Source organism: Aethalodelphis obliquidens, unplaced genomic scaffold (genome assembly GCF_003676395.1).
Source record: "Aethalodelphis obliquidens isolate GAN/ISIS:26980383/991018 unplaced genomic scaffold, ASM367639v1 scaffold47, whole genome shotgun sequence".
Taxonomy (NCBI): Eukaryota; Metazoa; Chordata; class Mammalia; order Artiodactyla; family Delphinidae; genus Aethalodelphis; species Aethalodelphis obliquidens.
The window spans coordinates 4,445,323-4,589,096 of record NW_020837991.1 but is presented as its reverse complement, the minus strand read 5'-3'; the positions used below and the strand labels follow the sequence as shown (position 1 = coordinate 4,589,096).

General features: G+C 51.3%; 1 protein-coding gene across 12 annotated transcripts; it reads right to left on the bottom strand.

Annotated features, from left to right (window-relative positions):
• Positions 1-71,865: 71,865 nt before the first annotated feature.
• On the bottom strand, positions 71,866-127,635 carry BIN1 (bridging integrator 1). Of its 12 annotated transcripts, XM_027082563.1 has the most exons (19): positions 127,378-127,635; positions 98,949-99,029; positions 93,410-93,464; positions 93,098-93,192; positions 92,542-92,637; positions 91,393-91,500; positions 90,453-90,545; positions 86,486-86,571; positions 86,214-86,289; positions 84,809-84,891; positions 81,808-81,955; positions 80,402-80,530; positions 77,253-77,360; positions 76,685-76,708; positions 75,688-75,795; positions 74,845-74,934; positions 74,515-74,625; positions 74,165-74,266; positions 71,866-72,516 (listed from the first exon to the last, which is right to left on the bottom strand). In XM_027082563.1, the coding sequence occupies exons 1-19, from the start codon at positions 127,459-127,461 to the stop codon at positions 72,409-72,411; spliced, it is 1,785 nt and encodes a 594-aa protein (XP_026938364.1). In that variant the 5' UTR covers positions 127,462-127,635; the 3' UTR covers positions 71,866-72,408. The 12 variants fall into 12 exon arrangements, with proteins under 12 accessions (XP_026938364.1, XP_026938365.1, XP_026938366.1 ...); XM_027082564.1 differs by lacking the exon at positions 90,453-90,545 and having other exon boundaries at positions 127,378-127,631; XM_027082565.1 differs by lacking the exons at positions 75,688-75,795; positions 76,685-76,708; positions 77,253-77,360 and having other exon boundaries at positions 127,378-127,632.
• Positions 127,636-143,774: the final 16,139 nt, after the last annotated feature.

Here is a 143,774-nt window from a genome sequence, read left to right as displayed (position 1 = left end):
AAGCTCTATCCATCTGCCTCCAAACACCAAACGGATGGAGGTGCCTCAATTCTCACATGAAGCGGTTCAGCAGAGCAGAAGGAGTTCAGGCCTGGCATCAGAGACCTGGATTTGAGTCTCAGTTCTGCTGTTCACTGGCTGTGGCATCTTGGAGGGTCTCTACAACCTCCCTGAGACTCAATTTTTCACCAGAAGAAATGGAAGAACTATCATCTACATCACAAAGCAAATGTGAGGAGTACACGATGACAAAACAATCCCATAATACTGTACAAAGGGAAAAGAAGAATAAGAGGCGATATTGTACATCCAGGTAGGCTGCATAAGGTCCCGTGGAAAATATCTGCAAGTGAAAAAATTGGGAACCACGAAATGCTTCTGATCACACTTCTTCCTACGTGTCATCTCAGACCTGAGCATTTGAATTTTGAGTTCTGCAATTCTGTTATGGCAAAATATCCTGCCCCCTTGCTCCAGGCAGCAGTCCAGACAGGGAACAATTTTAGTGCAAAGGACATTACCAAGGATAAACCAGTTTTATTACAATATCAAACGAGTCTGTGTTATATATGCTCCAGTATAATAAAAGTATCTTTTCTTTTTTTACATCAAGATGAGAAAAACTTTTTCTTCAACTTTTGTCTTAAGATGAACCAAAACCCTTCATGCTGCACATTCAGGGCTGTCTTCCTCATGTCTGATCCTCCCTGGAGAAAGAGCTGTCAGACACTTTCTCTGAGATGTCACAGGCGTGGCCTCAGCCACAGTTCCCCAAGGGCACAGTCTCCGAAGTTGGAACTGTCAGACCACTCGCATCTTTAAGAAAGGGCTGGAAGGGCTTCCCTGGTGGTGCAGTGGTTGGGGGTCCGCCTGCCGATGCGGGGGACACGGGTTCGTGCCCCGGTCCGAGAAGATCCCACATGCCGTGGAGCGGCAGGGCCAGTGAGCCATGGCCGCTGAGCCTGCGCATCCGGAGCCTGTGCTCTGCGGTGGGAGAGGCCACAACAGAGAGAAGCCCACGTACCACACACACAAAAAAAAGGACTGGAAGACCCCAGGCCTTACCTTGGAGTCCTGCCACTGCAGGGGAACATACATCCTCCGCAGACACAGCGGCTCTTCTCAGGCCCAGAGGCTGAGCCCTTGGGCCCAAGGCCCATCCTTTCCAGAATCAGGCCCAGCTACACCCTGGCACCCCTGCCTTCCACACTGGGTCTCTGGTTTTCAGAGTCTTCTGTCCTTCCTCTGGTCTCCCATAGCTGCTCCCCCTGCACTCCCCATCTCAGTACCAACACAATAATGCCGTCACCTGGTTACAGCTCTGCCTGCCCTAGGGTAATCTGAATTCCCCAAGGCCTGGGGCTGCATCTTAATCATATATGCAAAACAGGGTCAGACACATCGTAGAAACTCAGATGTTGAAAGCAGTTAATGAATTCATAAGTGTATGGATGAATGGATGGATGAATTCATGGAAGGATGGACAGATAGGTGAAAGGATGGATAGCCTTTACCTGCTGTTCCCAGGTTCCAGCCCTACAACCCAGAAGTTCCTTCAGTTTGTTCCTAGCATCCTCTCTCTGCCTCCTGCCTCCTGATAAAGTATCCCTCTTCCTCTGTTGCCTGGTAGGACGCAGAGTTGCCCATAGGTTCAGGTTCTCCCTGCGGCTCCCAGGAGCTTCCTTCCAGCTGGGGCTGTCCCAGCCAAGACATGCTGTGAGCTTGACCCTTTCTGAACCCTCCTGAGCAGTCAGCTCCCTGCTCCCCACTACCATAAATGGCTCTGAAGGGCCCTTTGCCTGTTAAGGTCAACCTGGTCCTTCTGCTCTGAAGATTCCTGAGCTGCAGACAAAGCATGGCTTTGCTTCCTGGGGACCACAGTGCGGTGGAAGAGGCACAGCTTTCCAGAGAGAGACACCCTTGGGTTCGGAGTCCACCTTTCTGCCTCTCTAGCTTGGCGAATCCTGCAAGCCATTACCAGGATTTCAATTTCTTTATCTATAAAAGGGGGCCGATTTTACCCATCTCACAGGATTACTTGGAGGATTAGGGAAAATGAAAGTAGAATCCACCATCTGGTACAGAGTAAGTCTGCAATTTGTGGGTTTCCTTCCCTGGCAAAGATCGGTCCTTTCTAGCCAACTACCAGCCCACTGAGCAAGAGCGCTCCCTCCCGGCCTTCTCGGCCCTCCCGCCCTCAACCACACCACCAGCCTGCGCTCTGCTCCTCAGACTCTCTATGGTGTTTTAAAGGTTTGTTAAAGTCTTGTGAAACACAGCGTGGCTCCATTTGACAAGGGGAAGCTGAGGCCTGGGGCCATCCAGGACTAGGGTGGATTCAAGCTGGCCACGAATTCTTTGGCACTCTCTTGGTTTCCCCACTCCTTGAATCTAGGCTGGCCCTGGGGCTGCTGAATCAGAAGTCCTCGGCGTTAATGCAGTGCCTGCCCGGGAAGTGGAAACGTTTGCTTTGTCCCCCTTGGAACCCTTCCTCTTGGGATGCTCCCTCCGGAAATGCAGCCACCTGGAGCGGCCACGTCTGGGCACTGACGACAGCTGGCAGCCCCAGCGGCCCTCCCAGTCCACAGCCACGTGGGTGTGTCATCTTGGACGTCCCAGCCAGCCGAGCCCTCGGAGGACAGCAGTCCCAGCCAACACCATGTGAGTCAGAACTCACAGAACTGTGAGATAATCAAATGGCTGTTTAAAGCCACTGGGGGCTGGGGTGGTTTGTTACGTAACCAATAGGTACCCAGAACGAATGCCTTGACAGCAGGGGTGGCACACAGCTCGGGTCTGGACCCCAGCCCCATCCATCCTCCATCCGAGCTGTGTGGGGACGGGTGGGGCTCTAACAGGACCGGCGTGCCCCTATCCCACACCACACACCAGAAGCCTTTGATGGGCAGCTCTCTTAGGCCACAGAACCAAACGTGGGGCTCTATCTCCCCCTTGCTGAGTAGAGTGGACACTGCAGAGAGCTCCCTGCCAGCCCTGCATCCCTGCCACCATCTGCCTCCCTAGTGTTGGATGGGCAGCCAGCCCCGGAAGCCCCCAGCTGCCAGGAATGCTTGACTGTGAGGCCAGGGCCTGCAGCTGTACCAGTCCCGGCTGCCAGGGCCAATATCAGAGCAGCCAGCCCCTGACGCTCACCAGGGCTGCCAACGGGATTTCAGAGAACAGCAGGAGACATCTTCCGAATGAATCAGGGGCTTCCAGAGGGGAGAGGGAAAGCAGGGCTGGCAGAAGAGGGGCAGCGCTCAATCTAAGTCTGTGACAAGTGGGGCTGCGAACAGAAAGTGGTCTTTCCCTCAACAGGAGGATGGGGACACCTGGGAAAAAGAAGTAGAGCTCAGGAGGCTGAGGGGGTCAGCCAGACCCTTCCCCTCCACCCACGTCGAATGTCACCCCAAGCGTAAACTCTGGATTCTTTTCTATTGTGGTAAAATATACATATCATAAAATGTACCATTTTAGCCATGTTTAAATAGTGTGTATCAGTGGTACGAAGTACAGTCATAATGTTGTGTAACCGTCGTCACCACCCATCTCCATAACCCTCTTCATCTTCCCAAACAGCAGCTATGTACTTATTAAATAACAATTCCCCTTTCCCCCTCCCCCAGCCCCTGGCAACCACCCTTCTCCTTTCTGTCTCTAAGGATTTGACTCATCTAGGGACCTTATGTAAATGGAATCATGCAGTGTTTACCCTTTTGGGACTGACTTGTTTCACTTAGTGTAATACCTTCAAGGTTCATCCATGTTGTACATGTGTCCAAATGTATCCATTTATCTATCAGTGGACACTTGGGTTGCTTCCAGCCTTTGGCTATTACGAATAATGAGTACACACTCATCGGAGTCCATGCCTTCGCTTCTTTCTGGATGCTTTTAAAAGTACTCTTTTTCTCTCTGTTGACTATAAAATTTAGAGATGTAATTATTCCTACCTGTCCCCTCAGCTGACTTGAGATTCAGAGCCCTCGCACCTACGCCTCTTGTCCTGACCCATCGAGTTAATAAGAGTAAACATATATAAAGAGTAAACATTTATAAAACATTATAAAGCATGTGTCACTACTTTAGAAATGCTTCAATTCCTACAACAACCTGTGAGGTAGGTATTATCTTCTCACTTTATAAATAAAGAAACTGAGGCTCAGAGAGGGCATGAGTCTTACTGAGGTCACCAGCTAGTGAGTAGCAGAGTCAGGACTTGAAGTCAGGGCCGTGTGAACCCCAACTTCACATCCTTACGATGGCTCACTCTACCTTGTCCCAGCCCCTAACCTGAAGAAGCTTGTCTCTGGGGATCGTTCTTGCCTCTCAAACCCGAATCTTTTTATTGAAGTAGAGTTGATTTACAATGTTGTGTTAATGTCTGCTGTGCAGCAAAGTGATTCACTTATACATATGCATACATTCTTTTTCATATTCTTTCCCATTATGGTTTATCACAGGATATTGAATATAGCTCCCTGTATTATATAGTAGGACCTTGTTGTTTATCCATTCTATATATAATAGTTTGTAACTGACAATCCCAAATTCCCAATCCATCCCTCCCCCTTTGCAACCACAGGTCTGTTCTCTACGTCTGCAAGTCTGTTTCTGTTTCATAGGTAAGTTTATTTGTGTCATATTTTAGATTCCATATATAAGTGACATCATATGGTATTTGTCTTTCTCCTTCAGACTTACTTCACTTAGTGTGATCATCTCTAGGTCCATCCATGTTGCTACGAATGGCATTATTTTATTCTTTTTTATGGCTTTACTATGGCTGAGTAATATTCCATTGTATACGTGTACCATATCTTCTTTACCCAGTCATCTGTCGATGGACATTTACATTGCCTCCATGTCTTGGCTATTATAAATAGTGCTGCTATGAATATCAGGGTGCATGTATCTTTTTGAATTATAGTTTCCTCTGGATACATGCCAAGGAGTGAGACTGCTAGGTCATATCATTTTAGTTTTTTGAGGAACCTCCCTACTGTTCTCCACAGTGGCTGTATCAATTCACACTCCCACCAGCAGTGCGGGAGGGTTCCCTTCTCTCCAGCATCTGCTGTTTGTAGATTTTCTGATGACGCCCATTCCGACCGGTGCGAGATGGCACCTCATTACAGCCAAACTCGAATCTTAATACTGTTTCTCCGCCATCTCTGATCTGTTTCCTTCTCTCCTGGACCAAAACTCAAGCAGCTCATCCCCCGGCAAGGGGCTGTGTGGTATGCGCGGCCCATCTCACCCTCGTCGGCACAGCCATGCCCCACGCAACTCTCCTTGGCCCAAGCTCATGATAGCAGTGGAGGTACTGGCCCTGGCAGTGGCTTCCAGGGGAAAAGAGAACAGCTCCTATCTATTCTCACCTCTCCAGCAGAACAGCCTCTCCTGACAGGTCCCCTTTGCCAAGAGGCAGAGCCGCTGCAGTGACCTACAGGTAAGCCAAGCCCCGGCCCCTGCCTGTGCTCCTGGGGTGGGCAGGACGGGGTCAGGTGGTCCCAAGGTCCAGCTTCAGGGAGTCAGAAGCAAGAGCTGTCTTCCAGAGCGGCTTTTAGCAGAGAGTCCCTGGTGACACAGGAACTTTGTCCCACTTGGCTTGGCTCTTTGTATTCAGCTCCACTCAACCAGAACCCTTGCGGGAAGAGGGTGAGAGATGAAGTGGGTGGTGCAGGGCTCCAACCAGCTCTGAACCCCACCAGGGAGGAGAAATTTCACTTGGGAGAATGGCGGCACCTCGTACTGCAGGGGGGGACTCCTTGAGATTGACCCCAGACTCCACCATCAGGTCACCCAACCAGCACCACCCCCCCGGTGGCAGAGCCAGAATTCCCACTCCCAGGGAGGTATTCATTGCCTGGAGCTGGGGGAGGAGGACGGTTGGTGTGAGAGGTGTCCTAAGACAATGGGCTTGTGTGTTCTCTGCTCTGTCCTAAGCATCCACCCCCAGCCTTGGCCTCAGGAGAATCATAGAACCTCAGAGCCACGAAGACCATCTAGTCACAGGCTTTTAGCTGGATGATTTCAGGGATTCTATGAGGTACTGTGGGGATTTTTCTGGGCAGAGTCTGTAGCTCTCCTCATGAACCACCAAAGTGAGTCACCATGCAGAAAATGTCCAACACCCGCCCTCCCGCACTGATGTAAGAAGCCGGGCACTCACAGCAGAGGCGGGCCCGGCGCCCACGTGGCCTGTCTTTGGGATAGGTTCTGGGGGCTCTCCACAGCCCAGGAGGGAGAGGGAGAGGAAACCGGAAGCCAAGGAGGAGACATGAGGGATGGGGGAGAGGGGAACCCCGCAATTTCCATATCCAACGGGGATGCAGCAGGAGGGAAAGAAGCCATCTCCCTGCTGGAAGGAGACCATTAAAAGTGAAAGAGAAGGGCTTCCCTGGTGGCATACTGGTTGAGAGTCCGCCTGCCGATGCAGGGGACACGGGTTCGTGCCCCGGTCCGGAAAGATCCCACATGTTGCGGAGCAGCTGGGCCGGTGAGCCATGGCCGCTGAGCCTGCGTGTCCGGAACCTGTGCTCCGCAATGGGAGGGGCCACAACAGTGAGAGGCCCGTTTACCGCAAAAAAAAAAAGTGAAAGAGAAAACTGAAAAACAGGGACAGCTACCCAGTCATGAAGAGAACGGTGTATTGTTCCCAAACGGCTCTGAGGAGGGCAGAGGAGGACACGACCTCAGCCAGAGGAAGCATCAGGGTGAGAGTGCTGGTCTACCCTTGACCTGAGACCAGCCACAGGTGCACCCTGCTCCACCTGCACTGGGAGAGGGTGCCCAGTCCCTCTTCAGTAACTTCTGTCCCTAATACTGCCCGGCTCACCGAGAGCCCGTGAAGCCCCACCTGCTGCTAGGGACAGAAAGTGACCTGGCCCTGCCTGGTCATCAACACATTTTTAGGGAGCAAAAAATATAAGGTGTGATTTTAAAAGACTGCCAGATTGAGGGTCCCATCCCCGGCCTCTCCAGCCAAGGTGCCAGCTCCTCCTGGCCCAGCAAGCCTTCCAGGACCAGCCCGATGACGGGCATAATGGCCAATCCTGGGGGCATTTCTCCCCCTCATCCCCTCCCTTCTGCCTCCATCACACTCAAGGCATTGTTTGCTTTAAAGGAGCTTTGTGGGGTGAGTTGCTAGAGAACAGGGGGAGAGGGCAGCCCGGGATCTCCCTCGGGGGGCACGAACCCCGGCAAGCCCAGCTGATCAGAAACCAGTCGGCGCCCCACGGCTGCACCTCCACCTGCTTTCCTCCACGCCTCTCTTAGCCAGAATGGCTGGTGGAGGGAGCATCCCCCATTAGCTGGGGATCCCGACAGCAGTAGCCACTTTAATTCTGCTGAGGGCCCCCTCAGGACTTTTGGCGGCCTGCTGGACCCACTGAGCAGGGACACTGGCTCCAGACCGCCCCCACGGAGGCCGAGGGGTGGGAGACTGAGACCACTCCAGGGGGAGGGAAAGGAGAGGCCTCTCGTCTAGAGGAAGGGGAGCCTGCCCTCCCCCTGCACCACTGTGCCACGTTTGACTGAAATTTAATTAGAGTGCAATGTAAGCAAGAACAAGCAAAGACTCCTAATTGAAAATTGCATTTCCAGCTCCTTCACGGCTCACAGCCCCGAAGCTATTAGAGCATCTGTAAACACGCCAGCGCCCTGCAGAGAGGGCTCTCCTGTGCCTGCCCCAGTGCGTGCGCACCTGGGCTGCAGGGCCAGTCAGGCAAGCCTGGAAGGGACATTACTGTCAAGGGAAAAGCTTGAAGGCAACTCTCCCAGCTCCTCCGAGGTCACGCTACCTCTTCATCACAGCAGGCAAATCGGATCCCAGCAGAGGAGGAAATGCACACATGGGGAGCCCTCCCCACACATCCCCTAAATGGATCCTCTCAGATGGTTTCTGCTTTTCAATATCCATTTCATAGGTGAGAAAAGTGAGGCACAGAAGCTAGACAGCCCGTCTGCCTCGGTCACCCAGCTAGTCAGTAGAGGCGCTGGGCTTGAAACATGGGAAGAACTACCTTCGCCGCAGCTGTGCTCTTCACTCCCAAATGCCCCCCATGCTGCGTCCTCCATAGGACACACTCCTTGGGGCAGGGTGAGGGGAGGACACCACCTCCAATAAGACAGCTCCCCATCCATGGCAGATGGATCCTTCAGACACCGGACCCAAACGGGGCTCGGCGAGGCTCTCTCCCTGGAATATGAATGTTGAAAGTTCAAATCCAGAGGCTGGAATCATTGCTGGAAGTGCCCTGGGTTCCACCACCTCCAGCTGCCAAAAGAGGATTTGGCCCTTCATTCCCAACTTTGCTTCTAGAGAATACTCCCCCATCACTGGGACTGCCCTGGTGGCACAGTGGTTTAGAATCCACCTGCCAATGTAGGGGACACAGGTTCGATCCCTGGTCCGGGAAGATCCCACATGCCACAGTGCAACTAAGTCTGTGCACCACAACTACTGAGCCTGTGCTCTAGAGCCCACGAGCCACAACTGCTGAGCCCACATGCTACAACTACTGAAGCCCGCAAGCCTAGAACAGAGCACAAGCACTAAATTGCTTGTGAGGATGGCCTGGAAGAGAATATTACCACTTGATCAAAAACTGTTTCATTTTTAGCTACACCGCCCATCCCAGACCCTCTGCGTTTAGGCACGGCCATGTGACTGTGTTCTAGCCAATGGAACGTGAGCAGAAATATGAGTCGCTTCCGCCTGAGTGTGCCCACCCACACCCTCCTTCCCCTCCTTGGGCTACATGCAGACAATCACAAGGTCCTAAGTTCTAAGCCACTGTGTGGAGGACATCTCTTGCCAACCAAGAACACCTGCTGCAGACAATTACGTAAATGAGGAAGAAACTTCTACTGTATTGGAGCCATCATACATTCTGTGGTCCATTTGTTAGAGCAGCTAGTCCTACCCACCTACCACAGATGGGGGGCAGTGATGCTGGAGGAGGTCATGGTGTTTGTAGTGGTGATGACTGTGGAGGTGGCCAGCGGTCATAGGGCCGCAGTAACAGTGGGGATGGCAGGGATGGAGACGGGGTGGTGACAGTGACAATCTTAATGATGACGATGATGTGGCTGGTATTGCCCATGACTGTGATACTGACGACAGCAATAATCATATAATGGGCTGCTGATAAAGACCACCTGTCACCGCTGAATTGGCAACCAGGACCCAAAGCCGAAGGAAAAGAGTCCCTAAGTTCTCCCTGTTTAAACAGGGCCACCCATATGTGGGCAGCAGGCACTCGCTCAGAGGTAGGTAAGAGTTGGCAGTCCCCTTCCCCATCCCCCCACTTCTACGTAAGCAAAGAACTGGGGACGAGGACAAGGGAGAGCCACGTTGCTGAGGATACAGTGTCTGTGGAGACAGGTTACTGCCTCCCAAGCCTTTCCCATCCCTAAGCCCAGATGGGGAGGGGGCGGGGATCACTGAGGTGGCCTGCAACGAGTAAGGACCTACAGCTCCGTGTCCCACTGAATATCAGCCTGCCGACCTGGCCCGTGTGGAATACATGTGTCTGGTTCCTACCTGGGTCGGGTGAGCGGAGTTGATCCTACACAGGTGCGCTCCACACAGGGGCAGGAGGATACCCTGCTCATGATGGGGGGTGGGGGGCACGGGAGTCAATCCTCAACCAGACCTGCCCTGCCTGTGTCACTTCCCTCACATTCCACTGGGCCAGACCCGGTCACAGGCCACACCCACTACCAGGGAGGTTGGAGTGTCATCCTTACCTGGGTGGCCACGTGACCAGTGAGAAAGTCCATTACTACGTAAAGATAGTAAAGACGGATACTCGGGAAGAGCTGGCAGCCTCTGCCGCACAGTGGCAGCTCCAATGGCCAAAGCGATCTTTTAAAAAATATCAATAAAAATTGGATCTTGTCACCCGCCCCCAACTTAAAATATTCCTATTCTCTTAGGATAAACTCTAATTCCCCAGAAAGGCCGGTCAGATCTGGTACTCGCCCTCACTCAAACCTCATCTGGTACCTCGCTTCCCCTTGCATGTGATTCTCTGCCCACATGGACCGGAGTCTGTGAGATTCCTATGACATCCAAGTCCCTTGCCGTGTTCTCTCCGCTCTCCTCTAAGTTCTGCTCAGGGCTGGCTCTTCCCCATCTTTCAGGTCCAGATTAAGTGGAAGTTCCTCAGACAGGCCCTCCCTAGCCGCCAGGTATAAGCTAGACCCCCAGCCAACCACCAAATTCCTCTCTACTGTGTCACTTTCTGTATTTCTTTCAGGGGTCTTATCACCACTTATGACACCTTGCTTATTTTTTTCTTTTCTTATTTACTCACTTTTCCCCACTGAAATGTTAGCTTCCTGAGGGCAGGAACCCTATCTAGTATATTCACTGTAGCATTCCCTGTGTAAAGACTCTATAAATATTTGTTAAATAACACTTAGATTCTAAGACCTCCTCTTTCTAAGAGTAACTATTGATGCATATTCCCCATCATGCCTGAAGATTGTTCAGTAGGTCATTTGGCCCCAAGAAGACCCCTGAATCACCTACCCAACCAGCCACTTGGTAGAGAATGTCTACTTCTAGCTTTTACCCAGTGAAGGGACCACACAGAGCAAAAGAGAGAAAAATTGCACATGGTTCTTGATATTAAGGCCCGGAAATTACATCACAAATAATCCATGGCTCAATTAACTGTCAGTCTCTTCCCCTGGGTAAGAATGTAAGGGGACAAAGGAAGTGGGTCCACTGTGAGGAGAAGCAGGAGCATCACTCCCTAAGGTTAGTTGTTTGGGTAGATTAGTGAACATGAAACTAAGGACCTAAAGTGAAGTAAGGGAGACACCCTTCAGCCGCAGAAAACAATCAGCTGTGGTTGTCAGAAGACGGAGCTGCTGGTCTCAGCCCCACCTTCACCCACTGCACGAACTGGATAAATTGTGCCACCTCTCTGGGCAGTAGTCTGTCCACCTGTTTAATAAGAGGGTTGGACCAAGTCATGTCCAAGGTCCCTTACAGTTCTGTTGGTCCATAAGGAGGAAGGGCTTTCTTCATTTGTTTTAGAGCCCACCAAGCTACCGCACTGAATGGGTTCCCCTCCAAGCACAGCCTTTCTCCATGACTACGTGGCTCCTTTTCAAATCAAACTTGTTTAGTGCGTCTCTGTGTCATCAAATATTGGCAAAGAAGGCTGGAGAGGGTCCCGCTGCTGGTCTAGCAAGCCGGCATCTGTGAAGCAGCCAAGAGTGGCTTCTTGTGTTCTTTGGATCCTTTTCCATAGGAAAGCAAACGCACTGAGGCTCTGCTCCCTGAGCCACAGGCCCACAAGGGAGAGAGGAATTGCTTACTCAATAGCCAAGAAATTCCTAACATGTTTGGAGACCTTTGACGTTAAGATTCCTTACAAATGCCAAGTCAACATGTGTAGCATCCTTTCTGAGTCAAAAGAAAACAAAACTCCAAACTATTTACAGAGCTTCCCTGTAAAGGCCAACCAACAGAACAAAAAGAGATTCCAGCAAGAGTTGGGAACAAAAAGGAAAACAGAAAAAACAATAACTAAATATGGAGTATCTATTTTAAATCTATCCTTACACTAGATGCTGTGAGTGATGATATCCAGGATGGAGTGACAGCTTTAAGGTAATATCTTTACATTTCCTAGCTTTTAGGAAATAGGAAGAGGATGCAGAGTGGGAGGAGCCCTGAGGGGATGACGTGGAAGTAATTCTCTTTTAGAAATTAGTTATAAAAAAAACAAAAAAAAAATCTATAATAACACAACAGGCACAAGAAGAAGTAGAAAATCTGAATAATTCTGTAATGATTAAAGAAACTAAAACTGTAAGCTAAACAAAAACATATCCACAAACAAAACTCCAGGCCAAGGTGGCTACCCAAGAAAACTGTAACAAACACTTAAAGAAATAAAGTCTTTATCGCATACGCTCTTCCATACGTATAAGAAGAAACATTGCCCTAGTCATTTACTATACCAGCAACACCTAGTTCTAATATCTGACAAGGAGAATGAGAGAAGAGAAAATTACTGGACAAACTCATTCCTAAACAGAGTGCAAAAATAATTTTTTAAATGAGCGAAATAAATCTAGTGATATATGAAAAAGATAATATATCATGAAATACAAGACTAGTTTAACATTAAAAAAATCAAATGATGTAATTCACCACATTAACAGAATAAAGAGGAAAAAACATGTGATTACTTCAAGAGATATCGAAAAAGAGGCATGAGATAAATTTCAGGACATGTTTAGTATAATAGAACTCTCAGCAAACTGAAAATGAAAGGGAACTTCTTAAATCTGATAAAGAATGCAACTAACATCACTCTTAATGGTGACAGAATGAACATTCTTCACCCCCAGAGTTAGGAAAAGCATAAGGGTGGCCACTTTCACCCCTTCTATCCAACCTTGTGCTGGCAGCCCTAGCCAGGCAAAGAAAAAAAGTAAAAGGCATAAAGACTGGAAAGTAGAAAACAGAACTGTCTTTATACACAAATGGCACAATATATGTGTTGACAATACCAGAAGAATCTAATAATTGAATTTTTCAGGAATGCAAGATTTGAGGTCAATATAAAAAAATTAATTGTATTGCTGTACACTAGCAATGGACACTTAGAAATGAAATTTAAGAGATAATACTATTTTACATGAAAAGATGCTCAACATCACTAGTCTTAGGGAAATGCAAATTAAAACAACAGTGAGAAGTCTTTGCTGCAAGATGGCAGAATAGGAAGACCCTGATCTCACCTCCCCTCATGGGCACGCCATGATTACAACTATTGATGGGAAAGACAGGAATCTGGCAGAAAAGATCTTCTACAGCTAAAGGGATAAAGAAGGAATCATAATGAGAAGGGTAGGAGGGGCAGAGTCACAGTACAGTCAAGACCCATACTCTCAGGGGAAGACCCACAAACGGAAGAATAACTACAATTGCAGAGGTTCTCCCCAAGGAGCAAGGGATCTTAGCCTCACGTTGAGCTCCCCAGCTCAGGGGTGCTGTACTGGGAAGATGAGCACCCAGAATGTTTAGTTTTGAAGGCCAGTGGGGCTTACTTTTGAAAGACCTAGAGGGCTGTGGGAAATAGAGACTCCACTCTTAAAAGATGCACACAAAATCTCACACACTCCAGGACACAAGGCAAAAGCAGTAATTTGAAAGGAGCCTGAGTCAGACCCACCTACTGATCTTGGAGAGTCTCCTGAAGAGGCAGGAGGCAACTGCAGCTCACCCTGGGGACATAGACACTGGCAGCAGACATTTGGGGAACTTGTCCTACCACGTGGACACTGGTGCTGTCAAGTGTATTGTGGAATCCTCCCTCCAGCCAATTAGCACCAAGAACTGGCCCCACCCACAGCCTGTTGGTGCCAGTGCTGGGACACCTCAGGCCAAGCAACTACTAGGAGGGGACACAGCTCCCCCCACCAACAGGAGGCTGCCTAAAAACCTTCTGAGCCCAAAGCCATCCTGTGACACAGGCCTATCCACCAGAGAGCGCAGGACCCAGCCTCACACACCAGTGCACAGGAATTAGCCCTGAGACCCCCAGGGCCCTGAAGCCAGAGACCCTGGGACCCAGATCTGCCCTCCAGTGGACAGTCATGAGCTGCAGGACCTCCTGGGCCCTGGCTTCATCCACCAGTGAGCTGGCTCTAGCCTAAGGACCAGCCTCACCCACCAGTGGGCAGGCACCTGTTCAGAGACCCACTGGGCCTCAGCTCCACCCACCAGGAGGCCAACTCCAGCTGTGAGACACCTTGTGCCTCTCAGCCAGCTGCCCCAGGATCTTGTCTGACCCACCAGCAGGCTGACACACGCTTCAGGATAGCCAGCTGTGTCAGGAACCAAACCTGCCCACCAGTGGGACAGTACCAGCTCCAGGACTCCCAGGGTCCTGTAGCCAGAGATTCTATGACCTGGCTTCACCCACCAGTGAGCCAGCATTAGCTCCAGGACTCCCTGGACCTTGGCCCAACTGACCAGTGGTCCAACCTCAGCTCTGGGACACTTCAGCCCTGCAGTCAGTGACCCTAGGACCTGGCTCTGCCTGTCAGTGGGCAGGCACTAGCCCCAGGATCTGGCTTTACCCACTGATGGGCAAGCACTAGCCCTGGGATGACCTGGACCACAACACCACCCACCAGCAAGCCAACATGGTCTCTGAGATACATTAGACTCTTCAGCCAGCCACCCAGGGATCCAGCCCCATTCACCAATGGACCAGCACCAGGTTTGGGACACGCCAGAACCCACAGCCAGCCATGTCAGGAGCCAGCCCTACCCACCAGCAGGTTGACAGTATAACTGGGAACCCAGCTCCACAATCACCCACCCAAGAACACAACTGTGACCACCAGTGAGGCAGCACTAGCCCTGGAACATCCACAGTTCCACAGACAGTCACCTCGTGACTCAGCCAGTGGCCATCAACCAGTGGCCAGCAGCCTCCACACAAAGCAGGGCATGGTAATCAACTGGACCAGGAGCCAGCCACACCTACCAGACCACCCTCAGTAGTCGGCCCGTCACAGCAGAAGGATCCTTGCAGCCCACATAGGGGGCATCCCTAGAGCATATAGCTCTAGTGACCAGAGGGGAGTGTGCTGCTGGGGTGCACAGGACGTGCCACTTCTCTAAGGTCAGGAAATGTAACCACCCTACTAGATACATAGGAATAAAAACATCGAATTAGACAAAATGAGGTGACAGAGGAACATGTTCTAAACAGAAGAACAAGATAAAATCCCAGAAAAAGAACTAACTGAAGTGGAGATTAACAATCTATCTGAGAAAGAGTTCAAGGTAATGATCATAAAGATGATCAAAGAACTTGGGAAAAGAATGTATGAACAGATTGAGATGTTAGCAGTTTTTAACAAAGAGTTAGAAAATATAAAGAAGAACCAAACAGAGATGAATAATACAGTAACTGAAATGAAAAACACACTAGAAAGAATTAATAGTAGATTAAATGATACAGAGGAACAAATCAGCAAGCTGGAAGACAGAGTAGTGGAAATCGCTGCACCTGAACAGAAAAGAGTAACAAGAATAAAAAGAAATGAGGACAGTTTAAGAGACCTCTGGGACAACATCAAGTGTACAAACATTTACATTATAGGAGTCCCAGAAGGAGAAGAGAGAGAGAAAGGAAAAGAAAATATCTTTGAAGATATAATAGCTGAAAAATTCCCTAACCTGGGAAAGGAAATAGAAATCCAGGCCCAGAAAGCATAGAGAGCCCCAAACAGGATCAACCCAAAGAAGACCACACCAAGACACATTGTCATTAAAATGGCAAAAATTAAAGATAAAGAGAGAATATTAAAAGCAGCAAGGGGAAAGCAACAAGGTATATACAAGGGAACTCCCATAAGTCTATCAGCTGACTTTTCAGCAAAAAAACTCTATGGGCCAGAAGGGAGTGACATGATATATTTAAAATGATGAAAGAGGAAAATCTATAACCAAGAGTACTCTACCCAGCAAGGCTTTTGAGAAATCAAAAGTTTTACAGACAAACAAAATCTAAAAAGAGTTCAGCACCACCAAACCATCTTTACAAGAAATGTTAAAGGAACTTCTCTAAGCAAAAAAGAAAAGGCCACAACTAGAAACATGAAAATTATGAAAGGAAAAATCTCATTGGTAAAGGCAAATATACAGTGAATCTAGTAAATTAACTCCATATAAAGCTAGTAGAAAGGTTAAAAGACAAAAGTACTAAAATCATCTATATCCACAGTAAGAAGTTAAGGAATACATAAAACAAAAAGATTCAAAATATGACATCAAAAACAGTAAATATGGGGAGAGGAGTAAAAATACCAGGTTGTTAAAATACATTTGAAATTAAGAGATCAGCAACCTAAAATAAATACATATATATTGCTGTATATAAACCTCATGGTAGCCACAAACCAAAAATCCATAATAGATACATACCAAAAAAAAAGAGAAAGAGATCCAAATATAACACTAAAGATAGTCATGAAATCACAAGGGAAGAGAACAAAAGAAGAAGAAAGGAGCAAGAAAAACTACAAAAACTCCCAAAGACAAGTAACAAAATGGCAATACAAACATACTTGTCAATAACTACTTTAAATGTAAATGAAATAAGTGCTCCAATCAAAAGACATAGAGTGGCTGGATGGATACGAAAACAAAACCTGAATAGATGCTGCCTACAGGAAACTCACTTCAGATCTAAAGACACACACACACACTGAAAGTGAAGGAATGGAAAAAGGTATTCCATGCAAATGGAAATCAAAAGAAAGCCAGAATAGCAATATTTATATCAGACAAGATAGACTTTAAAACAAAGATGTAACAGACAAAGAAGGACAATACATGATGATACAGGAACTAATCCAAGAAGAAGATATAACAATTGTAAATATATATGCACCCAACATAAAAGCATTTGAATACATAAAGCAAATAGTAACAGACATAAAGGAAGAAATTGAGAGTAACACAATAATAGAAGGGGACTTTAAAACCCTACTTATATCAATGGACATATCATCCAGAAAGAAAATCAATAAGGAAACACTGGCCTTAAACTACACATCATACTAAATGGACTTAATAGATATATACAGAATATTTCATCCAAAAGCAGCAGAATAGACATTCTTTTCAAGTGCACATGGAACATTATCCAGGATAAATCACATGGTAGCCCACAAAACAAGTCTGGAAATGGCAGCCCAAACAAGTCTCAGTAAATTTAAAAATATTTAAATTGTATCAAACATGTTTTCTTATTACAATGATATGAAACTAGAAATCAACTAAGAAAAAAAACTGCAAAAACAAGTGGAGGCTAAAAAACATGCTTCTAAACAACCAATGGATCACTGAAGAAATCAAAGAAGAAATCAAAAAATATCTGGAGACAAATGAAAACAAAAACATAACAATAAAAAATTTATGGGACACAGCAAAAGCAGTTCTAAGAGAGAATTCTATAGTGATGCAAGCCTACCTCAGGAAACAAGAAAAATCTCAAATCAACAACCTAACCTTACCTAAAGGAGCTAGAAAAAGAAGAGCAAACAAAACTCAAAGTCAGAGAAGGAAAACAATTCATGAAAATCAGAGGAGAAGTAAATGAAATAGAGACTAAAAAACAATAGAAAAGATTAATGAAACTAAGAGCTGGTTCTATGAAAAAATAAACACAATTGATAAACTTTTAACCAGACTCATCAAGAAGAAAAGAGAGAGGGCCCAAATCAATAAAATCAGAAATAAATAGGGAGAAATTAAAACCAATGCCACAGAAATACAATGGATCATAAGAGATTATTATGAACAATTATATGTCAATAAAATGAGAAACCTAGAATAGACAAATCCCTAGAATGGTACAATTTCCCACAGCTTAACCAGGAAGAAATAGAAAATATGAACAGATCAATTACCAGTGATGAAATTGAAACAGTAATTTTAAAACTCCCAAAAAACAAAAGTCTAAGACCAGATGGCTTCACAGGTGAATTTTATCAAATATTTAGAGAAGAATCAATACCCATCCTTCTCAAACTATTCCAAAAAATTACAGAGGAAGGAATGCTTCCAAACTCATTCTACCAGGACAGCATCACCCTGATACCAAAACTAGACAAAGATATAACCAAAACAAAGAAAAAGAAAATTATAGGTGAATAACATTGATAGACATAGCTGCAAAAATCCTCAATGAAATATTATCAAACTGAATTCAACAATACATTAAAAGGATCATACACCATTATCAAGTGGAATTTATCCCAGGGATGCAAGGATAGTTCAATATCCACAAATCAATCAAAGTGATACACTACATTAACAAACTGAAGAATAAAAATTATATAATCATCTAAATAGATGCAAAACAAAGCTTCTGACAAAATTCAATTTATCCATTTATGATAAAAACTCTCAACAAAGTGGGTATAGAGGGAATATACCTCAACATATAAAGGTCATATATGCTAAGCCCACAGCTAACATCATACTCAACAGTGAAAATTTGAAAGCATTTCCTCTAAGATCAGGAACAAGACAAGGATGCTCAGTCTCACCACTTTTATTCAACATAGTATTGAAAGTCCTAGCCAAAGCAATCAGACAAGAAAAAGAAATTAAAGGAATCCAGTTTGGAAAGGAAGAAATAGAATTGTAATTCCTTGCAGAGGACATGAGACTATACATTAGAAAATCCTCAAAATGCCACCAATAAACAACTAGAGCTCATCAATGTATTTGGTAAAGGTGCAGAATACAAAATTAATACATAGAAATCTGTTGCATTTTTATACACTAAAAATGAACTGTTAGAAAGGGAAAGTAAGAAAACATTTACAACTGCATCACAAGGAATAAAATACCCAGGAATAAATATAATCAAGGAGGTAAGGGACTTCCCTGGCAGTTCAGTGGCTAAGACTTTGTCTTCCAATGCAAGGGGTGAGGTTCAATCCCTGGTCAGGGAGCTAAGATCCCACTTACCTCGCATCCAAAAAACCAAAACATAAAACAGAAGCAATATTGTAACAAATTAAATAAAGACTTTAAAAATGGTCCACATCAAAAAAATCTTTAAGATGTAAAATACCTGTATTCAGAAATCTGTGAGACACTGATGAAAGAAATTGAAGATGACACAAACAGATGGAAAGATATGTCATGTTCATGGATTGAAAGAATTAATATTGTTAAAATGACCACGTGACCCAAGGCAATCTACAGATTCAATGCAATCCCTATCAAAATACCAATGGCATTCTTCACAGAACTAGAAGAAATAATTCTAAAATTATTTGTATGCAAATATAAAAGGCCCCAAATAGCCAAAACAGCCTTGAGGAAAAATAGAACAAAGCTGGAGTTATCACACTCCCTGATTTTAAACTATACTATAAAGCTACCGTACTTAAAACGGTATGATACCAGCACAAAAATAGACATGTAGATCAATGGAACAGAACAGAGAGTCCAGAAATAAAACCACCCTTACATAGGCAAATAATCTATCACAAAGGAGGCAAGAATATACAATGGGAAAAAAGAACACCTCTTCAATAAATGGTGTTGGGAAAACTTGACAGCTACTTGTAAATGAATCAAACTGGACTATTCTCTCACACCGTGCACAAAAAATAATTTCAAAATGGATTAAAAACTTAAATGTAAGACCTGAAACCATAAAGTTCTATTGAAAAAAATAAAACAGGCAGTACTTTCTTCAACATCAGTCTTAGTCATATTTTTTGGAGAAGTCTCCCCAGGCAAGGGAAACAAAAGCAAAAATGAACAAATAGGACTAGATCAAACTGAAAAGCTTTTTCACAACAAATAAAGCTCTAAAAATGAAAAGCCTGCCTACTGAATGGGAGAAGATATTTACAAACAATATATCTAACAAGGGGTTAATATCCAAAATAGACAACTCATGATAAAAACAAACAAACAATCCAATTAAAAAGGAGCAAAGGATCTGAATAGACATTTTTCTAAAGAAGACATGTAGCTGGCCAACAGGCCCATGAAAATATGCTCAACATCACTAATCATCAAGAAAATGTAAATCAAAACCACAACAAGATATCACTTCACACCTGTCAGGATGGCTATCATCAAAAAGACAAGTGTTAGCAAGGATGTGGAGAAAAGAGAACCTGTGTGCACTGTTGGAGGGAATGTAAATTGGTGCAGTCACTATGGAAAACATTATGGAGTTTTCTCAAAAAATTAAAAATAGAACTACCATATGATCCTGCAATTCCACTTCTGGTTATTTATGCACAGAAAACAAAAACATTAGTTAAAAAAGATATATGTACCCTGTTGTTCATTGCAGCATTATTTATAATAACAAAGATTTTGGGAAACAACCCAAGTGCCCATCAACAGATGAATGAAAAAAGATGATGGAATATATATTATATTCCATATACATATATGGAGTAGAATATTACTCAGCCATAAAAAAGAATGAAATCCTGCCATTTGCAACAACATGGTTGGACCTAAAGGGTATTATGGTAAATGAAATAGGTCAGACAGAGAAAGAAAAATACTGTGTGATGTCACTTATATGTAGAATCTAAAAAGCAAGCAAACCAAATGAACAAACAACAAAACAGCAACACAGCTATAAGTACAAAGAACAAATAGGTCATTTGCAAAGGATGAGAAAGTGGAGGGAGGAAAGAAATAGGTGAGGGAGATTAAGAGGTATAACTTCCAGGTGCAAAATGAATGAGTCATGGGTATGAAGTGTACAGGGTGGGGAATATAGTCAATAACTAAGTAATATCTTTAGGGTGGGATTACATATTATAACTAGACTTACCATGGTGATAATTTTGTAATGTATAAAAAAATCACTATATTGTGTAACAGGAACTAACATAGTGTTATAGGTCAATTATACTTCAAAAACAAACATACAAACTCATAGAAAAAAAGATCAGATTTGCAGTTACCAGAGGAAGGCTTGGTGGGGGAAGGGGGAATTGGATGAAGGCAGTCAAAACTTATGAACTTCCAGTTATAAGATAAATAAGTACTAGGGATGTGATGTACAATGTGTTAAACATAATTAACACAGCTGTGTGCTATATATGAAAGCTGTTAAGAGAGTAAGTAAACTCTAAGGGTTCTCATCACAAGAAAAAAAACTTTTTTTCTATTTCTTTAATTTTGTACCTACATGAGATGATGGATGTTCACTAAACTTCTTGTGATAATCATTTCATAATGTATGTAAGTCACATCATTAGGCTATACACCTTAAACTTATACAGCGCTGTATGTCAATTACATCTCAAAAAAGCTAGAAGAAAAAATTAATTTTTAAAAATAAGTAATAAAAAAATGAAATATCATGATATTTGCAACCTACTTTTAAATAATTCTTGTGAGTGTGTGTGTATGTGTGTGCAAGGCAAATACTAAGATCATCTATTATTTCTGTTACCAGAAAAAATATAATAAAGCTACTTCCATTTTGGAAAAAAATGGGAAAGAAGTTCAGTTTTCTTATAAAAGTACAGTATAAACACTTTATTTTGGAACAACTTTTAATCAGGGCATAAAGGGAAAGGTTGATATATATGACTGTATTAAAAGTAAGAACTTCTTCCATCAAAAGATGTAATAAAGAGAGAGAAAGGGTACGCCACACAATGGCAGAAGGTAGTCATGAGCATTCACTTTACAGTAATTCATTAGGCTGCATATTTGTATCTTTTATGTACTTCTCTGTATGCTTTTGTATCCACAGAAGCAAATAAAAAGATTAAAGTAGACATTGGATTATAGAGGACCAAGTGCATTAGACTCAGCCAGCAGTGTCTCCAAGGAAGATTTTATTGTACTTGTTCAATGGCTCATTTAGCTGCAAAGAGGGGTAGCATTGTTGCCTGTGGAAGTGTTAAAAACAAACAGACAAACAATAAAACTAACAAGGAATCTTCTCCAAAGTGCTAGGGAAGAAGAACCTGAGGCAGGGAAGAGGTGGGGGACCCCGCCTAGAAAATATGAAACATCATGAAGCCAATTAATGTTCCCTGATTGGCATGAAAATTAATTTGCCTAGAATTATTCATGCTGGAGGGTTCTAATTATTCAACTCCATCAAGATGCAAATTGAGTTTTGCACAAAGAGAACAAGAAGGGGGCCAGAGGGAAATGGTGGTGTGTAGTAGGCAGGCCTGGACTGAAGGAGAGGCTGAGACCCAGGTGTTGCGGAAACCACAGGAATTCTGAGCTACAGCTTTGGTAGGGGAGCCGCGGGGCCAGCTTGCCTTCTACCTTTAGTCATTCGCCTCTGGGAAGAGACACTGAGATCCAGGAGAAGCACACCTGAAGGGCCCATCCTCCTGATGCTGGAAACAGCAGAGAGATGCCTGGTGCTGGGGAGACCCCAGAGGTGCTCTCTCAGCTGGCACTAGTGCTGGTAGCAGTTACATAACAAAATAAAAGGGATGTGCTCTGAATGTATCCTTGCCTGTGATGGGTGTTCAATAAATGTTTAATGACTCACTACTGCATTATTAATCTTTTGACACACCACTAAAATAATGTCACTGTCTGTACGAATAATAAAATTCATTAATTATGCAAGAAATATTTGTTACACAGCTACTCAGGGCAAAGTCCACAGGCTTGGTGCAAGAGATGGGAGGGGAAAAGTCAGCACTTACACCCTCAGGGAGCTCACAGTCTAGTGCTGAGACCTACAACAGACCATCAGAGTGGCTAGGGATGTTCTTAGGGAGGAAAGATGTGTGAGACCTCTACCAATAAAAAACACAAAGCATCACTGGGAAAAGATGAAGAAGACCTAAATATATGGAAATGCAAAGGACGCAGATTAATCAGCACATTCTTTTTTTTTTCAGTGAATTGATTTGCTCTGCCGGTTATCAAAATATTATAAAAAGATAGTACAGTAGTCAGGGTTCTCCAGACAGAGCCAACAGGATGTGTATATGTAGAGAGAGATTTACTTTAAGGAATTGGCTCATGTGATTAAGGAGGCTTGGCAAATCTAAAATCTGCAGAATAGACCAGCAGACTGGAAACCCAGGGGACAGGTGCAGTTTGAATCCAGAGACAGCCTGCCGGCTGAATTCCTTCTTGCTCGGAGAAGACCAGTCTTTGTTCTATTAAGGTCTTCAACTGATTGGATGAGAACCACCCAATGGGGGAGGGCAATCTGCTTTACCCAAATCTGTCCACCAATTTAAAAGTTAATCTCATCCAAAAAACACCTTCATAGAAACATCCAGAATAATGTGAGCAAATATCTGGGCACTGTGGCACAGCTGAGTTGACACATAAAAGTAACCATCACAGACAGCAGTTAAGAAAGCACGGTATAGGCACAAGGATAGGCAAATAAGCCAATGGAAAGATTTAGAAAGAAATTCCAGAAACAAAGTCATAAATATAAAGACATGTGATTTATGGGGCTTCCCTGGTGGTGCAGTGGTTGAGACTCTGCCTGCCGTTGCAGGGGATGCGGGTTCATGCCCTGGTCCGGGACGATCCCATATGCCACGGAACGCCTGGGCCAGTGAGCCATGGTCGCTGAGCCTGTGCTCTGCAACGGGAGAGGCCACAACAGTGAGAGGCCCACATACCTCAAAAAAAAAAAAACGTGATTTATGATAAATGTGATACTGCCAAGTGCTGGCGAAAGGCCAGCTTTGTTTCAAATGGTACTAGGATGATGGGATATCATATAAAAAAAATAAATTTGGATCTTTAACTCACCCCATTCCCAAAAATCAATATTGGCCGATCATAATCCTTAAAGTGAAAAGCAAAAGAGCAAATATTTAAGACGATCTAAGAATGTCTTCCATAACTTCAAGGTAGAGAAAGATCTCTTAAATAGGACACAGTAGGCACTAGACATAGGAGAAAAGGACTCATGAATTTAGCCACGTTAAAATTAAGAAATTTTGTTTACAAAAAGACACTATTAAGAGTGTGAAAAGCAAGCCATTGAGTGGAAGAAGATGATAAATGACAAAAATCCTGTTACCAGGATATGTAAAGAGTTGCCTCGAGTCAATAAGAAAAAGGCAAAGAACCAAGCAGAAAAATGGGCAGAACACCTGAACAGGTACCACGTGAAAAATAATATCCCACTGGTCAATAAATATATGAATATGGACTCACACTCACTGGTAATCAGGGAAATGAAAATTAAGATCACAATGAATCATACTACACACCTATCTGATTGGCAAAAATTTTTAATTCTGACAATACCAAGCATTGGTTAGGAGCAACAAGGCCTTGTACACATTGCAGTGGGAGTGTAAAATGGTACAGCCACACTGGAAAAGTGCTTCCAATATCCAGTAAATCTGACATGTTTACCCCTGCAGAAATACTTTCTCATATACATTTTGGAAAATGTCAAGATAGCTAAAGTGGCAACAACTCAAATGTCCATCCATGGTAGAAATGATAAACAAACAAGTATATTCATGCAAAGGAATACTATACAGCAATGAAAATGAATGAAACACAGACAGAGATACAACATGCATTAATCTTCGAAACATTATATTAAGAAAAAAGAAATCAGATGCAGCAGAATACCACAGTGTAATTCCATTATGTAAAGCGTAAAAAAATAGCAATATTCAATTATATGTTTAGGGATACATAACAAACAAAAAACACTATAAAAAAAGTACCATAGAAGTCGAGATTTTGGTTACTGCTAAGGGGAGGGAAAGAGTATGATTGGGAGGGTCATGCAGAGGCTGCTAAAGTGCTGGCAGTACTCTATTTCCTCACTTGGTGCAATTACACAAGTGTTTGCCACAATTTGTTAAGCTAATGTGCTTGTTTTTTACATATATTTCTGTATGTTTACAATAATTAACAATAAAAATGTAAACATTTAGCACAGGGAACTATATTCAATATCTTGCAATAATCTATAATGGAAAAGAATCTGAAAAGGGGGACTTCCCTGGTGGTCCAGAGGTAAAGAATCCACCTTACAATGCAGGGGATGAGGGTTCGATCTCTGGCCAGGGAACTAAGATCCCACACACCACGGGGCAACTAAGCCCACTCACCACAACTACTGAGCTCACGCGCCTCAACTAAAGCCCACGTGCCGCAAACTACAGAGCCCATGCGCCCTGGAGTCTGCATGCCACAACTAGAGAAGAGAAAACCGCATAACCCACATGCCACAACTAGAGAGAAGCGTATGCACCGCAACAAAGAGCCCATGTGCTGCAATGAAAGATCCCACATGCCTCAACGAAGATTCCACTTTCCACAACTAAGACCCAATGCAGCCAAAAATAAATTAAATAAATAAATAAATAATAAATCTTTAAGAAAAAAGAACCTGAAAACGAATGTATATTAATATATAAAACAAATCACTTTGCTGTAGGCCTAAAACTAGCACAGCATTGTAAATTAATTATACATCAATTAAAAAATGGTTTTAAAAAATCCAAACATTTAAACTTTTACCTTGTGCCATTAAAAACAAAACACTCAGTGGGTGGGTTATATAGCATATTATACACAAATAAAGAGAGAATTGTGATGAAATAAAATTTATATTTTTAAGGCAGGACAAGAAAATTTAAACATAAAGTTCTCTTTCTGTCCCTTTGGGCCTCCTCCCTCCCTCCCTCCCTCCCTATGTGCAGTGTGTGTCTGCATTACAGGTTAACCAGAGCACCTCAAGGACGGGAGTACCTGCGCTACCAGAAAGATTTTTTTTTTCTTTCTTCTGATGCTAACAATGTAACTTTGTAAAAGAATAGTGTTATTTCCCAAGGCTGTAAGAGGTCATAGTGACTTGCTGCCCGCTTTGTATGTGCTTATCTGGATTTTGTATCCTTGGTGAACTTTATGCAGAATCTCAGTATGTCTATTTGATGTACCACCCTTTGTCTCATAAAGGTATACCACTGTGCCTTTGACTTCCAACAGGTGGAACAGTTCTCAGAGCTTCTGAGACTTTGTCTCCCAGGTTATAATCTTCAGTTTAGTTTGAATAAAATACCCTTTTTTTCTTCTTAACTTGATTGTTAATTGAATTTCCATAAGCAATTGGTAAATTGGAAGACAGGTTTGAAGCACAGCCTGAGAAACAAAGAGATGGGAAAATATGAAAGAGAGATTAAGGTAGAGATTAGAGTAAAAAGGGCTACTTTACATCTAATCAGGTTTTCAAAATGAGGTAGTAGAGTTTAATAAAGAATATTCAAAAAGATAATGGCTTAGAAATTTCCAGAATTGATGATAGACACACATCCTCAGATTCAGAAATCCAGTATGTCCCGAACAGAATAAATAAAAAGAAATCCAAACCCAGGCATTTCATAGCGAAAGCGCAGGTAGCTAGAAACAAAGAGATCTTAAAATTAGTCAAGAAGGGAAGAGAAATTGGTTACAAACAGCAGTTAGGTCAATAGTTAACTTCTCAAGAACAAAGATGGATGGACCCAGAGATTATCATATTAAATGAAGTAAGGTAGACAGAGAAAGACAAATATCATATGATATCACTTATATGTGGAACCTTAAAAAAATGATACAAATGAACTTATTTACAAAACAGAAACAGACTCACAGACATAGAAAACAGACATATGGTTACCAAAGGGGATAGCAAGGGGGGCGATAAATTAGGAGTTTGGGATTAACAGATACACACTACTATATATAAAATAGGTAAACAACAGTGAACTACAGTTTAGCACAGGGAACTCTACTCAATATCTTGTAATAACTTATAATGGAAAAGAATCTGAAAAAATATATATACGTATGTATAACTGAATCACTTTGCTGTACACTTGAAACTAACACAAAATTGTAAATTAACTATACTTCAATAAAAAAAAGAAGAAAAAAGAAAATCAGAAAGACTGTGGATTGACATCCTCATTATATGAAGAACAAAATAACTGTCAACATAGAATCATATAATTAGTGTATTAGTTTCCTAGAGCTGCTATAACAAATGAACACAAACTGCATGGCTTAAAGTAACAGAAAGTTATTCTTTCACAGTTCTGGAGGTCCAAAGCTGAAGTGTTGACAGGGCCATGCTCTCTCTGAAGGCTCTAAAAACAAATCTTTCCTTGCTTCTTTTTTTTTTCTTTTTTTAACATCTTTATTGGAGTATAATTGCTTTACAATGGTGTGTTAGTTTCTGCTTTATAACAAAGTGAATCAGTTATACATATACATATGTTCCCATATCTCTTCCCTCTTGCATCTCCCTCCCTCCCACCCTCCCTATCCCACCCCTCCAGGTGGTCACAAAGCACTGAGCTGATCTCCCTGTGCTATGCGGCTGCTTCCCACTAGCTATCTATTTAACGTTTGGTAGTGTATATATGTCCTTCTTTGTAGCTACTGGTGATTGCCAGCAATCGTTGGTGTTCCTTGTCTTGCAGCTGCAACACTCCAATCTCCACTTCCATCATCATCTGGCCCTATTCCCTGTGTCTCAGTGCCAAATTTCCTTCTTCTTAAAAGGATACCCTCATTGGAATAGGAACCATCCTAATCCGGTGTGACCGCATCTTAACTTGATTACATCTGCAAAAATTCTATTTCCCAATAAGGTCACATTCACATGTACAAAGGGTTTGGACTTAAATATATCTTTTTTGGGAGGGGGGACACAATTCAACTCACAGGACCCAATAAAACTATCTTTCAAGACTGAGAGAGAAATTCAGAAGTTTTCAGACCAAAAGCTGAGAAAGTTTGCCCTCACAGAAAGAAATCTAAAGAATATATTTTGGATATAAGGTGGGAGACACTAGAAAGAATACTGAGCAAATAATTTTTTTAATGTGGATAGATCAAACAATTAACTTACAAAGCCATGACAACAGTGTCTTATTTGTATCTACCCAAGAGAAAAGAAAATATATGTCCACAAAAAAAAAAGAAAATTTCACAGCAGTATTATTTGTAACAGCAAAAATATGCAAACAACTCAAATGTCCATCGACTGATGAATGGATAAATGAAATGTGGTCTATCCACACAACAGAATATTATATGGCAATGAAAAGGAATGAAGTACTGATACATGCTGCAACATGGATGAACTTTGGAAATATTATGTTTAGTGAAAGAAGGCAGTCACAAAAGACCATATGTTATATGATTCCATTTATGTAAAGTGTCCATAATAGGCAACTCTACAGAGACAGGAAGTAGACTAGTGGTTTCCGGGGACTAGGAGAAGGAAAGAGTTATTAGTGACTACTAATGGGTATGGGGTTTCTTTGGAGGATGGTGAAAATGTTGTAAAGTTAGATTATGGTGATGGTTGCACTACTCCATAAATATAAGAAAAGTTATAGAATTACACATTTTAAATGAATGAACTTTATGGTATGTAAATTATATCTTGATAAAGCTGTTTTTTAAACATGAGAGGGAAAAATGTTGCAAAATAATGGCATATAGCTTCTCCAGCTTCAGCTATCACACATCTCTTCCCAGGGGCTGGATCGAGCAAAGAAAGGAAAGAGAGCACGGCCTTACTTTTAAAGAGATTTCCTGAAAGGACCACAAAACTTCCTTTTACATCCTGTTACCCGGAACTTACCTGAGCTGTCACACAGTGAGCAAGGAAGGTTGAGAAATGGAGTTTATAACTGGGCATATTATGCCCCCAAATTACTTGGGGCTCAGTTACAAAAGAGGAGTAGAAGGATGTTGGGAAAGATGAGTAGCCAGGCTTCCACGTCTTCTTACCTTTGTCTGATGTGTTCTCATCCCCTTAGCCGTGAAGCAACCCAACAGACAGCGCTGAGAGGGAGCAGCCTCTGATCTGCTCTGCCTCGCGTGCTCATGCTGCCAGAGCGAACTGAATCTGACCTGTGTGAGAAAGCCTGGTCCACTTTCTGCTGAGGCTGCTTCTTATCACCACTTCTGTTTGAACTTTTCAACCTTGCAACGCTGCAACTTGGCCAATTGACATTTGAGGCTGTGGGCAGAGAAGCATCCTCTCAGTCCAGCATCTTCACATCTGCTTGCAGACTGGCTGCCTCTAGTTTGAGTTTATCCTTTTTCTAGACATTCCTGAAAGCAGTCATAAAAGCCGCATACACCAAATGCTAAATCGTTCCTACCATTTCAAAACACAGGGCTTGCATTCTAAGGCTGTCAGCAGACAGTCTGCCCCAGTGTTCCCACTGCTCCAGAGCAAGGGCATTCACTCTCCAGCCTGTGATGTCTGTGTGCTCAATGCCAGAAACCAGACTCCCTCCACTTTTAGGTTCTGCTTCTTACAGCACCCCACCTTCAAATTCAGTTAAGAAAAGATCTGGGGACTTCCCTGGTGGTCCAGTGGTAAAGAATCTGCCTTCCAATGCAGGGGACGTGGGTTCGATCCTTGGTCAGGGAACTAAGATCCCACATGCCGTGGGGCAACTAAGCCCGCCCCACACATCTACTGAGCCCACGCGCCTCAGCTAGAGAGCCCACATGCCGCAAACTACAGAGCCCACGCACTCTGGATCCTGTGTGCCACAACTAGAGAGAGCACATGCCACAACTAGAGAGAAGCCCGTACACCACAATGAAGAGCCCACACACCACAACTAACACACGGCACAGCCAAAAAATAAAATAAATAAATAAATAAAATGTTTAAAAAAAAGAATAGATTTGGAAGGTCATTTCATAATAATTCACCATAAGAAAGAACAACTTAACAATGTAGCTTTAACTATACAAAGCAAAAGCTGGCGGAATTATAAGGGAAAATGAACAAAGTCACAATCATAATGAGAGGCATTAACAGGCCTCTACTGGCAAAAAAAAAAAAAGTCTAGCCGATGTGGGGATAAAAGCAAGGACGGAGAATAATTGAACAATATAATAAATGATTTTGATTTAATGGATATACTCATATAAATCCCTTTACCTCAAAATCTGCACATTCATGTTCTTTTCAAAACCTGATCATAGAAGAGACTGATAAAATAGACAAATTCCTGACAAGAAGGATAAAGGGAAAAAAGAGCAGATCCAGAATAAGCAACATTGGGTTGGGAAGGGGGAAGGAACCTAATAACAAATATGATAGAGATAATATTTAAATCATAAGAGATTACAAAAACTTCATGTCAAGAAATTTGAAATTTAAATATAAATGGGCAATTCTCCAGAAAAATGTAAATTAAACTTGGCTCAAGAAGAAAATTAAAAACCTGAATGGGATCCTACAATTTCACTTCTGGGTATATACCCAAAGGAAATGAAAACAGGATATTGAAAAGGTGTCTGCACCTGCATGTTCATTGCAGCAGTATTCACAATAGCCAACATAAGGAACCAAACTAAGTCTCTGTCAATGGATGACTGGATAAAGAAAACGTTGTACATATACATAAAGCCATGTTATAGCCATGAGAAAGAAGGAAATTCTGCCATTTGTGACCACATGGATGGAACTTGAGGACATATTGTAAGTGAGATGAGTCAGAAAGAGAAAGACAAATACTGTATACCATTTATATGTGGAATCTAAAAAGTCTAGACTCATGTAGAGTGGTGGTTACCAGGAGCTGGTGGGTGAGAGGATAGAAGAGACGTTTGTGGGTACAAACTTCCAGCCAGTAGATAAATAAGTCCTGGATCTTTAATGCACAGTATAGTGAATGTAAACGACAACATTGAACTATTGTTGAAATATTGAATTATTGCTAAGAGACTAGATCTCAGTTATTCTCACCACAAAAATGAAAGAATAATTATGTGACATGATAGAGATGGTAACCCTTGCTACAATGACAATCATATTATCATGTATAAATGTATTAAATCAGTATGTTTTGCACCTTAAATTTACACAATGTTGTACGTCAGATATATTTCAATTTTAAAAAACCTGTATGGGTTTTTTGCTCCTAAAGGCATTGAGTTTGTATTTTAAATTCAGTCTGCAAAATAAAGTCCAGACAGTTTTACCAGTGAATTCTGCTAGACTCATTTAGTAAAACCTTGAATACAAGACAGGGAGGTAACAGTATAAGAAAGGAAAAGTATAACCAATCTTACCTTGGAACGTGAATACAAAAATGCAAAAAAACCATATAAATCCAGGAATAAATACTATAAACATTCAAATTTAGACATATACACACATGCATCATATATGATAAAGGAGAAAAACAGCAAAATAACATCCGTAAATGCAGAAAATCATTTTATAAAAAATCATGTAGGATTTAAGGAAAAAAAATTCTTACAAAACTAGAAATAAAAAGAAACTTTCTAAATGTGGTAAAGCACAGTTCAAAAACCTACCACAGCAAATGTTACTGGTACTACAGCAGGTTCATCCCTTTAGAAGCCTGGAACAGCCCAAAGAAGCCTGTTATCTTAGCTGTGTGCTCAAAGCCATTATCACTTCTATTTACCATTGTCCTGGAACTCCTGGCTGCCAAAATTATAAAAGAAAAATAAGTAAGTATAAGGATTTTTTTAAGTTTTTTAAAATCATCATTTGCAGATGATGACTTACAGATATCAGAAAGAGATGTACAGAAAAAATATTGGAATAAGCAAGAGCACCTAGCAGGTTACTGGAGCACTCCTATCCGGCAGCAACAGTCATTTAGAAGATGAAGTTGTAAGAACGACAGATTTTATAAAGGCAACACAACAGTCAGGTACCTGGGAATTAATCTAACAAAATATGTGCAAGGCCTGTACAGGTAAAAAAGTTCAAAAACTTTATTAAAAGAAAAAGAAGGCTTAAATAAATGGAGAAACAAAACACATTCAAGTATGGGAAGACAATAGCATAAAGACGGCAATTTTCCTCTAAGTTAATCTATCAATCACTGTGGTTCTAGCTAAAATCCCAAACTGTAGATACAAAATAATATGTCATTTAGTTAATTATTTTGTTCTCCCCGTTTCTTTGCTATTTTGTAAGTTGTGGGCTCCTGGCCTGATTTTCTTTCCTTCCTTGTGTGCTAACTAAGCAAGTTCTAATACTTAGTCTTAGAATGATAGGATCTTATAAAATGTTGGTGAAAGCAATCTCAAGATAAAAAGGAAATATTGCCTCTTTCCCAAAAGAGGCATAAAAGTATCATTAAATGCACTTAATTTTTCTTATTTTTAATAAAATGATCTTGAAATATACCTGGACTTCAGAAATTACCACTATGACCTATGAAAATAATTTTTAACTCCTAAAAATGTGATTCTGACCCCTTTTCTTTCTTTATAGTTTATTTGCCCTGGCATTAATATTTAAATTGATATCTTTGTTTCTAAAAGATAACTGCTGGGGTTTTTTTAATTTTGACAGAAGATGAGCATTTCTTGTTTCCTTTTCTCTTGCTTGCATACAACTTTAAAAAAATAAAAATCTATTAGTCTGTGGAATTTCTCACCTATACAAAAAAAATTGTGAAAGTCTTTCTCATTTAAATTATTGGACTTAGTCACGGAATTTGACAAACTAATCCTAAAATTCATATGGAAAAGTAAAGGAACAATGTAGCCAGACCATGTTTAAATAAGAGGAATAAAGACGTCTCTGCTTATCATACATGAAGATTCCACAAGCCACACAAATTAGGACAGCATAATATTTGCTCAGAACGATAGGCTAGAAACAGACCAGACTGTATTTGCCCAGACATTCCCTTCCCTGACCACTCCTTTAAACAATCCCTTCCTTCCATACAGCTCCATCCCCTACCCTGTTTTAATTTCCTCATAGCACATTCATCAGATACTTATGTGTCCATACAGTTTTTTATACATGATTCCTATTGAAAGTAATGGTATTACCATAATAAGTGTATTTCATAATAATAAAAAAGCCAGTTCATCAAGAAAGCATAACAATCTGAGTAACAAAACATCTAATCACAAAGCATCAACTACATGAAGCAAAATCTGACAGAATAAATGGAGATATAGACAAATTCACAATTACAGGTGTAGATTTTAACAGTCTTTTCTCTATAATTGATCGAACTATTAGACAAGATATCAATAAGCATATAGAGATTTAAATAACTTTTAAGCAGCTTAACCCAGCGTTTCTCAATGTCAGCACTATTGACACTTTGAGCCAGATAATTCTTTGTCATGGGGGGTGGAGCTGTCCTGTACATGGTAGGATGTTTAGCAGCAGCCTTGACTTCAACCCGCTAGATACCAGTAGTACCCTCATCCCAGGTGTGACACCAAAAATGTCTCCAGACCCTGCCAAATGTCTGCTTGTTGAGAATCACTGGTGTACCTAGTTGACATGTAGAGAACACTACAACCAAGGCACTGCATTTTCAAGTATACATGGAACTTCACCAATACAGGGCATATATCTCAAAAGATTTCAAAAGATTTAAATCATATTAAGTAAGTTCTCTGACCAAAATGGAATTTAATTAGAAATCAATAAAATATCTGGAAAATCTCAAAATAAGCTGAATGATAATTTAAAAAATATATCAATATTTACGGACCACAACTAAAGATGTACTTACCCTAGGGGAAAAAAATGAGTTTCCTCAAAAATATTATGATCAAGCAATTCCATTTCTGGGTGTTTATCCAAAGAAAACAAAAACACTAGCTCAAAAAGATACATGCACCCCCATGTTCATTGCAGCATTACTTACAATAGCCAAGATATGGAAACAACCTAAATGTCCACTGACAGATGAATGGATACAGAAAAATGAGGAATGTGGAAAACACAATGGACTATTATTCAGCCATAAAAAAGGAATAAAATCTTGCCATTTGCACCTACATGGATGGAGCTTGAGGGCATTATGCTAAATGAAATACGTCAGACGGAGAAAGACAAATACCATGTCATCTCACTTATATGTGGAATCTAAAACAAAAGGCAAACAGAAGATAATCTTACAGAAACAGAAGACAGATTGGTGGTTGCCAGAGGTGAGGGGTGGAGAGTGAGCAAAATGAAGGGAGTCAAAATGTACAAACCTCCAGTTATAAAATAAGTAAGTCAGGGGGATGTAATGCACAACATGGTGACTTTAGCTAATAATACTGTGTTGAAAGTTGCTAGGAGAGTAAACCTTAAAAGTTCTCTTCACAAGAAAAAGAAATTTGTAGCTAATACATAGTTACAGGGACAGATGTTAGCTAAACTTAGTACGGTGATCGTTTCACAATACATACAAATATTGAATCATTACATTGCACACCTGAAACTAATATAATGTTCTGTGTCAACGATACTGGAAAAAAAGAAAAAGAAAATAATAAAAGTAAAAGTGAGATCAAAATTTAAAGATTTAAATTTAAAATGTACCATCTTAACCATCTTTAAGTATACAGTTTGGTGACATTTTAAATCTCACCACCATCCATCCCAAGAACCCTTTACATCTTGCAAAACTAAAACTCTATCCCCATTCAACAGTAACTCCGTCTCTCCTGCCCCCAGTCTCTTGCAACCGTCATCCTACTTTCTGTCTCTATGATTTTCACTACTCTAGGTCTTCATAAAAGTAGAATCATACAGCATTTGTCTTTTTGTGACTAGCTTATTTCACTTAGCATAATCTTCATCCATGTTGTGACATATGTCAAAATTTCCTTCCTTCTTGAGGCTGAATAATATTGCATGGTATATAAGTGCTAAGTTTTATTTATCCATTCATCTCAGTGGACACTTGGGTTGCTGCCACATTTTGGCTATTGTGAATAATGCTGCTACGAACATGTGTGTACAAATCTGAGACCCCTGCTTTTTTGGGTATATGTGGAATTTCTGAATCATAGGGTAATTCTATTTTTAATTTTTTGAGGAACTGCCATACAGTTTTCCATGGCATCTGCACCATTTTACATTCCCACCAACAATGCACCAGGGTTCCTATTTCTCCACATCCTCTCCAACACTGGTCCTTCTGTGCTGTTTTTCTGTTTGCTTGTTTTATAGTAGCCATCCTAATGGATGTAGGATTCTATCTTATAGTGGCTTTGATTTGCACTTCCCTAATGATTGGTGATGTTGAGCATCTTTTCATGTGTTTATTTGCCATTTGTATATCTACCTTGGAAAAAACTCTATCCAAGTCCTTTGGCCATTTTATAATTGCATCATTTGTCTTTTTGTTGTTCAGTTGTAGGAGTTCCCTATATATTCTGGATATTAACCCCTTACGAGATATATGATTTAAAGTATTTTCTGCCATTCTGTGGGTTGCCTTTCTACTCTGTTCATAATGTCCTTTGATGCACAAAAGTTTTTAATTTTGTTGAAGTTCAATTTGTCTATTTTTTGTTTTGTTGCCTGTGCCTTTGGTGTCATATCCAAGAAATCATTGCGAAATTTAACGAAGATTTTGCCCTATGTTTTCTTCTCAGAGTTTTATAGTTTTAACCCTTACATTCAGATCTTTGATGTTTAAGTTAATTTTTGTTTATGTTGTTAGTTAAGGGTCCAACTCCTTTTTTTTTCTTTTCTTTTTTTTTTTTTTTTGCATCTGAACATCCAGTTTTCCCTGCATCATTTGTTGAAAAGACTGTCCTTTCCCCATTGAATGGTCTTTGCACTCTTGTCAAAAATTATTTGATCATACATGCCAGGGTTTATTTCTGGGCTCTTCATTCCATTGGTTTATATGTCTCTCTTTCATACCAATACCACAGTTTTGATTATTGTAAATTTGTAGTAAGTTTTGAAATCAAGAAGTGTGAGAACTCCAACTTTGTTCCACTTTTTCAAGATTGTTTTGGCTCTCTGTGTTCCCTTGAGATTCTATATGAATTTTAAGATGGACTTTTCCATTTCTACAAAGACATTATTGGGATTTTGATAGAGATTGCATCAAGTCTGTAGATTGCTTTCGATATTATTATCATCTTAACTTAACATTAAGTCTTCAAATCTGTGACCATAGAATGTCTTTTCATTTAGTTATGTCTTCTTTAGTTTCTTTCAGCAATGTTTTATAGTTTTCATTGTAGAAGTCTTTTGTCTCATTGGTTATATTCTTTTTGGTGCTATTGTAAATGGAACTGTTTTCCTAATTTCCTTTTAGAATTGTTTATTTTTAGTGTATACAAATGCAACTGATTTTTGCATGTTAATCTTGTATCCTGCTACTTTGCTGAATTTGTTAATTATTTCTAATAGTTTTCTGTAGAATCTTGGGAGTTTGCCATAGTAAGATCATATCATCTCGGAACAGAAACAATTTTACTTCTTCCTTTCCAATTTGAACACCTTCTCTTTCTTTTTCTTGTTTAATTGCTCTGGCTAGAACTTCTGGTAGTATGTTGAGTGGAAGTGGTAAAAGTGGGCATCCTTGCCTTGTTCCTGATCTTCAAGGAAAAGCTTTCGGTGTTTTACCATTGAATACGATGTTAGCTATGGGTTTTCTGTATGTGGCTTTTATTATGTTAAGGTAGTTTCTTTCTATTCCTAGTTTGTTGAGTGTTTTCATCATGAATGTATGTTGGATTTTCTCAAATGCTTTCTCTGCATTAATTGAGATAGCACGTGTTTTTCTTTCCTTCATACTGTTAATGTGGTATATTACATTGATCTATTTCATATGTTGAACCATCCTTGCCTTCCAGGCATAAATCTCATTTGATCATAGTGTATAATCCTTTTAATATGTTGCTGAATTCAGCCTGATAGTATTTTATTGAGGATCTTTGCATCAATTTTCAGAGAGATATTAGTCTGCAGTTTTCTCTTCTAATGACTTTGTCAGCTTTGATGTCAGAGCAGTGCTGGCCTCAGAATGAGTTAGGAAGTGTTTCCTCCTTTTCAGCTTGTGGACAAAGGTTGAGAAAGAATGGTATTAGTTCTTTAAATGTCTTGGAGAATTCATCAGTAAAGCCATTAGATCCAGGGCTTTTCTTTTCTGGGAGATTTTTTAAATTATTGATTCAATCTCTGTACTAATTATAGATCTATTCAGATGTTCTATTTCTTCATGATGCAGTCTTGGTAGGTTCTGGGTTTCTAGAAATTTGTCCACTTCATCTAGGTTATCCAATTTTTTGGCAGGCCATTGTTCATAGTATGCTCATAATCCTTTTTATTTCTGTGGAATTGGTAGTAATGATGCCACTTTCATTTCTGATTTTAGTAATTTTAGCCTTCTCTTTTTTTCTTCGTCAATCTTATAAACTTATTTTTAAAGTGAGAGTTTTCCAAAACTACCTCCTTCAGTGGGGTAAGTGAGTAAGTGAGTGACTGAATGAAAGTATCATATAACTCCCCTCTTACTATCCACATGCCTCCCACCTACCAGGCATGGATGTTGGAAAAGAGAATCAAGGCTCAAAAAAGAATACAATCCTAAAAGTCAGTTTTCCTTGGAGACCCATCCAGAATGTTTCACAGCAACCTCCAGGACCCAGTCCATTCTCAGCTTTATCCTTTTCTTTCTAGCTCTTTGAAAGTTGTTGACAGTTCTGAGCTGGTTTTCTTCTAGGTAGAGGAAAAGCAAGCACTTCCAGTCCAGCACAGACTGGACAGCTGACTTCGGAAGAAAGTAACTTTCCTCCACATTCCTGCTCTCCCTGCAGTGGGGCTCACACCTTCCTCAGTGTGACCAGGCCCGTCATCTTTCACTCCAGTGCAGTGTCATGCTGCAATGTTCCATTTTCCCCTCCAAGCATGCGTTTCTGTGTCCCAGGCTGGGACATTGCTCAGGGGCTGACTAATCCAATGAAGTTATCCAGGCTAAGACCCTAATGAGCCATACAGCTTAATGGATTCTACCTTCCATAAAACACTTGAATTTTAATTCAGTCTGAATGCATTAAGCCAAAGGAGGAAATAACTGAGTTTCATGTGCAGTGGCAGGTCAGTGGAAAAAGAGATTTGGGGATGTGGGAAAGACCTTCTTAGTAATGGCCCCCATACTGAGTGAAAGCTAAGAAACTGGAAGCATTGGAGAATCCAAGGAACATCAATGTCCAGAAAGGGTCAGGGAAACTGGGAGGGAAGAGGGATGATGAAGCAAAAGCTTGGAGCAGCCTTGGACACATCACAAAATATTTTCAAAACTACCTCACCCATCTTTTCACTCTCCTTCCAAAGATTTCAAGAAAGTGTCATAATATACATTACGTTAGGTACACTGGTCTCATCTGGGAGTTACTGAAATCAGTTCAGACTTATAGGATGACCAATCTTCCGGGCTTGTCTGGGACATTGCATTTTTTTTAATTTATTTTTTTTAATTGAAGTATAGTTGAGTTGATTTACAATGTTGCGTTCATTTCTGCTGTACAGCAAAGTGACTCAGTTATACACATACATACATTCTTTTTTTATACTCTTTTCCATTATGTTTTATCTCAGGATATTGAATATAGTTCCCTGTGCTATACAATAGGACCTTGTTGTTTATCCATTCTATATGTAACAGTTTGCATCTACTAACCCCAAACTCCCAGTCCCTCCCTCCCCCACCTATATGATATGATCCAGCAATCCCACTCCTGGGCATATATCCAGATAAAACTATAATTCAAAAAGATACATGCATCCCAATGTTCATAGCAGCACTATTCACAATAGCCAAGACATGGAAACAACCTAAATGTCCATCGACAGATGCCTGGGACATTCTTAATTTCAGCACTGAAAGTCTCATTTCTTAGGAAACCTCTCAGTTTCAGACAAACTGGGAAGTAGAACGTGGCCCAGGGCTGGGCAGCCAGCCGGCCCCTGACCACTGACCACATCTAGACTTGGTTCCATGTGCTCCTAGATGTGGGAACACCTACTGCCCCAAATACCCCTGAACCCTTACGTTTGTGTGGAAACTGGCTGGACTAGGTTTCTGGTTCTGCAAACCAAGCGGTCTAGTCTAATCAGACTGAGAGTTGGTAAGGCATGGTGGTGAAGGGCAGACTGAAAATAAATAAATAAATTCAGCTCTCCACTGCCCAGCTGAATGTTCCTGAACAAGTTTTGTGACTTGGAGCTTGAGTTTGCCTCTCTATAAGGCACAAACACAAATCCACTCTCATACTGGTCCTCGGGAAGACTGAGTGGGATTAAACTCTGCTGAAGAGATACACAACTAGCTCTTTGTGAGGCTGTGGCTGGGACCCCTTTCTTCCCTAGGGCTTCCCTGCAGCCATCTCTGAATCTAGGATTCATCTGGTATTGGTCATCACCTCTGCCTGACATCCATAAGGGAGAGCAGATGCCCCAGGGGCAGGGTGGAACCAGGAGTTGGTAATTTGATGCCTTGGAAAAACTGGATTCGTTGACCCAAGAGGAAATGCCAGCAGAGGACAGGAGGAAGCATATTAGCAGGAGGCCACTGGGGCAATGACCAGCCTGAGCCCCTACCCCTCCATGCACCCTCAGTGAGCACGGCCTGCCCAGTCACAGGGACAGCTGTGCTCACTAGAAAGTTGTCCCTGGGATGCAGCAGTGGAGCATAGGGGACACACACACACACACACACACACTCACACTCACACACACACAGAACCTAGAGACCGAGGTGAAGGTAGAAGCCTTTAAAGTTAGATCTAGGGCAGTGCATCTCAAAGTGTGTCCCCAGGAGCAACAGCCCACCTAGAAATGTATCAGAAATGCACAGCCTCGGGTTCCCACCCCAGAACTGCTGGATCAGAAATCTGGGGGTAGAGAGCCAGTTCTCTGTGTTTTCATCTTTTCTGTGATTATAACCAGACAAGAGCTCTAACTGTGAGAACAGCCCTGAGCAAAGAGGTGAGAGGCCCAGCCTGGCTGTGACCACTCCAGCCTGACATAATATCCAAGCCAGCAGGAAGTGGGCAGCACTGAAGACAGACCCCCCACCCCCGCCCCTACCACCCCTGGAACCAGGATCTGGGACTTCACAGACAACAGTGGTCACAGAGACTCACAGGGGCCCTACAGGGGCTGCTAGGTGGGCTGGCCTGGGAAAAGGCTCTGGCTCACCCTCTCCACTCCTGTGTGTGCTGGAGACCTGTGACCCTGTGAGTGCATCACAAGGTTCTTCTCCTACAGGTAGAGTTTTTATTCTTACCAGCTCTCCTGTTCCCACTCCACCATTGCACAGCGGGTGTGCCAGGGCTGACGAGCAAGGCTTTCAGCCAGAGGCTCCACCAGAAGGCGATCCACCTCGACCTAATGGACCAGTATCCAGACACAGAGATCGTGGAGCAGGTGCAGGAGGCGATGACATTTCAGCATTGTCTCCCTTTGGGGAGCGTCCCATGTGTGTGAACATCTTTGAAGGCAGAGGTCTGGGGGATGTTGGTAGCCAGGGGATAGACCCTAGTGGACACTGACAGCTGAGTCCTCTGTATCCATTTTATCCTTCTTGACTGACTTTCACTCAGATCTCCACTGTCCCCATCCCCCACCCTATGTTTCAAGGGACCCCGGCCTGCTCCCCAGTTCCTGGAGTGGAGTGGGGTGACCAACGGACGTAAAGGTAATCCAACCACCCTCTTCAGTAACTTGTTCCAGAATATGGTCCTAACCAAACACAGCCTCCACACCTCCGGGAATAGGCATATGGCCCAACTCTGAGAGAGGGTCAGCTAGAGCTGGAATTAGCTTTCTAGGCTAGTTTTCTTACTTACACATAAGAAATAACCAAAGGAATTCTCCTTTCTCTCTCTTACATCAAAATTTTCCCCCTCTCTGGATTAATCCCATCACCAAAGAAACTATTATTCATCTCACCTTTAAAAAAATATTCTCTTGATCCCTTTCCTCTGTAAGCAGCTTTTCGCAGGAAAGAGGTCTCTGCAGGGGGACCCTTTGTCTCTGACACACTATCCTTAAACCAGCAACTCCCATGCGCCACTCAGCTCCCATGCTCTACTCATCTCCGGCCCTAGGACACCTTTCAAATCTTTTGATCACACCATACCGTGCCTAATGTGTTGGTACTTTCCATAGATCAAAGAAGTAGAAATGAAGAATAATTAATTAACAGATGACCAAATCTCTTCCCTAGCTTCCCCTTCAGTAATCCCCTAAACAAACTGTGTGAACAAGACAGCATCTAAAGATCACGAGGAGTCCACAAGGCTGCACGCAGTGGGGGACGGCGGTGACTCTGACCCCCATCTCAATGATTAACTGAGACAATTTCCCTTTTTCCCTTTAAAAGCTTTCATGGCTGAGCAGAATCTTCAGAGATGGTTTTGGAGGACACAGAGTCCACCTTCTCCCCAGATTGCTGGCATTCTGATTAAGAGCAAATTTCCTTTCTACCAACATTTGTTTCTCTCTCGAGGATGTATTTTTTGAGCAATGAGCACCCAGACCTGAGTTGGGTAACACCTCTACTAGTTATCCCCACTTTAAACCCCATTTCTCTGCTCCCTTTGCAGAAAAACTCAAAATCACCCACACTCACTGTCCCCAATGCCTTTCCTCCCATTTCCTCTTAAGCCCCCTCATTGGGATTTCTGTCCCAACCACTCCCCTCTCGCTGCCCTGTCACGCTCACAATACCTGATGTGGCTCAACCTTGTCTCAATCCTCCCCCTCCCCGTCCTCTGGGCAGCACTGGACACAGCAGATAGGCCCCCTCCCTCACGGCCTCTCTTCATTGGCTTCCAAAACATCTAAGATTCTACCACCACCTCCGACGTGCGGGGTTTTCTTCCTCATACCAACAAGCAATTCTCGGACACCAGCTGGGTGTGCTACCATTTAACTCAGTTCTGACACAAACAACCTGGAGATAGTGTCAGATCCTTCAGGTTAAGGGCTCTGTCCTACAAGTCTGCCCCCCCCCCCACTTCAGATGCCAATCACAAGTCCAGGCTGTTACCTGTGCTTCTGACCAACTGGCTATAGACTGGAGGTTCCTAGGACCCCCTCCTTGGGTTTGATTAACTTATAGATTGGCTCATAGAACTCAGAGAAATATTTTACTTACTAGGTCACTGGTTTATTACAAAGGATATAACTCAGGAACAGTCAGATGGACGAGAAGTCTAGGGCAAGGCGTTTGGGAAGGAGGACGAGCTTCCATGCTATCACTGAGAATGCCACTCTCCCCAGATCTTCACATGTGCACCAACCCAGATGCTCTCTGAACCTTGTTGTTTTGGGTTTCTAATGGAGGCTTCATTACATAGCATACATAGGGTGATTTATTGGCCATAGTGATTGAGTCAACTCTGGCCCCTCTCCCTTCCCTGGAGGTCAGGGGGCATGGGACTTAAAGTTCCAACTCTCTCATCACATGGTTCTTTCCCCTGGCCACCAGCCCCTATCCTTAAGTCTTTCCAAAATTCACCTCATTAACATAACAAGTTCCAAGGGTTTTAGGAGCTCTGTGCCAGAAAAGGGGAAAAAGACCAAATATATATTTCTTATTATTAATCACAATATCACAGCCTCACACTCTCCCGGCTTTCCTCCTTCCCCACTGCTGCACCATATCTGTCTCCATACCCATTTCCTCTGCTGAGTTCTCTTCTTTCTGACTTCCCGGTGGGGGCCCCGGGTCCAGCACCAGTGCCCTTCTCTTTCCACACCCACCCCTTAGTTTCATTCAGGCCATAACCAAAGACCACCCATTTGCCCACAGCTCTCGAATTTAGATCTCCACCCCAGACATCTCCCCCCACACTCCAGGCCCACTTGGACACCTGCCTTTTCCACATCTCCACCCAGTGCCTCATGGGCAAATCATCCCTAACAGGTCCAACAGGAGCTCTCCTCCAGTGGTCAAACCAAAAACCCGGAGTCAGCCTCCCTTACTTTCTTCCTCAGGAAATTCTGTCGGCCTTGACTTCAAAATGTGTCCAGAACCTGACTGCGCCCACCACCTCCATTGTTATCACTCTGGTCCAAGCCTACATGACTGTCATAGCCTCTTAATTGGTCCCCCTGTTGCCATGGCAGCCAAGGGGAGCCTTGAGCCATGCAAGTTACATTATGTCACTCCTCTGCTCAGAACCCTGCCATGACCCCCGTTTCACTCAAAGTCCTAAGAGTGGCCACCACCTGGTCCCATCACCCCCACCAGCATCTCTTACTGCCTCCCCTCCTCCCCAACCTTCACTGCAGCCACACTGACCCCCGCGCTGCTCCCAGGACACCCAGGCACACACCCACCTTCACGTCTCTGCACCAGCTGCTCTCGGTCTGGAGCACTCTTCCTCCAGAAAACTTCTCAGTGAGGCCCGCCCTGATTGCCCTGTTGGATCCTGCACCCTGTCATCCCCTTCACGCTCCTTATTCTTATCACGTTTAATACCTATGGAATAGACTGACTACAGTTACTGTCTACCGCCCCCTGCTGGAACATGCGCTCCTGGTCAAGGCATCTCCACCGCTTTTGTTCACTGATTTAACCCCAGCCCCTAGAACAGTATAACACATGCAGTAGGCACCCAGTAAATATTTGCTGGATGAATGAATGAATGAGATGGTTTCTCTTCCTCTGGACATTGTGAGGCACAGACGCGAAGGCTGAAACTTGCCCCCAGCCTGAGGGCTGCTCCCAGACCTGGCAGAAGGCAGAGAGGAGAGAACAGCACAGGATGGAGCTGAGCCTGACTCCTGCACCAGTCACCCCCTGCACTGGAGAAGCTACTGGGCTTGGGAGCTTTACTACTAGCAGCTCACACCCTTCTGTGACCGGAGGTGACAGCAGTTGTCTATGAAGACTTCAAGAAATCGCTCCACGGTGGTACGTAATTAAAGCGGTGACTGACAGCTGGTGGGCGGGGCTTAGCGTTGCACACCACATCCGCCAGCGGGGGCCCCCAAAGGTGTGCTTTCTTCCTGCTGACTTCTCCCATCAGCCACACTGCGAGCTCCCACCCGGGATTTATTCTGATGTCATCCGATGTAAACAAGAGCCCTCATTAGCATCCATGCCAATGAACAATTAGGCAGCTGAAAGTAACCCCCGCACGTGCAGTTCAGGAAGTACCAGCCCAGAGGACACAGCTCCCTCGCAGATGAGCGCACAGACAGGTAGGCCCTGGGACAGGGGCACGTGTGCGAGGACGTGGTAAGATCATCAGGGGCCTCGGAAAGCCCTCCCCGCGGCTTCTCTCCTCTTCGTCCCACATCCCCAGTAGGTGACCCTTCAACGCGCCTCTCCAGGCTCTCAGCCTCCACCCTGCCCCTGCCCAGCCGCGGGCAGAGGCCTCCTCAGCCTATTGTGACCACGCATCGACACCCTCACACCGGGTGGGTCATCCTGATCTCACACGCCCCCACCCGCAGCTCAGTGCTCGGAGAGTCTGGTCCCCAGGTCTGGCTCCCTCCTCTCCTCCTGGGTGATCTGGGGTAAGCCCAAGCACTTCTCTCACCCTCATTTCTCCGCTGTGAACTGAGATTACCTCTGCAGTCTGAGCACGGCAGACCTAGGACCACTTGGACTGTTCTGGTATCATTCTGCTGCTCTGCAGCCTCTGGGTCCACACACACACCCTCGCCCCACCCTCCCCTGCCCACATGCTATCTCCCCTCAACCAGGGCCTCCCAGGATGCTCATCCCCTCCTTTTTTCCTACCCAAACACCAATGATCTTTCTCCTTTCAGGGTTCTCCTCACGCTCTGCTTCCTCCAGGAAGCTCTCTTGGATCAACTCAGTCTGAGCTCTCCTTTCTCTTGGTCTCTACGGGTCTTGGGCCCATCCGCCGTATTTAGATCATTGTGGATGATATTAGAATAAACCCTCAACTTACCTCCACCAGTCTCATGCCTGCAGCTTGTAGAAGTTTGCCAGTAAGACAGAGCAATGATGTGACCAGAACAGAGACTGTGTGACCATGGGTAAGTTACTCGACATCTCTGAGTCTCAGCTTGGTTGTCAAGAAAAACAGGAATAATAACATGTGTTTTTGGGGATGCTATGAGGATTAAATGAGAGACTATATGTAAAGTACCCAGTACAGCTTCTGGAAAACAACAGGCAGTTAATAAATGGAAATTAATACCCTAGCCACCATGGAAAGGGGCTTCTTTATTGTGTCACAAAAACCTACATTCCAAGCTGTGTTTCACTGAGCTGTGCTAACCGATTCTTTGGTTAAATTATAAAAATATTCCAGCGTCTACAAAGCTGCCTCCCTTTATGATAATTCTAACGATGCCAGGTTGTCATAGAGGGACGCGAGCACTGCCACCACCTCCACCCACCGTGACACTCTTCTCTACTGGTCCTGAGACTAGCCTCGGAATCTTTCTCGGCACAATTTTGAAAGCAGCCACTAACAAACCAGAATGGGCATACGTTGTTTAATAAAGAATTGGGCTGGCCTTTTTCTAGGTTTCTGGGACGTAACCTCTAAACCCCTGGAATTCCTGAGTAATAAAAGAGTACCTTGGTTATTCATAGCGTACCCCGATAGTTCACGCTAACAAGGTAACTCACATGGGCCCTGAGAGAGTCTCAGGATGGGGGAGAGACCAGCCATGTGATTAGAGGGTTGGGCTTTGAGCCACGTGAGATCAGCCCAACCTCTGACCTCTGGGAGGAGAAGGGCTGGAGATCAAGTTCAACCCTATGGCCATGACTCAATCAACTGTGCCCATGTAATGGAATCCCAGTAGAAGCTTCCTGCCTGGTGAGCACATCGGTGTGCCTGGAGGGTGGCACATCCTGGCGGTACAGAGGCTTCACATTTGTGGCCCTCCCAGGCCGGACACTATGCATCTCTTCATTTGGCTGAATTGTATCCCTTATAATAAAACTGTAACGATACATGTAGCACTTTCTTGAGTTCTGTGGGCCATTCTAGCGAATTATTGAACCTGAGGTGGTCATGGGGACCCCTGAATTTGTAGCTGGTTGGTCAGAAGCACAGATGGCCTGGGACCACCCCCCCCAGAGCCTGTGGCTGGTATTTTAAGAGAGGGGAGTCTCGCGGAGGAGGGTGCCCTCAGCCTGTGAGGTCTGCGCTAAGTCCGGGTGGTTAGTGTCAGGACTGCATCACACTTGCATCTCATCGGTCAAAAGCAGATCCTGTGGGTCTGGTGTGGGCCAGGCTGAAAGCCAGACCAGGGACCTACAGTGGAACCAAGAGGACGATGAGAAGGAGTCCTATGGTCCTGCCCACAGGTGCTCAGGTACGAAATCAATCCTCAGTCAGGATGCTGCAAGTGCAGAGTTGGTGCCAGGCCCAAGCCTACAGGGTGAGCAGGAATTGCTGCGTGTCTGTCCCCCTTTGCCCAGGTCCTTAATGGTCCCCAGAACCACCCCAGCAGGTGGGGGACGAGGGCAGTAAATGCTCCAACTCCAGACCTCCAATGGACAGTCTTTGGGAGTGACCCCATTGCCCACAAAATCCTACCTGATATGAGCTTTGTCTGCTTCCCAATCTTGGTTTGCCTCATTCCCTCTCTCCTGCTTCCCTTTGGGGTCACCTCCCAAATAAACCTCCGGCAGAGTCTGTTTCCAGGACAGCACACACCACAGCTGCAGGCGACTCTGCAGCGCCGTGCTCAGTAACATGGCTGGGTGGCCCGAAGCCCAGCCCCACCTCCATGCCATGAGAGAATGGAGGGACAGAGAAGGGCAGTGTGGCACTCCTGGGGACAAGGTGGTCCTGGACAGGGGGAGGGGGCTCCTGGGGCCAACAAGGGAGTTCTGAGGACCTGCAGGGCAGCTTCAGAAGGGGCCACAAACACAATAGGAAGAGTCTTCATCCCTCCTGGTGCACAGCCAGGGCTGGACAGCAGGGCCCTGCGGGACTGCCGTGGGGAAGGACGCAGGGACACACAGGCCCTACTCCCCACCCACATCCCAGCAGGCTGCTCTGTCCAGGGGCGCATTGCGCTGGACGCCACCCCAGGCTGAAGCCCCAGTGACCTAATGACCTGGGACCCTTACCAGACCCATCTGCAGGGCAGCGTCCAGCCCATGTCAGGACAGACCACACTCTGCCCCAAGGTGCTGTTACCCGAAAACTGAGTTCGCCTCTTGGTGGGTGTCGAACCAATAGATACAACCAAGCCAAAGCTCTGGAGAAGGAAGCATTTATTACTTGCAAGAAGTAAGGAGAGCACCGGGGATCTTTCCCAAAGCAGTGTCTCCCCAGACAGCAAAATTGGGGACGTTTTAAGCTAAGGGAACATGCATATTCATGAAGGGGCTTGAGCAGAGGAGAATTCAGCATAGAACTGGGGCAAAGGTTGACAGAGTCCAAGCTTTAGTTGACTGAAGTCAGGAGGGTCACATCATCTTTCCATCCTCCACCTGAGTGGGGACCTTGATTCCTGAAGAACTCAAAGATTTACTATTATGTATAGTCCTTGAGGAGGAACTAGGACCCTGCTTTACCACTGCACGATGGTTTGACTGCCTTTTCTCTGTTCCTGCATTCCTTTGTCCCCTTAAGATCATTAATTACTGAGACCTGTTCAAGGGCAAGCTTTGTGGCCAGGCTTAGATCCCAAACTGGCTTAAGCCAAAATGGCTTCTCTTATGTCAAGAAAGCCATGCGGGGTTCTCTTTCTCCAGGGACCCCCTAACCTGTCTGCTTACAGTGCTTTCCGAGGGGCGGGGGTCAGGCACCACTCTGCTCACATCAGCCACCGTGCAGGGGCCTTCCCCTGCCCTCCGCCTCAGGGAATCTCATTCTAATTCACAGAACAACTGTGCCAGCAGAGGCTCTGAGTCCCTCCAGAGTCCCTCTTTCCCCCAGAGGGAAAGACCCCAAGAGGAGTAGCCCTGGATCTCCAGAATTCACCACAGCCTCGGCCTGGGGAAAGTGCTAGCACAGATTTTAGTGCTTGAGGGAGTGTAAGTGAGAGGACAGCTCCGTATGCCCACAAAGGGGGCTGTGGAGTGGATGTCTCTCCAGACCCTACTGCCCCAGCTGGCCTGGGGGCTCCTGACCGGCCAGCGTCTCCTGTTCTCTGAGGTCGGGCATTCCTGAGTGTAGGCAATGCCTGAAGGCCTTCAGTCTCCACGCTCACGCTCACGCTCACGGCATGAAATCCAAGTCTCTTCACAAATAGCCTGCAGTCCCTCTTCTTACACAGCCCAGAGGGAACGCTGGGCCCTCCCATGCCTGCAGCTGCCCTGTCCCCTGCCTCCAGCTTAAAGGACAGGCCTTCCCCTTCCACCGCTCCAGCAGGAACTCTGTCTCGTTCCTACGCTCCCTCTGCACTTTGTGGCATGAAGTGGGTGGTTCACTCCTGGGCCCAGCCCTTCTACTGAGACACCTTCAAGAGTAACGGGGTGAGGGAGTGCCTGTGGAGTTTCAACTGTAGAGCCCCCTCTCCCGGTGACAGAGTTAATGCAAAAAACAACAAAAAACTCCATGATACACAAAATATCAAATTTTCCATTAAAGACAGCATCCATATTACTGATTTTTCTTTTTGCCTTAAGCTCCAATATGATTTGGCACTGATCCTGTCTTCATTTAAAACTTTGTTATTTTGGGTTCATCTTGAAAATTTGACCCTAATTATTTTTTATTTTTTTTTCTAATTTTTTTTTTATTATTATTATTTTTGGCTGTGTTGGGTCCTTGTTGCTGAGCGTGGGCTTTCTCCAGTTGTGGCGAATGGGGGCCACACTTCGTTGCAGTGTGCGGGCCTCTCATTGCAGTCGCTTCTCCTGTTGTGGAGCACGGGCTTCAGCAGTTGCAGCATGCAGGCTCAGTAGTTGTGGGTCACAGGCTCAGCTACTCCACGGCATGTGGGATCCTCCTGGACCAGGGCTCGAAACCATGTCCCCTCCACTGGCAGGCAGACTCCCGACAACCATGCCACCAGGGAAGTCCCTTAATTTTTTTTTAACATTGCATTAACATAATATGTATCTTGATTCCTGAGTTTTTTGGGTGCCATTTTAAAATTTGCACCCAAGGCAACTCCCTCATTCCCTGACCCTAGTGCCAGCCCTGCCCCCAAAGTAAACTTCTTGGACCTTCCAATGGAGGGGGCTCTAGACCAAGCCATTCCCTGCCATGTTTTGTGCAAGAGGGTTGACTAATCAACCTGAACCATGAACAGTTAAGACAGTCTTGGGAGAGGAGAGGAGAGGAGAGCAGAGAGAAAGATGAGAGACACAGAGACAAAGGCAGAGAGGGAGAGAGAAGTGGAGAAGATGCAAAGATTAAAGAGAAGAGAAAGGACTGGGTCCAAGCCAATGATTGCAGGAGCTCATGCAAGGACTCCCCGCTCGCAGATGTAGTACTTGTCCTGATATGAAGGCTTTCCCTTCAAAGAGCTAATGTTTGTAATCAGCCAGACACAGTAGCAGAATCATAGTGAGTAATTCAGTAGCTTCCGAAAACAAATCCACTGTTTATCTTGGATTCCCTGAAGAGTGGAAATAACCTCCATGGGGGCCCAAAGCACATGTCAGTTTACAAACTCATTCCAAGCATGGCAGCCCTACTCACCTGCCCCGCTGTCAACACCTGGCAGAGCAAAGGCCGAAGTGTACAGAAAGGTCTCCCTCCATACTCAGGGTCACCAGGAGTCCCAATTTGCTCAACATTGTCCCATTTGTACCTACTGTCCCTCTGTAGTTATGAATAACACACCCTGCCCCTCTCAAATCTGGCCCAGCTTGGACCAACAAACTACGTGGGTCACCTTATCCATACACAATGTCTGCGTGGGTTCTTTAAGCCTCAAAGCAACTCTTTGGGACAAACAGAACAGGTAGAACGATTTCTGTTTTATAGTTGAAGAGGCTGAGGGTCAGGGAAGTTATGATCCTACTCAAGGTCATAGAACTATTAAACAAAGGAGCCAGTATTTGAAGATTGGTCCACTACTATCCAGGTTCAAGGAACAAGTTAAAGCCAATAGACTGCAAAAGCACGTCAGAACTGTCACAGATGTCAATCCACAAACACACCCTAAGGCACCAATATATGGCTCCTGGGTTTTGCAAACCAGAAAAAGGAGGCAATGGCAGCTCAATGAGCCAGTTTACTCTGTCAAAATCCCACGTTCCCACAAATGGCAGCCCTCCTGTTTTCTAAGTGGTAGATTTGTGCTAATCAACCAGACAAATCTTCTTCTCCTGAGGTCTGTGGTCCACAAGGCTAATTAACTCCCTTCTTGGCCAAGTCCATTTTCCTCAGTGGAACTTGAGTCAGCACGGACAATGCGACAGATAAGGCAGGAGCGTTGGGCGAGGGTCAGACCGCATCAGGCCTTGAAGGCCCTGTCAGGGGCTGTGGTTTTTAAAGGCGAGAGCGATGGACAGCTACTGAGGAACTGTTTGCAGAGGGGCAATGTAAGGAGATCCATAGTTCTGGAAGATTGCAGGGGACAGAAATGGGACAAGAGTGTAGGCGGGCTGACAATAGAGCAGAAACTGATTAGACTTGGTTAAGATTGGTTCTGGAAGGCAGTAGGAGGAGGAGGAAGGAGGTAAAAACGACCCCACTTCTGGATGGAAAGGATGCCTCTCATTGAAGGAGGAAAGGTTTGCGGGGCCTCAAGTCCTGCATTTTGTCTTACATGCTGGGCTAGATCTGAGGTGCCTTTGAAAAATCCGTAACAACAGCCAGGTAGGCAGCTGCATATTTATGTTTAAAGCTCAGAGGAAAGGTCTGGGCTGGAGATAAAGAGAGATGGCTAGTCATCTGCATATGAACGGTCACTGCACCTTATAGCAGCGCCCAGGGAGCGGTTCACTCAAGGCCATGGCCTCCAGTGGGGCTGGAATAAGGCCAGAGTGAGGCTCACTCCTTTGCCCACAGAACTGTAACATTGCTTGGAAGTTAAAGAAGTATTTACCCACCAAAATGTAAATTGGTGCAGCCACTGTGGAAAACAGTATGGAGATTCCTCAAAAGAATAAAAATAGAGTTGCCGTATCATCCAGCAGTCCTACTCTTGGGCATCTATCCAGAGAAGACTATAATTCAAAAAGATACATGCCCCCCAACGTTCATAGCAGCACTATTTACAGTAGCCAAGACATGGAAGCAACCCACCTGTCCATCGACAGAGGAAAGGATAAAGAAGATGTGGTACATATGTACAATGGAATATTACTCGGTCGTGAAAAAGAATGAAATAATGCCATTTGCAGCTACATGGATGGACCTAGAGATCATCATACTAAGTGAAGTAAGTCAGACAGAGAAAGACAAATACCACATGATATCACTTACACGTGGAATCTAAAATAGGACACAAATGAACTTATCTGTAAAACAGAAACAGACTCACAGACATAGAGAACAGACTTGTGGTTGCCAAGGGGGGCAGGGGGAGGGGTGGATTGGGAGTTTGGGATTAGCAGATGCAAGCTATTATATATAAGACGGATAAACAACAAGGTCCTACTGTATAGCACAGGGAACTATATTCAACATCCTGTGACAAACCATAACAGAAAAGAGTAAGAGAAAGAATGTGTATGTGCATAGCTGAATCACTTTGCTGTACAGCAGAAATTAACACAACATTGTAAATCAACTAGACTTCAATAAAATTAATTTAAAAAAATTTATCCACCAAAACAACCTCTTCAAATACTCTCTCTTTGCTCAGACCATTTAGTCTTTCTGGGCTATAGTGACCATCGCTGTGGCCCTTCCCACAGCTGTCCAGACCCCTGCAGCCTTAGTTCATCTGCTTTGGAAATTCCTTCAGTGGGATTTGTTTGCTAGAGGAAGCCCTAGAAGAATGGTATACCCAGCACGTCTTATTTGGGGAGCTGGCTTCACCCAGGGCCTCTCAGGGCCAGCCCACAGCTGCTCTGGGTCGGCAGCACCAGCTCATTTAATCCTCACTACCGCCTGGGAGACCAGTGTCACCCCCATTTGACAGACAGGAAGCCAAGGCACTGCCCAGGAACACAGCTGGCAAGAGCAGAGCTCACACTGGAACCAGGCACCCGGGAGAGGAGATGCATGAGTCATGGGGGAAATGGCCCAGTATGGCCACTTTGCCGTGACCAAGGAGCAAAAAAATTTAGGGCTTTGGTTTCGCTTTCAAAAGGAATTTTTCTACTTTCGTTTTCAAAGGGAATTTTTTAGAATTCTTACTTGTAAAGGTGTGAGCACTCAGGTTGTTACTCAAAACTACTGGCACCGAAAAAAAGTCCCTAAAAGTGAATCTGCGTAAAGCAGAGACTAAAGTTCAGAGGAAAAATTAGAGGGAAAAGCTTCTAGTTAGATTTATTTTGGAAAATAAAGCTAAGAATTATAAAAATAACATTATTTCATCTTATCTGAAATAAAACCTGGTTTACAATTATAAACTGTCTTTCCACCACACAAAGGAGTACTGAGCAGCTATAATTAGAAATATCTCTATATACTGATGTGGCAAAGAAATAAGTAAGTGAGCACAGTTTGTTCAATCAGTCCCCTGTTCTGGTTTGAACCTTTATAGCGATTTTCCCTTATGAGTTCTACTTTTCAAGTCATTTTAATAATTTTTAGAAGTGAAGATTCCAAATAAATAACAAAAAATCCTGTCCTATGGTTTCTCTTAAAATTTTTGATTTTTGTTTATCTTAGTTCCTTAAATGAGGTATTTTTAAAAATCCCATTGAGATCCCAGTGTTATGAGCACACATGAGGCAGCTGGAGTTGCCACCATGAGAATGGCCATTTGCTGGGCTTGTCACATATGACCCTCATCCCCACTGAGGCACCTCTCTGCCGTGGGAGCCCCTCTCCTGGTGGTCAGGTAGCTTGCTGTTCTGTTTCACTAATGCTTGGATACCACTGAGCCAAATTAAGGTCTTGTAGAAGGTGCAAAATTTTATAATGTGACTTTGGAAAATTTTATAATTGTGACTCTCGAAAATTCCCATGTGCAGTAGAGTAACACAATTTGAATATCAAAATCACGAGGCTAGGACAGTGCATGACTGTACTGGACACGTTCAGAATGAAGGGAAGTGCGCCTGATCACGCCACAATACTGTCAGCACACACTTTGTAGGAAAATCACCCCTGACCCTCATGCACCAATTGATGCTCTCCCTGCTGGTTCTAAGAATTAAATTTAATTGAGTTTTTAGCTCTAACTTGGAGTTTATAGGCAAAACAGGGGGTAGAGGAACAAATTAAATGACACCACGAAGAAATAATCAGACAGATCTAGAAGGTGGGTATTCTATGTAAAAACTGGCCAGATCCCTTCAACAGGTCAATATTATATATAAAAAGATGTCAGAGTGAACAAGGGGAATGTTCTAGAACAAGGGGAAAATTCTACTCTAGTGACGAGTAGAATTTTCTGTGATAATGCAAATGTTCTGTCGTGTAGGTGTGACTGTTAAGCACCGGAAGCATGGCTGGTAAGACCTAAGAGCTGCATTTCTTATGTTATTTCATTTTTATTATTTATTTATTTTCAATTAATTCAGATAGCCGCATGTGGCCAGTGCCTACCATTTTGGACAGTGCAATATCTAGATTACAAGATACCTAGAAGTCTAGGTATACTGGACTTCTAGGTATACTGCAGCTGCATGCAATGAGTGGTTCCTGATTGGATCTTTGTTTGAACAACCAACTGTAAGATATTTGGGGGGTTATAAATGGTGGGCATTTAAACATGTTTTGGGTATAAGATGATATTAGGAAATTTTTGTTGATTTTCTTAGGTGTGATGATAGTTTTGTGTCTGTGTAGGTAGATGTCATTTTTAAAAAAGATTCACATTGAAATGTCACAATATCTGTAATTGACTTTAAAATACTTGTGCCAAAAAAAGTAAATATAAAAAAATGTTCACAATGATTCAGTCTAGGTAATGGACACATGGAGTTTTGTTATACCATTCTGCTTCCTGTTCTGCTTGAAATTTTTCATAATAAAGAGTGGAAAAAAATCACTCTGCTGTACACCAGAAAATAACACAACACTGTAAAGCAACTATACTTCAATTTAAAAAGAAGAACAAACAAATGAATACAAAAAAGAAAGCAAGGGAGCTGTCAAAGACTGATGAGGTCATATTAAAGTAAAACAGAGGAGCACAGGGCCACCTGCAGCAGCTACTCCATAATGGAAAGACTGATCAGTCATTGCAAGACTCATGGGGGAGGGGTGGGGACTGCAGGGTGAAGGAAGCGGGGAGAAGGAGGCTCCCAGCACCAGCAGGGCAGGCCTGGATGCGCACAGCACGGAGGGTGGGATTTAAACCCCAGCCTTGCATGCAGAGCCTCCTGCAGAGAGACCAGAACAAGACTGAGAATGCAAGAACCCAAGTAGCCCAGAGGGCCCCACCATCCCCAAGCTGAGGGTAGGGAACAGCACCAAGGGCTGGAAACACATGTTGAAAGAACAGGTCCCCAGCCCGGGAGGAACTGGTGTCGGGAGAGTGTTGGGGGAGCAAAAATGTATTCTGAGGAAATAAATACGGATGTAAACAGAGAATATGTTACAGACGTGAAGTTTGTTAGAGTCCAACAGCGGGAGAAAACTTTAATGAATGACACTAGATCCACACAACCTATAGGTAATCATCAGACTTAAGAAGGGTGTTTCACATATGCATGTAGCCGATTGATTTTAACTGCAATATAACAGATACTGTTAATCATACTTAAAAGTATAGATGTAGTAAAATATAGATAAATGTGTGAATGAAAAGATGTGACCTGCCATATCAGTAAACAAAGGATGTTGCAGCCATCAAGCCATCACATTACAGCCACTCCCAATGGTGAGCCCTGAGGGACCTCAGGATAGAAACAGATGTGCGCCATCCAGCAGTCAGCCACTGCAGCCACCCGCAACAATGCACCCTGGGGAGACTCAGGATGAGAAGCACAGGATCCTGGCCCCAGAGAGCTGAGGTGCGAATCAAAGGAATGATTTCAATGAGCCCAGACTCTTGCATCTTCCCGTATGTAGAAAAGCGCTAAATTCATTAACTTGAGATGTCTGGTTTTCTTTAATTAACAGTAATCTTCTGATGTTCTGACTACCTGGTCTTTGTTGCAAAAACTCCTATATATCCTGGCTCCCCCGCTTACCTCTTCAGAGCAGTCCCTCAGAGCATCTGAGAGGCTGTGTCCCTGGCTTGAAGTCCTCAGAATGTCTGCTGAATAAAACATAATTCTCAAATTTTAGGTTGTGCATTTTTTTTCAGTCGACAAATAGACCTCAAATTATATACACAAAATATTAACTGAGGCTGGGTTGCTTTGGGACATTTTCTGACTTTTCTGTCATGAACAGGCTGAAATTCACAGGAAGGAACTGGTCTGACCAAACCGAACAATTGCTTTTGCAGCTCACATCCATTCTCATTGGTCAGCACAGGGGCTCATTGGTCACTGTTGTGCCATTTTGGTTGTTAAAAACTTTTCAGCTCAATTCTGTAAGAAGAAAACTAGTATATGCATTTTTTAAATTATTACAGTATTCAGTCCTGTGCAGACTCCTCCAACACAGTTAAGATAAAATTTTATTCGTGAATATTCTGTGCAACTTTCCAGAAGAACTGGGGGAACAGAGGCGATAGCTACACATCCCTACAGGAAGCCAGCAAGCCCAGGTCCTTAGCTGGTGTCCCCCTAGTCAACTTTAATAATATAATAGTCAGTTATCTCACCAGCAAAGGCGAGTTTATCCAGGAATAGCCAGAGGAATTGCAATTAAGGACATGCCAATTATGATGGAGAATAGGAAAATCCAGAGAACAAGGAAGGGGATCTTGCTTTTATAGGGAAAGGAGGGGAGTTGGGAGGGGCTGAAATAACCAGAGTCTGTAACTGAGCAGGACCCTAGGGGCCTTCCTGGAACAGACCCCTCCCACCCATGTCCTCCACCTGCCTCTTGTGTGTAAAAATAACGTTAGCCTCCTAAGCCTTCCCCAAGTTCCAAAGACTAAATTTAATCAGAGAAGTGAGAAAATGCAGAAAGGAAAACAGTCAAACAAGACAAAACAATAATACTTTAGCCATTAAACAAAGTCAAAGACCTTTAGTTCCTCCTCAAGGGCTATAGATAATATTCTGAGCCACGTCCTTGGAGCTGTTTTGCAGATACTGAAACCCTCATCAGGTGGAAGAAGTTAATTTTATGATTGACGCCTACAAGCATGTAGACTCCAGAAAGTTGATGATGTTAACTCCCAATTACCTCACCACCAATCAGTCAGAAGAAGGTCCACAAGCTGATCACGCAACCCACAATCCCCCTCCCTCACCCTGTCTTTAAAAACCTTTCCCTGAAAGCCATCAGGGAGTCCAGGTATTTTGAGCACCACCTCTCTGGACTCCTTGCTGGACACCCTGCAATAAACACTGCACCTTCCTTCACCACAGCCCAGTGTCAGTAGATTGGCGCACAGGCAAGAGGACCCAAGTTTGGTTTGATACCAAGTCCACTGGAGGAAGCTGGGAGTCCAAAGGATGAAGGCTTCTCATTGTTTGGGATGCTACAGTCTCTGATTGGCTGAGCTGGTGTAGGGTGGACAGAAGTATTCTTCCTGCCGGATAGTAAAGTAGGCAACACCTTTCTGCCCAAGATGTAAGGCATAGGTCTCATCCTGTTTGGAAGCAATTGAGAATGCAAGGCAGGGTGTGAGAGCTCCCCCTTCAGGCCTGTCCAGACTTTGATTTTTAACTGAGGTTTGTTTAATTAATTGCACTGCCTCCACTTTCACCCTCTCCTAGACCCACACTCAATCTCTTTCCCCCGGAAGAAAGAAGTCAACTCAGAGGAGCCAAGGCAGAAGCCAAGTATGTACAACATCCTGGGGCCATAGCTCCTTCCTTGCTTGAGAATATCTGTAAGCACCTGGTGACTCCTGATCACTGGACTGGCCAGTAGTTGCCATTTAGCTGGCCTCTCCTCTGTGACAGGTGCACTTCCTGCATCCTTCTGTCACGCAAAAGACTCTGGAATGGGAAAAAAAGATTCCAAGGTATCCTTACAATGGAATTCTGGTTGGTGGCTAGCGGACCCTCCAGGAGCTGTCTGATTCTATGGTGATGCACGCCTTGGGCTGTCTTTTTTTTTTTTTTTTTTTTTTGCGGGGAGGGGGCGTCTATTTGGCAACTCTGCAGAGACAGAAGTTAACTTGCAGAGGGCTGATGGTGATGTGGGTGTTTTCTGTCCTAGTGATGCCAAAGATGTTCACAGCCACGCAAGTGGGTTTTATCCAATGGAGAATATAAATCTCTGTAAATCCATTTATCATTTGAACTGGCTCTCATTAATTTGTAGTTAAATAAAAGCTTTGACAGGTATTCATTTTATATTTGTGTGAGAGTCACGATTTCACCTCTTGGAAAGTTGTCCTTTAGCAGTCTCAGAGGTCCCACTGAGATACATGGTGGATTCACCAAACAGAGCCAGGTAAACTGCGTGCTGGAGAGGGGCACTTCCTGGGCTGCTGAGCTAAGACACAGTTATTCTAGCCCCAGGGTGAGTCCCAATCAGCCACAGAACTTTGACCTGATCCATTCTTTGTTTCTCTACTTCTATTTTTATAATCTTTACTGAATCTGTGTTTATGTTTTTGTTGCTGGTTCATGCATGACTCATAAGTTATTCTCCATTCTTGGCAACAGTGGCTGGGAATTTGGTTTTATGGTCTGAGCATTTGGTGATCTCTGTAGACGGATGATAGAGATCTAGTCCCTTCTGGTGAGAGACAACAGAAAATCCACCTTGTTAGTGCTTTTTTATTTAACTTTTTTTAATCGAATGAATGATTCTTTAAATTCTATAGTGCTTTACAAATTTCAGAAGTTTCACACGTATGATTGTGTATACTCCCATAATAACCCTTTTTTCCCTCTAGTCCTATATTGCCCCTCCCCATTGGTAACCCACTAGTTCGTTCTCTGAGTCTGCTTCTTTTTGTTTTATTCACTACTTTGTTGTATTTTTTAGATTCCACATATAAGGGATATCAGACAGCATTTGCCTTTCTCTGATTTAAGTATTTCATTTAGCATAATGCCCTCCAAGTCCATCCATGTTGCTGCAAATGGCAAGATGTTATTCTTTTTTATGGCTGAGTAGTATTCCATTGTGTATATATACCACATCTTCCCCATCCATTCTTCTGTTGCTTCCATACCTTGGCAATTGTAAATAATGCTGCTATGAACATTGGGGTGCATGTATCTTTAATACATTTTTAGTCCTTTTTTGTTTGCTTGTTTGTCTATTTTGAGCTCAAGTCAATTAAGAATTTAGTGCCTACTGGAAAGACCAGCTCTTTGAGATCTGGGATTGGTCAGATCTTGTCTTTACTTTTGGCCTGTGACTGAACTTGTAAAACTGAAGACAAATCTCTCTATGTATCTATGTATTCATGTGTCTGTGGATCTATTGTGGAAAAAGACCTTGACCTCTTGGTGTGTGAGCATAAAATACGTTAATAGATTATATTAGATTATCATATCTTAAAGAAACTCTGTTCTGATTTGTTTATAGAAAAAATTAAGCAATATCTAAATCTAATATTCCTAAGTGGTGATACTTTCAATGTATTTGAATAAAATATCCTTCATAAATAAATGGCTATCCTAGAAACATTTTATAAATCCAAGTTCATATAAATAAGGTAAATCAGGTTAGCTTAATAATTTTGGCTTTACAAAACAGGTAGGTCTTTTCCTTGATCTGTCAGTCTTCAGTATAATGTAAGTGTACATTTTATTTGATTTCTCATGGAAAGAATAATTCACTGAACTTCTTAAATAGCTTACCGACCAAAAGGCTAACATTACTCTTATGTAATATTCCAATTATGAAAACTGTAAATTGGTGTTACTCGAAATTGAATCATTATTCAGACAAACTTACATGTTTTGTAGTGAATCAGATGAGGTCAAGTTCCAAGATCTTCACATCTTGGAAACTTTAAACTGATATTGAATGGAGATAATTAATGGATAATCATTGGCTACCTAGGTAATTTCTAAGATAGAATACTGAAAAACATTACTAAGCATAATTATAACTCTATGTACTTTTGCTTCTTATTTTTACATGCTACAGAAACGCTCTGTGTGGGAGTCACGTTAACAAACGTATTCACATTTTCCACTTGAAGAAGGAGTAACGCAGCCATAAAAAAGATCAAAATAATGCCATTTGCAGTAACATCAGTGGACCTAGAGATTCTCATAATTAGTGAAGTAAGTCGGACAGAGAGAGACAAATATCATACGATATCGCTTATAAGTGGAATCTAAAATATGACACAAACGAACTTATCTACAAAACCAAAACAGTTACAGATGTAGAAAATAAACTTATGGTTACTGCGGGGGTAAGGGAGGGGAGGGATAAATTGGAAGATTGGGACTGACATATACACACTACTGTATATAAAATAGATAACTGATAAGGTCCTACTGTATAGCACAGGTAACTCTACTCAATACTCTGTAATAACCTATGTGAGAAAAGAATCTAAAAAAAGAGTGGGTATATGTATTTGTATAACAGAGTCACTTTGCTGTACACCTGAAACTAACACAACATTGTAAATCAACTATACCCCAGTAAAAAAAATTAGAAAAAAAAAAAAGAAGAAGGAGTAAGGGAGGTGTGTGCCCGTGAACTCATGTGCCCTGCTGGTCAGCTCACAGGCTTGTGCAGGAAAGTTCTCAGTTTTCCACCCACCTCCCCAGTTTTTTCTGTAAAATAAAAGCTAGTTACTTTGGATAAAAGTTATCACTAACATGGGTGGTTGATGTTCTACACAAAGCAATTGTAACAAAGAAATAACAACTGTGGATGTGCTTTTGTTTCGTGAGGCAGCGAAGGGCAGTTTTCTTCCACAATGTGAAAGAGTACAGTGAGGGACAAAACTGAAAAAGTAAATTTTATTTGTCTTGGTTTAGAATACCTGATCCTGAAAAGAAATCATGAAACATATTTAAAATAGAACTAACATATGATGCAACAATCCCACCCCTGGACATATAGCCAGAGAAAACCATAATTCGAAAAGATACGTGCACCCCAATGTTCACAGCAGCACTATTTACAATAGCCAGGATGTGGAAGCCACCTAAATGTCCATTGACAGAGGAATGGATAAAGATGTGATACATAAGTACAATGGAATATTACTCGATCATAAAAAAGAATTAAATCGTGCCATTTGCAGCAACATGGATAGACCTAGAGATGATCATACTAAGTGAAGTAAGTCAGACAAAGACAAATATCATATGATATCACATATGTGGAATTTTTTTAAATGATACAAATGAACTTATTTACAAAAGAGAAACAGACTCACAGACATAGGAAACAAGCTTATGGTTACCAAAGGGGAAAGGTGGTGGGGAGGGATAAATTAGGAGTCTGGGATTAACATGTACACACTGCTATATATAAAATAGATAATCAGCAAGGACCTACTGTATAGCACAGGGAACTCTGCTCAGTACTCTGTAGTAACCTATATGAGAAAAGAATCTGAAAAAGAATGGATATATGTATATGTATAACTGAATCACTTTGCTGTACACCTGAAACTAACACAATATTGTAAATCAACTAGACTCCGATATAAAATGAAAATTAAATTTTAAAAACATTGGCCAAGTTCACTTACTATGGACGAGTTTGCTGCCTTTGTTTACTGACTAGCGCCTTTGTCTACAATACGAAAGGTGACTCTTTACCTTGCATGTAACCTGCCCAGATAACAGATAGTCTGGGTCTTACCATAAAAATTACTGTGCTTTATGTTGACTTTATGATGTCCTTGATTATGAACAAACAAAACACACACAAAGCCTCACTTGGGAAAGAGATGCAGCTCTTCAGAATAATCCCACCTTCTAGGTTGGCTTCACAATTTTGTATTATTCCCAAGTAGGAGAGCAAGAATTGTTTCTCAGTGCCTGATATTCTCTTAATCACATGCCCAGATCCTCTCTGACAAATCTTTTGATTTCTCCGTCCCAAGATCAGATCCTAACTACAGAAACAGTAAAATAAAACTTTCAGATATCTTTAAAACATTCTTTGAAACTTCTCAGAGGGGCCCTAGAAACTCACAAAGATTTGTTCTTTCACCTTATGAAACAAGAGAGTGAGATGCCAGAAGGAATTGTGTGTTTAATGGGTTCCACATTCCTTCATCAGAACTGCACTGGAGGAGCTGAAACATCAGAGGAGCCCCTCAGCCTTCCGCAGGCTAAGTTGGTATCGGTAAATGTCATCAATATAAATATTCCCGACATTGCATGCCTTATGGGAAGGCCCTGAAGGTTTGTCAGTGACCTTGCTTTTCATAATTCATTTTACCTTCAGGGAAACACTGATCAAAACTCTTATGAAATAGTTGTTTCCCAATAGAGATTTTTACTCTCCTCCATTTTTGCCTTGCTAGTTGCTGTCATAAATGAACCACAGCTTTTGTCATCGACAAAATTAGTCTTTAGTTTGCTGTTGGTCTGGAAGTTCTGCTATCAGCTACAGACCGGATGCTTTGTCTTCAGCAGTGACGTGCAGCCTGAGAGCCCCATGAAAAGACCACTGATGCCTCATGGAACCACCTCCTGGGGACAGACTGGTGAGCTGACCTCCCCTGCACAGCCATCAGACCACACTAACCCATAGATCAGGATTTCTAGGACTCTATGTTCAGAGGAGACCGTTCTTGAAAGCAGACTGTTGACCCAGGGTGCAAGGAACGAGAATTAATTACTTAGGATTGAATGAGGCCATTTTATTGTGGGTAATTTTTGGAAAATTCCTGACGTTGCTTTCGCCTTTTTCATTTATAGATTCTGTGACAGAGGCCTTTCTCTTCCTTCTTAACCTACAGTTTAATTCACTTTGCTTTCGTAAATTGAAAAGAGACATTTTTTTTTCCCAGAGATGGCTTAAGTCCCTGGATAACCCCTCCCCACCTTCCTCCCTCCTCAGCGGTACTTATTCATCTAAATTTGATGTATGTTACTCCCATGCATTTTTAAACACTTTGTTATATATGGATATCCATTAGCGATGTATGGCATAGTTTTTTGCAAGCTTTCAATCTTCCTAAAGTTGGAATCATAACTCTCCTCTTGCAGTTTACTTTTTTGGGGAGAGTGTGGTGGACATTGTTTTTGAGATGACTCCGTATTGGTCTATATAGTTCTTGCTTATTCTTTTTCCTGTCTGTATATTCCATCGTGTGACTACACTTTAATCATTTTTTGTTGGTAGACATTTAGGTTGTTTCCAGTTTTTACCCATATATGGTACACTAAACGTCTGGTACAGGTCTGATGACCTGTGTACTGAGTAGAACCACCTCAGATGGAAAACGGGCATGGTTTTTAGCTGCTGAACAGTTCATAGCTGGGCATGGAAAGAGACATTTTCATCCAATTATTTCTGACCCCCTCAACTCCAGGATTCAGAGTCTCTTGCTTAGTTCCCTGAACTTTGCATGGAAATGCAGTTATTGTCATATGTTCAATGAGAAACTGTCCTCCTTTTTCCTGGAATATAATTGGACTGTGTATTTGGGATGTCATACTTGGGGACGATTCTCATTTCATCAGGTGTGATGAGCCACTTTATAGACACAATCAATGCCACAAAGCCCATCCCAGCCTCACAGGTGGTGAAGAAGGTCGCTTCCTGCAGATCGGGAGGATTCCCCAATCGGAGAAGCTTTGAGAAAACAGGAAATATATCCAATCATCCAGTGGCAACAGTTCCTTGGGGTCTGTTTCCCAGCAAATAATAGAGGCTTTGAAAAACCCAGCCTGGATCATATTCCAATATGACCCAGCAATATAGCCAGACAAAACTGTAATTCAAAAAGATACATACACCATTATGTTCATAGCAGCACTATTCACAATAGCCAAGACATGGAAGCGACCTAAATGTCCATCGACAGATGAATGGATAAGAAGATGTGGTCTATATATACAATGGAGTATTACTCAGCCATAAAAAATTGCAATAATGCAATTTGTAGGAACATGGATGGACCTAGAGATTATCATACTAAGCGAAGTAAGTCAGACAGAGAAAGACAAATACCATGTGATATCATTTATAGGTGGAAACTAAAATATGACACAAATGAAACAAACAATCTCACAGACATAGAGAACAGACTTGTGGTTGCCAAGGGGGAAGGGTGTGGGGGAGGGATGGATTGGGAGTTTGGGATTAGCAGATGCAAACTACTAGATATAGAATGTAGAATGGATAAACAACAAGGTCCTACTGTATAGCACAGGGAACTGTATTTAATATCCTGTGATAAACTATAATGGAAAATAATATAAAAAAGCAAGTATATGTATGTATAACAATCACTTTGCTGTACAACAGAAATTAACACAACATTGGAAATCAACTATACCTCAATAAAAAAAAAATCCAGGCTGAGACTCATGAAAACTTCCCACAAAGGCTAATTCCAGGGCCTTGGCAGTTACTCGATGGCTCACAGAAAATTTAAGGAGGTCCGTAAATTAATGAACATTCTTACTGCATCTAAGTAAATAATCAGGCCAGACCTAATGAGACCGTAGTTTTGTGACCGAGAGGAATTGAAGGTGAAGCTTATGGCCCTAAAAATTGTGAGAAACTTTATTGCGCAGAAAAAAAAAAATTACTGAGTGTCCCTTCATGGCATTCTGGGTGTCACCCAGTGAGAGGGTTGTCTGATTGTAAGAGGTGCGTGCCTGCAACCAACCTGGTGTTCCCGTTCTGGGGAGACTGAGTTAGTTCACGCAGGACTGACAGAATACATGTGATTCCTGGTCACGGGGCACGTGAATTTTGTCCAGGAGAGACCGTGAATCTCTGTGAATCCAGTGCCCATTGAAACTACCTTGTAGCATCTCGCTGGTTCCTCATTAATTAATTACGTAAAATGTGTTGCTTTTTTATTTGTATGATATGTATGTATATATGTATGTATGATTTTACCTTTTAAAAAATATTCTTTAATACTTCTTAGTTCATGCAACAACCCTGCGACTTAAGCGTTGTCACCACTCTTTCGTAGAAAACAATCTGAGGCGCAAGGCAATGTCCCACCATCAAGGCCACATGCTTGGAGCCCAGAGGCAGGCTGCAAACCGGCCCATCACCAGCTTCCGGGGGGGCCTGAATGCAACCCAAACATCTGCCCTCTCATTGCCCAGGGCCCCTGCCCCTTTGGGAACCACCCTTTCCTTTGCTCCCAAGTGGAATGGCCCTCTGTCTTTTCCTACAGCTTTTGAACATTTCAGACCCTGCCCCACCGTCTCCTAGGTCCTCTGCAGGGTGGAGGGCTGGGGGGAGATGGTGCTCTTCTCCACACTCTGCTCTCAGCACTTCCTGCTCCTTGATTTCCTCAAAGCAGATTTGATACATAAAAGGTTCAGGATCGAAGGTGGGATTTTTCAGCCCAGCACAGAATTAGAAACAAATTGAATATTAGTCTTCAGTGTCCTACAGACTTAAGGGTTCACTGCCGGGGATGTTCTGGCCGCTGGGTCCTTGGGCCTGGCTTCTCCCCATTCTCAGGCCCCTTTCCCTCTAGACTCCTCCTCTCCTTCTCTTTCCACGACTCCACCACCACCACCACCACCCCACCACCGCCTCACCACCACCACCCCCACACCCCCCACACCCCCCTCACCCCCCACACCCACACACCCACACACACACACACCCCTCACCCCACACCCACACACCCCACACACCCCCACACACCCACACCCCCGTCCTCCCCGACAGGCAGAGGGAAGGTATTCAATACTTCCTTCTTCAAAACAATTCGCCTCTTTGTCTCCTCCCATCCAGGCCGTGATTGGGGAAGGAATCATGATTAGAACCAAACAAACCAAACGTGATCTAAAGACATTATTTTTCCAACAAATGACCTTTTTCCTCATTTAAAGGAATTTTTTGCTTCCTCTCAGTTTAATCCATTCCAACTTCAAACTGTAGACAACATTTCTGATAGAAGTCGTTTTCTTCCTATTACACAAAAAATGGAATTCCCCGACAGAAGAGGATAATCTTCCAGCACAGAAAGCTTCCACACACAGCTGCCCTGGCCTGAAGACGCTCCCCGAGAAATCCTAGAACATGCTGGACAACCGTAGTCTTTTGTTGGAATGAGGACACGTACACCAAACACACTATTTTGAAAGATAAATGTTCATTTGGAGAAACTGTTGGCTGAAAAAATTATGGACACACATCTTAAAATGCAATTCTTGGGCTTCCCTGGTGGCGCAGTGGTTGAGAGTCCGCCTGCCGATGCAGGGGACGCGGGCTCGTGCCCTGGTCCGGGAAGATCCCACGTGCCGCGGAGCGGCTGGGCCCGTGAGCCATGGCCACTGGGCCTGCGCGTCCGGAGCCTGTGCTCCGCAACGGGAGAGGCCACAGCAGCGAAAGGCCCATGTATCGCAAAAAAAAGAAACAAAAACAAAACAAAACAAAAAAATGCAATTCTTGCCTTAGGATCTCATGGGCTCTCAAGAAATTCTTGTGAACAAAATAGAGAAAGATTAGCAGCTGGCAGGACGATGGGTATTGGGAGGGGGTGTCTAACTGGGGAAACTGGCGTTCCAGAAGAGACCATCTGAGGAGAGTGGGACTCTGCAGGGGGGGCTGGTGGTGTAGGGTTCAGCAATTTTATCACAACCTCCTGACTTAAACATGGGGAAGATGTGTTCAAGGCCTCTACGCGGACTGGGGGAGGTCCCCTGAGGGCTCTGAGCAGATGGGGACTTGCTCCTGTCCTTCTGTCTGTCCACCACCCTCAGAGCCAGGCATTGCCCACTTTAGGACGTGGGCTGACACGGACGGAAGTCAGCCATGGCAGGATCGAAGCCCACTGAGGGCCAACGCGTCTCAGCCATGGTGACCAATGCTGAAACGGGAGGAAAGGGGACAGGGCATAACCTTTAAAAACATGGCATAGCCTGAGGACATGACATATAAGCTGATTAGAACCAAATAGGTCCAAGATGGCAGATGAGTCGACTTCCAGTAGCCCCTGAGCCTCATTATACTCTCATTGTAATACATTAGCTAAGTGACACACCCCCAGGTGCCGTGACAGTTCCAAGGCCAACCATAAAGGTCAAAAAGTGGATGGTGGCACAGTTCCTGGAAATCCCCACCCCTTCCCGAAATAGCTATAATGCTCCTCCCACCCATTAGCCTATGAAATTACCCAGCCCTATAAAAACTGACAATCCCATACCCTGGTGCCTTTCTTGCCTTCTGAGATGGCCCACACTCTGTCTGTGGAGTGTGTGTTTCTCTCTGAATAAATCCACTTCTTACCTATCACTTTGTCTCTCACTGAATTCTTTCTGCTACGAGACATCAAGAACCTGAGCTTTGGGCTTCCCTGGTGGCGCAGTGGTTGAGAGTCCACCTGCCAATGCAGGGGACACAGGTTTGTGCCCCGGTCCGGGAGAATCCCACATGCCGCGGAGCGGCTGGGCCCGTGAGCCATGGCCGCTGAGCCTGCGCGTCCGGAGCCTGTGCTCCGCGACGGGAGAGGCCACAACAGGGAGAGGCCTGCGTACCCAAAAAAAAAAAGAACCTGAGCTGCATTAAGTCCTGAGACCAGGTATGTGATCTCAGTTAAAAGACCGTGGGTTCAAGTCCCAATCTGAGTTGCATGGTTTCAACACCACCAGCAGACATGTGGCCAAGAGAATCGCCAGTCTGCCCTGGAGTTTTAAAAACTGCAGATCGAAACAGGAAAACAGGCAAAAATGAAACAGGTGACCAGGCTGTGGTGATAGGAGTATGACTCATTTCTTCCAGTTTTACTAAACAACACCCTCTGTCTTCTGCAACAAGCAGAAGTGGTAGTCGCTTGGTAGGGACTGTGCAGAGTGTGGAGGACTGCAGCACCCTGGACCCCGAGCGGGAGCCAGGGCGGAGGAGCGGGCAGCTCCATCCCGTACATGCAGCACTAGCACCAAGCACCCCTGACAGACAGATGGACAGGGCGTGGGAGAGAGCCAGAGGAGGCAGCCAACACCTAGGGCTGAGCACGCGGGTCCTACAGGGAGCAGGGTCAGCGGAGGGGAGAGCGCATCTCTGCAGGGCGCTGGGCCACAGCAGGGCAGAGAAGTCACAGCGGAAGAGGTCAGGCAGCTCGGCTGTGTTCCAGGGACAGTAGATTCAAGGCAGGGAGTGGAAGAAGATGGGTAGAGAGACGGTCAGGATGGGAGATTTAAACAAGAGAGCGATTTAATCAGAAATGAGTTTCTGGGGCTTCCCGGAGGTCCAGTGGTCAGGACTCTGCACTTCCACTGCAGGGGGCATGGGTTCAAGCCCTGGTCCAGGAAGATCCCACGTGCTGCGGAACAACTAAGCCCGTGCGCCACAACTACTGAGCCTGTGCTCTAGAGCCCGCGAGCCACAACTACTGAGCTCACGTGCCACAACTACTGAAGCCCGAGCGCCGGAGAGCCCGTGCTCCGCGGTAAGAGAAGCCACCGCAATGGGAAGCCCGCGCACCGCAGCAAAGAGTAGCCCCCGCTCGCCGCAACTAGAGAAAGCCCACGCGCAGCAACGAAGACCCAATGCAGCCAAAAAATAATTTAAAAATAAAAAATAAATAAAATGGGTCCTTGAAATAATGAGACTTAACACTATAATCAATAAACTGATAAAAAAAAAAAAAAAGGAAGGAAGGAAGGGAGGGAGGGAGGAAAGGAAAGAAAGAAATGAGTTTCTGAAAAATTGCCCTGGCAGCCCTGGTCCACTCCAGGCATTGACTAAAGGGAGACACCACAGACAGGCCAGGACACTGTCACATTCCTGCAGGAAAAGGTGACAGGCCTGACCTGGGAGGAGGGGGAGATAAAAGGATTTAGAGCTCTTTAAGAAGCCGGTCAGAGGACTTGGTGACAGACACCGGAGCACGGAACAACCAGGACCCTTCTGGTAACAGAAACCCCATGAACGTGACGGGTTTGTTTCATTCCAGGCAAGGAAGAAGGCGAAGGCCCTGCTCTTTTTTTTTTTCTTCCGGTTGACCAAGTCCCACGGCTTGCAGGATCCTAATTCCCAACCAGGGATGGAGTCCAGTGAGAGCACCAAGTCCTAACCACTGGACCGCCAGGGAATTCCCAGGGCCCTTGTCTTAAGAAGGATTTGACTCTACGGGGAGAGGATGCCCTCCCTCTTCTCGCTGGCCAGGATTGTGTCAAAGGGTCACCCATAGCTGCATGGAAGTCTGAGTGATTTCAGTGGAGTTGATTGGTACCCTGGACAAAATCAGAGTTCAGTTAGGGGGCAGGGGCAGGTGAGTACCGGGTGAGCACGAAGTGGCGTCAGGGGGACGCCCCGGGTTTGACAAGCCCATCTGAGAGGTGCCGTGGCCATCGGGGAAGATGGGCAGTTAGACACCTCCACCTGAAGCTTGGGTGAGGTCACTGGCCTGAAGCCATGAATTCAGGCTTGCCAGCTCATCATGAAGGATGACCTTCTACAAACTTCCCAGCCCATTTTGTGACTCTGCCCCATAGACCTCCCAAAGTAAGAATGGGACGTCACATCAGGCTTCCAAAGGAGGAATCCCACTGCCTCCACGCTGGGATGGTCTCTATGTGCGAACCTTGGCCCACCACGAGCTCATCACCTCTTTGGGGAAAGAGCTGGGCCTCCTTCCTGGTCACCCCCGGCAGTTCACACTGTGGGGACGTGAGATGAGCCTCTGCCCACCCTGGATTCCAGGACTTGGCATCCGTCTCTGCCCACTGTGCGTTGACCTTGGCGGGCTGGGAGGCCAGGAAGGTCTCTTACCCCCTCCCCCACCAGCAGTCGGGATCCTCATCTGTAATCAGGGGCTGGCTTCCTGCCTCATTGTTAACTATCCTTCTTTATTATACCGAGAAGTGTCTTCCTCAGTGATTTGCTTGTCCGCACAACCAGAGCCGGGCCTGGAACGTTGTTGGCAGTGGCCTGCCTGTGTTCTCTGGCAGGCCCACGGCAGCCTCTCCCCGGAGCCCCGGGGACCCAAGAGCAGCCCAGGCAAGGCTGTCTTGACTGCCCTTCACGTCCTCTCTGGCCTCACTGGCCACAGTGGCTTCCTTTTTTTTTTTTTTTTTTTTTTTTGCGGTATGCGGGCCTCTCACTGCTGTGGCCTCTCCCATTGCGGAACACAGGCTCGGGACGCGCAGGCTCAGCGGCTATGGCTCACGGGCCCAGCCGCTCCGCGGCATGTGGGATCTTCCTGGACCGGGGCACGAACCCGCGTCCCCTGCATCGGCAGGCGGACTCTCAACCACTGCGCCACCAGGGAAGCCCCACAGTGGCTTTCTTGACCAGGGAACTCTTCTTAAAGGAAGGCATTTCGCAACTCCGTAGCATTCTGTGCCTGCAAAACCTCTTCTTCCTCCCTCCTCTTGAGGCTGTGCTCAGGCCGCACCCCCAGGGCCCTCCCCCTCCCAGGTGCCCTCGTTTCTCCCCCGGGCCATCTCCACCTCGCTGCCCCTCAGCCCAGACCTCTCTCCTGAGCTCCAGGCCCCCTGCGAGAGCCTGAGCCCTCACAGGCCCCTCCACCTCCACTGACCTCGCCCCCAGACTCACCTACTCTTCTGCCCGCTTCTCTCTGCCTGAGGTAGGCCCCCCAGACGTCAGCTCCTGGGGACCCCCGTTAACTCTAAAGGCTCAGCGCAGACACCCCCTCCCGTGTGAAGCCAGGTGGTGGCGCCTTTCTGTCTCTAGAACCTTGGACTCACCACCACGAGAGCACCTGTTGTGGTCTTAACTGTACCCGTCTGCTTCTCCCCAGACTGAGCACAGCGGGGTAGGAGCTGCACTGAATGATCTCTGTAATCTCCTGTGGGAGATGCGAGGAACGAATCAGTGAACGGATGAACAGTGAATGAACAGTCAGGAGACTGGATCTATGCAGACACAGGCGCATCCCCAGCCACACGTCTCCAAGCGGCTGGGGAAGGTCACAGTCTACACGGGTCTCCAGTAGTGGGACAGGTCCTATCTCCAGCGGGAGAGCGGGGGACGGTCGGTGAACATTACTCCTGGAACATGGAGGAACAGCCCTGCGTGGTCACACACTGACCTTGAGATAGATTGGACGTGGTGAATAAAGGCAGGGTCTCCCAAAGGTCACACACATACACTTATGGTCTCCATCAGGTACGTTCCCTGGTCTCTCGGCCCTTTCTGGAAGCCACCGTGGTGTGCACAGTCACTGGTTCCAGTTCCTAGAAACCATCCCTCTTCTCCTTGGAAGCTATATCCAAATTTTTGTTCAGGTGTCCTCTCTCCCCAGCCCCCCAGCCCAACCCCACCTCCATCTCAAGGCCTTGTAAGTTTGGGGCCAATCCTGAGGTCCCACCCCTGGCCACACGGCTGATTCAGCACTGAGGACCTGACCCAGTTCTGGCCAATGAGACAAAGGAGCTTTGCTGAGGTGCTTCTGGGAAGGAAGTCCCCCGCCGCTCTGGGTGGGCTGTGCAGACATCAAACCTGAAACCGTTGAGGACGCAGCCCAAAGATGAAGCTGACGCTCAGGGCACAGGGGAGCCGGGAACATCTCGGAGGGCCTGAGCTGCAGCCCAACTGCCCACCCACCTCAGGCGCTGAAGACTCTACCAGCTGAGGTTTGCTGAGCCAACAAACCCAACGTTCGGTCACAGAGTCCCTGCACAGAGCCTGGTGTTTGGGGTGGTGAGGCTAGAGGTGTGAACACTTGAATTCCCAGAGGCAGAGCCGAGGGTCTGCAGGCCAGTGGAACCAAGAGAAGCAATGCCAGCCTGGTTCCCAAATCCAACCGAGGAGGAAAAACAGGAGGCCAGCCGGCAGGCTGGACAGCGTCCGAGTCACTGTGGAAGGCCTCCTGGGGAGCCGGCCGGAAGGAGGGGAGGCCAGGGGAGTCCATGAGATGAGCCAGGGGCGTCTGTGGCCTCGAGGATGGGGAGGGGAGGCCGACAAGGCGTGAGCTGACTGGCTCTGAGCTCTCTAGGACTGACGCACACCTGGAGATGTCCCAGCTCCCAGACACTCGGCGCAGCCCAGGCCTTGAGCTAGCTACTTATTCGCTTGGGCTGGAGCTGTCCCTGCAGGGCCGGCTCCCTCCCCACTCCCACGAGGAGCTCCCTGCAGGCCCCACCCGACACAAAGCAGGGCTCTTCCTGCCAAAGTGCCCCAGCTGCAAGGGAGGGAACCCCCTTGAGGGTCAGCCACCAGCTGATACCTCTCTGAATCTCACCTTGTGGGAAACCTAACGCAAATACTTTCTCCTGAATAATATCTTTAAATTTCTCATCATGAAATAAAAGTGAAGCCTCTCGTGTTGGCACCGTGGCTGCAGGCCTCCACAGACCCCAGGGCACACACAGCCCAGGTTTGGAAGCTCAGTGGAGCTCGCCTGGTCTGGGCTTCAAGCTTGGCTCCAACAACAATGATCTGAGTGGCTTTGGGCAAGAGAATTAACCTGTCAACCTGGAAGAGAGGGAGGGAGGGAAGGAGGAAATGCTAAAGCTTGCAAAGCAGGGGCAATAGAAATCAACTTCCTGTGCCCCACTCTCATAATTTCCTTGCTCACAGAAATTTTGGTTGACAGAGCAGACACTGTCAGACACAGGACAAGGCAGAACCACGGCAGTGACAATCCCGCCACCTGAAACAAAGCTCAGGAGTTATATCCAAAAATAAAGCTAAGACTCCAACATTCAGCCCTTTCACCTGCTTTTTCTGCAGAAGAGATTTATGCAGAGATAAATCCTTGCCACCTGGAAGTCCAGGCTGGTCCCTGGGCCCAAGAGCACAACTCCAGCGGCCCCCGGGAAGGACCCAGGCCACTGCTGCATGTGCCACATGCCACTCAGAGCAGCCCGCGTCCACTGATGGAGCTGGAGACCCGGGCTGCGTGCAGTGGGGGCCTTGATGCCAGAAAGAGAGGCAGGTGGGGAGCGGGGCGGAGCCAGCCCTTCAGGCCTTCCCGCGCCCGGGGGCCAACTGCTCCGGTTCAGCCCCTGCCCCTACTCCCGCCCCTATCCCACCACTCACCAGCAAAACCCCCAAATCCCTCGAGCCTGACTCCTCACCTGTGCAATGCTGCCCTGGTACCGCCCCCGAGTTCTCACACGCACTAAATAGAGTCACTGAGGGCGGCACCCAGCAGACTCCTGGGCACAGAGCTGGCTCTTCGAGCCCCTTGTCTGCCCTTCCCGTCACCTGGCCCCCATCTCCTGCATCCCCACCAACAGCCAGTGAAAACATCACGGAACAGGGCCAAAGCCCCTGCCGGGTCCGGGCCCAGATGAGCCCCAAAGGACGCGGAGGTCACGCACGGGCAGGGGTGCTGGTCAGGGCAGAGGGCCTGCTGGGTGGGCTGTTTCAGGACAAAAGCACAGATAATCGCGGCTGCACTGCATAGCAGACAGAAATGGAGGGACACACACACACACACACACTTTGAGTACTTTTGTCATTTTTGTTTGTTTCATTTTGTTTTGAACACTAAGATTTATTTTCAAACAGCACACAGACGTCTGCGGGGCAGGGCCAGGCCAGGCTGGTGTCTGGGCCCGAGGTCTCAGGGGACGCTGGACGCCACCCGCGGCAGCTGCCAGGAAAGGAGGGCCCCGGCCCGGGCGGCCGGCCCAAGCTTCAGGCAAGCGCGGTGCGCGGCGGCCCCCAGGACCCGCCCCGCGGCCGGGCACCCAGGCGGCGGCAGTGGCGCCACCCAGCGGGCGCGGGCGGGGGAGGCGGCCGGGAACTCAACTAGGGGATACAGCAGCTTCAGGAACACTGGCGATTCCGCCGGACTCGCCGAAACCAGGCTCTTTGGAAAACCACCTCATCTTTGGGAAGACACCTCCTGGCTTAGGTCTCTCCCCTCAATTTCCCTTTGCTTTTCAAAAGTTTAAAAACAAAAACGGAAAAAAAAAAAAAGAAACACACATTTTTCGGGAAAAGGTGCTGCTGTTCACGCATCCGCAGCACCACCAGCCGCTCTGCTCTCACTGCACCCTCGCGGTGAAGTTCTCGGGGAAGACGCCCCGGCACTTCTCCAGTTCCTTGTGCAGATTCCAGTCGCTCTCCTTCACACCCATGAGCCAGCCTTCATCCTGAGGGGAAGCCAGCGCGTTGCATGGGGCTGGGGGAGGACGACGTCCACCCCGACAGGGCGAGCCCTCCTTCTGGCCGCTCATTTCCTCTAGACCGTCACACCAGCCTTAAAGGACGCCTCCTCCAGGCAGCATTCCCTGCTCTTCTCTTGAGACCCAAACCGGGCCCCCCAGCCCAGGAGCCATCCCTCCCTGCAGCAGGTGCATTTAACTCTTTATTGTTTGGTGAGTCCTCAGGCGGGAAGGCAGCCTGACTGCTGCACTGGTCCAAACGCCTCTAAACGACTCCTTCAATCCCCCACCAAAGAGCTTCCCACCAGCTGGTGCCCACAGAGGCCACATCACCGAGGAGGACATCAACTGTTCTTCCGGCCTTCCACAAAAAATGCCAGAAAGTTATGCTGAGCACTGACCACTTGAAAGCTTCTAGAGTGACCTGAGGCCATCCCACCAAGCCCTCCGAGTCGAACCTGACCTTTGCTTTAATAGTGACCCCTCAGAAGGATCATCTACCCAAGCCGAGACAAGCCCTGACCCCTGGGCCTGAAGTGACCACACACCCCCTGCCATTGCTGCCCCTGCAGCGGGGCTATGCCTGGGACCCACCTGCAGGATTACCTGCCTTGTCCTAGACCCTGAGCCACACCCACCCACCCCAGATGGCTCCCACTGTGGGCTGGGAGGCCAGGAGTCTGCTCCTACAAACCCCACCTAGCCCGGGGCTGGACCCCCGGGGAGATCGGCGGGGACCTGGGGCTTTAGGAAAATGGGCTGATTCAGCGCCAGGCCCAGGAAACCCTTGTTACTCAAACCTCCCAGCCCACGGTGGCCTCAGTAAGTACCTACTGTCCTCAAGCCCCAGCCCAGGACACCCCAGCCAGGTTGGCCTCACCCCAATCCAGCCCTCCTCCCACCCTCGGCCGCTCTGACAATTACACCACAGGGACATGGTGGTGACTGAACGGACTAGAGTCCCACCAGGTTCCCTCTGCACTGTGGCTGCCACCTGGATACCCATGTGGGCAGCCCCACTGGACCGCCAGCACCCCACAAACAGGGGCTCCTGCTGAGGGGCCACAGCGACCTGAATAAAGCAGCCCATCCAGACCTGGCGGGGGGGAGGAGAGGGGGCAGTTCTGCTCAGCAAAGCCCACTCTGAGGCCCTTCACAGCAAGGAGAGGCCACAGCAGGAGAAGGGTCTGCGAGGCACAGGGTGAGGACCAGCTGGGGACAGGGCTGTGGACTCGGGGGTCTGTCACATGGGCAGGGAAGGGCGGGGCCAGCCTGGAGGGTGGCACCTGGGGCCAACAGGAGGCTGCAGAGCAGCGGGTGGGGGGCAGCCTGGGATGCGGTCCTGGAGGAGGGGGGCCCGGGTTGGGGGGGCCTGGAAGGGAGAAGGGGCCCAAGGAACTAGGATGCAGAGAATCGAGAGAAAGGCAGACAGAGGCTGAGGAAAGGAGGAAGCAAGAAGCAGGAAGTGAGAAACTGAGGGGGGCAGACAGGGTGAGAGCAGAAAAGGGGAACTGTGCCGGCCGCAGGGAAGGGAGGCGGAAGCAAAGGCGAGGCCGTGGGGAGAGGCCGCGGGTCGGCTGGCGTGGCTCTGCTGCCCCCTGCTGGCCGCGCCGCCTCCCTGCAGACCAGGCCTCACCTGCTCCTCTGGGTTCTGGAAGGGGATCACCAGCACCACGTCCCCAGCTTTGAGCTGCAGCTCGTCCGTGTCAGTGGCCGTGTAGTCGTGCTGGGCCTGCACCTGCAGAGGGTGGGGAGAGCTGACACCCCTTTCCTCGGCAGCCTCTGTCCCACCTGCAGCCCCGTGGGCGCCGGGAGAAGGTGAAAGTAGCAGGAGCGGGGCTCGGAAACCACCTCGCGGATTGGGGAGCAGAGGGCGGGTAGTCGGGGAGGGACGGCTTTGGGCCCCCCACATAGCCTCGGGCCCAGCGTCCTCCCCCCCCCCCCACGGAGGCAGCCGAAGGCTGCGGGTCAGCAGGCCAGGCTCACCTTGAACATGAACCCCGGGGGCAGGTCCAGGCGCCCTGCCCCGCTGCCGCCCTCCACAGTGCCGTTCACAGCTGCCGAGAAGGTCTCCACCACCAGCGCGGGGAGAGAGCTCTGGCGGGAGGGGGCGCAGGTTAGCGAGGGCGGGGAGTGGGTCCCGGAGGGCGGGGCCGCGCGGGCAGAGAAGGGGGTGTCTGTGCCCAATGCCAGACCAGCCTGCCTCCAGGTTCCTCACCAGGAACCATGACCTGGACCAGCACAGAGCAAGACACGGGGCTAGGGAGCCGCGGGCGGCGGGGAGAAAAGACAGGGCCTTGGTCCCTGTCATCTTACGGAGGCTGCTTCACTTGCTGCCGTCTCCCCGGGCTCCTGGGCTCCAGCCGCAGGGTGGGTCCCACACGTCACCTCAGAGGCCTCTGCTGGCTGCAACATAAATGCCAGCATGGGGTCAGACACAGGATGGGGCGCTGAGACCGGGACAAGGAGAGGGGCCACGGAGAGCCAGTGCCTCTGCCTGGTACAGGGAGCCCCTGAAAGAAAGGCTCCGGGCACGGAAGCGGCTGGAGAAGGTGCTGGCAGACACACGGACCCCGAGTGACATGCTGCTGAGAAGCCCAGCGCAGGCCCCTGGCTGCCACCCCTGAGCCTCCCTCACAGGCCCTGCCCTCTAAGCCCAAGCCCTGGCCAAGCCTCGGCTTCCTGCCACCCGCCTGGTCCCGCTGGCCCCTCACAGGTGGCTCCCGTGGCGAGGGCCCAGGCAGGGCACCCCGGACGCTGCCCGGCTGCAGTCAGGCTGCAGCCACTTCTGAGCTCTGGGAGCAATCACTCGGCCCTCCCAGCCCCCAACCTCCTCATCTGCAGGAGGAAATGTCTAGGTCAGGCTGCAGGTTAAAGAATTCTGGAGAGTGCCCACCATGGACCTGGAGGTGCTCGAGACATGCCTCCCTCCCACCGTGGGAGTCCTGAGCTGGGAAGCTGGGGCGGGGGTCGGCGAGCGGGTGAGGGGCTGACCTGACTGAGCCACAGCCCTGCCCCGGGGCCTCCTGGCTCAGGGCCCTAGCCTCACCCTCAGTCCCACGGTGGCCTTGTCCGTCCTGTGCCCCCTCCTCCGGGCTCTTCCTCCATGCTAGACCCCCAGAGGCCGGGGGCGGGTGAGGGGCTGGCGGGGGCACTTACTTGGGCAGGCCCCGGCTCGGCCGTCTGGCTGGGCCAGGCCACGGCAAAGGTGCCCTCGGCAGCGCTGGGCTCCCTGGAAGGCAGGCTGCCAGCTGGACTCTCTGTGGGCTAGTGATGGGCCACCAGGGAGAACAGGGTGGGAGGGGCGGGGGGCGGGGGGGGGGGGGGAGACAAGAGAAGAAGGTCGTGAGCAGCCCAGCGTGGGCCCACGGGAGCAGATGGGCACCTGCAGCCTGGCCGCCCCACGGGGCACAGACAGAGACTCCCCAGAGGAACACCTCCTCCCACCACTGCGCAGGGGACAGGAAGGTGTGAATGTGTCACACGCAGCTCAGCACGTGGCTCTCTCTGGCCTCCTCCAGGGAAATACCCTGGAGCTTGCGAGCCCCGGAGCCTGGGCTGCAGGCGCCTTCTCGCCAGCCCCTCCTGGTCCTGCGGGAGCCGCGTCACCAGCTGTGGGGTATCCTCCCTGAGGGCGTGGATGTCTGAGCCACCAGGTGATGGCAGCACCTGTCGGGCAGGCGCCTGGCCTCACTCTGTCTGTCCTGTTTCTCGAATCATCTCTCCCCCCTCCTCTGTCCCAGCAGCTCCCTGGTGCCACTGCCCTGCGGGGCCCCTGCTGACAGAAAGCTCCTCGGAGGCAAGGACCCTCCACCCCAGGGCCCCCCTACCCAGCAGGCCTTGGCCCAGCACGGGGACACCCCATCCACCCTCGGGGACCAGTTGGTCACTGTCTACGCCACTCACAGGCCCTGACAACTGGGCTGCACCACGGGGGACTCTTCAGAGGCTAAGCTGAGGAGCCTTTTCCCACAGGGCCTGGCTGAAGGCCCAGTGTCTCCATGGGGGGGGGTGGCGGGGAGGGGGAAGCAGACGAGCTGGAGGCCCGACAGCTCCCTGTGCGCGTGGGCACGGCCAGGCGTGCGTGTGCGTGTGCACCTGTGAACCAGCCAGGTGCAAGACGAGGCAGGGTGGGCACAGAGCAAACACAGCTTACCTCCCAGAGGTCCCACGGAATTGACTGAGCACAGCAGAGGGGAGAAGGACAGAGTTAGCACGGAGGTTAGAGGCGGCGGCAGGCAAGCAGTCCCCAGGGACCCCGCACCCGTCCCAGGGCCCTCGAGCCCAGCAGGCACAGGGCAGGCAGAACAGAGCCGGGCTCTGCGGTCCCCAGAGCACCAAGTCCTGGACACCTTCCAGGCTACTGAGACCCCCAGGCCAGGGAGTGCCCGAACCCGGGGCTGCCACCATGAGAGGGGCAGGAGGGTGCTGAGATGGACCGTGTAAGCTGCCAGGTGAGTGTTCAGCTGACCTCGTCCCGAAGGTCCTCTTGCTGACCTGTGTCCGCCCTCTTCCCTTTCCCATGGTCAGGACCAGGGGAGGTGACAAGAGCTGGGAACCAGGGCTCCAGGGGAAGGGCAGTGAGTGGGCGGAGAGCCTGGTGACCCCAGGACCCCCAAAGGCCTGGGCCTAGATGGGCCCACATGGCCGGAGGGCAGACATGAACACAGGCCCCGGGGCCCAGAGGCCGGTGGGCCCGTGGGCAGTGCTGGGCTCACACCAACCTGACCGGAGGGCGTGGGCGCCTTCACAGGGCTTGCCACAGGTGGGAGGGGGTCAAAGTCCAGGTCCAGCAGACTGGCCTGCTCCGAGAAAGGCCCCGGGGCCTCAAACTTGGCAACAGCGGCAGAGAAGGAAGGCAGTTAGTGCCAGGCTGTGAGCACTCGGCCAGGGCGGCACAGCAGGCTCCGCTCCCAGACACACCCACCAACACGAGGCCACGCCCCCCACCACACCCCCGCACAGGCTCCGCCCACACGAGGACACATCTGGGGCGGGGCCAGCCGCCAGACCGAGGCCGAGCCCCCACCTGTCCCGCGTCTGTCCCATCCTGCAGGCCAAGGAGGCCTCCCCGGGCCTGCGCCCCCCAGCAGCAGCCCAGGCCAAGGCACGGGCTGGACAAGACCACACTCAGTCCCCCGGCTCGGAGCCCCTGGACGGGTACAGGCCTCCCCTTGCTGCCGCAGACTGAGAGGCAGTCCTGTGGTGACACCCACCCCCAGCCAGCTCAGGGCCAAGCCAGCACACAGAGCCCAGGAGCCCCGTCGTAACGGAGGGGGCCCCCAACACCTGAGCACCCGTGTTCACACTGCACGTCCCTCCCCAGCCCCCCCAAGTTTCCCATTCAGCGGGGCTGAGTGCGGCCCTGGGATGTGCACGTAACAGGAATGGCCCCAGGAGACGGGCCGCAGTGGCCCCGTCCACACTGTGAGAAGCCAGCCCCTCAGTAAGCTGGGCCCGACGATCGTGCAAGAAAAGGGTCTTTCCCAGAGCCACCCTGGAGGACAAGCCGCCTGGCACCACTGCCCAGCGGACACGCTGCCTTCCTGGGAGGAGGGCTTGCTCCCCTGTGGCCCCAGCTCACACAAGGGGCTTCCCCGGGGACAGGGAGGGCTATGCCTGCCCTGGCTCAGCCCAGGGTCCTCCCCTCAGGCAGGGCTGGGAGCGCCACAGCCCCGCAAGCCCAGGCCAGCCAGCTTCCCTCCCCACCCCCTTGATGGGGCCCAGAACTGACGGAACACACTCTCCAGCCCAAAGCACCCGAGGTCCTCCATTTAGAAGGACCCGAGACCTGGAAGCATGGGCAGAGGTTCCCAGGGGGGGCCTTCCCACCTGAGCTGCGGCCTGTGTGGGGAGACCCAACACCCGCACTCCTGAGAAGGGCTGGTGCCGCCAGTGCACAGCTCAGGGGATGAGGCGCAGAGCGCAGAGGGCCCAGGCCCGAGCTCAGGGGACTCACTCCCGCCCCACACTCATCCCCAGCCACAGACTCTCCTCCAAGTCAAGCCCTGTCCAACGAGCCTGGGAGGAAGGTCACTGCCATCTCTAGGGGACCGAGTGTCCGGGAGGCCGCGCAGGCTGGGCCTGGGTGCCCTCACCGGCTGCAGGCAGCATCTCTCTGCCCCTCACGGCCCCACCACCCACCCCTCTAAGAAGCCAGCCAGGCCCAGGCAGCCACCACCCCACCCACCAGACTCCAAGGGTACAGGGTCACCAGGCCAAGGGCAGACCGCGCACGCTCTGCTCACCTCCCAGCAGGCCAGCCTCGCACCGTGCAGGCCCGGAACCGGCCTCGGGGGCAGGCACGCAGGCTACTCACCACAGCCCAGCAGAGCAGCGCTGTCGGCACAGCAGCCCGGGGGGACCAGCCCACCCCAGCCCCATGCAAAGCACCCCGCGAGCGCTCTCCAACCCCGCTGGGCGGGGCCCCGGCTCCGAGGAGTGGGTGGAAGGACAGATGGGAGGCATGCAGAGAGCACGGAGGGGCGCAAGGGCCACGCTCAACGGGCAGCCTGGCTGCAGGTGAGGCCCTCAATTCCTCACCTGTGAAGTGGGGACAGCCCCTCCCAGAGGGGACTGAAAATCGAACCAGGCCCCGTAGGTCAGCGGCTGGCTCCACCCCCTGCACAGTGTCTACTAGCCCTGGAGTGCACCCCAAGGCGAAGGTAGGCTCCAGGCGGCAAGTGTCCCAGCCACAAGCTGCCCTGAGGCTGCGGTTCCCCAAGGCCCCGGGAGTGCCCGGGGCCAGCCTCAGCCAGGCTCTCCAGAAAGGCTCCCTCCCGTCCCCCGAGGCAGGGCAACCCCCGCCCTCCCCCAGCCACCCTGCACTGAAAGTTCCTAGCTCCGACCCGAAGTCCTCCCATGGGGGCTTGAAGCCCACTCACCCCACGGTCCCTCATCGCGCAGAGCACGGTCCTCCGCTCCTAACGGCCACTCCCCCGATGTGCCAGCCCCAGCCCTGCCCCTCCCTGCAGGCCTCTGAGCTTGTGCAAAGGAGCCTGCACAAGGCAGGACCCGGAGACCCGGGCAGGACAAGCCCACAGCAGTGCTGCAACGTGGGCCCAGCACAGCCTGGGACTAGCCAGCCTGCACGAGTGGCGAGGCCTGGCGGGGACAGGGCAGCCCGGCTGTGAGGCCCGGAGGCCAGGCTTGGAGTCGTCGGCGCACTGCGGCCTCTGTGAGCTGACCCGACCATGTGCGGTCCACCCCCCTGCCACCACAGTGACCTTCCCTGCTCTGCCCGCCCTCCGTCCCCCTGGGGATGGGTATTACGTGCCTCCTAGGGCATGGACAGCAGGAGCCGGGCTCTGCGGCCCAGCCACAGCCCCGGCTCCAAGTGGGGTCAGCAGCTCTGGGAGCTAAAGTCTCAGCGCCTTGCAGGTGTTCCCAACCCTGCGAGTCACCTCCTCACCGCCGCCCAAGCAGTGCTCTCCTGACGGGCACGGAACTCCCGACAGATCCTGAGCCTGTCCCTCACCCGTCCTGACCTACACGCTCGCACGCTACCACCTCTGGCCAACGCACGGTGTCTGCTCGTAGGCAAATGTCACCTGCTCCAGGAAGCCTTCCCTGATTGGCCCAGGTCCTCCGTGCTCCCTGCCCCTTTTGGCCACAGCATCAATGGAACGGAGAGGCCACTGCGCAGCTGACGGTCTCTACTAGGACTGTTTGCCCGTGTCCCTAGGTCTGGCCACGTGCTCAGAGATGAGGGATGACGGGTGGAGAGACGGAGGGACGTGCGAGAGAGAGAGGCCCAGAGTCGACCCCTGCTCCTGAGGCAGAGGCACCGGGGGTGGGAGGGGGGGAAGGCCATGCGCACCCTGAAAGAGCGAGAGAAGGGAGAGAGAGCTGGGCCGCGGCGGCCGCGGCTGACCTGGGAGGGGGTGGTCACGCTGATCTCAGGGACAGTTGTGTCCTCAAACAGGCTGAGGGTCTGCTGCTGCTTGACCTCCGTGCACGGGGTGTGTTTGGGAGGCGGAGGGACCGGTGGGCCTTTCCGGAGCTGGGGGTCGGCAGCAGTTGGGGGGCCGCACAGCAGAGCATGGGGGCCAGGGAGACAGACAGAGACAAAGCCACGTTAGTCACACCCCTAGCCGCCGAGGAGGACGAAACAAGGAGAGCCACTGCTCCCCGAGACATGGACACCGAGACCACAGGGGCCCCCGGGAGGGGCCGAAGCAGGCGGTCGGAAACCCTGTGCAGAGAGAGGGCAGGGCGGAGGGCGAGGGAGCGAAAGAAGAGAGAAGAGGAGAGAACAGGACAGAAAAGAAGGAAAGAAGGGCCTGCGGGGCCGCCAGGGGCTGGCATCGGAGGATCTGGCCCTCACCGCCCTCAGGGGAGGCTGAGGAGAGAAAGAGGAGCTGAGAGAGAGCCAGGCGTCCAGCCCCCTGCCTCTGCTCCTGCACGCCCGGGCCCTCTGCCCACCCCAACCCCTGGAGGAGCTGCAGCCCAGCCGCTGGCCGTCACCCCCGAGGCCAGCACACAGCCAGGGCCCCGCAGAGGGCCACGCACCTGCCCACTCGGGGACCTCAGCAAGTCACCGCCCCCGCCCAGGCCTGGGTTTCATCGCTTGTCGTTGGGGTGATAACAGCGTCTGCCTTACAGGCTGGTTGTGAGGACAATGAATGAAAATACAGAAAGGCTGGCCCGGGGTCCGGGCCCCGAGCAAGTGCTCGAGTCAAGTGCAGGCTCTCAACACCCTCTTAGCGTCGCTCTCCTAATCAGCTGTCCAGCGGGCCGGGAGCCGAAGGGCCAGGGGACAGCCCAGCAGGGCTCAAATGGTCCTGCCTGGCGGACCCCACCCCTCCTTCCTCCCTTTGCAGCTCCTGGGGACGCTGCAGAAACCTGGAGAAAACTGACGGGGGGAGTGGGCTTCCCCCTCCCTCTCCCCTCACTGAGCCCCTCCTCGCGATGCCCCTTTCAGGGTCCCGCATGGCCCCCCGCAGAAGAAGGCAAGGAAGAGGGGGAGGCAGCCAGCTGCACAGATCTGGATGCAGTCTCCCCTGGAGACTGTGTCTCAGGAGGAAAGGAAGACGGAGAAGGTCAAGCAGCCCAAAGGCCAGGGGAAAGGAGAGAAGGGGATGCTACAGCAGGTGCGGGTGGGGGGACACTTAAGGAGGAGACAGACGGTCACAGGTGCCCCTGTGACCCTGGCAGGGGCCGGGGCCACGGAGAGGAGCCAGGGCCGGCAGGGACAGGGGACAGGGATGGAGGGGAACGGCGGCAGAGCAGGAGGCAGAGGAAGGGAGGGAGGGACAGGCCACCGAGACACGTTCCTACCTGAGACGGGGATTTGGGGAGGGCGGCCCCGGGGGTGGCCGCAGCAGCCGGCTCGGGCTCGTGGTTGACTCTGATCTCGGGGGTGGCGGCAGGGGAGCCATCAGGCGGAGGAGAGGGGCTCTTGTTCCCTTTCGCAGGGGCGTTGTCACTGCGGAGGCGAGACAAGAGAGGGGCCCGGATGCAGGGAGGCCGCGGCGTCCAGGAAGGTGTGCGTGTGACAGGGTGTGTGCACGTGCCAATGCCCCGGGGACCCGTGTGTGAAAATGTGCACGCACGTGTGTGTGTCCACGTAGATCCTGGGAAACTGAGGGTGCACGTGTGTGTCCAGACTCACTGGAAAAACGTGACACCCACGTGTGCACAAGTGTGTGTCCCCGTGCACCCACGTGTGAAACTGCACATTCGTGTGCAGAAGGACAGGTGGAAATGAGGCGACACAGGCGTGAACACTGGGAACAGGCAGGTGTCCGCAGCAGGGCCTGCCCTGGACAACCACAGTGACAACCACACCCGGAGCTGAGGTCTGCGGGCCCCGGGGGGGGGGGACCAGGGCGGGAGCCGGGAGCCGCCGCCAGGGGCCGGCCAGCCTCCCTCAGGCCTCCACCAGGTGCAGGGGCACCGAGCCCCACAGCAGGAGAAAGCCACGCATCCTAGAAGCAAGGTGAGTCTCACCCCCACGCGTCACGCAGCAGCCTCTGCGCTCAGGGCGGCCCCGTTCCTCAGCCTGAGCCCACGGGCCTCCGGGCCAGCTTGCCTGCCGTCCACCCCTCACGCCAGCGCACAGCCAGCCCCGCTCCCCAGGCCCCGAGCCTTTGCTCCCACGGGTCCTCCCGGGGAACCCGGGGAACCGGCAGAGGCAACGGGCAGAGGGGGTAAATAAACGGGGTGGGGGGGGTCTTCACAGCGGGGACGAGAGGGTGAGGCCCCCATGTCGAGTCTCCGTACCAACAAGGACAAACGGTGTGCACGGCCCGCTACTGGGTGCAAAATAAAAATCTATGCTGTACTTGCCTAAAGAAACTCTAGAACAGTGCTGACTGAGACCGCCACCAGCTACAGGTGGCTGTTTAAATTAAATAAATTAAAAATTCAGCTCCTCAGTCACCCTGGCTGCATTTCCAGTGTCCACCAGCCACATGAGGCAGGCGGCCACTGTGCTGGACCGGGCAGGTCTAGAAGGACAGACAGAAACTAGTGACCCCATCACCTGCCCGAGCATGGCGGGGGGCCAGACCACGGCACAGATGCGTGGGAGACTCGCTGGTTCCTTCTCACCTTTACTGAATGTGTTTTATGGGAACGTCTTTGCCTCCTTAAAGAGTACACATACATCCAGCGTATGTACACACGCACACACACACAGAATTCCTACACACCGCGGGGCTACAGCAGCCCTCTCCCCGAGCCTCCGGACCTCCCTTCTGGCTGCATCCTCCACTCCTGGTCAGGCCACAGCCCAAGAGGAACGTGCCGAGGCGGTCTGCCCGCCCTCCGTTCCCACTGACACCCCTCTGCCCTCTGCCCCCCAACACGCACACCACACACAGGAAGGCGAGTTAGGGGTTAGTGGCGCCCTCGGCAGGGCCAGGCGCATGCACAGGGGCCGGGGTGCTGGCCTCCGAGGCCCCCACCACACAGCACTCACTGCCGGTACCTGTTCTTCTTTCTGCGCAGCCGCGAGAACAGTTTAGTTTTCTTTCTGTGGGGACGGGCGGGACGTTGAGGCCTTTGTTTGGGGGAAATGCAGATGTGTGCCCGGCCTTTTCCCTTCCCTCATCGGCAGCCCCTCTGCTCAGAGGAGGGCTAAGAGCAGAAGCCCTCCTAACTCCCGGAGGCCAGGAAGAGGGCCCGGTCCTGCCCACGGCCCCGGCTGTTCAGTCCTGGGGCCCCCGCTGGCCTCCGTGTCCTGCCAGGCACGCTGAGGTGGTGCCCACGGAACAAGCAAAAAGAGGACGCTGCCCTGAAGCAGGACCTGGCGGGCGGCAGGCGGCTCAGGCCGGGACAGCGCTGGCCACCCGCCCTGCCCGGGGTCCAGCCACAGGAGCTCTGGGGCCCAAGAAGGACCGGGGTCAGTGGGGGGCCCTGGGAGAGGTGGCAACCTGGCTGCCCGCTTTGCTGCAAAGGGGGCTCACGAGCCTCCAAGGCCCTTCCTCTCCCCTCAGACCAGCCCTTTCCCAAGGCGGCCTGGCCCCAGCTGCCTGCACTGCCCGGGTGGGCGGCGCCCTCCACCCCCCTCACCCATCCTGGACGCGCCACCATGACCTCCAGGCCAGGCGGTGACCTGGGAAACACGTTTTGGCCTTTATTGCTCCCAGGGCACCCTGTGGGCCGCCCCCTCCCTCACACATACTGTGTTTGCAGGGGACAAGAGGGACAGTGACGTTCACTGAATACTGACTGCCTTCCTTCTCCTAGGGGACACCCTAATTACCCCAAGAACCAGATGCAATCACCCCGCCTTGTAGCCGAGGAGGGCGGGGTGCATCGCTGCTCTCCACACTGTGCTGCGATGCAGGGCAGCTCACGGACGGAAAGGAAGGGGAATCTCAGACTTGCTGTGGTTTCCCACGGGCCACAGCCGAGGCCCAGGCGTTTCCCCTCCTCCCTGGAGCTCTCCCCCCAGGAAGCAGGGCTCCCCTCTGGGCAGAGGGCAGGAACAAGGGCACCCCCCCTCCCCGCCATCCGGGGCCTCGGATAAGGTTGGGACCAGGTCCCCGCTCTACGTGGAGGCTCCCTTCCCATTGGGCTGAATCATTTAGTCCCCGGGCCCACCTGCAAAGCTGCACAGATAGGGAAGCCAGGCCCAGGCAGGGGAGCTGCAGGCTGCCCGGGTAGCTCCTTCCCAGAGGGGACACGGGGTGGAGGAGGAGGGGGGCCCTCACCTGCTCCCCTGAGCACAGGGAGGCCCAGCCAGAAAGGACCTCAGCAAACAGCCCAGCCCCAGACCTCACCTCCCTGAGCCCCCAGCGGCCCTCGGCAGGGGAGGGGGGGCATCACACACCTGGGCTGGGCCTTGATCGTGAAGGTGTTGCTCCCGTGCTGCTTCTCCAGGCTGACCAGCACATCGTTGAGGTTCTGGTTGAGCTGCAGGAGGGACAGCAAGCCGGTTGGCTGGGGGCCACCAAACAGCCCCCCTCTCCCTAACAACATCCCTGATTCTCTTCCTCCCCACCAGCCCCTCCCCTGTGCCCCTGCCCCAACCAGGAGCAAGCTCTTCTCTTCCCATCACTGGGGGCAGGGAACCAGCACACCTGTCCCAGAAAACCCACAGGAAAAAAGGAGGAGGCAGTGGGCTGCCCTGAGAACAGCTACTGTTTCTGGGACCACCTTTTTCTTCTTCCTACTTACGGGGCATTTCTTAAAATGCCCCATAGAGCTTGTACTGTTTTTAATTTTTTTCAATTGTTTTGGCAAATTAACTGTTGATCCTAATTGCTGAAGTCACTTGCCAAGATGCTTTCAGGCCACGTTACAACTGCCAGAGGTTTCACCAAAAGCCCAGACAAGACGAGGGGCTTACCCCATGCACCTCGTGATTCTCTTTACTGAGTATACTTCCCTCCGCTTTAGCCGCTAGGAAGCCCAGAACTGAATTTTCCTCCCACCTTACATAAATGTTTTCTTCCCAAAACACCTCTCTCTGCTTTTTTAAATTTTTTTTACAAGTTGTCTCAAATCTTTGAAGGGAAGAAGAAAAAGTAGGAAGGAAAGGGAAGGCCTACCAGGCAAGAAACCATACTGAGGGTGGTCGCTCAGGGCAGGCCCCAAGCTGGCAAAAGCCCTCCTCCTGCCCTGGGCCTGGAATGCCCCACAATCACTTCATTCCTCTGGGCCCAGGAGACAAAGTCAGGTCCACCCAGGGCACAGGGAGGGAGGGAGCTGCCAACGCCACGTTTCTCCCACGCAGCTTTGCAGCTTAACTGCCAGTTCAATCAGGATGAAGACAACACAACATAGGAATTTAAACTAATCAGACCCAGATTAGCTTGCGCCGGATTCTGTAGGTAGAGCAAACTTAAAACATTTTTTTAATTGGGAAAATTTTAGTAATTTATTTCTTATCTGCCTACAAATTGGAAAACTGCCACCATTTTCTGACACTGAGCTCCCTGGGCCAAGGCTGCCTGAGAGCACGTTTCCAGTTTGAGGGTGGTGGGCTCCACCCAGGCAAGGAGAATAGAACTGGGAGCTGGGAGGGGGCCGGGGTTGGACCCCTGGGGCCCACTCGCAGCCTCCCCAGAGCACTCAGCAGCTCCCATTGGGCCCTGACACTGTTTCTCAGGGGCCCAGAGGGTCCCCCTGTGGTCACCAGCATGTGTCCAACCCCAGCAGGGAAGAGGAAGCTCGGCCCACCCATGCCTCTGACCCTGGCCCTTGGCAGGTGGAGCACAGCTCAGGGGCACTACCTTACTCATCTCCTTGTGGAAGTTCTCCTCCAGGCCTGCGATGCTCTGAAATGTGTTGACATAGAAACCCACACGGCTGCAGGGGGGAGGGAAGAAGGGCCAGGTGAACTGCAGACCAGGGCGGGCAGCCCAGGAGAGCCACACGGGCTGCTTCGCCTCCACCCTCACCGAACCCAGCCCTGGGAGGGCACGGAGCAGGGCACGCAGAATGGCCATGCCGCCTCAGGAGGGGAGGGCGGCCGAGGCTCGGCCCGCCACCCCCCGCCCCTCACCTGTTCCACAGGGACGGCAGCTCCTCCTGCAGATCCACATTCATCTCCTCAAACACCTTCTGGGCTTTGACGAGCTCCTCCTCGGCCTGGAGGGCGGGACGGGTCATTCCCCTCTGCCAGGCCTCCGTCCCAGCCCACCCAGGCTAGGCCACGCCCACCCAGGCTAGGCCACGCCCATTCCCAAGACCCGCCCCCCCGCCCCAGTGCACGGGGACCAGGGCTCGGGCAAGATGGAGGTTGAAGTGGATGTGGACGCCCGGGCAGACCTCCCCATGCAGCCCTTCGGGCCCCTACAGCCAGGCCCGTCGGGGGCATTCCGGGCAGAGCAGCCACGGCCAAAGGCAGAACCCGCCCCGCCCCCCAGCATCTGGCCCAGATGCGCCAACATGGAGGTGAGAGGAGCACAGCAAGAAAGCATGAGACAAGGGACAAAGGGGGCTGGGGCACAGGAAGGGCAGAGGCCCCAGACCCAGCCAGGTGGGACCCTGCTCACTTCCAGGGGAGCCTCTCTCAGGCGAGGAGTCCGCATGCCGCCAGCTCTCGTGCCGGCCCCTCTGACTCTTCCTTCCCTCCTCTCCCAGGTCTGGCCCCTACTCAGCCTCAACCACCAGCCTGACTTGGCCTCCCTGGGAGTCTTTCCTACCCTCTCCCGACCCCTCTCTCCTCTGTAACCCTTCCCCACCAGACTGAGGCCAGAGGCAGCAGATCGGGCACATCCACGAGAGGCAGGGGAGGAGGGAGCCGGGCTGCTGGGCAGGGGGCCTGCACCCACTCCCGAGGCCTGGGGACCGGGCGCCGGCCGGGCGCCCTCCAGGCCTGCCCACACCCACCAGGCGGTGGCGCTAAGACCCCATCACAGAGCCCAAGAAAGGAGCTTGGCGAGGGCTGAGACGAGGGTAGGGGTGAGTCACAGACCCCGGCCCCAGAAAGGGCTCGGCTAACACATTCCGGAGGGCGCTGCAGGAAACAGTGACTCAGAGGGGGGGTGACTTGGATTCAGGCTCTGAGTCACAGACCAGGAACGAACGTGGAGGCCCCGCCCAGGAGAAAACTCTCCTCCGGCAGCCTCACGTTCGCAGGCCAACTGGCCGGAACCGCCAGCTGCCACAGAGCACACCCAAGCTGCCCCATCCAACCTGAGCCCCCCCAGCTGTCCCATCCAGCTTCAGGCACCAGCATCAGCCCGAGTCAGGGCCTACCCGCCGCTGTGCCGGGGCCGAGCCGTGGTGAATGTGGGGGTGGGGTTTGGAGGGAAGAAGGGCCACCATGCCCCTGACTACATGGCCTTCAGGTTGCTGGAACTTGCTAGAGTGAGCAAGGGCTCCTCGCCTCACTTTTTAAAATCTCACTTAAAAATTAAAGGGAGTCCACAGAATACTAATAAAAACAAATATTATCAAAAAAAATTAAAGGGCGAATAGGAAATAAAAGAAACGTCTCTAAGCATGCATGCCTCAGGCCACTCCTGGAATGGGTCAGATCTGCAGTGCCCTCCAGGCCATGGGCCGCATCATCCCTGCTTTAGTCCTCTGAGAATCCCAGTGCCTGATGGGGGGCCACTACCCACACTTCCAGCCTCCAGCACCTAGCACTGTCACGTGGGCCTCCCACCCAAGTACCCACAGGCCAGCTCAAGTCCCACATCCTCCAGGACCACCTTGACCGCCCCGGCTCCTGCAGCCACAGAGACCACCACTCCGGTCCCCACGATGCTCGTCCTAACTCCCCAAATGGACAAGCGGAGCCAAGACGGTGGCGGCCAGCACAGCAGCTCGTAGCTGTGCACCAAGTGCTGTTCACACACCCAGCAATGCTGCAAAGGACAAGGTGGCTCGGTTTCAGAGTTCCTAGAAGTCAGGGCCTGTGTCTTTTATTCCCTTTGAGTCACATTCCTCATATCCTGGCTCTTTCAGAAACACTAGGGGTGGCAGGAGGTGGGGGGAGAGCTGTCCATTGCTGGGGAGACCCTGCAGCCCCGGTGGCTCCACTACACGCCGCTGGCGGACATGGAGAGCAGTGGGAAAGCTCGCCATGCAGCAGGGCCCCGGGGCCCTGCAGGCAGGTTTGGGGAGGCCCCAGCACACATGGAGAGCAGCTCGGAAGCAGCCCAGGGGACATCCGGAGCTGGCCGGCTCAGGAGAGCACAAGCCTCAGGAGGTGGCACTGTCTCCCCAAAGTCAAGTCAGCCAGCAGGGCAGCCCCGGGACCCCAAGTGCCCCAGCTCACTGCCAGCCAAAGGCCTGAAGGCTCCCCAGCCTCCAGCCAGGCGTGAGGCAGGGTGGGGCAGAAGGAGGAGAAGCTCAAATGAAAAGGATCCAAATGGGAATGTCAATTTGGCCGAAAGGCGAAACATCTGCAATCCAACATGCAAAGATGAGATCCCAGTGGCTTGGCCTGCCCCGGCCATCCTCCAGGACCGATCCTCCAGGGCGGGGGCTTGGGGGCCCTCCCGCAGGATCCCCAACCACACCCATCCCGGGAGCCCCAAAGCGGCCACGGCCACCACCCCAAGCCCCACAGTCTCCCAGGGGCTTCTCCCACAGAACAAAAATGTTCACCTGGCAACTGTGCCAAACCCGTCTCAGGGAAAATTATGCAGAAATCCTGGCTCTGGGTGAGTGGCCCCATTCCCCCTCCAGCCAGAAGTCCTGAACTCTACAGGCAGGACAGGCCACTCCAGCCCCTCGGCCCTCCTCCACCTCCTGCAGCAGGGGAGGACACGGGCCTGTCCAAGGTTCCCCCGGCCATTTACCGCAGACCCTGGAGAGGTAAGGCTGTCAACAGCTCAGTGCCTCCAAAGTCGGCCCACAGCTTTGGCCTAAAAGACATCGGGCAACGGGTAGCCACAAGCCCACGCGGAGCCCAGAGTTCTCCATATCACAGGCATTCAATACGTGTGGGCTGAAGGTGAGGAAATCGGAAGGTGGCCCAGATAAAAGGGGGCAGCTGCCCAGAGCGAAACCCCACCTCCTGGGTGGGGCCTCTGTCACCTGCCCCCACCCCAGGACCACGAAGGGGTGCTACAGCCTGGTCAGTTTCACCGGACTGAGAACCACGAGGCCACCTCTCCCAGGGCACTGCATCGTGGTCCTTGGCCACACTGTGTTCATCCAGGGCCCGGCCCATTCCGAGGTATTGCCAGGATAGTAGTCATCACTCATGACTTTCGTACAAAGAGCCTCCTCCAGGAAGCCCTCAGGGACCACTGTGACGCGGACTGTTTGCCCTCCATGAAATTCCCAAAGAGCCAATCCTCTCGGCCCCAGGTCTCAGCATCCCAGCCAGACTGAAGAGCCTTCCCAGCGTCCCCTCCAGGGGCACCATGGGGCCTACAGGTCCACTTACAAGGGTCACCATGACTCTGGCCAGCTGTGGCAGGACCACCCACGTGGAGCCCCGGGCCAGGGAGCCAGGATAATGACCCAGGGCTTGAGTCGGGTGAGCCCCAACTCAGACACTAAGCGGCTCTGAGACCTTGGGCAGGAGATTCTGCCTCTCTGGGCAGGTTTGTCTCCTCTGTACATTCAGGGCAACCTCACAGTTCTTATGAAGCTTGAAGGACAATGCATTAAAGACACCACATCCCTCCCCACAAGAGCCCTCACAGAGGACAAAGGTTCCGAGGCTTTCCTGGGCTCCTGGAGGCTAGGATTTCAGAGCCGGTCCCAGGACGACCAGAGCCCCGGGCACCACGCAAACAGAGGTGGGCCCATCCCAGGTCAAGCAGAGCCCCCAGCCTCTATCCGCTTCCTGCATTGGACCTCAGATCTCAGAAGCAGGAGCTCTCGCAGCAGAGACAAAATGAAAACAGCCCTGCCTCCCAACCCGGGAGGAACCCGCCCCCGCCCCCGCCCCTCCCCCCCCCCCAGGGCGTCTGGGCAGATGGGCGCCCAGCACCACCCAGCACCAAGGACAGGACGACAAACCAGAAGGCGCCAGCACGTGCAAGGTTAGAAGCCAGTGTCACCTGATTTCGGAGCAGGTTAGTTTGAGCTACGAGATGAGCCTGCAGTTTGCCTTGGCACCACTGGGGGGCGGCTTTCTCAAGCAGCGAGACAGGCTGGGGGGGGAGGGGAGGTCAAGGTCAAGGCCAAGGAGCGTAGAGAAACAGGAGGGAGGTGGGGAGAAAGAAACAGAGACACAGACATTAAACACCACGTCCAAACAGTCTCCAGTGCAGTGACAGACACCTGCCACCCTCCAGAGGGCCGGCCCCCCAGAGCAGGTAAAGGCCCCGAGGCTGAGAATTAAGGGGTGCCCCGAGCGGGGCGGAGAAGGGGGTGAACTCCAACTGCAAAGCAAAATGTGAGAATCGTTAGCAGGGGCAGAGGGGCTCAGCAAGCACAGTCCTGCCCCGGGCTGGGCGGGGGGCTCCGCCCGCAGACCCTCACCTGGAGAGTGTGTGTGCAACCTCCGCCCCACCCCCGCCCGGCTTGTTCCAGCTGTGGCAGGGTCGCTGGGGATCCGGTGAAGGAATTCCAGCCAGAGCGCGCCAGGCCGGGAGGGGCCGGGCCAGTGAAACCCAAGCCAGGCCTGTTCTCATCTTGGAAAGCAGCCTCAGAGCAGGCGGAGGGGCCAGGGGACAGGGCGGCACTACAGGAGGGGCCAGGAGGGGGGCCTCACCCAGGGGCCCACAAGAGCCGCTCACTCAGGCCCTGGGCCCAGCGCCGTCCCCACCCCAGCTCTTCAGCCAGACCTACCGGGACTAGTCCCCAGCCATGAAGCCATCTGGCAAGGGGGTTGAGGATGCCCGCGGGCCAGGGCGCAGTGACAAACAAGCCCGCCTAGGGTGCGGTGAACGCAGCACAGGAAGAAGGCTCCCCGGGGGAGGGCTTGGGACCCCTGCGGCCCTGCTGCCTGCCACTCCCTGAAGACTCCCCGGCAGCACCCAACACCTCCAGCCTTACCTTAGCAATTTTGGCTTCATCCTTCTTCTTGGCGGTTTGGAGAGACTCGTAATGGTGCCGGGCACTGTCGTAGTCAACCAGCTTCCGCCCACGCTTGGCGATGCGTGACTGGGGGACAGAAGGAGGAGGGGGCTGAACAGGGCCTGGCGCCCACGCTGAGATGCTGACCCGGGGAAACTGGGTCACGGGCACGGTGACCTAGATGCACCCGGAGGGCTCAGGGCAGCGGACTCCAGGCTCAAGTCCGTCTAAGACGTGCCTGCGACTGTCTCTCGGACATTTCTGGTGGCAAAGAGCTCACCCTTCGAGGCAGTCCGTGCCCTCTGCGGTCCTTTCTTCTATGGAGGTCCTCGCAACAGTGAACCATTTTTGTCAGTTCCTGCCAGCCGCGTCCGATGAGCCCCCTCCCTTGGCCCTCAGCTCCTTAAAGAGGCCTCCTGGGCCTCGGGCTTCTCTCCGCCCGGGCCACCACCACCTGCCTCCCTCCTACTCTCCCCGTAAGGCACCGTAGGGAGCCTGAGGCATCTGCACTGGGTGGCCGAGGTGGCCAGCGTGGACCGGGACCCCCGCACCCACCCACCCAGGGGATCGGGTCCAGCACTATGGTCACCACCTGAGCTCCAGACAACTCTGCCTGCATGTCTGGAGCACCTGGGGTCCCAGTCACCTCGGCGGCGATCCTGGCACACTGACGGGTCCTCACTCACCCGGGCCCAGCAAAGGCAGCTGGCTTTTTGAACATGCGAAGTCGCACAAACACACCCAGCTAAGAGGCGACACGCACAACTATACACACCTTCCCTTCCAAGCACACAGAGCCTAACACGGGGCACACACACCCAGGCCTTCCAGCCCCTTAATACACCTCGTCAACCCTACAGGCACTCCACAGGGACACGGCCACACACTTACATGCCCCAGGAGGTCTCTTTCCATAGTCTGGAGACCCAAAGGGACAGGGCTTCCAGCTCAGAAAGGCCCAGGTCTGGGGGCTGGCAGGCTGGTCTCAGAGGGAGCAGCCCTGGAGGACAAAGTGCCAGGCGAGTGGGGGAGGCCTGCCTTCAGCCCGGGGCTGCCCTCTCTCCCTCTCCAGCTCCCCAACACAGGCTGCCAGGCCACAGCAGGGTGGACAGACCAAGCGCCTCTCACCTTGATGTCAGGGAACTGGCCCAGGTACGTGTCCATGGTCAGCAGCGCCTGGTCCACCAGCTTCTGGTGGTAATCCACCCAGAGCAGGTCATTGTTCTGCAGGAGACGAGAACACAGCAGCGCGCACCAGGGGAGCCGGCCCACAGCCGGTCCAGCTCTCACCTCCCAGGGACCCGGGGGCCAGCTCTGCCCCATCGCTTCACGGCTGGGCGGCTCCTCAGAACCTCAGCCCCCTTATCTATGAAATGGGGTCACACCTCCTGCCTTTTCAAAACGTGACCCTGAGGATCAGATAGGCCCAGGGCTGGTAGGGCCAGGGAGGGAGGCTTCCCGAGCCAGGAGACACAGCGCAGAGAGGAGAGGTGCCTCAGGACCGCATCAGGAAACCCATCTCAGTGCGAGGGCTGTCAGAGAGGGAGGTGGACTTGTCCAAGAGCACACAGCACGTGAGGACCAGAAGGGCTGGTCCCAGAGGGCGCCGCAGGGTGCGACGGGCGGCCAGCTGAGGTCAGAAGGGCCCTTGGGGAAGGGCCCAGGCCACCGGTCCCATACTCACCTCAGCGATCTTGTTCGCTTCATCCCTGCCAGGCCAGTCAGGCTCGTACACCTCCTGCAGACACTCGTTCAGCTTCTTGGAGGCCTCATGCATGGCTGTGGGGCAGAAGGGCCATGCTGCAGCTAGGGCCATGGGGACCCCTGATTGGGGGGGGGTTACCCTTGCCCCACCCTTGAAGTCCCAGGAGGTAGGTGGACATCCCTGACAGCCCTGCTGCCCCTTCCCAGCTCTGCGCCCATCAGCTCCACGTGGGGAGGGCCCCCTCTCTGCGTCCCAGCAAGCCCGCCCATCCAGGCCAGGTCTGCCCCTTACCTTTGACCGAGGCCAGGTAGGTCCGGAGATCCTTCTGCAGCCGGGTGCCCTCGGTCTGCAAAGAAGCAGACGAGAAGAAGGTGAGGGCCTGGGGCACAGCCCACACCTGCCCTCTGCCTCCTGCACCTCACAGACACCTGCCACGGATGGGCTGTCCACGGCAAGGCACTGGGGGCCTACAGGATACCGCACCAGAGCACGGCAGCTATCTCCTCTCTGGCCACTGACACACTGAGCTCCCTCTCGGGAGCCTGTGGCCGAAGGAACATTCACCCAAGGGTGTCAGCACCTTCTCTCTCAGACAGTATTCTCAGCCCTGTAAGGAAGGCAAGAAGACAGAGACCCCTCCACCCTGGACGAGACACTGGAGCACGGCCGAAAGACACACGCACGCACAGCCCAGGTGTAGGATGGGACCAGCGTGTGGCAGGCCTGCCCTCGGGTAACCATGAACCAGGCGACCAACAAGCCCAGGAACACGACCGGGGGTACAGGAACCACCCAGCATCTTGTCCTGAAAGCTTAGGTGGTTGGTACCTGAGGCCAGCGGACTCCCACTGCATCCCACCAGGGTCAGGAGGGTTCTGATGGGGAGAGGAGAGGTCCGGAAGGGGAGGCCTTTGGAAGGAGCGCAGAGAAGTATGGGGGTCATGTCCAGGCCTCTCGGGACACTGGCCCAGCTGAGAGGGAAGATGTAGGAGGAAAGGGTGATGAGGGAGAATGGGCCAGGGAGTGAAGCACCCTGAGCTGGGAGGGCAGCTTCCAGGGCTTCCTGGAACAGCAGGCAGGGCCAGCAGAGAGGGTGGAACCACAGGCACAGCCTCAACTCCCTCTGGCCAGCAGCACCGCAGAAGGCAGGAGCAGGACAGCTGAGCTCCAGGTGCGAGGAGGGGCGAGCAGGCTGAGGCCAGCGGGGAAAGTCTGAGACCACCGCCAGGGAGATGCTGCAGTTTTCAGAAGCCGCGTGGAAAGTGGGAGAAAGCACACAGAGGCTTTGGGGCCGTGAAGACCCAGCTCTGTCCCTTACTAGACACGTAGCCTCTCTGAGCCTCGTTCTCCTTGCCTGCCAACTGGGTCGAACGACCCCAGCCTGGGAGACCACAAGCACATGTGCGTGGAGTGCCTGCAGGGGCGCCTGGCACATCACAGGCCTTCAGGGAAATGGCTTAAGTGACCTGGGCCGGGCCCGAGGTCGTGAAGGCCAGCCTCGGGAAGTGGGCTGTACACTGAGAACAATGATGGGGGACCTAGGGGGACACAGGAGACCGGGGCCTCTGGAGGGCCGTGACGGCAGACCTCCTGGGCTCTCCCTACCCTGACACCAGCCTACGCCTCAGTGACACCTTGTTTTGAAGTCCCTCCCCCTGGTGGAGGGTTAGATAGATGACAGCATCGAGCCACAGTCCCAGGAGACCTGAGTCCCTACAGAGCTCCACCCGGCCAGCCTGGAGCTCCCGCAGGAGACGGAAGGTGGTGGTCCACCCCCGCAGGTCAAGGCTCCAGCCGAGGGCAGGCAGGGACCCAGCCCCCCTGCACAGGCTCACCCCCAGAACCCTCAAACCTCTCCTATCCCCCTGCAAACAGGCCCCCCTCTTTACAGCCAGAGCCCTTTCCTCCTGCCTGGTGTCCTCAGAGCTCCGGGCAGCAGCTCCTCACTGGGGCCGGCACTTTCCACACACCAGCTCTCAACACCACGGTTTCCACCTAATGAAGAGGAAACTGAGAGGTTGCATGACTTGCCCAGGGTCACACAGGCACTGGGAGAGCCGGCGAGAACCTCCAGTACCTGGCCACTCAGGCCCCAGTCTGCCGAATGGGTCACGAAGGGGCCGGAACAGGCAGCTGCCTGTTCGTTAAGACGAACGCCTCCGTGGGACAGCAGAGACACTGTGCGAGGAGGGCTTCAGCACATCGCATTTCAAAGAAGGAAACCCCGGCCACATATCATTCTTAGGAACATCCAAGTTTGAGGTGTGTGCTGATTAAAGTACGAAACAAAAGGCCAATCCACAAGCATTCAGACCTCTCTGGAATTCCCTCAGGGATCGCATGTGGACCCCGTGGGACGGGGGAACCAGGAAGGGTCCACCCCATTCCTGACGCCGCCTTGATACACCCGCCCCCAGTCTTCACAACTCAGTGCTGTGGTGGTAGAGATGAAGACGAGTATGTTTGTGATGTGATGTTATCGTGTTCATCTGATGTCACAGAACCTTCCAGACCCAGCTTAGCCTCCTTCACCACGCTCCCCTCCCCAGAGTCCCCCAGCGTCTGTCTCCAATGCACCCTGAGAAAGGGGTCGCCCATGGCGGGGGGGGGGGTTGCCACGCTTGCCCAGGCTTCAGGCCGTACCAGGGCCCCTTGTGCTTCCCAAACAAGGCCACGCTGTGAGCAGGCACGCTGGGTACAGATGTGCAAGGCCCGCCCTGTGCCAACTGCAGCTGGGCCCAGGGTCGACGCCCCCCACCCCGGGGGCCCCCAGCCAGCTGTCTCCTCAGGCGGGCGCCCAAGCCACCTCCCCTCCACGCTGGCTCTGACAAACAGCTCGGGGGAGGCTCCTGGGCGCTAACAAATGCCCTGCAGAGCAGCTGGGGAAGGATAAAGTCCTGGAGCCCCTGCCCCTCAGCCTGCTCTCCTGGCTCCCGACTTGGGAGTCTCGGAAGGGCACCACAGCCTGGGACCGACGGCAGGTGCGGCTCCATGGGGCGGCCAGCAGGCAGCCCATGTCCCCCGAACCTCCCTCCAGAGGCTCCCCCTGCCTCCCTGACGTCAGCCCCCATCTTCCCAGGGAATCCAGGGGGCAGGGAAGTCCTCCCCCGCATGGACCTCTCTGGCTCCAGCTGACTCTTGCCCCTCTGCGATCAATGCCACAGGAGCTTCAAACGACAGACAGCCAGCAATGCCCCCTTGGAGCAGAGGCCTGGGTGGATCCTGGGGGATGAGAAGGAATCAGACCTGCCCCACCTCAGTGACAGATACACAGCAACGATGAGCCCTGGGGAGCAAGGTCCAGATGGCTCCCAGGATGAAGAGCTTGGGCCACCTGGAGGACCCAGGATGGCTTCCGGGAGGGCCTGAGCTGGGTTTGAAGCACTCAGGTGGGCGGGAGTGTGAGTGGGCCCTCCAGGGTTTCACAGTGCAGGGACGGGACGCAGGGGCAGGGATGTCGCAACTAACACTGAGCGGGCCCAGAGGAGCTATGTAAACTGGGTCCCTGTGAGAGCAGGTGACAGCAAGGTGACCGACACCCTCTCCTAGGACCCACCCCCATAGGAAGGGGTGGGAGATTCACTTCCTTGAAGCCCAAACTCCCTGCCATCCTGAACTCAGCTAGGGCTGGCCCACCAGGCCTGGTGTTCCCAGGTGAAAAGCAGGGTTCCCCGTGCTCAAGCGTCACCTGGCCTTTCCCAAGCCGCCCGTCCCCGCCCCCCGCCAAGCCCTGCAGCTCCCCTGAGAATAGTGACCCTCATACCTTTGTAAATCCTGAACCCCACCCCCAGGTCCTAGTCATCTCCACACACCCATCAAATCCAGAACTGCCCAGCTGCCCTAACTCCTAAGGGAGGGTTACCCCGAGCCTCAAACGAGACCTTCAATTTGCCCACCCTGCTTCCACCCTTGGCCCCTGAGAAGCCGACCACCCCACCCAGCCTGAGGGCAGAGCACCAGCTCAAATGACCGCCCATGTCCACAGCCAGGGAGCCACCAGCACTGGCTATCTTTAGCCCTGGCCTCACTCCCCAGCCCCTCTGGGCAAAGATCAGTGGGTGACTCCTTGCCCAGAGCCAGCGACCCAGAGGGAACTTCAGGGTTCTTGTCCAAACCTCTACTTTGCAAGTGAGAAACGTGAGGCCCAAGGGGCAAGGGCTCACGCACAGCCACACAGCCAGCAGGTGTCTCTGTTCTGGGCCTTGAAACGTTCCTGGCCTGGGGGACAAGCAGCCATGGGGGCTCCCAGCCCTGTTCTGGGGAACCCCTCAGTTCAGCTTCTCTGGCAGGTGAGGGTAGACTTGGTCCTGGGCCCTTTCCCAGCTGGCACCCCGGCCCTCTCCCAGCAGGCTCCCCGGCCCTCTCCCAGCTCCTCCCCTGCCCTCTCCCAGCATGCACCCCTGCCCTCTCCCAGCTGTTCCCCTGCCCTCTCCCAGCATGCTCCCGGCCCTCTCCCAACATGCTCCCGGCCCTCTCCCAGCATGCACCCCTACCCTCTTTCAGCTGCTCCCCTGCCCTCTCCCAGCATGCACCCCTGCCCTCTCCCAGCATGCTCTTTGGCCCTCTCCCAGCATGCACCCCTGCCCTCTCCCAGCATGCTCTTCGGCCCTCTCCCAGCTGCTCCCAGCCCCTGGCCAGCGGGCTGTCAGAGTTTTCCAAAGGAGGCCTCTTCCGCCAGAGGTTCCATTCCAGCCGCAGAGGCTGTGGTGGGTACCTTCCGTGCTTTCTGAGGCGTCAGGTGTGGACAAGCAGGAAGAGGCCTGGGCCCTCCCAGCCCCTGTCTAGGCCCACCTGGTCCCTTTCCTAGCAGAGCTGAGACCCTGACCTCACTCCCCACAGCCATGCCCATTCCTGTGGCCTCCTCTGGCCCCCATCCCCATCTGTCACTCACTGGGGCTGGTCTGCAGAAGCCACAGAGCCGTGGCCCAGCTCTCTCTCCCTGCCTCCTTGGCCCTGCCCAGTGAGGGGACACTTGCCAGGGTCGTTTCATTCCCCTCTTCTACTACACTCAGACACAGCCACCAAAGTAGCTTATTCTAGACTTAGCAGACCTGAGCGGGGAGGTCTCAGGTACAACCCAGTCAGGGTATTTAGAGCCCTTTGGTCAGGAAGTCCTCCCTTGGATCTAACCACTGCCCCCAGGCTGCCAACATAATTAAGGCCCTCCTGTCACCGGCCCCTGGCCTGTAAAAGGAATTGCTAAGGATGCCCTTCAAGTCCCTTGCAGTTTTTGGAATCAGACAAGTATGGGTCTGAATCCACTCCCAAAGCTGGATGGCCTTGGGCAAATCACCCAACTTCTCTGAGCCTCAACTGCTTCATCTGTGAAAGGGGCACAGTGACACCAGCTGCCTTACAGGGTTGTTACAGGCACCCACAAGCCATCTACAAGTGGCCAGGCCTGGAGCTCGCCACTCAGCCAGGCACGGTCGACACTTTGATCGAGGCGCCCAAATCAAAGCCAGTCCGCTCTGCTCCCGCCTTAAACCCTGCAGCTACCACTCTCCTCACAAGAAGCTTCTAGACACCCCACTTGCCTTGACATTCAAGGCTTCCCAGAGCCTGGGCACAATCTAACGCCAGCTCCCACCCCAACCTGAAGTGTTACCAAGAACCTAAGGTATACCCCTGCCCCTCCTTCCTCTCCCCCACGGTCCACACCCAGGGCCGATGCTCCCTCTTCCAAGAAGTCTTCCGTGACCTCGCCAGCCCACGCTGACGCTCTTCTCAAGTTCCCCTAGCCCACAAATTCAGCTCTTGACATTTTCCACCTGGCAGCCGCAGTTCCATTTTCACAAGCTCCCTGAGGCCAAGGGCCACCCACACTCACCAGCTGCTTGTTGAAATTCTGGACGCACTGTTCAAACTGCTCATCCTTTGTCTCATCCGCCTTCCCCAGTTTCTGGAGGACCTGCCAAGGCAGAGGGGGAAAGAAAGTGTGTTACTCTGAGAAGGGAAGTTGCCAAAGCAAGAGGGCCCTGTCGCCGATACCGCAGGCCCTCCCCACCCCAGCCAGGGTCGGGTCTGGGAGGCCCATGGCCAATATCCCCCAGCCCAGGGCACCGGGACCATCAGAGGCCTTGTGGCTGCTGGGACCCCCAAGGGCAGGACTGAGACCCTCTTCATCCTCTACACAGGGCTCACCCATCAGTCAAGAGGAGGAACTTGGGACAGACTTGCTGTAGTAACCGAAACAGCAGTATGAGGGGTCGGGCGCCCCTCCTAGCTGACCTTACACTGCACCCCTGGGTGCTCCCCCCCAACCCTGGCAGCTGAACATGAGGGGGCCAGTAGGGGCAGCCCCACCTCCCCACATGACTCCTTTTCCTGGGCCCAAGGCTCATAAATACCAGACGGAGGGGCAGGGAGGTGACCGCCCCAGGACCAGGAGGGCAGGGAGGGTGGCTGGGCGTCAGGCTCTTGCAGTCCCTGGGAGTCAGCTCCCAATCTGACCAGAGTTTCAGTTGTGACCCATTCTAGCCCATATCTAGACTCCCTCCCACCCCTGGCACTCACACTGGCACACGTGCATTCACACACACAGGCACACAAGTGCACACACACGTGGGCTCACGGCCACACACTCTACTCCCCAAATCCCAGAGGCAGACTCGCCCCTCTGTGAGTCACAGCTGTCCCTTCTCAGCTGTGTCAGCAGAGAGGGCATTGAGGACACAGATGGGGAGGTGGGTGGGTAAAGGCAGAGAGAGAGAGAGAGAGAGAGAGACCCAAGGCCGAGAGAGGGGGGAAAGATCTAGAAAAAGAGGGAGCCGGACCAGGAGCCTGAGAGGAAGCCCTGGCCCACGAGGTTCTCCCAGACTCCCCTCTCCCAGCTTCTGTCCCTCCAATCCCAGAGTTCTCTATGAGCAGAGAGAGAGAGCGACAATGAAGAAGCAAGGAAGGGTGAGGGCAATGGGAAGACAGCAGAGAAAAACATGAGATGGGGGTACAGGAAGGGGCTACTGAGGGAGACAGGAGGTGGGGTGTGCAGGGGTAGAGGGAGGCAAAGACGCCCCTCCACAGGCCTGGGCAGGCAAGCAAAAAGGACAACACCGCGATGATGGTCGGAAGAGACGGCGGCCAAGACCCAACAGGAATAACAAGTAAGCAGGTGGTAGTGGGTGAGGGTGGCAGGTGGAGGAGACAAACAGGTGGGCCCCTGGCAGGGATGAGTACCAGATGGGGCTGGAATGCCAGGCCAGGGTCCTAGACCGAGGGATGCCCAGTCCCAGAACACAGCCTGGACCCCTCCCACCCCTGACTGACCCTAGGATGGCCTGTGCTGCCCCGCTCCCCCTCCCCCAGCTGCCCAGGAGCCAGGGCGAGGCCAGTCAGCTCTCAGACCCTCTCTCTCATCATGCAATGCATTCGGCCATCTCTTGCCAAACGCCCGCTCTGTGCCCAGCCCTGTTCATCTCTGCTGGGTCAGCAAATCATTCAGACGTGTGCCCAGTCCCAAGAGAGAGGGAGGTATATGAGTCTGCGGGAGCCCAGGTTGGAGATCCTATCCAGTCCGGGCAATCAAGGAAGACTTCCAGGGGGAAGGGGCAGCTCAGAAGGAGGGGAGAGCTTGCAGCAAAGGCGAGGAGGACCAGAAAGATGAGGTCCGTTACCAGGGAATTTCAAGTCGCTCAAGATGACTAAAGGTCGCAAAGGATGGAGAGGAAAGGTGAGAGTGGCGGGTGCGGGGGCAGCGGCGCACACTGGGGAGCAGCCCGCCAACAACTTTGTGCTACAACAGTCAGGACAGTCCATGGGCGAAGTGCAGCTGGATGCCAAGGGCCGACAAGGGACTGAGAGGAGAAAAGCAAAACCACGAGCAGGAAAACAGGCACTTGGGAATTCCCTGGCAGTCCCGTGGTTAAGACTCTGCGCTTCCAATGCATGGCGGGAGCGCAGGTTCGATCCCTGGTCAGGGAACTAAGATCCCACATGCCGCACAGTGTGGCCAAGAAAAGATTTTTAAAAAGAAGAAAGTAAAAGAAAGAAAACGGGCACTTCCCTCAATCCACAGGCTCCCCATTCCCCTGGCAGCCACATCCGGCTGGCCCCATGGGAACAGGGTGGAGCTGTGGGGATGCCCAGCCCACTCGACACTGAGCACAGGTAGGCGACTCACCCCATCAACGCCCACCCCACAGCCCCGCCACCTCCAGAGAAAGAAATGGACCACCAGGTGGGAAAGAACCTGCAGAAGTCAGCAGGGGCCACTGGAGCAAACCGTCAGGCAGGAGAACTGGAAAGTGAGCCTGTCCACCCCCTGCCTCTCCTTCTCCCTGAGGAGATGCCCTCCATCAGTGGAGTCACCAGTGCCCGCCCGGCTATCAGGGCTCCTGAGAAGGCCAAGGCCCCGATGTACACACAGACATGTACACCTGGTCCCAGGCATCCAACACAGCTGTGGGTTTCCCCCAGCCAGCGGAAGCCACCAGAGAGAGCTTCAGGCCTCGAGAAAGAGGCCAGCCATGGTGAGACTACACCAGGTGGTGAGAAGAACCCTGAGAAAAGGGACTCTGACCACGTCTCTCAACCTCAAGTGCCTTGTCGGAAAATAAAAAGGACGTTAGCGGGCTTCCCTGGTGGCGCTGTTGTTAAGAATCCATCTGCCAATGCAGGGGACATGGGTTCGAGCCCTGGTCCGGGAAGATCCCACATGCCGCGGAGCAACTAAGCCCGTGTGCCACAACTACTGAGCCTGCGCTCTAGAGTCCGCGAGCCGCAACTACTAAGCCTGCGTGCCACAACTACTGAAGCCCGCGCACCTAGAGCCCGTGCTTCGCAACAAAAGAAGTCACCGCAATGAGAAGCCTGCGCACCTCAACGAAGAGTAGTCCCTGCTCGCCACAACTAGAGAAAGCCCGTGCACAGCAACAAAGACCCAATGCAACCAAGTAATTAATTAATTTTTTTTTTAATAAAGGACATTAGCGCCCACCTTAAGGCTCATGTCTGTAAAACATCTCTGTACCTGGCCCATAGTAGGTACCCAAGTACAGGTGATCCCCTAAAAGACTTTCAGAACAGCCTTCACACAGTTGATGGCTGGACCCGACACAAACCCACCCTCCCAGTCCAGACAGATGGCATCCCAAGATGTCAGACAGAAGTCACGTGCACACACTCTGTACCTGAACGCAAGGGCATGCATGTGCACACAGCAGACTCCTATTCATCCTCCAAAACCTTGCTCAGGCGACACCTCCTCTGTGAAGCTGCCCCTGCCCTTTCCCTCCTCCACCCCACTCTGTACCACTTAGGGCCTGTACCAACTCTCCTCATTGCCTGAGTGTCTGCCTCTGGCCTTGCCCAAGCCTGCACAGCCTGAGATCGAGGACAGTGTCCAGCCCTCTCTGTGTCCCCAGCTCCGTTACAGGGCTGGGCACAGGGTCGACACAAAACTCGTTCTCATCTGAGCTTTGAACTTTGAGATCAGAGTCTTGAACTTGAACAAAACAGTCCACTTCTCAGTTTCCTGTTATGCAAAATGAGAGGGTCGTGTATGGAAAGTCCTCAGCCTGACACGCAGAGAGCTCACCACGAAGGTGGCTGTTAGGATCAGGGTGAGATCTGGCATTCACACGAATTTGAGGCCTGGTCTCGGGTAACGTGTGTTGGCTCCAGTGGGTCCCAGCCCTGCAAAGTCAGTGTGGAGGGCGGTGACCAGCACGGCTCCATGTGACCTCAGGCTAACTGCTTAACTCGCTCCACCTCAGTGCCTGCCTCTGGCACGGGAGTAACTGTACCCACGGCACCATCGAGGCTCAGGGCGTCGCCCAGTGAGTGTGTGCTGGCCTTGGCCTTGGCGTTTATTGCTCACTGTACCCATCCCGCTTTACAGACAAGGGGAGGAGGGCACACAGCCTGGGTCCTCGTCCTCAGGGGGAGCTCCCAGTGTGGCTACTGGGGGAAAAACAAGCTGGGCACCACCTGCCCCAGGCCAGGGACCAGGACAAAATTTGTCGCAGTAAAGCTCCACAGCACCGATGGCTACCTGTCTGCCACCCTCCATAGCTGGGCCTCCTGCCACGCCCCAGACACTGGGGAAGAGGCCTTTCTGACCAGCCTCTGGGGTGCCCAGACTGCACCCGATCACCCTGCCACCTAAAAGCCGCTGGGCCATGCCCGATCTGTCCCCACCCCCACAGAGGCCCCAGGGTGGCTCTGTCCAGCCCTCACATACACAAGCTCACAGCCGTCTCCTCGCCGAGAGCGGAGCCCCAGACTCTCCTGTGTCACGCTAAGCACACGCTCATCACGCATGTCTCCCCTGTCATAAACAAAGGGGAGCCTTTTGGACGATGCGACAGATGACACCAAGGTCGCAGTTGCTCAGCCCAAGCCCAGCGGTCCAGGAAGCCTTATCGGTGCCACGCCGTCTGCTCTCACCACATCCTCAGTGCAGCTAGATAGCAGAGGGTATGGAGAGCCTCGGAAGGACCAGCCCCGGGCAGTGCAGAGAAAGGGGAGCTGGTGGCAGAACGAACCTCCCCGACAGCGTCCATGGGTCAGCCTGTCCGGGCTGGGCTGTGACCCAGGGCCAGGGCCCCCTCCCTGGGTGGGGCAGGAGGCTCACAGGACACGGCTGAGTGCCTCTAAGTGCCAGGGCTCAGCGACAGCTTCCTGTGGCCGGGGTGCTGCAGGGGGAGGGGGGCGCCCCTTCCCCAGCCCCTCTCACGGCCCAGAGGCCTCGTCCGGGCCATCTTGCCAGACCACCTCCTCTCCTCCTGGATGGCCAGTGGCCCCAGGGGACAGACCAGCTGTGCCACACACCCGGCCACCAAACCCAGAAGAACAGAAAGGGCACCCGGGGCCAGTCTCGTTCGAACTAGGGACCAATTATCGCTCACTGCCCACCGAGCACAGCACCTTACAGACACCACGGGCCCCCTCCTCACAGGTAAGTGTCCTTGGCTCCACGCGACAGATGGCAGGCAAATCAGGACACACAGCCTAGGGCCTCACAGTCAGGAGTGAGCACAGGGCTGCTCCCAAGCTCCAGACTGGAGGAGGGGCACCCAGCAGACCTGGCCCCCTCCAAGCCACCCCAGCCCAGCCAACACAGCGCAGGGGAGCAAGCGTGCAGGCACTCACCCCTCGGCTGACCCCAGGGGTCCCGCTTGGACCCCTCCCTCCTCCCAGAGCGTGGCCCGCCCCCTGCATGTGTGGGACACATGCCCACATCTGAACATGTAGCACAGGGCTGGCAAGAAAAGCCCAGCCCAGGGGCCCAGGACGGAAGCCCTGGTCCCCAGGCTCTGGACCAGGCTAGAAAAGCCCTTCTAGAGACCAGCAGAGATGGAGACCTCCTCCAGCCTCCCCCAGCACCTGGAGCCCTCACACTCACACACAAAAAGGAGCGTTCAGCTCCCCCGGGCACCCACCACCCAGCCGCTGAGACCCCAGCAGGCCTTCACCTTCCTCATCATCTCCTCCGGCACCTCCACGGCCACGGCCTCGGTTGAGGTTGGTCACGGAATGAGCTGCGCCTGGGCGGCTGGGCCTCACCACTGCACTTCCTCCTCCGGGCAGGGCCTGCGGTCAGGGGACCACAGCGACAGGATGCACGTCCTTGCAGCCTCACAGAGGCTCCCGGGCAGGCAGGGGCACACAGACAGACAGGCAGATGGGCAGGTGGAAGGCCAGGCTTTCCCAGGGGTCACACAGCAGGGACCCATTCGGATGGAGACACGCCAAGAGGCAAAAATGAAGAGGTGGCCATCAGAATTGGGCCAAAGGCCACCTGGTGGCTGGAGCTGCCCCCTCCCAGGATATTCTGCCCCAACTTTCCACAGCCTCAGGGTCTCTGGCTCATTCCCCGACACCCTGGGGTGACCCCCTGACTCCTGCCCGACGGCTCCATCCTCTGTTCCAAACAGCGGGATGGGCCGGCTTCATGGTCCTCGAGCCCAGATGCTGCCCGGGCCCCCCGGGCCCCCTGTGATGGACGCCTGTCCCCACACTCCTCCCAACCCTCTAGTAACCTAGGAGCCAGGTGGGCAGGGCCTCAGCAGAGCAAGGAGGGAGAGGGGAGAGGTAAGCCCCAGCCCACCAGGCACGGCCACATTGCATAGGCCCCCTCCTGACTTCTAGTTTGAAATATAACCCACATAAATGGCAAAACAAGTTGAAAGAAGAGTATAACAGACTGCTCTCTGCCCTTCCCCAAACTCACCAATTTTTACCACAGGCCACAATTTTTCTCTCTTTCTCTCTATTGAAACAGTTTAGTTCATTCGTTTGTATGTCAGCCCAACCACTGGAAAGTAGGCTGCAAACATCATGACCCTGTACCCCAAGTCCTTCACCCCTAACGACGTCGGCACATTTACGTCGGCACATTTCCAAGAATGAGAATGTTCTCCTAAATCCCCGTGGTACCATGGCACCCCCGATGTTTACTCTTTACCTATTACTATTACCCAATATACGTCCATATACAAACATGCCTAGTTGTCCCCCAAATCTCCCTTAGGTCTGGGTTATTTGTTTTTTGATCTGGGATCCAAACACAGTTCATAGTTCACACATTGCTTTTTTTTTTTAATTGAAGTATAGTTGACTTACAATGTTGTGTTAATTTCTGCTGTACAGCAAAGTGATTCAGTTATACATATGTATACTTTTTCATATTCTTTTCCATATGGTTTATCACAGGCTATTGAATATAGTTCCCTGTGCTATACAGTAGGAACTTGTTTATCCCTCCTTTATATAATAGTTTGCATCTGCTAATCCCAAACTCCGAATCCATCCCTCCCCCTCTCCACCCTGGCAACCACAAGTCTGTTCTCTATGTCTGTGAGTCTGTTTCTGTTTCGTAGATATGTTCATTTGTGTCATATTTAGATTCCACATATAAGTGATATCTCTTTCTGACTTACTTCACTTAGTACACACTTTGCTTTTTATTGTCATGTCTCCTGTCTCCTTTAGTCTAAAATATTCCCCCACATACCTATTCCCTGTACATATTTGTTTCTCTTTCAAGATATTGACATTTTTTTTATTGCAGTACAGTTGATTGACAATGTTGTGTTAGTTTCAGGTGTACAGCACAGTGATTCAGTTATACATATATATCTATTCTTTTTCAGATCATTTTCCCTTACAGGTTATTACAAAAGACTGAGTATGGTTCCCTGGGCCACACATTTTTTTAAGAGTACAAACCAGTCCCATGGAGCATGCCCTACACTCCAGATTCATCTGCTCATTTCCTCATGATTAAGTCCAGGTTAAACATTGTTTTGGCAAGCATACTACAGAGGTAATGTGTCCTTCAACAGCATCACCTCAGGATGCCCCCTGCTTCCGGTGCTGAGCTTGACCACTTGGTCGGGCAGTGTTTGCCAGACCTCTGCCGTAGAGATGACTTGTCCCTAGATAATTAACTAGTCATCTGAAAGGCAATACATCGCCACTGTGTGACTGTCCACGGCCAATAACTTTTTACCCGATGTCTTTATGTCCATTTAATACTTTACTACTCAAAGTGGGGTCCACGGACCAGCGGCATCACAGCCCTCTGGGAGCCCGGCAGAAATACAGAATTTCAGGCTCCACCCCAGACCTGCTGGATTCGACAATGCATTTTAACAAGTCCCCTAGGGCTCTGCGTGCATTAAAGTCTGAGAAGCTCTGTGCCTCTCATCTTTGCCTGAACCAACTGTTATCGCGGGCTTCTATCACCTCCTCTATATTACCTCGCATGCTATAAAGAAGTCCTTCCCCTGGTCTCGCCTTTATGGGGATATTGTTATGGACTCTTGCCTCCGTTTTGCATTCAATGTGCTATAGTCTATTACCATCATTATTCTTTTTCACGCTCAAACTGTCCTAAATTCTGCCAGTGGGAGCCTGTGGACACGCCTCCACTAGTCTTGGAGCACTTCCTTGCTTCTTGACACTACAAGATGCTCCAGGCTCAGCGGGTGCCTGCCCCGGCCCTAGAATCAGCCATTCCTCCAAGAAGCCCAGGGTCCCTTTAGGGGAGACGTGTGCTCACTGCTTCTGGGCGTCCGGTTCCTAGGTCTTTCTTTTCATCTTTATGCCAGGCCTAGAGCTATGTATTCTCACCACCACTTTAGAGATGAGAAAAGGAAGGAATTTGGCCACAGGGCAAAGAAGGAGCAGAGCCAGGACCCCATGGCTGAGCAAGTGTGGCCCAGATCTCGTCTGCTGTGGAAAGTGAGCGAGACTCAAGGCCCTGCAGCTGCCCACTGGGTCCGTCCCTGCCAAGGCCGAGGCCACACCACCCAGTGACTGAGCCCTGGGGATGCAGAGGCGATGGGCTCCTCCGACAGTCGACCCTAGCCCAGGGATGCCCTGCTGGCCTGGCCGAACCCTTCTTGGCACTGTGCAGCCGTCTGGACCCCTTGGGCCTCTTCTTCCAGTGGGCCTTGGCACCCCCATTTCATGAATAAGAATGAGACAGCCTGGGACCTGGGACCCTTTGCTGCAATGCTTGCACCTGGACATACCTCTCCACGAGCAACAAAATATAAAGAAACTATATGGGACTAAAAGTAACTGCGTGCATGCACAGTTGGGGCAAAATTATGGACAAAAGATACAAAGAGACCAAAAAACCCAGCTGCCACTTTTGAAGAGCCCGGAGCAAAAGCAGGGGGTCGGGAGCAAAAGCAGGGTACTGCGCATGCCCCCTGCACACAGCACCACCAAGGGGGTGGGCAAAGCACCTCAGCCACCCCTCTGGCCAGACCCCTGGACACACCTCTACCCTCACCCCATATAAGGAACAAGCTCTCCCCCCTCAGGAAGCAAGCGAGCAAGGGAAGCTGTTGTGTGTTCTCGCTCCCACCAGCTGCAGTGGAGGGGGGTGGGGGGAGGGCCCGTAAAGCCTTGCCTGAATTTCTGGTCTGGCCCCTAGTCAGTTTCTATTGCTTGCGGAAGGCCAAGAACCCCGGTCTGTATCAAGGAGACTGTGGGCCGGCCAGGACTGGACCCAGGGCTCCTGACTCCTGGGTCCTTTTCCCTGGCTGCCGCTCTTGGGCTGCAGCCTCTGCCCCCGGCTGGCCGGTGACTACACCAAGGCTGCCTCTCCCGCCGAGGACCCGTGAACTCACTCACGCAGACGCATCAGGCACCTCTGCCTCCGGAACCACAGTGCTCACGCCCAAGGCTGGCGATCTGCTGGCCAGTGTGACTCGGCTACAGTCCCAGAGCGGCCGCTGCACCCTGGCGTTGGGTGGGCACCAGGCAGAGAGCGGCTAGAATGAGGGGTCTGGCCTTCCTGGCCCGGCTGTGACCGGCAGCGGTGGGGAGCGGCTCAGGCTCCTGCCTGGGAGCAGAGCCCAGGGCCCGGAAAGCCGGCCCAGAGCACAAGGCTTCCAGAACGCATGGCAAGGGCCCTCCAACAGCACTCCTCAGCCCTCCCGCGGTGCCAGGCTGGCCATACATCAGGCCCAGCCTGACGACTTCCCCAACAGGCGACGACTTTTTAAGAAAGATAAATGTTAAAACGCCGGCCTTGGGCAAGAGCCAGGAACAGCATTCCAACCCCAGGAGGCAAGAATGCCCCCCAACGCAGGCCCGTGTGCACACTCGCGTGTCCACGTGCCGGTGCTCACCCACGTGTCTGCACACAGCCCCACACACGCTCCCGGACACGGCTCCTGCCCCGGCCCTTCAGTCGCCTCCGGACACAGGAGGAAGGTGGCAGGAACCACACGGAGGCCACAGAGCCAGGCAAGAATCAGAGCGGAGGCCAGGAGACGGTGTGGAAGAAGAATCCGGAATGCAGAAGGGAGCTGGGGAGAAAACCAGAGAAAGGGAAAGCAACAGTCTCCCAGGGGGGCAAGCCAGGCTCCAGGCCCGGGAAGGGCCACCTCTGGGCCGGCGGGTCTCAGGAGAGGGCGTCCCAACTCCAGCTCCCTCTGCCCAGCCCGGCACACACACAGGGCTGCCCCCAAGAGACAGCCCCCTTCCCTGGTTCCTCTGTGCCCCCATCTTTGCTCGGCACCTCCGTCACCCCAGGCTGGCTGCAGGAGGTGACAGGAGAGGCTGCCACCCGCCTTCCTTTCAGGGGAAGTCTGTGAGCTCAGCTCACACCCGGGGGGGGTACCCCTCACCATCGGATGTCATCTCCCAGCCATGCACCCGCCCAGCCAAGCTCCCCATGGACTGCATCTGCCCCTCCTTCGAAGCTCCACAAAGATCATAGTGCAAGGCATGACCCCAGGGAGCCCTGGCCAAGAACCCAACTTGAGGGAGGCCCACCACCACCTGCCTTACAGGTGGGCTCATATCACCAGGACATCCCAAGGTGTGACTGTTGGTCCCATGTTACAGATGAAGAAACAGGCTCTGAGAGGTCACTCAGCTAATGAGTGGCAGAGCCAGGACCCCGAACCTGATGGATTTCAAAACCGAAACCCAACTTGTGATTCTTTTTTTTTTTTTCTTTTGGCCGCACCACTGGGCTTGCAGGGATCTTAGTTCCCCAACCAGTGATTGAACCCGGGCCCTCAGGGCAGTGAAAGCTCGGAGTCCTAACCACTGGACCGCCAGGGAAATCCCTCAACTTGTGATCCATAAACAGGGATACAGAGCCGCCTGGGGGTAACAGGAAGCGTGTCTGTTTACTACAAAAGATTCCTGCTCCACCTTGCAGCGTTCCAAAAATTTGACTGGTAAAGAAACCACTTTTGTGACATAAGCGGCACAGATTGTGTATTAGAATGCAAAGTTTGCAAACATTTTTGCAATGAAATACAAAACTGAAAAACATTTCCAGGTTCCCCTCCCAAGCCTCCCTGAAGCGCCAGGGCCTCACCCCACTTGGTGACCTATTTTTCTTCCCAAGTCCTCATGTTCTGGAAGTCGCTATCCCCTGACACCAGTTCACAGAGACTCATCATCCTTTCCTGTGGGCCCTGGTAAGAACGGCTGACCGACTAAGGAAGCCAACGGGCCTTTCTTGGGAAACTGTCACTCTAAAATTATCTGCTTCCTCTTTTAGTGATTCTTCCTTTCCTTTAGAAAGACTGGCGAGAGTGAAAAGTGATGTTTGGTTTTCTTTTTTACGTCCTTAACTGGTACACAAACACTTGGCCGCCATGTATGTCAGACCCACAACAGCGCCTTGAAATATGACAGTCTGGTCGAAACCAGTTTACTTACTCCCAGGTAAGGAGTTTCCAGATGATTCCAGCCAAGAAACCCTGCCCTCCTCTCCTCTCTCCCCTCCCCTCCCTGGAAGCCTGAAATTCCAGCCTGTTCAGCAGATAAGCCAGTGGCCAGAAGCCAGAGCAGGGCCACCCTGACCCCAGAGGAAGGTAGGGTGGGCTGCGGTGGGTGCAGGAGGCTGGAACAGCCCAGAACAGAGCACCGGGGAGCAGAGGCAGCAGGGGCCAAAGTTGGGATGGGGAAGGAGTTGGGGGGTGCTGGGAGGGGCGGGGCTGGGCTGGGCCTGTGCGGGGCGGAGGCAGCCACAGATGAGACGCAGCCGCTAATCCAAAGGCGTCCGGAGAGCCTTACAAGCATTCGCTAAATCCCATGAGAGGGAGGTATTCAGATGAGGAAACTTGAGGCCTGGGACTTCCCTGGCGGTCCAGTGGTTAGGGCTCCACGCTTCCACTGCAGGGGTCCTGGGTTCCATCCCTAGTCGGGGAGCTAAGATCCCTCATGCCATGTGGTGTGGCCAAAAAAAAAAAGGTATTATAGATAACTATCAGGCAGTAAATTAATAAAAATATGTTGTAGAAAGAAAAAAACACAAGAACTTGAGGCCTAATGCCCTGATCTCAGGGCTAAGTAAACAGGAGCTAGAATCTGAACCTGGCCATTGGTTCCCACACAAAATGGCTCTAAAGGAGTCCCTTTCCTCGCAGGGAGGACCTGGGAGGGGGTCAGCCCACATGGGGTGCCCTGGAGCCCCAAGGGGGCACAGGAGGGGGCCCAGGCTTGGTCGTGACTGGCTCCCCTCTCCTCAGGAACCACTCGCCAGTCTGAGCCCATTCCTGGATGTCCACAGAACCAGAACCAGAAGCAGGCCTCCATGTGGGTAGGAGGGCTTCTGGAAGGGCCGGTGCTCCAAGGGGAAGGCGTGTCCAGTGGCGATGGAAGTCTCTGAACAAACACACAGCAGGGCACGGAGAGGGCGGGGCTCAGGGACGTGACCTCTGTGACCTGATGAAGGAGTGAGACCACACCAGGCAGAGGGCACAGCAAGTGCAAAGGCCCTGGGGTGGGAAGAGCAGGCCAGAGTGTGAAAGAGGGCAAGAGGGCAGGTGTAGGAGGAAGATGCCCTGCACACAGGTGCCGAGCCCTTCGCATGGAAGGAAGTACTATTATTATCCCCACTTTGCAGACATGGAAACTGAGGCACTGCCTTAAAAACTCCCCAGGGTCACACAGCCAGCCAGCGGGGTGGTTAGGATCCAAAGCCCGAGCCTGGCTCCAGAGCTAGACCCTCCAACCACTGCACAAACTGCCTTGGCAGCCAGGGCCAGGCCGCAGGGCTTTGAAACTCCAGCGGGGGTAGGAGGCTCTGGAGAGCTGTGCCCAGGCGGCTGTGTGGGAACAGACTGCAGAGCAGGTTGGAGCAGGGAGCCCACTTGGGTGACTACAGTGACCCAGGTGAGAGGCAATGATGGTTTAGGGCCAAGACAGGAAATGGCGAGAAGTGCTCAAGGATGGGGGGACAGGGAGAAAACTGAGGGGGACGCCAGGTTTGGGTGACAAGAGGGAAGGAGCCTGAATCACCCGAGGTGGGGACACCTGGGGGTCACAGTGAGTCTGAGGTCCCCAGAGGTGTCCGAAGGCAGGTAGGCGGGGCCAGGGGGCCAGGGCTCACCTTTCTGAGCCCTGAGCCCCATCAGCAAACCCAGCCAAGACCTCAAGGGGGTATAAGGAGGAAGTGGGGCTGTGTAGCTAAGAGGGTCCAGCACAGAGCAGGGGCTGGCTTCCCCCTGTCCCTTTACCCCTATGTCGACCTGGAATTCCTCCCACCCAAGCCAGAAAGCTCTAGCAGCCGCTCCCACCTCGTTCCCTCACCTCCACCACTCCTCCGGCCCACACATCCCTTTCCTGTGCCTGGTGCCTGGCGCCCCAAGCACCTGCTCGCCATGACTCACTCGGGCTTACACACAGCATGGCACGGCAGCCAGCCCACCTCCCGTTCCTGGTCCCACCGCCCTCAGCAGCCTCCTCCCCCTGGCTCTGCAGGGGCCCTGCCAGCCCCACCACCATTACCCTGACCCCCGGTAAAAGGGTCAACTGGTAAAGGCCCCCTGGAGCCCAAACAGCAGCTCAGAGTACTGGCCTCTGACGACCCACAAGCAGCCCTGATGGGCCTTGCTATCTGACATCCCAGTGCTGAGCCCAGGATGCCGCCCACTCTACAGAGGGGTCAGGCAGGGCTCCCAGCCACAAGGTCACCCGCCGGCCACTTGCTTCCGTGCTGGGTGGGGCCGGCAGAGGACGCGCACAGCCCCGCCCTGCACCCAGCCCTCCACACCACCTGTTCTGAGACATCAGCTCCACCCACCCCAGCCACCGCCGGCCCACCTGTCCCCTCCATGCGAGTGTGGGTGCTATTCTCAGCCCCAGGCGCCACGACGCCAGCCATCAGCAGAGGGGTGGAATCTGCCCCTCCAGCCCAGCCACCTCCCACCAGCCCCTCATCAGCTGCTTGCTGGGCTCCCTGGGGGAACAGCCTGTGTGGAGAAGCAGCACAGCAGGAGCTCAGCCCCCAACTCAGCAGAGCACAGAGCCAGAGCCAGAGCCAGAGCCAGGCCAGGGGAGGTGAAGGTCTCGCCTCCACCCACCTGCCTGGGGCCAAGCAAAGGTCTGACGGGGCAGGACCACGGCCACCTCCACGATATTCATCAGGAAACCACTTCCCTACTGACGCCAGGCCAAGCCGGCCCTTCACATCACCTCCTCCAGGCAGCCTTCCCTGACCCCCACCCCAGGCACAAGGCTTCACTCATTCCTCTGAATGCCCTCGGCCCTTTGCCTATGTCTGTTTGGCCTCAGTGTGCAACCAGGCTACTCATTCATTTTACCACTCGGAATCCTCCATGGCCACATCTGTGGACCTGGAACTATTAAAGAGTACCTAAAGGGCATAAGACGTGGTATTTTTTCCCAACATGTTAGTGCTTTTATTTTGGTTATTGTTGTTATTTTTGTCACTCAAAGGAGTTGATGCCCAGAGTCAGCTTTAAATAGCTCCACCCAGTCCTGCCAAGTGCAGACACATGCCCTGCCCACAACACAGCACGGGGGAGGGCCAGCTCCCTCCCCACCGCCCCACCTCTCCCCACCCCGGCCCTGGGGTCCCTCCCAGGCCCTCGGCTGCCCTGGAGCTGTCCTAAGGGCTCCCCTAACGCAGCCCTGGCCTGATTCCAAGTTGCCACTACCTGTGAGGACTCCCCACTTTGCAGTTGCAGAATCAAAGGCTGGGGACTCACTGGTACAGGGCCCCAGAGCAGAAGAGGGGGCCAGGGCCAGGGCCACTGCTTTCCACTAGAGCAGGGGCTGGGGGAAGGCTGCGAGGGGGCTGGGAGGGGCTGGAGGGGAGCATAGTCAGAGCAAGGGCGAAGACCAGGGTGCGGGAAACAAGAGGGGCCCAGAGTGGGAGTCCGGTGGTGGCCCCGCCCCTGGCAGAGGCGCTGAATGTCAGCGGGCAAGGGGGGCTTTCCCAGGCTCCCTCCTGCTAACCCTGCACAACTGGTCTTGGGCTGCGGCGGGGTAGAGAAATACTGTGGGCAGGGAGGGGACTGAGGGGGAGGCACTGGTCCTCCCAGCCCAGCAGAGGCAGGAAATCAGCACACGGGGGACAGGAGCTGGGGCCTCCCCCTGCCAGCCCGGAGACCACAGGGGACAATGCAGGGGCCGCCAGAGGTCTGGGCAGGTCCCCACCCAGGGTCCCACCTCTACCCTGAAAGGCGGGAGGTAAGGACCAAGTGAGCGCAAAAGGCCCCTCCATCTCTGACTTCCCAGGGTTGGGACAGAGCATCAGCCCTGGAGTCTATCTTGCTAAGGAGGTCTTCAGGGTCTGACCCACGTCCGTCCCTGAGAAGAGCTGAGGCAGTGTGGACACGGAGGGGTAGCAGAGACTCCCCACACCCACCCACAAAAGAGGGCCCTGGCCCCCAGAAATCACAGCCAGTGCCAGCTCACCGTCTGGGCCTGCTGCAGAGGTTGCTCACACCCACCTGTCCCTTTCCTCCCCCAGGGCCCGCTTTCCCAGGAGAAACACAGTTCAACAGTAAGGGAAAGCTGAGCTGGCAGTCAGAGTTACCCACTTCCTTTTTAAAAAAAAACACAAAATCACAGCAATGTGTCAAAGGAGGAGAGCAGAAAAGAGCAGTGCAGGGCATGGCCTGGGGTGGACGCCCAGCCCCAGACCCCAGGAGGTCGGCTCCTGGCCAGCCCATGCTGCAGCTCTGGACACTTCTGGAGCATCTAAAAGCTGGAAGGCATTCCTGCTGCTTACAGGGAGACGGAATAGGGGTCGGGGGAGGCCGAAACGTGGTGGGAAGGGGTCCACGGTGTCACCCGGCCCCTGCCGGGCCCTCTCTGGGCAACACGTTCCCCTTCCTTCCTCCCACGAGGCCTCACCATCTGGATCCCAAGCTGAGCCTGGGTGGCTCCACCACTGCTGGGCCAAGGCTGGCCCGGACTTGGGCAGGATGGCCCAGCTGGACACACACGGAGGGCATGGGCACAGCTGAACACCCCACGCCCGCCAAGGCGCCTCAGTACCCCCACCCCACCCGAGAGCTGGAACCCCAACCGTCAGTGTCCTCGGCTGTGAAATGGAGACACCTCTTCCCCCGTTAAATCCTCACATGCGGGGAAACCGAGGCTCAGAGGGGACAGGTAACTTGCCCAAGGTCAAGCGCTTGGGAGGAGCAGGGCTGGGATTTGAACGTGGGCCTTCCACCTGCCACGCTATGTAAGCTGCTCCGAGAAGCCTTTTCCATCCCTCGTACACGGGAGCCTCACAGCCCAACTCAGCGTTCAGTGCCTACTGTGTGCGGGTGTCAGGATCACACATTCACAGCGGGACCAGCCTCCACCACTGAAGACTCGGGTCTAGCAGGGAGGACGGTCATCCCATTGTATGGAGGAGCAAATCGAAATAAGAAGGTAGAATAACTGGCCCAAGTCCCCAGTGGAGGGGAGGGGGCAGGAGCTCGGATCCGGGCTGCAGGATGTGGGTGGGGCCTCCCCTGGTCTCTCACCTCCACCAACAGCACACACAGTGGGACAGCGTGACCCGACGGTGCACTGACTCAAAGCTGGGACGCAGGAATCAGGTTCTGTCCTGCTGCTGACCATGGGTTTCCCAGGGTGCTGACTCAGCTCTCCCAGGCGGCCCTGCAGCCCTGCACCCACGCCTCAGCTTCCTCAGTGCAGTACCAGGATGGCCCCCACCTGGTCCACCAGACCCACAGGAAGGGCCCAGGACCCCCCTTGGCTGTGGCCCCTGCCAGGCCCATGGTCCCCTCCACCAGGAGGCCTGGGTGGCAGGGACACACACACACACACACACAACTTATAAACTAGCTCCTGGCTTAGTTTATATTTCAAACAACAATATTTTCATCCTGTCCCAGTTTCAGCAAAAGCACCCAATTAATTGTGGATTCTATTTCTCCGTTTAGATCGACTCCACTTGTATTCCTGGCCATTAACTCCTCCTCAAGTCTCCCCTCCCCTCCCCCGCCGTGGGATTCCCCTCCCTCCCCAACTCTGTTTTCAATCTGCACCCAGGTCTCTCTCTACCTGAGGCTGCCCCTGGAAGTCAAGTCAGGACAGTTCCTTCCACATCCGACCCTGACCCTCTGGAGTCCCGTGATTCCTGCATGAACCCAGGTTCCCCCACCTGCCTGGTGGAGTCATGGGGGATCCCAGGGGCCATGTGGAAAGTCCCAAGGTGGCTCTGCAGGGTCACCTTCTCCTCTAGCAGGCCAGCCCCCCTCCCCCATACACACCACACACACACATAACGCTCCTCAGGTGTTCGCCCCACAAAGGCAGCCCCCACCCACTGATTTTCTTTTTTTTTTTTTTTGCGGTACGCGGGCCTCCCACTGCTATGGCCTCTCCCGTTGCGGAGCACAGGCTCCGGACATGCAGGCCCAGCGGCCACGGTTCACAGGCCCAGGCGCTCCGCGGCATGTGGGATCTTCCCAGACCGGGGCACGAACCCGTGTCCCCTGCATCGGTAGGCGGATTCTCAACCACTGCGCCACCAGGGAAGCCCCCCACCCACTGAATTTTAATGGAAAACATTTCAGCATTCACATTTGCACTACAAGAATCTCTTCCAAGCATCCTCCAACCACCCTCTCCCAGCTCAGGGATGGCGGTGGCAGCTCCCAGGAAAGGCCAACCTGGGGCCAAGTCCAAGACTGGGAGGGAGGAAATCCCAGGGCTTCCCTGAGCTCCAGTGTTCTCATCTGCCAAGTGGAACCATAATGCAGTCCCGCCGACCTCATAGGTCACTGAGAGGAACAAATGAAAAACAGCAAGTGGGAGGGTTCTCAGTAAACCGCAAAATGCCACGGAGATGCTAACCCTGACCTCCCCTCCAGAATCATCCAGACCCAGTGGGACCCAGCAGAACTCAGCTCCACCATTATCACTTACAGGAGTCCTGGAGTTCACCTTCCCTCACTGGGAGGGGCATCTCATGCTTCCCAGTTCCTAGGTGGGCAACTGAGGCTCGGTGGCCGAGCCAGGGTTCAGCCCACATCTCTCAAGCCCCAGCTCTCTCTGCTGTGCATTGGGTTCCTCGAATGAACGAATGAATGAATGATGGGAGACCCCTCACCTATATCCCCAGGTCCCTCCCCTCATTAGGCCCCTCAACCCAGCCCACCTGGAACTGTTTGCCCTCCCCCCACCCATTCAATCAAGCTCCGGCTCAGGGGGGCTCTGGCTTCCCTCCTGGGGGAGGCAACACCACCCCTCCCGATTTAGTGTTTTCAGCCTATGCAGGAAAGAAAGGAAACAAAAATGCACTGCAGTTCAATTTCAAGAATCCGGTCATCAGAACACAAAAGCCAGAATGGTCCCTACCTGCGGGTTCCCAGGGGTTCCCCAAGATGCTCCCTGGAACAGAACCTGTGCGTCCTCCCCGCCAGGCACTGATGGCATCACTTCCTCCACCACCACCAGGCACTGGGCACTGATCATGTTCCTTCCTCCTGGACCCTCTCCACAAGCCCGTGGGCAGGAACTCCCATTCCCGTTTACAGAGGAGGAAATAGGGGCTCAGAGAGGGCGTGACTTGCCCAGGACCCCAGAGCAGGTGGGTGGTCACTGGGGTCATGCTCCCTTCTCTCTGTCCAGGTCTGTTTTTCTCCCACACTCACCCCAACCTCCTTCCTCCCCTTCCCTTGTTCAATCTCTCTTTGACTCTTGCCCACCTGCCAGGGATCCTGGGCCCAGTTCAGCACCTTCACCCACTCCATCACCCACATCTGGCCCCGAGATAGTTATTGACAGGCTGGAGGATACGACTTGAGAGAGGTGATGCCGTCTCGGAGCAGAGAAGTAGGGGCGGCCACATGGGGCTGGGGTGGGAGCAGCAGGGAGACCCCTCGGGCCAGCTTTCCCTGGGCCAGGTCTGTCCTCAGTGTCCAGCGACGGGACCCGGCTCGCCAGGGCTCCAGCATGTTGGTCGCAGTCCCGGGGAGAGGCCGAGGTGACCAAAAGGTCCAAAGAAAGTAGCAGCAGCTGTCGGAAAAAGGGCTGGCAAGGCGCTCCCGTCACCCCAGCCGCCTTCCAGCCCCACGGCCCCTGCGAAGCTCCTCAAGCAGAGGCCTGGGTGGAGCCCTGGACCCCTCACCAGCCAGCCACTGGCCCTGAGACCATGCACACAATGCTACCTTACTGCCGTGCACTCCTCGCCCTGCAGTCTGCACTCCGAGCCAGCGTTCCCACCAGCTGGCATGACCCCTCGTCCTCTGAGGATCCTCCCCGGCTCTGATCCAAGACCTAGGGCACCCCCCACTTGGCCACCTGGTCTGGCCTCAAAGGGCGGAGCACACTGGGGTGCCTTGAACAGGGGTGAGCTGGCCCACTGACCCCTCCCAGCTGTCCAGCTCGACAGGCTTAGCAGTGTCATCCCCTCCGCAGTGTCACCTTGTGGCCTCAAAGCAGAGAGAAGCAGGTTTGCGCATACTGGGAGGAGGTACAGGACGTACAGCAGCCTGTCCAGGAAGGCTGTGACCCCAGCCCTGATGGAGTGGACTCCAGGATGGCAGCCCTGCCCCAGACCCCCCCGTACCTTCCTGGGCACAGCTGGATTCTAACCTAATCCAGGTCCCTCCCTCAAGAGGAGATGCCGCTTCCTCCAAGCAGTCTTCCCTGACTGCTCAGGCCTGATGGGAGGCTCCTCAGGACCCCAGTGTCCTTCCCCTCACCTCCCCCCAGTGCTGTGATGGGCACTGGGTGTGGGCCTGGGAGCTCCTGGAGGGCAGGGGCCAGCTCTTCTCCTCCCAGTGCCCTCAGCCCTCAGACCTCAGCCCTCTGGCCCACAATGGGCAGGCCACGAAGGAGAGAATGACAAGGGGAAGAAGAGCTAATTCAGCGCCAGAAGTCCAGGCATCTAAAGTGAGGAGCCAGCTCTGATGTCCCTACAAAGGTGCCCTGGGGGTTCCAGGATGGGGGGCGGGGGCTTGCAGGGCCTCTGAGGGCCCGAGAGCCCCAGCTCCACTGGCAGTGACAACAGCGACAAGTCCCTCCCCCCAGCACTGCGGTGGCTGCTGCTGGCTGCCGCCCACTCACTCCCAGCCCCTGGGGCTCAGCCCCCGCCTTACTGCGGCCCTTGCACTGCAGAGGCAGCGATGTCTGCAAGCTCGCCCCCTGTCCACAGAGCAGGGACAGCAGCAGAGACCCAGCCGGTCACCCCAGGTACAGCATGAGGGGGACAGGGCACAAATGTCCACTCCCAGGGGCACCATGGACAGGTCTCAGCACCCAGGGCCGATGCCCACCCCCAAGGCTCCAAACCCACCCTCCACCAGCGCTGTGGCCCCAACCCCACCCCCTCTGCCGTGGCACTGGGACCTGGGGTCAGGGACTGGGGCTGAAGGTGAGGTCCAGGAGGCAGAGGGAAGAGGCCCAGCCGACAGCAGGCCCCAGTGGGTCTGAGGCCAGCAGTGAGTCTCAGGTCTAGCAAATCACACAGACCCCCAGGTCAGGGACCCCCGGCACCCCGATCACCTCAAAGCCTTCTCAGGTCAGAAGGGGACCCCTGAAGACGGCCCAGGCCAACCCTTCTTTGGCATTCGGCCCGAAGCCAAGGAGGGCTCCCCAGCAGGGCCCCAGCCCACTCCTGAGAACTTGAGTGTCTGGGCCCAAGCACTGCAGCCCCAGGCTCAGGGTAGCACCATCACAGCCCTGAGACATTTTACCGCCGGAGAAGGTTCTAAGCAGCGATGCCCAGGGGTCCCTCGGAATGGCCTGTGCCAGGGCCAGATGCGCCCCCTGCACCTGACCCCAAGACCTGGGCTCTGATGCCTCCTGTGCTCTCTGGGGGCCTGAAATCCAGCAGCCACATCGCCCTTCCCCCTCCCAACCTACACCCTGAACCCAGGGCCTCCCGGACCTCTGCCAGCCATCAGCCTGCCTCTACCTGCCTGAAGAATCCAAGCATCCCGTCAACAAGGAAGCACTGAGCACCTACTGTGTGCAGAGCTGGGGGCACCACCGCTACTGCAGCAGGCAGGACCCACTCTTGTGGAGCAGATATTCTAGGGGGCTTGCCCCAGGCCACCACGGGCCTGCTTCAAGCCTGGACCCAGGAGAGCAGCCAACAACACCCCGGCTCCAGGCGGCCCGTCCACAGGGTGGGCAGCAAACTGCCCCAGGGCACTGGGCCCCAGACTTTTAGATTCCACACCAGGAAAATCTTCCCTGTGTGTGTGTGTGTGTGCGCGCGTGTGTGGTTTTTTCGGCCAGTGTGTATGTGTGTGTGTGTGTGTGTGTTTTGTGGGAAGGGGGGGTGCGGTCAGCATTATGACTATTTCCTCCCCCAAAACATTAAGAAACCACCAGAATTACCATCATTTCATAAAAGAAACACTGTTGCAACAATATGAACAAAAGTAGATACAATCTCAGGATAAAGGGTGTTCCTTCATATTGAGTAAAGCGGATTCAGCTTTCATACTTGGGAAAACACACACACATCACCTCATTTGTCCTCACTTGCAGGTATGAACTCCTGTCCCTAGACTTGCCTCAGGAAACCCCAGGCTGTCCCCTCACCCCAGGGCCCACCAAACACCCCCAAAACAGAAAGGCCACATCCCAAAGTATAAGCTTAGACCCCACGTGGGGACCCAGGGGCAGACAAGCAGCCCCAGATCTAATTTAATGGTAGGGAACATCCCGGGACGAAAATCTGTCAAATGACACCCCGCCCCCCCAGACAGGCCTTCCCTCCTGGATAGAGATCCGCATCTTATTTGCATGATCTGGGCCTTCCCCCTGGCCTGAGGGCCTACTCACCAAGGAAGAGGTAGCGCCCTGGACAGTGGACCAGGACAGCCCATGGGCAAGTCACACCACTGCTCTGAGCCTCAGTTTCTTCATCTGCTGAATGGGTATCATAATGACCTCCCCTGCTTGCAGTGTGGATGAGAATTTTCACCAAGCATCTGGCACTCAGCGGGTGTGCAACAAACCAGGTTTGTTTTTGTTTTGTTTTGTTTTGTTTTGTTTGTGGTACGCGGGCCTCTCACTGTCGTGGCCTCTCCCATTGCGGAACACAGGCTCCGGACCCACTGGCTCAGCGGCCATGGCTCACGGGCCCAGCCGCTCCACGGCATGTGGGATCTTCCCGGACCAGGACACGAACCCACGTCCCCTGCATCGGCAGGCAGACTCTCAACCACTGCGCCACCAGGGAAGCCCCCAAACCAGGTTATTTTTAAGTTAATATTTGACAAAGGCTTCCCTTGGGACAGGAAGAGCCTGCCTTTCTCTTCTCAATTCCCCAGCCCTGACCCCTGCCAGCCCTTAGCACTAAGCCAGCTTCGCTGCCCGGTCCAGAACCATGTGGCCTCTTTGGGAGGTGGCAGCCTCTTTGGGGAGGCCCCAGGAGCCCCAGATGCCAGCCAGGTCCCACGAGGCATGCCCCATCCCCGGTACAAGAACCACCAGCCCTGCCCTTCACTTGTGTCCATTTAATCCACACAGCGTTCTCTGTGGCTCTCACCACTGACTTCCGCTGAGGAAACTGAGGCTCAGAGAGGTCAATGTGACCTGCCCAAAGGTAGTAACGTGTGGGAAGGGATTCAAACCCAGCTCCCTAGAGAGTGGCTGCCACCACCCTGAGTCGCTGCTTCATGTGAAAATCTTTTAAGTGGTCCTCCCCGGGATGGGCCATCTTTGGTGTCTCCCTCCTCCTCTTTTATGGGCCCCTCCCACCTCCTATTACATCCTGGGTGAGAGCCCCTGCCCACAAAGAAGCCCTGGCCTGCACTGTCAGTGCCTTCAGCTCTGGTGTCCTTTTCTTTGCATTTTTAATCCCAAAAGGAGACTTGCCAAAAAAGGAGCTTTAGTGACTTCCCTGGCGGTCCAGTGGTTAAGACTCCATGCTTCCAATGCAGGGGGCACAGGTTCAATCCCTGGTCAGGGAGCTAAGATCCCACATGCCACGCAAAAAAAAAAAAAAAAAGAGGAGCTTTAGAAAACCACATAGCAGGGTGACATCAAACAGGAAGGCAGCATCCCCCAGACGCCCTCTCACGTGGAGCCAGAAGCTTCCGCTCAGCCTCTCCCCAAACCAATCCCTTGCACCATGTGAGCGCCCGGCCCTGGAATGCTCAGGAAAGGCTGATCTGAGCCATCACTTCTACGGAGGAAAACCTGCCCTGCTCTTGTATCTACCTGCCACCAGACTTTTCGTTTCCTCAGTGTCTCCCCCAACAAGACGTCAGTTCCAGGCAGGCAGCGGCTTGGTTTTGCTCAGCCCTACAGAACCAAGATGGTGCCCAGCACACAGTGGGTTTTTCAAGTAAATGAAGAAGCAAACCCCGTGATCACTTTACAGATGGCCGGAGTGAAGCCCAGAGAGGGGGGAACACTTACCCAGGGCCACCGGACTTACGTGCAGATGAGTCCAGTTCCCGCCCCAACCCCGGAACTATGCAATTCCCTCCCCCGCCACACGCCGCTCCCCTGCACACACACACACAGACACGGACACACACACACACGCACACGCACACGCGCACACATATCACCCTGGGCTGGGACAACATTACAAACCCTGATCCTTCAAGGGCTCAGCAGGGATTAGCTGTCTGCAGAGGCCTGTAATGGACACTGCAGGGAGAAGGGCTGGGACAAGGGCCTGGCAGGGACGGAGGTCTCTGGGTCATCGTGCGGCTCTGCCCACTGAGCACTTGCTGTGTGACGGGCAGCTGTCCGAGGCCCTACTCTCCACAACGGGCGTGTAAAGGGGAACCAGTATTACAAATGAAGAAACTGGGCTCAGGAGGGTCCTGCCATCTGCCCAAGGTCCCGGCTGGTCAGAGGAACCCAGGATCCCCACCTGCTGCCTGCCGAGCCCATGCCCGGGGTCTGTCTCTGACACGCCCCTGGGTAGGACCCAGGGATTCTAGAACCTCATGGCAAAAGCCCAGGCAAGGCCGGGCTAAGGCAGAAAGGGGGGGACAGAAGCACAACTTGGTGAGGGGCGAGCGGGGCAGAGATCGCCTCACCCAGGCGCAAGGGCCTGGGCAATGGCAGAGAGCGAAGGTGAGAAGGGGACACAGCGAGGTCATCTGCGGAAGAAGGAGGGTGAAGAGTTGAGGCCTCAGCCTCTCTGAGAGTCCACAGGATCCACAGATCCCACCAGCATTCAAGACCTGATCACATCCAACCCAAATCGACGGCCCAGACACCCCTCTCCGCTCCCGACACACCCCACCCCTTCCCTGGGTGACCAGCGGCTCACTCCCCCACTCCACAGGCACCCTGACCCACAGCTGTTCCCCCCGCCCCCGGGGAACACCTTCCCCAGGCCCCAGACAGCCCAGTGAGCCGACCTGGGCGAAACAGCCTGCTTTGGGCCCTGCCACGAGCCAGCAGACTCGATGGAGTGGGGTGAGGCCCAGCCCACCCCGGCCCGCCGGGACCCGGGAAGTCTGGAGGTCACGCTTGCAACCTCCCCATACCCACAGGCCTCAGCTAAACGTCCACCGAGCCCCCAGGAACACCCCACCCAGAGATGCCGCCTAGCTCAGGAGCCTTCTCTCCAGCGCCGGCAAGATGAACCATCTACATAAATAACTCGGGTTCGGGGAGCAGCCGATCCGAGCCTGGAGAGGTGCAGAAACACTTGTGTAAGCTCAGAGGAAAGAGACACAGCGCAGGGAGGTACAGAGTGATGGAGGCAAAGCCAACAGGGGAGGGGACGAGAGAGAAGACACTCAGGGGCGAGACAGACACCCCGATGGGGAGGACAGTGGAAAGTCGGGGCCGAGGAGAGCCACTGCTGACCAGGGCCCGGGGCCTCAGAGGCCGTCCAGCAGACCCGGCGGGCTCCCTGCCCCCTGCCCTCTGTGTGGCGTGGCTACTCTCAAGGCCACCGTGAGCGTAAGAACCGGTTGCAAAGGCCTGGCTCCTACTGAGGAGGCCTCCATGGCTACGGCACGAGAGGCCTTGACCACCCAGATGAGCGTGGCCCCATCATGGCCATGTGTCGGGGTCCCATAGATAACTGCCACTGCACCTTCCCTCTAGGGAGCATCTGCTGTGACACGCCAGCGCTATCCCGTGCACGGACAGCCCCAGGCCCTGCCCCTCGGGGCCAGGCCTCCCCACTCCCAGCAGCGCTGGGCCAGTGGCGGGGTGGCGACGGGGGCGGGGGGGGGGCAGACAGTGGGCAGAGCCTCCTCCCCTGCGCCCTCCGTGGGCCCGGCTCCACCAGCACAGGCCGGTCTCTCTCATGCATGCCCCGTGAGGACTACAGGGCAGTGGACCTCGGGGCAAGCAGGCCAGAACATACCCCCACCTCACCTGTCCCTTCTCCCCAACCGTCCCATCACCCCTGGGACCCAGCCCACCAAGCCCTAATCTTCTCTGTCATCTGACCCAGGCTCCACCCCAACTTGGCTCCGCTCAGCCACCTACCAAGGCCCAAAAATGGACAGAGTCATTTATAGAGGATCCGACAAGCCAAACGCTACGGGAAGATGACCTCATGGTACCTGGGTCCGAACTCCAGGCACATGCTCTGCACCCGAGCACCCTGGGGGCAGCTGGGGACTGGGAGGTGAGCGGTGACCGTGCCATGCTTGGCTGGCGGACCCCGGGGAGCCCTCCGCTGTGGTCTCACACCCTCTCACACCCTCCTCCTCCAGAGGCCTCAGGACCTTACGACAGTAAGCTCCATGCCGGCCAGAGCCACATACACCCTGCTCCCCGCAGCACCCCGGGCTCGGCCCAGGCTCAGGCACACAGCACAGGTCCAGGTGCAGGCGGGATTTGCTGAATGAGGGAAGGCCAAGGAGCACACACGGGACAAATCAGCTCACGAGAGCCTGCGTCAGGGCTCCCAAGCCAAGCCCCCAAACGCCCTTGTTTTTTCGTAACAGTCACTCTGCACCTGCTGGGGCCAGGTGAATGCTGGGTGCCCACACGGATCTGCCCAAGCCCCAGGGAGCACCCAGACCGGTGGTGGATGCTGCCGGGTCAGTGGGCAATGCCAGGGTCCAGCGGGGAGTCACTGAGCTGGGGGACAGGAGAGCTGGCTCCACGGGCACCAGCGGGCAAGCTGTCCCACACCTCACCGTCCGCCTCTGAATCCTGGTGGACGACCGGGCAGAGAAGACACGGGGGGAAATGGAGGGTGCGGAAAAGAAGAGGAGAGATGGGGGCCCTTCCTCCTATGCAGATACAATCTAGGCCCTCCACCCAAGCGCCTGCTTGTCCCTGCTCAGGAAATACCCTGCCGTGGCAACAGGACCACTGGAATTGCCCCTTTACTCATAGATTTGACCAAGGCAGGGTGGGGCTGGGTGCCTATGAGACCACTGCCACTGCAAGTTAGACACGGTCCTGAGGGCCACCTGAAGATGCCGAGGAGATAGCCAGGTCAGCAGCACCGAGGCGGCATCGCAGACTCTGAGCCTCCGGAGGGCAGAGGAGAGAGACTGGTGTGGGTCAAGTCATCGGGCTTCCTGGGAGGGGGCTGCAGCTGGGCCGACAGGGGAGGCTACTTCCCCAGACTCGGCCAGGACGCCCGTGGTGCCCCTCTGGCTTCCGCTGGGGAAGACCTCCCAACCAGAGCCCACGGGGCAGAGAACAGCAAGAACGCTAAGCAACTCCAGTCCCATGAGGCCCAGGCTCGGGCAGGGCCAGCCCTTGGCCAAGGCCAGCATCCACAGCTGACCAGCTGTCCGCCAACTGCCCACAGCCACAGAACAGAGGCTAAGGAGGGGGGGGCGCTCAGTGGGGTCAATGATGACCTCTCGCCATGTATACGGAGGGGATACAGCCCATGCCCACTGCCCCTGAAATTACTGAAAGATGCTGCTGCAGAAACAAGGCAAGTAGGGCAACGGGGACACAGCAAAAGCAAAGGGGAGCCGGGGAAGACTAAGGCGTCACTGGATTGGGGGCAGGGAAACTGCCTCTGCCTTCCCGAGGCTTCCCATTCATCTTCCTCAGCCCCTCGGGGGCAGGAAGCAGGCTTAGACCCAGAGCTGCCGGCTCCAGGCACCTAAATGGATTACCCAGCCGTGGGAGGGGAGCAAGGGCAGAGGCATCTGCCCCTCCCCTCCCCCCAACCTGGGCGACTGAAGCCTTCCCAGCCCCCAGCCAGCTATCTGTGGTACTCTAATCCCTCGTCCCGCCCTGGGGAGGGGAGGAGGACAGCTGGGACAGGCCAGATCTGGAGTCTGGCTGAGGGCCCTTCCCTCTACGCCACCCACCTACCTCCTTAGCCCGGGACCGCAAGGATGAGCTGCAGGACTCGGAGGGAAGCGCGGGGGAAGCTCCAGAGGCCGCCGCCGCTCTCACCCCGACCCCCACCCCCACTGTCACGTGGCTGCATCCTTAGGGAGCCCGCAGGTCTCGGCTGCAAAAGTCATTGTTTATAAACAGCCAGAAGCCTGGCGGGGGAAGGCCAGCCGGTCTCCGGGATCGGGCGGCAGAGGGGACAGACCCGGCCAGGGGAGCACTGGGGGGCCACCCTGGCAGCAGCACTGATTCTGCAATCTCAGATTTCAGAGTTGGAGTCGGCAGGGGAAGTGGCGTCAGCAGCTGGCGTGATCCAATTCAATAAACCAGAGGCGGCTAGGGATAGCAAGCCGGGCGGGCGCGGACCCCTGCCGCCCAATCCCGCGTTTCCTGCACAGTCCGAGGGCCACGGGAAGCCCCGGCTGCAAACAGTGGCTCTCCGCGCCGAGGGGTCGGGTTTCCTGCGGGGCCCTCCACACCCCCGGCGGCTTGCCGCCCCTCCTCCGGGCCGGCTCCCCACCCCGGCCGCGGGCTCCCAAAGCCAGAGCCGCCACCCTCTCCCCCCGCGGCCGGAAACACGAAGCCCCTGCTCCGGCGAGGGCACCTCTCGAGGGGTGCGCAGCTCTCTGCTCCCCGGGAGCCGGGCCGGAGCTTCCAGGCCGCAGGCACCTCTCGGGAAGGGAAACCTGACCCCTCCCTCGGGCCACGGGGACAGAAGGTGGAGCGGCGGGTGGAGAGGAGGGAACGGCGAGCGCAGGAAGCGCTCAGAGGCCTGGAGTCGGCGCGCAAGCACCCGCGAGCGGAGGGGCAGCCTCGGGATTCCCGGAACTAAGCGACCCTGGGGACAAGGGGCAGACCCCCCTCGCCCCAGCGCCGGCCCCGCCCGCAGGGCTCAAGTGGTCCCGGAGGGCTAGGGGCGCCACCTCGCCTCCCAGCCTCTGGGCCTCGGCCTCCAAGGCGGGATGAGCCTGGACCTCGCGCCCGGAGAAGAGCGGGGGCCGCCGCTCCTCTGCAGAGGTGCCGCGAAGATACAAAGCGGCGGCGGTGGGGGGGGTGGGGGTGAAGGGACAGCTGCGCCCTCTCCTGCACCCCGCCGGGGGTGAAAGGAGACGGAGGACGCGGACGGCAAAGGGCACCCAGAGCGCCGAGGGGCGCAGCCTGTGTACCCCCGAAGGCCCTCGGCAGCGCTCGTCTGGAGGTGACAGCGCCCGGCCCGGGGTCAGGACCAGCCCCCGGCGCAGGGGTTGGGGACAGGTGTCCGGACGGCGCGGCTGCAGGGTCTCGGGCTCTCTCACCTTCTCCTGTGCGCGAGTGAGCTTCTTCTGCACGTTGCTGGCGATCTTCCCGGCCGTCACCCCCTTACTGCCCATCTCAGCCATTGCGGCTCAGGCTTGCCCGGTGGCTGGCGCCGATCTACCCAGCCCCCAGCCCCGGCCCCCGGCCGCGCGTCCGGCCCGGGCTCCCGCTCCACGCCGCGCACTAGACCGCCGAGCCGACTGGCGGAGGCGGAGCGTGCGCCCGGCAAGCGAGCTAGCGAGCGACACGGGGACCGTGGGAGGGACGGACTGGCGGAGGGAGGGGGAGGGAGGGGGAGGGAGGAGGGGCCGGGCCTCAGGCGGCGGTCAGCGCCCCCCGCCCGCCCCCTCCGGACAAGACACGGCCTTTTAAAGGGCCACCCGGGCGCCGGAACCGCTCGGCCGGCGAGGAGGGAGCGGCGCCCACCGTCGCCGCGGCTGAGGTGGCGAGCGGGACTCCCGGGACCCTCCGATGACACCGCCCCGGGGCTGGGACGAATACGACAGGCCCAGGTCCGGCGCCGCCGCGGGCCGTCTTTCCTTTCCGCAGCCCCGGAAAGGAGGCCAGATGGAGGAGAAGGGTGCTTTCAAAAATCAAAGATAAAGTGTGTGGCGATCAGGGAGCCCGGGCTGGAGCGCGCAGCCCAGCCGGAGCCGCCTCTCCTTCCCGGGGCTCACCTCTGGCCCCACCTCTCGACGCTCGGCCTCCTCCTGGCCTCTAGGTTCACCCTTCTCGACCTGGGCTCTCAGGGCGCCACCTGTGAACTGTTCCCCTTGCCTAGTCCCTTGCCAACCAGGCGCTCGGTTTTCTAATTTGCAGATAATTATTATAATAACAGCAGCCTAACAGTACTGAGCCTTCCTGTGTGCCTGGAACTCTGCTAAGTGCCTCATCGACAGGCATTATCTCGGTCCGTGTCCAGGACAGCCCGATGAAGTAGGTGCTAGTATTTCTCCCGTTTTGCAAACGAGGCACAGAGAGGCCTGGAGTCAGACCTCTGACTCCACATCCCAGGCTCTCCAACCACTATACACTGGGTGGTCTCCTATGCCCTGCTGGAAGAAAAATGAGTAATTGTCATTATTCAAAGAGAAGATATGGTTATTGCTAACCGACCGATGACAACTTTGCCAACAGACCAATGACACTTGTTCAAAATTAATAAATATGCCTTGGGTTTACTGATCCCACCCACACCCCTCCCCAAAATCATGTCAGGGCCTTGGAAGGACGCCACAGCACTTTGCTGTCCTGGAAGTCAGGGTGTGTCCCAGGAATTGTGGGCTGAGTTGAATGCTGAGGGGAGTCCTGGAGGCCCTGTTGAAGAGGACTGGACATGTCCAGCACCCAGGCAGGAGCCAGGGCAGGGGTCCCCTGGAGGCTTCTGGGAGGAGCAGGAAAGGCTCTTGCAGACCATACACCAAGCCTGCCATACTCATGGAGAAACCGAGGCCCAGGAAAAAAAGGTTTGGCTTGTGCTCCCCGGTAAGGCTCCTCTGCAACCTCTCTGGCTACTCCTCTGGTATTTCCCCAAGAGTGCTCAGGACTTCAGTCCTCCGGGCCTATTATGATTCCTTTTTGCAGAAAGACAGACTGAGGCTCTGCAGCTGCTGAAGGTCAAAGAGATAAGCAGAGATTCAGACCCAGGCCCTCCAGCACTAAGGCCCTCAGCTGATACGCAGAACTGCATACCAGGAAAAGCACCAAGCACTGCATGAGGGGAAGGCATTTTGTCAGAATTATTATTATAATAAACTCATGCCCGAGTCCTGAGTTACAAGAACAAAACCTAAACAGTGCAGTTTCTAAGGCAGCTTTCTCCTAAAAGCTCATCAAGCTTTCACCTCACGGTCCCTCTCCTCCTAATTTTATGTTTGGCATTCTTCTAACCGTTCTCTAAGAGCGATTTCTTCCAGTCCTCCTCTGAGGAAAGGAGGAAATGAGCAGAAGTCAAATCATATTACCGTCAGCCTCCAGGGAACAGTGGGAGATTCTGCTTCGCTGGACTTTGGTGTTTCAAAATACCACTTGACAGAAACATTGGAGGCAACTTAAATGGTTATCAGCAGGATAGGGTTAGCTAGACAGCACAGTGACCAGAGAGACCATTAGAGGATCATTTTAAAAAATTACAGAGATTGTGTAGCAACATGAAAACAATGCTTAAGTATAATTATGAGTGAAAAGGAGATGATAGGAAATCGTGCATGCCCTCTCCTTGCAACAACATAAAAGTAAGTGCTCATGATAAAAGACTCGAAAGAACCATGCACAAGGAAATAGATGTGCTACAACAAGGCATGATGGCTGATTTTTTCCCCTTAATTTCCCAACTATTCTGTAATATGCTATGTTGCCTTCATAACTAAAAAATATGCACAGCTCTTATCTTTAAAAAAGATAATTCTTTATCCGATCTCTAGATTGGGAAGACTTTTTAAAGCACAAAACCATTGGAGGAAGTATTGACTTAAAAAAACGCTTTTTTGAGGGTACGCAAAAATTCAATTTTTTTAAACCTCAAAAAATACCGTCAACACACAGGATAAAAGTTTGGAAGGAAATGCTCAAAAAAATGTTAGTATAGGCCAAAGGGTAGGAATGTAGGCGATTTTTACTTTCTTCTTTATGGTTTTCTCTAGTCTTACTTTTTACCAGGATAGTCCATTGTTTTCACCATCAGGAAAAAAATTATTTCCGTTTTGAAAAGAAAGTTGACATAAAAAATTGAAGTGTAAGAAACTAAAGAAATATCTTTGAAAATAAAACAGAACTCACAATTCATAAGAAAAACATTAAGATTTCTACAAATAAATGGGCAAATGGCACAAATGGAGAGTTCACAAAATTGGAAATTCAAATGATCAATACATAGGTATTAAAAGTTCAGTCTTGGGCTTCCCTGGTGGCGCAGTGGTTAAGAATCTGCCTCCCAGTACAGGGGACATGGGTTCGAGCCCTGAACCGGGAAGATCCCACATGCCACGGAGCAACTAAACATGTGCACCACAACTACTGAGCCTGCGCTCTAGGGCCCACGATCCACAACTACTGAGCCCACGTGCCACAACTACTGAGCCTGCACTCTAGACCCCACGAGCCACAACTACCGAAGCCCGGGCGCCTAGAGCCCATGCTCCGCAACAAGAGAAGCCACCGCAATGAGAAGCCCACGCACTGCAACGAAGAGTAGCCCCCGCTCGCTGCAACTAGAGAAAGCCCGTGTGCAGCAACGAAGACCCAACGCAGCCAAAAAAAATAAATAATTTTTTTTAGAAGTTCAGTCTTACCAGAAGAAGAAAAAAAAAAAAAAACTGTCCATTAAATCAATGAGATACCGTTCCTGCCCTCACTTTCATCAAATCAGCAAATCGTTTTTTAAGTTTTTTAAGTTTTTTAAGTTTTAAGTTAAAACCAGAGAGACAGATACTCTCACATACTGCTTCTGAGAGTATAACAGATACAGAATTTCTGGAAAGTAATCTGGCAGTATATATTAAGAATCATCAAAATACCCATATTCTTCAACCCTAGAATCCCAAGTATAGGAAATACAAAATTTTAGCAAAGCTTTCATCACAAAGATATGCATCCCATTGTAATAGTACAAAATTGACAATACGTTGGCTATTATTATATTGTTCTTGTTACTCTTCATGTTCACTCTCTCTTTCAGTCTCCAGACGTTTCTGAGCACCTACTGAGTACCAGTCTGGGCTCAGCTCTGCCAGTGGTGCCAGCAATGAAGCCCCTCCCTCGAAAGTTCACTGTTGCAGGGGCTTGATGGGGTCTGGGGGTGGTGGAAGGCTCTTTGAGGGGGTGATGTTAACAACCTGAAGTGGGCATTGACAGGAGAACAGGGAGGGGAGCCTGGTGCCCAGCAGAGCCCTCAAATATCGAGGCAGGAATAAACGAGCAGACAAGCAAATATCTGACGGATTATTGGTGTACCTTTCCTTCTGTCCTTTTAGTGCAGGCCTCCCAGCCCCTGCATCCCTCCAGCTCTCCAAAGCCCAACCCCAGGCCTCTGCACAAAGGCCTGTTACCAGCTATGATTAAACTACAGTATGGGCAAACATGAAATGTTTACCAAAACAATAACACTTCTACTTTTTCGTGATGGGGAAATGCTCTAATGTGTTGTTAATAGAATAATACAGTATATTAAATTCTACAACAGTATAGTCCCAACTGATATTCAAATGTGGTTGGTACACACCATGCACAAAAATAAACTCAAAATGGCTTAAAGGCTTAAACATAAGACATGACAGCATAAAACTGCTAGAAGAGAGCATAGGCAAAACATTCTCTGACATAAATTGTACCAACGTTTTCTTAGGTCAGTCTCCCAAGGCAATAGAAATAAAAATGAAAATAAACAGATTGGACCTAATCAAACTTACAAGTTTTGCACAGCAAAGGAAACCATTAAAAAAAAAAAACTAAACTAAAAGACAGCTTATGGAATGGGAAAAAATAGTTGCAAATGATGCGACAGATAAAGGCTTAATCTTCAAAATATACAAACAGCTCATACAACTCAACAACAAAAAAACAAACAACCAATTGAAAAATGGGCAGAAGACCTTAATAGAAATTTCTCCAAAGAAGACATACAGATGGCCAGTAAGCACGTGAAAAGATGCTCAACATCACTAATTATTGGAGAAATGCAAATCAAAACTGCAAGGAGGTACCACCTCACACCAGTCAGAATGGCCATCATTAAAAAGTCTACAGATACCAAGTGGAGAAAAGGGAGCCCTCCTACACTATTGGTGGGAATGTAAGTCTGTACAGCCACTATGGAGAACAGTATGGAGGTTCCTCAGAAGACTAAAACTAGAATTACCATATGAGCCAGCAATCCCACTCCTGGGAATATACCCAGACAAAACTATAATTCAAAAAGATACATTCACCCCTATGTTCATAGCAGCACTATTCACAATAGCCAAGACATGGAAACAGCCTAAATGTCCATCGACACATGAGTGGATAAAGAAGATGTGGTACATGTATACAATGGAATACTCCTCAACCTTAAAAAGGAACGAAATAATGCCATTTGCAGCAACAAGGATGGACCTAGAGATTATCACACTAAGTGAAGTAAGTCAGAAAGAGAAAGACAAATGCCACATGATATCACTTAATATGTGGAATCTAAAATAGGACACAAATGAACTTATCTACAAAACAGAAACAGGCTCACAGACATAGAGAACAGACTTGTGGTTGCCAGGGGGGAGAGGGGGAGGGATGAACTGGGAGTTTGGAGTTGGTAGATGCAAACTATTATACAGAGAATGGATAAAAAATAAGGTCCTACTGTAGAGCACAGGGAACTCTATTCAGCGTCCTGTTATAAACCATACTGGAAAAGAATATAAAAAACTGTATGTGGATAACTGAGTCACTTTGCTGTACAGCAGAGATGGGCACAACATTGTAACTCAACCACACTTAATTAAAATTTTTGTTTTAATTTTAAAAAAACAAATGTGCTTGCTATCTCTGGGTGGAGCAGTTCGGCATGGGTTTGGTCTTTTTTTCCCTTCCTCCTTTTTTATTTTGCAAATTTTTTTGTATACTATTTTTGTCATCAGAAAGAAATGCTATTAAAAACACAAATTGAAATGAGGAAACTGTTCCCTGGGACACTGGTTGGGAAACCACACTGTGAAAGAGTGTGTGCCGTACGTGCTGGTCTGCATGTCTGAACAGTGAGGTCTGGGGAAATGATCTTTTAAACCATGAAGGACTCAGGTGGGCAAAGGGAAGTCCTCCTGTCCCTTGGAGAAAAAAGAGCACTGTGTGATGTTTTCCGTCTATCCTTCAAGAATTGAGTGAGACGCTCTGAGATGGCACTATGACTCTTAGCATCACCAGCGTCATTCTGTCTTACAAAGCAAGATTTTTGCTTCATACTCTTTTGACAGTCAGAGTAATCCTGTGTTCAGTAGCAGTAGAACTTTGTGCCATTCTCTTACAGGTGGAGACTTGAAGAAGACAGGTTTACCCAAAGGCTGCTAGGTCCTGTGCTGGGATCACCTAGCACCTGGCCATCTCCAGAATGGGGAAGAGACCATCTTCATACCTTCCTCCTGGGACAGCAGGCTTCATCTTTTAGAGAGGCAGGGAGGATGCAGAAGAATCTACAGGTAGAACCAAAAGGGGATACGTCTTTCCAGAAGCATTATTTCAGGCAGCATATGTGTGATATGGTGTCCATAAGGGCCCCGACTCAAATTATCCTCACTCCCTCCAAGTGTAAAACGTCACCATGACATTGTAGGAGGGCCAGTCAGACCTAGAGTCAGAAGTCAGCTCCTCAGTTTACCACTTGCCCATCCTTGGGTATGTCATTTAAACTGTTCAAGCATCATCTGCAATATGCGAGTATATTACACTCTTTCGATTGTTGTGGAAATAAAGAACAATATATATAAAGCTCCTGGAATATTAGAAGTGACTCTGTAAATGGTGGCTCTGTACAGTGAGTAGCAGATGCTATAAATTTACTCTGCCCAGCTAATTGTCCTTCTTTTTGGATGCTGCCTTGTCCCTTGCACCATGATGCATACGTACCCCAGGTGAGCCATTCACCCAGGCCATAACCATTGGCTCAGGGATGAGCACATGACCCCAGTAGAGCCAATAAGAGTCTTCCCTGGCCTTGTAGGAAAATATGCCTGTAGGACACAGAAGTTCCTCTTTCTGCTGGGGTTGCTGATACACGAGATGTAAGTGTGGAGCCTCCAGAAGTCAGCTTGGTCACCGTGAGAAAGATCCTGCCTAGCAAATGAAGTCAACAAGAGTTGAGAGTTGGAGAGACGGAGACAGAGAGAGAAACAGAGGCAGAGAGACAGACATAATGATATTGTTTGAGAACGTGGTTTCAGTCATGCTTGAATCCTGCCCACTCCCCACCTCCCACTATCCAACTAAACCAACCAATACATTTGTTTTCTTGCTAAAGCCAATGTGAGGTCACCTGCAGTTGTCATGACTGATATATCGTTATCAAAATAATGTCCTTCTGAGAGACAGCCTGGTGAATCCCTAACGCAAGTATCCTCAAGTTAGAGTTTCTCTTGAGTGCCTCTATCTGGCCCATCTGAATTAAGGTGAAGTGTCCAAACTTGGATAGTTTTGAGGGAAAGTGGGAAAAAACAATGACACTGGGATATCATACCGAAACCAGGACTGTCCTGGGCAAATTGGGATGTTCGAGTACCTAGTTAAGGAGTAGGTGTTCAGAATACAGGTGGAAAGAAGCTAAGGACATGCCATTCACAGCCTGGGCTCAAGCTGGTCCTCAGTGCTGATACCCATCTGTTCTCCCGGGCATGTCCACTATCCTGGAGGGGACCTTTGCAGGGATAGGAAGACAGCCCTCCAGGGGACCTTCTGAAAGGGGGCCTGTCTCCAGGCTCCACCTACTTGCTTCCAAACCTAATGACCCAGATGGTCAGCTCCAGTTTTCATCCATTTTAACCAGGACATGCAGGAGAGGCTGGGGAACAGGCCAGTCACCGGGCCACCAACCAGCCCCAGGATATTTCCAAGGCTTCCAGCAAAAACCAGTAACTCCCTTTGGCCACCGGCAAATGATATCTCCAAGAGCAAAAAAATGTTTAAGATAATAGACTTCCCTGTATTCCTCCCCCATGTCTTTAAACATTTGTTGACCTGTGTGTGGTCTATGGTGTGGCTGAAAGGTAATAGACCAAAAACATGACAACAGCAACATAGGCTTCAGAGCCAAAAGGCCCCGGCTCTGTGATTCTTAGTGGTGTGAAACTGGGCCAGTCACTGCTCCTTTTAATTGAAGCAAGAATATCACCAGGCAAGGCTGTTGCCGAGGATTAGAGGTAACCTAGCAGTCCCTGCCCGGGGCTTAGTGGCCTCAGCAAATGGTTACTATCATGACATCCTGTCCTGAGAGTCAGGAACAGTGTCTCTGGTTTGTGGCCCTCCTTGTTAGTGAGACAGAGTAGGCTGACCTTTGCCAGGTTTAGAGATGGGTCAACAGAGGTACAGAAAAGCACATAGCCCTTTGCCCAGCAATCCTTCAAAAAATCATGGCTGAGTTCCTTTAGAAGTAAGATGCCAGCCTTTGGAAGTGCTCACTGGAAATTTATTATAATTGTCTTTGTATTATCTAGGGGAAAAAATGGTTTACTAAACAAAGTGTCGTGACAAGATTGCACATGTATGTTTTTAAGCATTTCTAAAGTTTCATTTATCTATGAACAAACTAGCAAGCTCTGGGAAGGAATACTAAGAGGACTGGCCAGTTCCTTGAAACTGGACTTCATTTACAGTGTAGGAGGAACCCTTTAGGAAAGCATTTTCAGAGTGTATAACAAAAGCTTTACAAACCCTTGCACCCTAAGATGCGTCTGAGACTATCCTTGAAACAGTTATAAGTACAATGACATTCCTTACAAGAAAAATAGTGAAAAGTTGGAAACAGCTTAAATGTCCAAGCATGGGTTGGTTAAATGAGTTAATTTCTAAATTTTGTTATGTTTTAATATTAATCTACCATTAAAAATTGATAGGGCTTCCCTGGTGGCGCAGTGGTTGAGAGTCCGCCTGCCGATGCGGGGGACGTGGGTTCGTGCCCCGGTCTGGGAAGATCCCACATGCCGCGGAGCGGCTGGGCCCGTGAGCCATGGCTGCTGAGCCTGCGCATCCGGAGCCTGTGCTCCGCAACGGGAGAGGCCACAATAGTGAGAGGCCCGCGTACTCCAAAAAAAAAAAAAAAAAAAATTGATAAATAGAACTTCTTTGAAATTTAAAATCTCTGCTCTTCTAAAGACACCATGACACTGTATGAAAATGAAGAAGTAATCCCCTCAGATAAAAACTACCCATGATACGTATATCTACCAAAGGACTCGGATCCAGAATATATAAATAATTATTGTAACTCAATAAGAAGAAGGCAAACAATCCATTTTAAAAAAAAAAAAACATTAAAGAAAAAACAGGAAAAAGAAAGGCAAATGATTTGAAGCAACCCTTGGCCAAAGAAGGTGGTAATAGGCACATGAGAAGACGCTAAACTTCATTAGTCTTTAGGCAAATGCAAATTAAAACCACAATGAGCTAACACGACACACTCCCCAAAATGGCTAAAACTAAAAAGACTGACAGCACCAATCTTTGGTGAAGATGTAGAGCAACCGGAACTCTGCCCAGAACCACCTCTTCCCTTGCCTCAGATTCCTCCTCCTTTCCTCATGGCAAATTTTTCTTTTTCTTCCTGTCTTTTCCTCCTACCTCTTCTTCTACTCAGGTTCATCGTATATGCCTAAAAGCTAATTGTGGGCACAGCTGCATGTTTCGCCTCCTGAGCATACTGGAGGCAGACAGACACCTGAATGGAGAGGAGCTGCCCAGCTCATCCCACCCATGCCCATACAGGCTCCGACACGCACTGGAGCTTTGAATGTGTCCTTCCTGAGGACATGTACAGACATACCGAACTTTCCTAGCCTAGTTTCCTCACCTGGCTACCTGACAACCCCTCCTCACCCTTCAGACCCAGCTCACCTGTTTCCTCCTCCAGAGAGCCTTCTTCCACCCATTGAATTCAAGCAGGGTTAAGTGACCCTCCTCTAGGCTCCCCAGAATCCTGTGCTTGCCTTTCTCACACACCTAGCACCCACCCCCCAAATGTCATTCTGTAATAGTGAAGAGAAGGCACTCTGGGACGCAATTCTTCACTAACTCAGCATCCACTGTGTTCCTCCTGGCCGTGGGGATAATAGGAGCTGGGAGAGGAGTTTATGATCCTTTGGGGGGAAGAATCAATCACTTCTTGCTCAGACCCCAGGTTGAGAAGTGACAACACCTGCATGGAATTGTGGTTGCCTTTGAGTGGACCTGATGCTCAGTTGGAGAACCACAGCCTCCAACTGAGGTTCCTGAGGGGCAGGGACTGGGTCTGATGAGCTCTGACCCCCAATGCCCTCCATCAGCTGGGCACAGATCAGTCACTCAGCGTATGTAACCAGGATGTGGCCACTGCACTTGGCCCTGGGCATGATCCCCTCCACCCCCAAGCTCAGGGAAGGCACACAGCACCAGAGGACGGAGACCTACCTGGAGAGTAGCCGGAGCTGATGGCTTATCAGTGGGCAGGCTGCACTCATTCCAAGGCACCTGCCTTTTTGTCTTTTCATATATGCCCCACCCTTGTCACCTCCTCTCTCTCTGACAGTTGCTGCATTAAGTATGCTGCATTTGCTTATGGTTATACGTCGTTGACCGTGCATAATTCTCTTATTTCCTGCAGACCTGTATTGCTTCTAAAGCCAGCTGCTACCACCCCAGCCTAGTTCCTGGCCCCCAGGAGCTGGTGGAAGCGCCAAGGATTCAGCCGAGCTCTCACTGGTGGACCTATGGGGGCAGGGGTGTGGCGGGCAGACAGTGATGCACATTCACAGGGTGCAGGTGGCCAGCATCACTCTCGCAATGAAATCATGTTTCTCGCATTTTATATTTTACAGAGTGGGACAGAAAACATAATAATAGTTTTTGTTCATTCTAAGTAAACATCTGACAATGTCCAATTCAATGGGTCCTGCCCCCCAGCCCCCAAACACAACAATGCTTCCTTAAATAAAAAATGGCTGAAAAGATGTGCATTCAAAGGTAGTGGGGACAGATCTCAAGCCACAGTCCTGGCTGTGCAGGAAAAACTTGACTCCCTTTACTCTTCACTCTTAAACCCTTTTTTCCCCGGCAGGTCCCTCCTGCCCCCTGCCCCCTGCTCCCATGTCTCCAGACATAGAAAGCTCTGGCCTCATGTGTGTCTCCTGGCCACTTCCACACACCATAGCATCGTTCTCCCACACTTCTCTCCAGTCTGGGATCCTTGTGTCAGCCACCCAGCTGCATCGTGGGTCTGTTCCAGGGCATGGGAGAAATAGCCCCCTTCCCTCATGACTGGGTTTTAGGACACCTAGCTTTGGCAGCCTCTCAGAACAGACCTAAGGAATCACTTTGTTTCTCCCTCCATGTTGGGGCCTCAGGGAACCTTCTGAAGCTTCCCTAGGGCCCACTGCCCAGACAGGATGGGCAGGTTTCTCCTGGCTTACACGTGACAGCTGGGGACTCTGGGCAAGGTGTACTCTGCTCTCAGATTCTCCCAAACCCAGATTTCCATCCCTTTCCCTGTCCCCGGGGATTGGTCCTGGCAGCAGGGTGGGGGCCTCTTTCTGAACCTAGAAGAAGCCACGTTCTCTTCTCCGATTCTCCACAATCCCACCTTCAGAATAGATTTCTGATCTGAAAGGAGGCACACTTGCTCTCGACTAACTTGTCAGGTACCATCCCACCTGTTTTACTGGCTTAAAAACAGGTCCAGACTTTTAAAAATCAAAAGCCAACAACCTAAATGTCCATTGACAGAGGAATGAATAAAGAAGATGTAGTAGATATATGTACAATGGAAAACTACTCAGCCGTATGAAGGACGAAATAATGCCATTTGCAGCAACATGGATGGACCTAGAGATTATCATACGTAGTGAAATAAGTCAGAAAAAGAAAGACAAACACCATATGATATCACTGATACATGGAATCTAAAATGTGACACACATGAACTTATCTATGAAACAGAAACAGACTCACAGACATAGAGAATAAACTTGTGGTTGCCAAGGAGTGGGGGGGGGGTGGATTGGGAGTTTGGGATTAGCAGATGGAAACTATTATATAGAGAATGGATAAACAACATGGTCCTACTGTAGAGCACAGGGAACTCTACTCAATATCCTGAGATAAACCATAATGGAAAAGAATATGAAAAAGAATGTATTTATATGTATAATTTCTGTACAGCAGAAATGAACACAACATTGTAAATCAACTACACTTCAATAAAATTTAAAAATTAAAAAATAAAATAAAAGTCAAAAGCCAAGAATTTGATCCATTCCTTGAAGCAAGGAAAGCAGAGAGCTCATTTGTTTGAACCAGGGAGGGTAGCGGGTAACAAATTGCCGATAAGAGAAGCAGTGGTTAGCATTCCAAATACCATCCTGCGTGTGTGTATATTTACACATACACATATATATAGTTCACGTGAACCCCACTGTAACCATGGAGCGGGGAGGTGCTTTTTAACAGCCTCATAAGGCCCCAGCACAGCCTGCCTCTAAGTGCAGAGACAAGGGCTGGGGAGAGTAGTTCCGCCGACCAAGCAGTGGAATCTCCGGTCAGTGTTCAGCCAGCGCTGAGCCAGCCAGCCCTGCGAGCTGGGGACGCACACAGGAGGATCCCGCCCACAAGGTGCCTGCCCACAAGGAGTCTTCAGTCTGGAAGGAGACTGGCGACACCCTGTGAAGCCCCCAACAGTCGACGATCATCCGTAACATCATGAAGTGCTGTTGCCAAAATTTCTACAAGCGGGAGAGACACCCGAACAAGCACACACACTTCGAATGACTTTTGCATCCACACCAACGGAGACGCCCTTGGAGGTGCTGCAGCTCCGGGGGGCGTGGGGGAGGTGCGGGTCCCTGCAACAAGCATCACTCAAAAGCCTGACCCCGTGCAAGTCATCTGCAGAAACTAAGGCATTCCCAAGCAGTGAGCAGACTCCTGGCCTGGCAGCTCAGAGAAGGATAGGAGGCAGCCCAGGGCAGGGTCCACCCTGCCCCAGGGTCCAGGCGGGGCCAGTTTGGCAGCCCAGAGGAAGCTGAGTTCCGGGCATTCTTGGAGGGGGCCTGGCCGGGGCTCTGGAACCACTGTATCTATGCTGCATCTACAAAGCCCTGGTTAACTCAGCCCCCAGGTCCACCTCCATCTGAACCCTCCTCCGCGTGCCCACAGTCTGCCCTCCTCCAGGGCCCTCACCTCCCCCCGGCATTGTCCTCTGGGTTGGACCCTGGCCTTCCCCCCACCAACTTGCCCTCTCCACTGCCCACGGAGATTTTTCTTAAATGTTCATCAGATCATGCCATTCTCCTACCCTTCACTGCCTCCCCAGAGATTGTAGAATAAATGACCAGCATCTCCTTCTTTGCCTCACTGCTTCCAGCTCATCTTTCTAAACCCAGTTCAAGACTCCTGCCACCCAGGACACCTCCCCAAGTCCGCCAGCTGGGCCAGCGCCTTTGCTCTGGGACCCGATACCTCTTCTTCCACTGTGTTACCTGTCCCTCCAAGGAGGAGACCTCCACCTTTATTCGTCACCGTGTGCCCAGTGTCCAACAGCATTGATGCACTGAGTGCTCGGAAAAAGCAGAGGAGAGTGGGAAGCAGAGAGCACGGGATGCTACGTTACCTGGACCCTTTTGACTAGACGGCACTCTCCTCTGGGGCGAGTACAGCTCACTTCATCAGTGCACCTGCCGGGCAACCAGGATGTATCTGCACCCAGTAGGGCTCGATCCCAGCCCCTCTGCCCCCACTTCGTGATTCTCCAATTGGGGTTGTGGGCCCTGATACACTCCATCCTAATAATTTTTTTTTTCTGAAGAAGTTTTTATTTTGCCATCATTTTTTTTCTTTACTTTTCATTTTTTTCCTTAACTTTATTTTTTTTAAACTTTTATTGAAGTAGAGTTGATTGACAATGTTGTGTTAGCTTCAGGTGTACAGCAAAGTGAATCAGTTATACATATACATATATTCACTCTTTTTAAGGTTCTTTTCCATATAGGCCATTACTCTTTGCTTTTAATTTTGAAATAATGACAGTTTCACAGGAAGTGACAAGGTAGTTGAGATCCCATGTACCCTCCACCCCATTTCCCCCAGTGGTAATATCTTACATAACTATGATCCAATGTAAAACCAGGAATGTACCGTCAGCCCAATATACGTGTATAGCTTTCTGTCACTTCATTACACGTGTAGATTCATAGTAACTATCACCACGGCCAAGATGCAGAATTATCCCGGCCCACAAAGCCCTCCCTGGTGCTGTCCCATCATGGTCATACCCTCCCCCAACCCTCCTCCCACTCTGGCAACCACTAATTCATTCTCCAATTCCATGATGTCATTTCAAGAATGTCGTATAAATGGAATTCATAGAGAATGCGATGTGTTGAGATGGGCTTTTTTCATCCATCCATAGTTCATTTCTTGGTGTTACTGAGTAGTATTCCATGATATGGATGGACGTACCTCACCTTGCTTAGCCCTTTACTTATTAAGGGACATTTGGGTTGACTCCAGTTTTTGACAACCACAAATAAAGCTGCTATGAGCAATCGTGTACATGTTTTTGTGTGAACGTAATTTTTATTCCTCTGGTATTTATCCCAGAGTGTTTATAGCCAGGAGTGCAATTGACAGGTCATATGATAAGCGTATGTTTCCTTTTTTTAAAAACTGCCAAACTGTTTTCCAGAGTGGCTGTACCATTGTACCTTCCCACCAGCAAAGTATGAGAGATCCAGGCTTTCTGCATCCTTGCCAGCATTTGGTGTTATTTTTCATTTTAGCCATTCTGATAGGTGTATAGTAATCACTCATCATAGTCTACATTTGCATTTGCCTGATGGCTAATGAGGTTGAACACCTTTTCAGTGCTTATTTGCCATCTGTACATCCTCTTCAGTGAAATGTCTCTTCATGTCTTCTATCTATTTTCTAATCAGATTGCTTGTTTTTTCACTGTTGAATTTTGAGAGCTCTTTATATATTCTAGATCATTGTCCTTTGTTGGCTATGTGGTCTGCAAATATATTCCCACAGTCTGAAGCTAATTCTTTTCATCCATTTAACAGGATGTTTTTTAACAAAGGCTTTTAATTTTGAAATCCAATGTATCCTTTTCTTTTCTTTCAGAAATTGAATGTTTGGCGTCATATTTAAGAGCTCTTGGGAATTCCCTGACAGTCCGGTGGTTAGGACTCCACGTTTTCACTGCTGAGAGCCTCGGTTCAATCCCTGGTCGGGGAACTAAGATCCTTAAAGACGCATGGCGTGGCCGAGGAAAAAAACAAGAAAAAGAAGTCTTCACAAAACCCTTGGTCCCAAAGATTTCCTCCTATCTCATCTTCTAAAAGGTTGATAGCTTTATGTTTTATATTTAAATCTACAATCCATTTTGAGTTAATTTTTGTAAAAGATGTGAGGTGTTGGGTTGCCTATTGATATCCAATGATCCAGCACCATGCGTTGAAAAGACTTTCCTTCCTCCACTGAATTTTCTTACTACCTTTGTCAAAAATTAGTTGGCCATACTTGTATGGTCTATTTCTAGGTCCTCTGTTTTGTTCATTGGCCTATGGGTCTATTCCTTTGCTCATCCCACAGTGTGAATAAAGCCAGCTATATGACACGTCATGACAACAGAGAGAGGGTCTCCTCATACTTTCTTCTTCCTCGAAGTTGTTTTAGCTATTATCATATAATAAAGAATTGACTAGCATCTGTCCTGGGTTCCTGGAAGAGAGACGACATCCTTAGAATTTCCAGAGTAATAGAAATGTCTATTATTCATGAGCCCTTTCAAATCCCACCTGATTTTATGCTAAAAGATGAAATGACTCCTGATGGGGGCTGGTCACCAGAAAGACTAAGCAGGTGATTAGAGGGTTGGGGCTTTGAGCCGTGTCATATCAGCCCAACCTCTGACCTCAGGGGAAGCAGAGGGGAACTGGAGATTGAGTTCAATCACATGGCCAATGATTCAATACATAACGAAGCCCCAATAAAAACTCTGACACTGAAGCTCAGTGGATCTTCCTGGTTGATGTGCCTTGATTCCACAGGAAGAGGGCACAAAAAGTCTGCCGTTCCCCCCAGACCTTGTCCTATGTGTCTCTGCATTTGTTTGTTCCTGATTTGTATTCTTTATAATTAAACTATAATCATAAGTATAGTGTTTTCCTGAGTTCTGTGAGATGTTCTAGTGAATCATCTAATCTGAGGAAGTGGTGGGAACCCCCGGATTTATAGGCAGTTCATCAGAAGCGCATGTGTCCTGGGACCCCGCTTGCAGCTGGAATCCGGAGTGGGAGTAGTCTTGCTGGTGACTTTGACCTTTGATTTGTGAGGTCTGGGCTAACTCTGGGTGGGTAGTGTCAGAATTGTATGGCAGTACATCCACTGGTGTCAGAATAGTTGGGGCTGAAATGAAAAAGCCATTCTAGTTCCTTCACATTTCCATATAGATTTCAAGATAATCTTGTTTATACCCACAAAATTTCTTGCTGGGATTTTGAGAGGAATTGCATTGTATGTCAATTTGGGGGAGAATTGACATCTTTTCACATTAGGTCTTACAACCCATGAACACTATATGTCTCTCCATTTGTTTAGGTTTTCTTTGTCTTCTTTATTCAGGATTTTCTATGTAGACAATATGTCACTTGCAAATAGGGATAGTTTTATCTCTACCTTCCTCAAT

Excerpts from the sequence above, each read along its gene's own strand:
- BIN1 (XM_027082563.1), bottom strand. The coding sequence starts at position 127,461 with ATGGCTGAGATGGGCAGTAAGGGGGTGACGGCCGGGAAGATCGCCAGC. Across the intron at positions 92,638-93,097 it reads AAGCGAACAAGATCGCTGAG|AACAATGACCTGCTCTGGGT; the intron begins GTGAGTATGGGA and ends CGTCTCCTGCAG. Across the intron at positions 72,517-74,164 it reads TCCAGAACCCAGAGGAGCAG|GATGAAGGCTGGCTCATGGG; the intron begins GTGAGGCCTGGT and ends GCTTCCCCTCAG.